The 144,179-nt window shown below is 44.0% G+C and overlaps 1 protein-coding gene across 1 annotated transcript; it reads right to left on the minus strand.

The window, feature by feature from the left end:
• Window positions 1-1,300: 1,300 nt before the first annotated feature.
• Window positions 1,301-101,435, minus strand: NPAS2 (neuronal PAS domain protein 2). Its single transcript, XM_088454031.1, has 22 exons — window positions 101,179-101,435; window positions 73,252-73,305; window positions 72,863-73,011; window positions 66,637-66,728; window positions 64,195-64,284; window positions 56,443-56,563; window positions 52,531-52,644; window positions 42,326-42,444; window positions 41,128-41,210; window positions 39,148-39,254; window positions 36,637-36,784; window positions 33,589-33,673; window positions 30,149-30,290; window positions 27,977-28,083; window positions 27,050-27,097; window positions 23,812-23,955; window positions 22,434-22,481; window positions 20,651-20,851; window positions 12,753-12,943; window positions 10,286-10,369; window positions 7,332-7,506; window positions 1,301-1,616 (listed from the first exon to the last, which is right to left on the minus strand). The coding sequence occupies exons 1-22, from the start codon at window positions 101,433-101,435 to the stop codon at window positions 1,473-1,475; spliced, it is 2,703 nt and encodes a 900-aa protein (XP_088310157.1). The 3' UTR covers window positions 1,301-1,472.
• Window positions 101,436-144,179: the final 42,744 nt, after the last annotated feature.

A 144,179-nucleotide genomic window follows, 5' to 3' on the forward strand; every position in this document is an offset into this window, starting at 1 on the left:
TCCAGACTTTACTCATCCCTGACCGGTGTATGAGGCATGCCTAGGACATGTACACACTCCAGACTTTACTCATCCCTGACCTATGTATGAGGGCTGCGCAGGACATGTACACACTCCAGACTTTACTCATCCCTGACCTGTGTATGAGGGCTGCGCAGGACAGGTACACTCTCCAGACTTTACTCATCCCTGACCTGTGTATGAGGGCTGCGCAGGACATGTACACACTCCAGACTTTACTCATCCCTGACCTGTGTATGAGGCCTGCGCAGGACAGGTACACACTCCAGACTTTACTCATCCCTGACCTATGTATGAGGCCTGCGCAGGACAGGTACACACTCCAGACTTTACTCATCCCTGACCTATGTATGAGGCCTGCGCAGGACAGGTACACACTCCAGACTTTACTCATCCCTGACCTATGTATGAGGCCTGCGCAGGACAGGTACACACTCCAGACTTTACTCATCCCTGACCTATGTATGAGGGCTGCGCAGGACAGGTACACACTCCAGACTTTACTCATCCCTGACCTATGTATGAGGGCTGCGCAGGACAGGTACACACTCCAGACTTTACTCATCCCTGACCTATGTATGAGGCCTGCGCAGGACAGGTACACACTCCAGACTTTACTCATCCCTGACCTATGTATGAGGGCTGCGCAGGACAGGTACACACTCCAGACTTTACTCATCCCTGACCTATGTATGAGGCCTGCGCAGGACATGTACACACTCCAGACTTTACTCATCCCTGACCTATGTATGAGGGCTGCGCAGGACAGGTACACACTCCAGACTTTACTCATCCCTGACCTATGTATGAGGCCTGCGCAGGACAGGTACACACTCCAGACTTTACTCATCCCTGACCTATGTATGAGGCCTGCGCAGGACAGGTACACACTCCAGACTTTACTCATCCCTGACCTATGTGTGAGGCCTGCGCAGGACAGGTACACACTCCAGACTTTACTCATCCCTGACCTATGTATGAGGCCTGCGCAGGACAGGTACACACTCCAGAATTTACTCATCCCTGACCTATGTATGAGGCCTGCGCAGGACAGGTACACACTCCAGACTTTACTCATCCCTGACCTATGTATGAGGCCTGCGCAGGACAGGTACACACTCCATGCCAGGGGTGTCTTTTTGGGCAGTTGAACATTGTCTATTAGTGTTGAAGTGACAACATACAGTGCTTTGAGAAATGCAAAAACTGATCAAATCAAAGGCTTGTCTTGAAAGAGGAGAAATGGTGCTTTGATGCAGGTTGCTTTCCACACAGCACAGTTCATGAGTATTGAACCATCACTTCCATCAGCGGTAAACAGAGCAAACTGAACATCTCCCATCAGACGACTTCTCTATCAGCAAGATATGTGACACCACCTCTTGACTATAGAAGAAGCAGAAACTGGGAGATTTCTAGGCTGATTATAAGGAATAATGTTCCCAAGTTTGTTACTGCACACCAGATGTCTCAGAGAGACTATTAGTTCTCCTTGGTGTAAGGTGCTGTAACGCCAAAGTCCCTTGATGCTGGGAGTAAGTGGGCAGAAGCAATGAATCTGTATGTTCTTTCCGTAAAGTGCTTGGTGGTGCCACCTAGTGAATAAAATGATAATGTAAGCAAACAAAGGGGTTTCCAATAATACATTTGTTGAGGTTTGAGGCTGAGCAACAGATATAGGAAGGTTAATCACATCAAACATGGATGCCGATCTGCATAGATCATCTGTAAATTTTCAAAATGGTTTACAAGGTGTGGCTATTACATAATGAGACTGTACTTGTAATAAATAAACCATACTGCATGAGTTAAAAGGGAGTGGGGGAACATTGACCTTGGACTATTACAAAACAGTTTTGCAACCCTCTCGCACAGATAGTTTGCTGTCACACAGCGTTTGAAGAAGTTGTGTTTTTCCCGTGCTTCGTAAAAATGCCTAGTTCATAAGTAGAGCAACATGTTAACTTAAATTGAACAAAGCTCCCACCGAATCTTTCAGTATGCTAACCTAGGCTTACGGGGCAGATTGTATGTCACGTGCATGTGTGTTTGAGTGGCACAAAAGATTTAGTGACGGTCAAGGTCGTGAGGATATCAAAGATGATGAATGTACCGGAAGGCCTTGCACATCAAAAACAAATGAAAATATGGAAAAAGTTTAGAAGTTTGTATTGACTGTCAACTCCGCATCAGAATAATGAATCAACATTACTACAAATATGTTCTAGCAACTTCGCGGGAAAGAATCGGAAAGAGACCAGAGTTGTGGAAAAATGGTTTCATCCTCCATTAGGATAACGCACCAGCCCACACAGCTCTCTCTGTGAAGCAGTTTTTGGCAGAGAAACAGATTTCAGTGCTAGAACACCCTCCACACTCGCCACACCTAGCACCGTGTTACTTCTTTCTTTTCCCTAAAGTCAAATCTGTACTCAAGGGACCCCGTTTTGCATCAGTTACTGAGGTAAAGAAGAAAACGAGTGAACTTTTGAGATGGGAGGTAGTTGAAATCCCGGCTGTCAGGATACCGGCGCTAAAATTATACCAGTCAGAATCCCAGTGCCGGCATCACGACCACTGGCATCCTGACGGTAAGGAATGGGGTTAAGGGGAGGTTTAGGCATTAAGGTAAGCCACTAGGGGGAGGGTTAGGGTTAGGCACCAGGGGGAGATTAGGTTTAGGGTGTGGGGAGGGAGGGTTAGAACTTAGGATTAGGATACCGACACCTGTCTGTACGTATTCTGTCCGGATGCCGGCGTCGGGTTTCTGACCACCAGGATCCCGAGCGTCAGCATCCTGTACCCAACCCGTTGAGACAGCTGACAGATGAGCTACAGCTTGGCTTTGACCAAAGGAAAATAAGAATGCTGCGGTGTGTGGACGCAGAAGGGGAGTACATAGAAGGGGAACGGAGTTAAAATGTGCCTGATATAATTAAACATAAATTATAGCATCAGTCTCGTTATTTAATAGCTACACTTCATATCATAGGGTAGAAATGCTGCTACATGTGTATGGGATTAACATAATGAAGAAAATAGTGAAATTTTTAAAACTGTTCTGTGAGATATTCACCTCATTCCACATCTGATTGTGAATGTTTCCTCATTTCCAGAATTTGGCTTTATGTGTTCCCATTCCTGTTCCAACTTCACGCAGCAGATTGAATTGTCCATTGTCGTATTCAGGGTCGCTGAGACAGCTGCAGGTCTCAGTTACTGAAGGGGCGTGACCATATTAGGGAGGCGTGGCTACCCCCCTCCAGAAATCAAATGGAAAATACTGTGGGGCCTATTCATTAAACGTAAAAATTCAATGGAGATAATTAGCTTTAGAACTCTCATGGAGTTCTAGCTAATTATAGGTGGAATTCATCATTCCACCTTTCCATAAGTATCTATTCCGAAAAGCTGTCATTTTTGCGATGACAGCTTTTCGGGAAATAGATACTTTTCCCTGCCTACACTACCTTATCGCATCTGGAAACAGTGCTGCGCATGCGCTGTTACATCTGTAAAACCAGCGCATGCGCAGCACTGCCTACAGATGCGTTAAGTTTCGTACCCCCCCGATCCCCCCCTCCCTCCTCCCTCCTCCGCTCACCTTCCCCCCCCCCCCGACTTACCTGTCCACGCAGCAGCCTCCGGCTCCGTCCTGTTGGTCTGTCATGTGGTTTCCCAGCAGATCACATGACAGATTAGATTTTTAAAAAAATATATTTTTTTTCCCTAAACTTTCTTGTGCTCTGCTGGGGAGCACACATGTCCGACCAGCCTCCGGAGCCTGAGGACGGAGCAGAGCGCCGAAGGGACTCGTCGAGGGACCTGCACACGTGGATACAGGTAAGTCGATTCTGCTATTCGCCACCTCACAGTGGCGAATAGTAACTGCATCAAATTCCGAAAATTGATAATTTTCTGAATTTGATGAATACCACAATTTCCACATCCCCATACTAATGTATGGGGAGTGTGGAAATTAACGCAGGGGAACTTAGCAAGGAGATATCTGTGATATCTCCTGTGCTAAGTGGCTACATGAATACCAAAATAACGTTATTTAAGGAAAATGTCCTTAAAAACGTTATTTTAGTGTTGATGAATAGGCCCCTGTGTGTGATACCAGGAAAGCTGGTCCCCCTCAGCAGCTGGCCCAGGCCCCGCCAAAATGCCCGGGTAATTAGTACCCACTCCCTTCCCATCTTAGTGCCCTTGGTGGTAACAGTTGTCCACAGGTGTTAGGAGGGGCTTTAGTGCTTTATGCACAGTGTTGTTTTTTTCCCCTAGGGAATTCTGCACTATGCTGAATAGGCTGGGGCTGTATCACAGAACACAGGGGGATCCCATGTTGTGGGCCTCCCTGTTATAGTGTGACCAGCCCATCTTCTCAGATTATGGTGCTAGTTGCAGTTTATGCAGGGGAACCTTTTGCAATTGCCTTAACCAGATTGGTCTATTAGTACTGGTGCTTGGATTACTGTTAGAGATTCATGCAGATTATATTTAATTATCATCAGCAGCACAGTTCTTTACTGCTGACAGGTGTATCTGTGGCTGTTTCCACCTCTAACTATGAAGTTATTAATGAGAAAATGCCATTACTCTAATATACCTACACAACACTACATGCCCCCTTTATGACTCTCCAGGTGCATGAAGTGTAATATGGACAAAATCTATTTTGGTAAAAAAAAAAATTTGCCTTAAACTAAAAATTAGCCACATATACTTCCCTTAGGATGTAGTCGGCATCCCAGCGTGCAGGATGCCGATGGTCTAAATACCGGCGCCGAAATCCAGACAGCATCGAGATCCCGACACCAGTATCCCCACCACCCGAATGTAAGTATTGCCAGTTAGGGGAGGGTTAGACAGTAGGGAGGAATGGTTAGGATTAGGGTGCAGGAAGGGGGAGGTTAGGTTTAAGCACTAGAGGGAGGGTTAGGGTTAGGCACCAGGGAGGGAGGGTTAGCATTAGGCTGCCGGGAGGTAAGCCTTAGGCACTGGGGGGTGGGAGGTTAACACCAGTATCCTGACCACCGGAATCCCAAAGTTAAGTATCGCCAGTTAGGGGAGGGTTAGGCACTAGGGTTAGGGTTAGGCACCGGGGAGGGAGGGTTAGCATTAGGGCGCAGGGAGGTAAGCCTTAAGCACTAGAGGGGAGGTTAATATGTCCCCTTGAGGGATGAGCTGTCAACACTATAATGACAAAGGCCCTGATTCAGAGCCGCTCGTAAGCGGCCGCTCGTTCGTTCTGACCGATGTTCGCACATCTGCGCATGCGTACGGATTTTAATACGCATGCGCGAACCAGTCAGTGCGGCCGAAAATCGTTTGTTCGCTATATAGCGAATGTCTGCTATTTTGAGTGACAGAAGGAGGCATATGTGGGTGGTAACAGGGGAAGGTGCTTGAAAACGGGGGTGTGGAATTCGAACACAGGCGTGCTTAAAGGTCAAAACGGGCGTTTTAAGGGAGTTCATAATTAATACAGCAGCGTCATTGACCACGTCACTTGGTTTTTTTTTACTCAGAACTGCTCGCAAAATAGCGGTTGAAAAAACCAGCTACAAGAATAGCGAGCAGTTCATACGCTGTTCGATGTACTCGATTAATCTAATAAATAGCGGACATGACGTATGGTGCGAGCGGCAAGGGGGCGTATTTTTCAAAATTACAACCGCAAGTTTTGCTCGCTCGTTCAGACTTAGAGGCGTGAACAGACCGCAATTAGCGAACGGTTCATTTGAATAGCCACCTCTTGTTTTAGAACGAACGACCGCAAATAGCGAGCGGCTCTGAATGAGGGCCAATGTGCAGTAATATGTTATTTGTCTTATTCTCCAATTGAAGTCAAATAAGAATGAAAAAATTTTTATAAAATCTGCAACAACCTCAGATCAAACAAAATCTCTCTAAAAATAAGTATCCCGACCACCGGAATCCTAAAGGTAAGTATCGCCAGTTAGGGGAGGGTTAGGGTGCAGAGATAGGGTTAGGCACTAGGGGGAGGGAGGGTTAGGATTAGGGTGTGGGGAGGTTAGCCTTAGGCACTAGGGGGGGAAGTTAGGTTTAGACATCGAGGAGGGAGGGTTAGGGTAGGGGTTAGGATTAGACGTATCTTGTTTCCTTATGGGTGTCGGTATTCTGACCAGCGAGATCCTGACCGCCAGCAATCCATACCCAACCTATTATCATAGTTCTTTCTATTGCATGCTATATCATGTCCTGACACAGAGTTGAGAGGGCATACCTGGTAATCAGGACTGTTGGTAGGTATGCTGAGAGGACTGTGGGTGGGTATGCTGAGAAGACTGTGGGTGGGTATGCTGAGAGAGTGAAAAGTGTGGATGGATATGCAAGAATGGATCTAATCAGTGGCAGATTTTTCCTAGGGTCTGCAGCACTTCCAGTAAAATGTGCCACCTCAGTGTAGTCAGGGCAGTCCGTGACTGCACTGGCTACACTGTGACTGGCAGTGGCTTCCTATTGTAAGCACTACCTGCCAGTCAAATGATTTATTATTTATTTATTACCAGTTATTTATATAGCGCACACATATTCCGCAGCGCTTTACAGAGAATATTTGTCCATTCACATCAGTCCCTGCCCCAGTGGAGCTTACAATCTATATTCTCTACCACATGCTCACACACATACACACTAGGGTTAATTTTTGTTGGGAGCCAATTAATTGGAGTGTGGGAGGAAACCGAAGCACCTGGAGGAAACCCACGCAAGCACAGGGAGAATATACAAACTCCACACAGTTAGGGCCATAGTGGGAATCAAACCCAAGACCTCAGTGCTCTGAGGCAGTACTGCTAACCATTACACAGTCTGTGCAGCCCACAGCAGGCAATCTCAGGGGGAGGTGTCTCCTCCCCCTTGGGACTGCCAGTCCGGGCTGCTATTAGCAGAGAACAGCTTCCAGTAGGAAGCCACTTCTCTGCCTTTTCACCAGCCCTACACCTTGGGGCTGCAGAAGATGCAGCTCTTTGGAAGCCGGTGATATGTGCATGTGCGGCAATCCGCCGCTAGTGCGCATGCGCCAATCCCGATGACTATCAGATCGATTGCACAGACGCAGGGACCCGGCCAGGAGAAGGTAGCCGGGTGAGTGCTTTTCGGCGGCGGCAGCCCCCCTCATCTAAGAGGGTAGGAGCCGCCGCTGGATCTAATAAAGAAACTCTGGAGAAGGCTCATCTGACAGGCTGGCATCTGCCTAGTTCTATCATGCTAACCATGGAAAAGTGGTTTCCTTCTCTCTCAGTAGTCTGGGGCCAGCAGGTCCAGCCAATATTTTTTACCTGGACATATTGCTGCTGCTGAACTTGCATAGGCTGGATGTTCGATTGTTGGGAGGAGGACTGTGTCGATGTAAAACCAGGGTGTAAAATTGCTTGACCCAGTAGAACAATAGGACCATTGTTGACAGACGTTTGCACCTCTAAACTCCTATATATTTGTGAACTCTGTGAATATCTGTTATGTAAAAAGAGAAAAGAGATAAGTAACCCTACCCAGCAACATGTCTGTTATAAAACACTAAGAAATTACCATAACTCCTTCAAAACAGAGAGTATTTAATCCTTTAGTGACCAGGCCAAATCCATAAATATTAAATCCTAAGCTGATTTTAATTAGGTCATCACTCCTGCATGTCTGTGCTCTCAGTGTGACCTAACATGCGTGGTGCGCACCCCATCTATCACTGCACGCGCCATGCACAGGAAGATCACGGGAATAGAAGAGAGTAAGTATTAGAAATGAGATGGGATGGGAGGGGGCAGTGAGCATGAGGGAGGGGATGGAGAGCAAGAGGGAGGGCGTGGACAGCTGAAGAGCGAGCTGGGGGAAGCTGTGGGTGACCCAGCAGATGCCGGGTTTATAACTATTAGCGTAATATATAAATCAACAATAGTAATAATAATGAGTACCCAATACATTGAGAGCTGGCATAACTTTAACCAATATACTATAAGCAAATGAGTCAGATATGGATGGTGTAAATATATAAAGAAGAAACTATAGTCCAGTCAATAAATATAAGGAAATTATCATGGAAGAAATTACTACAAATCTTTAAAAATCCTTCAAGCAGTGGCGTATCTATAATGGGTGCAGTGTGTGCGGGGCACACGGGCCTCCGGGTCCAGGAGGACCCCGCACCACACACACTGCACCCATATTTTTTTTAAACTTACCTGTCCGAGGTCCTGCGTCGGGTGTCACTGCTGCTCAGAACACCGGAAAAATGGCCGCCGCGGCCATTTTTTCGGTGTTCTGCGCATGCGCAGTAGACTCCAGGCGCACTCTAGTGCCTGGAGTCTACTAATGCTCCGGTGGCTGGCCAGCTGCGTCAGTCGGCTGCCAGCCACCAGGGAGAGAGGAGGGGGCCCCGAACGAGGAGTGCACACGGGCCCCCTCCTCTCTTAAAACGCCCCTGCCTTCAGGTGAACTGGTATCAGGAACATTACCAAGGCAGGAAACCGTCAGTAAAGATATTTCAGCTTGGCGCTAATAAAAACTAATATTTATAAACTATACGGTAGCTGCATACACCACAGGGTCTGTGTAAATCCCAAAAGAAGATTACCAAGGTAATCACAGGAACAAAAAAATGGTGTAGGTGTTGCGCTAATAGTTAATTGATTAACAACTGGACATGGCAGAAACTAGAGTCAAGACACCAAATGTATATTAAGAAATAGTTCTTTATATGATTGAATTAATTATTTATTAGCGCAACACCTACACCATTTTTTAGGAAACCGTCAGTACCATTGATTTTTTCGACCAAGACAAACCATATGCGTGCAGGTGTGCATTAGGCATATATGTCACATACTGTACATGTAAACCATGGTTTTTACCCATTTGTTTTGCTAGTGAGATACGCATTCACTATTAGGTTTCAATACAACATAAAACTGTTAATACAGCAGCAACTCTCGAGATTTATTGTCAAGAAAAAATAAATTGCTAAAACACAACATAAAAAACTTACTACATGTACGAGCAAACAAAGAAATCAACTATCCGCATCAGCGTTGCATTCACAATCAGCCAATCACAAGCGTCTTGCTCATGCTGGCCACCGTCATTATCATTATCATGTAATTGCGCCATCCCTCAGACACTGACAAATACCAGTAATGCGGCTTTTACTATTGTACATGTGTTTGTGTGCCAGTTTGCATCTGTTCGCAAATATGCAAATGCCCCCTTACTGTCCTCAGCCTATGGCCTCAGCCTTCTGAGTAACCCTATGGGAACTGAGACGCCGGAGCCATTTGTACTACGTACAGGATCGCAGTTGCAGGCAGAGACATGACCCATGATCAGTGTGACTTATACACAGACCGCCGATAATCACTCACCTATGTAAACATCGACATTGTGTCCATCTATGAATCAGTCCCACAGTGCGGCTTGGCATTGCGTTTAACGGTGAAACAAAATAGAAACTCAACAATTGCATCACCGGAATTTTGCATCTCTGTGAATTAGGGACGGACATCAGAAGCCCAGCTTCGCTTCCAACATCAAAACATGTGATGCGATGGCTACAAGCCATTGTATCATAACCACATGATGGTATAACATTGATGATTATGCTGAGCGCATGAGCACATTAAGTTGAGCTGTGGAAACCATTTCCAGGTGTCCGCGGTTGAATTCAGTCAGCCATCAGATAGGCATCAGAAGCAGCATCCAATGGCTGGCAACCATCGTAAAACCTGCTATTCAATGAGAAAAGTACTTGCACCAACTTGGGAACATAGATGTTGCTAACCATCGGTTTCCGATGTCCATCCCTACTGTGAAGTGGTCTGTTCAACAGCAAAACTCCATTTCCATTAATGTTTGCTGTAGTTTGTCTTATCTCTGCTTCTAACCATTGAAAATCTCATATTGACCAAGCTACCAATAAACATCTAACACTGTTGAAATTAATCTGTAAACATTGCTGACAACTAAATTAATTCTAATCATTTGAGGGGCATTTTTCATTGGAAAATGTGTTTTATACTGAGTAACAAAATGGGATTAGTGCCAAATTAATAAAACATTGTATTGTTTACACTCAATCTTGTTCAATTCCAATTGAAGTTGGATTTGATTGGAATAATACAGTTTGTACATCAGAGAGAGATGCTTACGCTGAGCTGCACATCTGTCCCTCACCACTAAAATTCTATCATAAAAATCTAGCAGTGCAAATAGGTGTCTTATATGACAGTCCACTCTCCCAGCATACTTTGACTGATGTCCACTGTCTGAAGAGGTCCTTGTGCTACACGAGCTTGGCATCATTGGCTGGATAGGTTGGCTGAGCAACAATCTAAATATTAAAGAGAAACAAATCAATATTTTAATTCTATCTATTAAAGTGAATTTTTTTATTTGCAAAACTTCTTACAAATCAACATTACAGATTTATAGAGGGCATTTTAGGCAAGTTACCTCACTTTAATCCAGCCCTCCTCATGTGGCAATTCCAGATGGAGGACTGGGCAGTATATACCAATGCCATCGCTGCACCTCACAGAGCAGGAGGACTGCATTTGTCTACTATTCAGCTAATTAGTGTGGGATGTGTTTCCAGGGAAGGCGCCTCTTCCTAATTGCATCATGAAATTGTGATGCAGGACTTGAAGATAAACAGTTGTTCACATGACTATAAGTTTAGGAACTGTGGGTAGAGCTACTAGGGGAGGAGCTGTAGAAAAACAATTATATATACACATTATACATATATTATATATAAATATACATATACATAGTATTTAGAAGAGAAGGCACTCAAAAGACCCTTTAAAATTAAACTTATCTTATGGAAAATACATTGCGTCATAGTTAATAACTAAGAGGTTCAGGAACTGAGTTCCTGCTTGTTCCTGCTGAAAAATAGCATTGGTTGTTCACAATCCTGTTAGTTAACCCATAATGGCAGGCCAGTTGTGAAATCAAGTGAATACACCTGCTGTGCTGACGCCTGTATCATCAGTCTTTAAGTAATTCTTCACCACAATGCAAATGCTCTTGCCTATAGGGGTGTTGTCAGCTAGTGAGACATTCAGGTATGGAGACTTGAACATGCCAAACTAGCTTATATCATGCCCTACTTTTAAATGAAGCTCTTAAACAGTACATATTTGAGTCCTCCTCTTTGAGAAATCACTGTATACCACAGCTATTGTCGGGTCTGTTCACTTTAAGATTGCTTCCCTTAAATTAGAAATGTCTTCCATAAGGAATTAATCTCCTTATACTTAAAAATATTCAGTATTCCTATAGGTCTACCTTATCCTCCCCCAGCAGCATAAACCTACGCCCCCTGCAGCTTAAACCTAACCCTCCCCCCTAGTGCCTAACCCTAGATAAATAAAAAAAAATACTTCTACATACACATACCAAAGTACACCAACGTACGTCTCTCCACAGCATACTTGCCTACCCTCATGATTTCGGGTGTCGCTCCCGGCGGCCGCCGACCCCTCCAGCCCCCCCCCCCCCCCGCGATTACAAGAGAAAACTCAGATGATTACGATTCACACCGTATCGCAATATTTTGGCCCCGCCCCCTGCTTCACAATGCCGGTAATCTTGGCATTGTGAAGCGGGAGCGGGGCCAAAATGATGCGATCGTGTGGCCATGCGATCGTGTGGTCACGCTGCCGTGTAAGCAGTCTGACTACGCCCCCCCCTATGCCAGCCACGACCCCCTGCTATGCCGATCTGGCTGCTCCCTCTCGGAAGGGGCAGCCAGAATGTCGGCAAGCATGCTCCACTTATCTGTAGATATTTCCCAGCTCAAACCCTCCGCTCTGTGCAAGATATGCAACTGTCAGTCACAATCATTACCTGCTCCCATTCACGGGTACAGGACATTTTTCGGGTTGCACCCACTCTGCACAAGAAAACTTTCTTCAAGCCTCAAAACATTCAAGTGTTCCCTGAAAATTCACCTCTACAGGCAAGCTGATCAAATTCCAGAACTGTCCAAATAACCTCCAAAAGTTATTTTACACAATTACCTCCCATCTACACAGTTGACACAGAATATTACATATAGGGTGAGAGTAAACAAAATGTGAGAGAAAACTCTGACACTTTTTAAACTCAGCCAATGTAATGTGGAGTCAGAGAAAATGCAAACTTGCATGACTCAAAAACTCTCACAATTTAAGCTCTCATCCAGATTTTTCCCATTTTGAAGATACAACTCGACCAATGTAATAGTGTGAGAAGTTACTGCTAAAGTGTCACATTTACCAAACTCTCACCCTATTATATTTGGCCAATGTTCTCTTCTACACTCGCACAACCTGCTGACACCAGGCCAACATTGCTGCATGACTGGATCTTACAGCCCACCAAGAACCTCTGCAATATGTAGCATTTACCCACATGCTTCTAATCCTTATTTGCCTATAGATTGTAAGATTACAAGCAGGGCCCTCTTTTTTCTTTGTTATTACTCAGTCTTATTTTATTACTGTTTTGCACCAAATTGAAAGCATAACCTTATTTGCAGGTGCTATATTAGTAAATGTTGATAAATAATAATGAAGATAATTGTAAATTGAATGTATTGAAAAAATCAATGCCAAAAACACTTTCATTCCTTGATTAAACCTAATAGTAGTATAGTAGTACATCCAAGCATTGTTGCAAGATATTTTAGCAAGGAAACACAAGTACAGTAAATCAAACTGTTTTACCTTAGTTGTCTGTCATGACTGAAATCTGGGGCTTCGTGCTGTTGATTGTTATCCTGATGCACACCAGAAGAGGGTGCTGTGTTCAGATTTTGTGTTGATTCAGCTGGAGTGCTAAGATGTGAACCAGAGTTTCTGTTGGATGATTGGCCTTCATTAGATATTCCCTGCATTCTTCTTATTGATTTCTGCCCCTGAAATGCATTTTAGCATTTTAAAATCCTTATAACAGATGGCACACAGTGGAGGTCATTTACTAAGCGGACCTTGATTTTGCACCAGTGCACCTGGGAGCCATCTCCACAAACTAAGTGTCCCTAAGTGCGGGAAGAGGCAGTTCAAAGTAGGGATGACCATTGATGGTTTTGCAACCATTGATGGTCTATGGCCTTTGGCCATCAATGGTCTAGGGCAGGTGTGTTTTTTCCATCAATGGGACATCACCAATGATTCATAATTAATGGTGGCACCCTGATGTTGAAGAACATCTATGGCGCTGGCCTGATAATTGAGGTCTGTGCATGTGCAGCACTCAGCATTGATGGCAAACCATCTATGGTTTTCTGAAGATGGTTTAAAAACATTCGATGATAAAGCTCTCGATGGCCATCACTAGTGCTAATGTGTACACTTCACATTAGATTGCTCATACCCCTTCCATACAATCTCTATAATCTTACATTTTTCTCCTAAAATAATGCTTGGCTAAGTCTCATATATGGCTTATCACTGGTAGTAATTTTGTGTATGCAAAGTGTTTTATAGCATTGATCCAAGTGCACCTGGAAATGCAATTATCCACCAATGTTCAATATACTGGTACAATCTGCTTCATTATAGGATGAAGACTGATCTCTACCAGCTATAAACTGGTGCAAAATTCAGGCTCTTTTGCAGAGTGGAAATGGTGTATTATTCAATACCTCCCATTTCAGTATATTAATTTAAGCTCTCATGTTGTAAAGTCCTTAGCTTAAATAGCCAGAAATCTTCACACTGATATGTCTACTATGTTTAGGATATACAGTAGCATTTACGTCAATATCTGGTTGATTTTTATAAAGATTCATTTGTATGTAGTCATCATATTTTTTCTTTGTACCTATATGTATTCCAGTGACCTGCATTTGCTCCCTGTGTCATAATGTATTCCCAGAAAGTTAATCATATGATGCTTAGGATTACCATTATGTAAAGATCCAATGTTTAAGCATACTATGGGGGTTATCCAATTAGATTATTTTTCGGGACACATCAGGTCCCGAAAGAAAACCCCTGATAAGTGCCCGCGTCAGGCCGACTTCGGGACTAATTGGATAGCCCTGGGTGAGGTAATGTGCCCCGAATAATAATCCACGATAAGTGGCGTTTTTTCACCAAAAAAAAAAAAAATCGAAAACACATAGGTGCCGCAATAAGCTCACGGACCTATGTGTTTTCGGGAGAACTATCCTATTATTTCGACCGAAATATTAGGATAAGGTTTAAAAAGAACATCGGCGAAAATCGTGGATCGCAGATTGTGGGGGTCAATTAGCGCCCGAACAATGTTCGGGGCTATTTGGATACCACCCTATGTGAGAAGCAAACATGTAAAACATTTATCTGATTAAACAATATTGTAGGGTTCTGGTTCTGTGTACCACATAGTGAATAACACTTGTATGATTAGTGATATACGAAATTTCCAGTTATTTTAGTTATCCTCTAGCAAGGATCTTATACTGTAATACGATCCCATGGTATTGACATTTGGGATACATGCTGAACTTGCATGCAAATGTCCTAGCAAAGATTGCACCTGCTAGAACGCAATTTTGGAACACATGTAAGTCACATGGGGATCCAAGATGAAGCCCATTACTTAGTTACCAGGTGATGGAACGCAAACATTGGGTTTCCTGGGTTATATCCCATGGGACAGTGGGGCAGTATCTACTAGCCAATAAAACTGTACCCATTGTCGGTCGAGTTGCCGTTTGGATGTGACACTTCGGATGACACGACATCGCAGTGCATGCCGGTATTTTTGGCAATCAGTGCGTTTTGAATTGTAATAATAGTTGTCACCGCCGTTTTAAATGAGAGATAGTAAAGGAAACCATCATTGTTGTATAGAGACTAATTAAAAGCTAGGGAGCCACCTACATTAAGTTATAACATTAAGATGGATGTACCACCAATCAGAGTTGGGAGGAAGTGAGGTAATCCCTTGGGTAGGAAAAAAGGAAGCCATCTGTCCATTGCTCTTAATTGCAGCATTTGGACTGAGAGATATAGGTATTGGATCAGTAAGTTATTTGGATTCCTAACTAGATACTCCAGCTACTATAGTATGCATATTTAGGGATGTTTATGTGGTTTATGGCATTGGGTAAAAGTCGTTATGTATACAAAAAAAAAGTAGCATGTAGCTATGCTTACTTTGTTGATATTGTTGTTTGTTATTGAGTATTATTTGTTCTTTATATATAGGAAAGACGGTTTTGTGAAGTATTGTATTCTGTCAATATTTTATTAGGTTGAAAGCAGTTTGTACATTGTAACAAGTTGACTACAAATCTGTGATACATCTTTATATCTTTGTTGAGCTGTTTAACATAATTTTAAGGTATGTATATTAGTGCATGGAGAAAGTGGGAATCTGTTCAATGTCTAATACTCTATTTGCATGGTTCCTATTAGTATCAAATTTTGTATGTCAACAAATAATGTAATAATACGGATCAATGAGTTAAAAATGTCATATTTTTAGAGATTAATTATGATTAAGGTTGGATGAAATTGAGAAGTATATTTAATGTTGATAGATCTTGCATTGTATGATCTGGTGGATGCCCATCAGTATTATATCATGTGACCCAAATTTGGGATATTTACACACCTATATAAGGTATGTTATTTTTTATCTAAATGGGAAATTGTGAATTGTTTTAGCATTTTGTAGAGCTTGTACATCATTTAGACATCTGGTCTATTTTTTTTAGATATACCCCTGATGAAGTCTCACGAATCACATAAGGTTTTAAAAGCAGTTAGGGTTGATATTGTGAACCCACATTCCCAATCTCAGCGTACGGGGATGTTCCCCATATGTGGAACATAACAGCATGTTGAAAACTGTGTAAGCACTGTCTATGTCCATTTTGCTAATGGATTAATTTTAATAAAACATTTTTTTTAATCTATTAATGTTGGCCATTGGCCTAATGTTTTGGGTGTCTCTTGGTGAGAGGGTGTCGTTTTAGTGCCCCAAAGGAAATCACATACAAGCTCAGACATTTTATGGATCATTTCTAAGACATCTTTTGAACTTTGGATAGAGATCTAAAAGAAAATTGAATACTTGGGATATCCGTTACTGAAGTCCGGAACCAAAAGCCTCTAAAGGGATTGTCAACTTCTCTGTTACAAACAAATTATATGTGTATACATTCCACTGATTTAATTATTATAAAGACTATATGGTGTGTTTGAACTTCAGCGCCCTCGCAGTGTATTTTCTGGGTATTTTTAGGGTCCTGCTAACAGAGGACTTACTGAGAGGAGCAGCTATAGTGAAAACTGCAGGATAAGGGCATTGTTCTAGAGATATATACATACATTATATACATATATACACTTTTGAAAAAAGAGCACACTCACCAGAGCTTGTAAATAGAAAATGAGGGATTTATTCCAATAGTTACATCATATGAAGATACGAAGATGCAACGTTTCGGTCTAAATAAGGCAAAGACAACCAGTCCACTGACTGTATAACCACCAAAGTGATAATCCACTGTTATATATACCCTAACCACTTGCCAGAAGTACCCACAGCTGATTGCACAGGAAGTGACATCATCACAAGTCTGTCTCAATGTTCCACTGATTAAACATCTCCATAGCGTCACTTCCTGTTTGCATGCACTCGAGGCTGGCAATGTAGGAAACCTGAGTCTGTCACCAAGGCAACAAAGCAATCAGGGCCAGCTGGCTTTTTGGGAATCATGGTGACCAGCAATCTGTCTCAGCAGTGCACATACCACTTCCTGACCATAGTAAATCAGCATCACATAGCCATGGCAATAAATAGGTGCCATGGTTTACAAAAAATATGGCAACATGTTTGCAAAAATAACAGCATAAATAGGGGAAAAAAAGGATAGCTGCAAAAATCTTTGAGTGGAGGTTCCATCCTAATACTAGTCCAGATCCAATTAATCAAATTACTGACATAATAAGGTCTTATTATGTCAGTAATTTGATTAATACATGCATCTTCATATGATGCAACTATTGGAATAAATCCCTCCTTTTCTTTTTACAAGCTCTGGTGAGTGTGCTCTTTTTTCAAAAGTCTGTATTTGTGGCGCCCCTGGATGAGGTGATCGCTGAGGAGCACCCCAGCAATTGGAATCTAAGTGGGAGTGCAGATCTGACCAAAGACTACATACATACATTTCTTTTTATCTTTTAATTTATTATATAGCGCTATGTTTTTTTTTGTATTTGGTAAGTCAGGAGTTGAGACACATGCTGGGCTTGCATACAGTTGTGTCATGATTCCCTGCTAGTGAAAAAATTTAATTATCACTATGGGAAATAACCATTAAGACATGGAAGGGTTGAAAACTAATTATGGATGGAGAACTCAATGACTTAACCTCTCTATGTTGTAAAGGGAACAGCATATGTAAACTGAGGTCTTACCAAGATCTAGAATAGCATACCTGGAAATGAATAAACATATTTACTATGTTAGTGAAGGGCAACAACAGTAACATATCATAATATGTTAATTTGCTAAAGGCTAAATTATCTGTAGTCAAAATTTTGTTTTTCTTTTACCTATTAGTATTCAAGTGACCTGTATTTACTCTATGTATCATATCAGCTTCCCGGAATTCTGCATACATAATTGTGCGACATATCTGTATATTTAAGTGCTGTGTTATAACATGGCTACCAGATGGCCATAGAGAATTATGTGGTCATGTACACTGAACCTCGCAACAGGTACAATATAATTAGATGAATCCTTTTATGCCCCTGTTGGAGTTCTCATATCTATCCCAGTAGATGGTAAAGGGGGAGATATTATATGGTTACTTTGTACACTTTCAGGTAATAGAAAGCTGCAGCTCAGTAACTTGTGGTTAAGCAAACAATTTTGAGCTAGTGCACTGTAGATTTCAAGGCCATCTACAAAGAGCACAGTCCAGTGGTCTGACGCTTGTATACATATTGGAGAGATCTGCTGAACCAGGACAGCCAGTGAACATTGGGAAATAGGTACACGCAACCTAAAGTACCTATCCTTTCAACGCTTGTTTTCAGCCAAAGTCTGGTATGGTTTGAATCTCCATTTTACACATTTGTAATACTGTTTTTTTTTTTCATATGTTCTGTTGTATTATACAATAAAACATTTTTTAGCAATACTTCACTATTGTGAGCCTTGTTCTCTCTTATGGTTTCATTGTGGTTGGAGTTCCAGCATTCAGGCCAGACTATAGTGAGGGATCTCTATGACAGACTATTTCAAAAGGCATTAACCACTTGACTGGTATGGTCGCCTGAGATGCAAAAACGCCAAACTGGGCTTTTCCTGACATTGTCACATCTTGTGCAACCAATCAGAAACGCCTTTCCAGGCGGCTGCTGGAAGATAATCTTCCAGCAGCCACCAATCTTTGGGAGACCTCCTGGTCCCTCTGTACCTTTGAGTCCTCCGCCATTATCTGCCGATCACTACTGTGTGTACCCAGCAGCTGCAGTGAGGATCAGCCACCAGGACATAGAACAAAGGAGCACCTCTACACCCAGTGTGTACAGGTGGCTGCAGAGAGGATTATCTGCTAAGGTACAGAAACATAACAGCGCCTCTGCCTTCCACAGCCTTTGCCAGTAGCAATCGATCATCATGATATCGATTTCTCAGGTTATAATTTTTTTCCCCAATACTATACAGTATATATATATTATATATACAGCAATAAATAGATAGTGGCACCCACAGGACTTTGAAAGTCCTGTGATTACCACTATCTACTTATTGCTGTATATCTGGTTTGGCGGCACCCTGGCAAGATGGACTCATTAAAAGGATGAGTGCCGACTTTCTCTGGTTGTTATTTAATATATATATCTCAAGATGGTGATCAGTATCGATATGGGGCCACCGATAAGTTCAAGTTCATTCACGGTATACAATAAAAAAAAATTAAATTTTATGGTAGGCTATACTGTGTTTTAAAATTTTTTTTTTTTAAATAAAATCATATCGGATAAGAAAACTTTTTTCTTATTACTTACCAGTTCTGGGGTAGGTACTATATGTTATAGACTGCTTTTGTGAGAATTAGAAGCGCCAATTGTGTCCACTATCTCTACTATGCATTTACAATGGAGACCTCCTTAAATAGACGTAAACATTCAATCGCAGGCGAGGTTTTCACTGCAACAATTTACGCAGACACACAATCAATTTTCTTTTACCACGGATATGCGTGCTCCTCATACCCGTGGTATCCAATTTAAAAAAAAATAGGTTGCAAACTTGTTATGGACAGAAAACCACAGGAAATAAAAAAAAATAAAAATGGGGAACAGCCTGTACTTTAAAGTTTTGTTTTTCTAATGGGTAGCAGTAATAATGATTATTACTGTCTCAAAGAAAAATATCTTGTTTTTTAAAAATGCATTACATGGCTGATTTGTGCATTTTATTTTATTTTTTTAAAGTAAACCAATGATAAAAATCTTTTTTTTTGTTTTGTTTTATTACAAACGAATAAAATGAAAAGAAAAAAAGTAGAAAAAGGTGATTTGAAGTTAATTTTAGATCAATTAAAAAAATAAAAAAGATAAAAGAATTAGATTTTGTTTAAATAAATGCTTCAATTGGAGTGCAAAAATTAACAAAAAATATTCATTTTGGGTAATTAGAGGCCATAATTGGTTTTAACATCCAATAATGAGATGTAATTATTGGACCAATTAGGCTACATGAAAACTTTCAATTGCCTAATTAGTCCATGGGGTTTTGAAGGGGTCCCTGACAATTTTAGCTTAAACTATTTATTTTTAATTTTTTTAAACCTGCTCTGGGGCTGCGAGAAGATAGCCGTGGTATTCCTATAGGAATTACTGCAGCTATTTTCTCGCAGCCCCAAAACAGCTCTTGAAAAAATTTAAATTCACTATTTTCTCTGATTTTCTACCTGCCAATTGAATAGGAAAAACCTGCTGCGGGAAAAATCCAGCACTGCAGATTTTTTCAAAACTACGCCTACAATTGAATATGCCTCAGAGTATGTTTTGTGCAAAACGATGGAAAGAAATTAAATGTTATACCCCTTTTACACCAGAGCTAAAACCCGGGTTATTGCAGGGCTAACCTGGGTAGCTCCTTGGTGTAAAAGGGGACAGGTTTGGATTCTCGGGTCGAGTGACCCGGCAATCCAACCCAGGTGGCTGCAGGGTTTAATTCGGGAATGACCCGTGAAATCCTGCAGTGTAAACGGCACAATCTGGGTCACGATGACCTGGAGTGCGCCGCATGTCGACCAATTGGCCGGCCTCAGTGGTGCTTGGAGATTACGTCATCTCTGAGTGTCCACTTCCTCACCGGAAGAGCAGAGTCACTGCAGACTTGGGTCCGGGAATATCCTGGGTCGGCGCCGGCTTCAGTGGCGCTTGGAGATGACATCATCTCCAAGTGTCCACTTCCACGCCAGAAGAGCCGGGTCACTGCAGACCCGGCTTCCGTGTGAACAGCACCGACTCGGGAATATCCTGTGTCGGTGCTGGCTAATTTCCGGGTCTGATCCGGTTTGGAACCCTGTTGCAACCACCGGGTCAGACCCAGAATATAGGTATAAAGGCGGTATTACCTTGCTGGATATGACATTCACCTCTCTCAGTACTAGTGCAGAGGATGACAGATGCTGGTTTACAATCTGGGAAGATTGTATTGGTGGTTGAACTGGAGGACTAGACATCAGTTGTTGTTGCTGGGATTCCATGCCAGACCTCTGGTGCGCTTGTTGCTGATGAGGGTCAGTCTGTTGGACATTGCTAAAGCTCAAGGAAACAATTTGCGGCTGGTAGAACATCTGGCAGAAAAAAACAAAACATAATTACTCAAGTATTAATAAGAAACGCACGCCCACTGTGATTACATATATAAAATAGCAAAGGGCCCATTTACTTATTATACAAGTAATCTGCGAATGGCCACTTTTGAGATTTTACGAAAAAAAATTCTTGAACAAGTGCAGGATAAGTAATAGAGGAAAATCAGGAATAGGCCCCAAATAGAAGCAATGCCTTATTCTGTATTGTCTTCTAGATATCTTATTTCTGCATGTTACTATCAGGGCCGCCAACAGGGGGGGACCGCCGGGCCTTGAGTCTCGGGCCCAGAGAGAGAGGGGGGCCCGGGTGTAGCGGTGCTAGTACAACTGATATAAAGCCGGCAGCATGTGAATTATTGTGCCGGCCGCGAGCCAGCCAGAGCTCGTGGACTGGCAGAAAATCAGGAGCGGATGCTCCTGATTGGCTGCCGGTCTGCGAGTTCTTATAGGCTCGCGGCCGGATAGCATATCTCTGTGTAGCATGATCTGTGAATAAAGCAAGGAGCGGACATTGCTGTGTCTAGCAGCGGGTAATGATGTTTATAATTATTATACAGGCGGAGCGGACTGTTGTGCAGTATTATCATAGTATGGTGGAGCCGCCTCTAGTAATGTGTTATATTACAGATGGAGCAGACAGTGTTGGGTAATCACAGTATGGTGGAGCAGCCTCTAGTAATGTGTTATATTACAGATGGAGCACACATTAGTGTTCTGTAATCATAGTATGATGGAGTAGCCTCTAGTAATGTGTTATATTACAGATGGAGCAGACATCAGTGTTGTGTAATCATAGTATGGTGGAGAAGCCTCTAGTGATGTGTTATTACATTATGGATAGAGCAGACCCTAGTGTGCTGTTAGTATAATAGTGGTGGAGCAGACTGTTGCCCTTCTATAATACAGGTGGGTCGGTCTCTGCTAGTTAACAGGCTGTTCTGGTGTCCTATGATTATAATTTGGGGAAGCAGAGACTGGTGTCCTGCTATTATAGTACAGTTGGAGCAGTCTCTGGTGCTATATTATAATACAGGGGTCAAGACTGAGTTGTTTTAATACTGGTGAAGCAGACTCTGTTATAATAACTACCACAACCCAAACTTTGAGAATTTTGAAACTGGTTTACACCCCCTGGTGTGTATCTGCCCACTTCTGTCGCCTAAGGGGGGCCCTGTTTTGTCAGTACCGGGCCCCACAATTTCTGATGGCAGCCCTGGTTACCATCACTATTAAAATATTTATATAGTTTACACATATAACAGATTACTAATCAGTGCAAACTCCAGACATCCCAGTTATGGATTAGCTGACCTGACAATCCAATAAAACATTGTCTGATAAATGAAACATATTAATCACACAGCTGTCTACAAAACTCTAATATGCATGGGCCTGATTTGAAAGTTTTGTGCCTGGAACTATCCCTTATGATGGATGATCCAGGTTACAAGTGACAAGTACATGTGCGAATTTCTTTACAGATGTTACATACCATGTACGTACTCATACTAATGGAAGCTATATAATGTATATATGAAGTGCATATCGCGTACTCACGCACCTGTCCGACAACATATTGTCCCTGGGAACTGGGTTCAGATGTTGGCAACTTAAATAAATAAAAATAAGAAAAACCAGCAAATGAATAATGTGTTATATAGCCTTGAAAAGTGTTACTTTATTGTAATTTTTCTGTCAACATTATGCTGTTCTATCTGTATCATAAAGTGTGTTTATGTGTACTGTGCTTCAATGGCAGCACTGTATACAGTATATAACAATTGCATACACATCTATCACAAGATTTATTTCTATTTCCATAAATGTCAACTAACTTTGGATTGCTTTCTTTTGTATTTTCTTAATGAAAATTGATTACAATTGGGTTTATTTAATCTGCTTCCTATCTCTCTATTATCAGTATTTGTGAATAATCCATTACATAATTAATAAACAAATCTCTTCCATTTATATAAAATCAAGGTGTACCAGGATAGTAAACAAGTACTGCAGCGATCGTGCCACGACCGGCTTCTCTGATCCGATTCTGTGTCCAAATACACAGCCATCCGATCAACTACGTGACCATCGTACATCTGAGTAACGTTCGGCATGTCCAGAAAATGGGGCAAACACCACTGTTTTCTGGAAAGCTCTGTAGCGCCACCCTGTTGCTGTTCCAAATGCCAGCATGTAATCATGATTCAGTGTTTGGGAAACTGCAAACGACATTGCTGCCACAGATCTGTACATGCGCAGATCTAAAAACTTTGGAGAAGTGCGTAAACATCGGGGTTTACATACATCTCTGAATTAGGCCCAAAGAATGTACTTTTCAGACTTAGTACAATATATGGAATAGAGTAGTGAGTTGCATTTAGAGGCTGAGTAACAAATGCATAAATAGTATTGGGCCTAATTCTGAGTCGGGCGCTAACCGCAGGCAATGTTGATATGCACGCAGTTGGCTGATGTTGTATGTGCCGCGCATGCTTCGAAGTTGCACAGCGCATGCGTCTCGATGGTTACCGCATGGAGACGCAGAACAAATTTGGGTGCAGAGAGTGCGGATTTGAATGGGCTTTCCTGGGAGGTAACAGGGTGGTGGCTAGCCAGGTGCGGACGTGTTGCTAACAGTGGCTGCGTCTAAAAATGCTCAATCGCTCACAAATGTTCAGACGGAGGAACTGCGCCTGCCATAGGACTAGTGCAAGTATCGATGGTGCATCAGATGGTTCTTCTATAGATGCACAGAGATGGATGTGCACCGCTGCAAGTGGGCGTCTCACTATGAACAAGATAGTCCGCGGGATTAGCCTACAGACACAGATGCGGCCGTGGCAACACACGCAGCCGCGTCTGCGTCCGACTTACAATCACTCCCATTATGTTAGAAGATTTTCCTTGTAGCCACTGTGATGGGGTATGTTGGGACTCACTTGTAAATTGGAATCCTGGACCATACTTAGCTGCTCCTGGATCTTTTGCAGCTCTTCTTGCTGCCACTGTATGTTGGCCTGGATATTCAGTCTCCTTTGTTCCAGCTGGTTCTTAATGGTTTGGAACATACTATGTGCTGAAAACTGATATAAAAGAGATGCATTATGCAAAGGCTGAAATATATTTCCTGGATTCATCCCTTTCTCACCTTGGAAGCCACTAAAACCCTAATCCATGCCATCAGTATTTCTCACCTTGATTACTGTAATCTAGTGCTCCCTGGCCTACCCATCACCGACATTGACCCTCAGTCTATCCCTAATTCTGCTGCACACCTTATTTCCTTGTCACGCTCCAACTCTCACACTCACCTTCAAAGCCCTCAGTCACTCTTCCCCTCCATATGTCTCCAGTCTCATTGACAATCACACCTCTTCAATGACTATGGCCTCACCTCCTCCCACATCAGAATCCAGGATTTCTCCTGTTCTGCTTTTATCCTCTGGAATGCAATCCCATGCTCCCTCAGACATTCACCCACCCTCCTTGCCTTCAAGCGTGCCCTCAAAACTCATATTACAAGGTTGCTTGTTATACATTGGTAATTATGTGGTATTTAGTTTACTGAAGATGCATTATGGTAGTGAATCAAATCTTTGATTGGGTAGCTTCTTCCCCAGCCATTCTACTGGTGGCAACCCACTGCCCATTTCGACTTTTGTTTGACGTTGTGGGCGGCGTGGAAGTATTTTAATTTTTTTTACAAACAGTGGAGATAATTTACAAAGTGCATCTGATGCTCCCTGCAAAACACATTAGATTAGCACCGAAATGGCTGCATAAGCCCAAACTGCAATTTTACCTATCCTCTGCTCCTGCACAATGCCACTGCAATCTAGAGCTATGTTTACAGATATGATGAGTGGAAGAAAATCTCTAGGGGAGCATACAGTTTCCAACCACTCTAGTATTATCATTTTGATAAAACTAGCTTTTCGCATACATTCCAACCACCCTAATTATGGAAGCACAGTGCTGAATTTTGGGTACTGTCTCACCAGTGGGCTGCAATTTCCTGTGGTGGGGACAGATTGGAAGGTTACTCTCTCACCTACTGCTCTACATAGCAGAGCAGTGGTGAATGGATGCTGTGCTGGACATCATGCGCTTGACACCCCTCAGCATGACAACCAATGGGGTCCAATTCCTCACTCCCAAATGTTGGGGGATATGATATGTTATATTCTGCTAAAATACTGCTCACTTTAGTATCATTTATGGATTATCCTAATCATGCAAGTAATGTGAGTGAAAATTGGGACAGTCTTTATTACATGTGGCAACTTGTGTGCAGTGGCATCACTAGGGTGGGTGTCACCCAGTATGACTACTCACCTGTTGTCAACCCCAGTCCTGGATTACTTGCTCGTGAAAGGGGCATGACCTTGAACCATTGCAGTCAATTTCCTGATGTATGCCATTATTGCCCAGCGCTCCGAGAACTAATGGGCAGCCCCCAGCCTCTGCCTGATCTAACTGCTGCTCCATGACACCATCCGAGGGGGTAACACCAAAATAGCAGAACCCCCTCGAATGGCGTCACTTGGTGCGGCCCACACCCCTATACCCTCCTAGTGATGCCACAGCTTGTGTTTAAATCTATTTACTACATTGGTCTGTGGACATGCTTCTCTGCAGAAGTGCAACATGGGGTCTCCGCGCTGGCGGAGATGTGTGTGCAGCAGCAGCAGCAGCCAATGAGAGTCTGTCTGATTCTCATTGGCTGCTGATTAACACACACATCGCAGCCAGCGCTGGCGGTGATGTGTGTGTTATGCACAGCATGAGCCTGCCTGCCACCCTCCTCCTGGTGCTATTGGGCAAGCGCTCAGGGGGAGGGAAGGGGCTCAGCTGTGCAGCACAGGACCGGTGCTGGGAAGCCTAGCGCCGGTCCTGTGTAAATGTGTAGCGCTGACCGCACTCACTGTGGTCGGTACTACACTGGCTAACTAGGACGGGCCGGTACCGTGGCCGGCGGCGCATCCCCCGCACTGCCGGTCCCACGCCGCCCAGGGCACGTGCCCCGCTCGCCCTGCCCTAGTTACGCCACTGCTCCCGTCTCTCTTTTTTTCTTCTTCACCCTCTTTTACTCTTCTTCTGTTCTTTCTTATTAGGACAGCTGTTATGTTTTTGATTCACTGAAATGCCATAAGCTTCTTTACACTATCTTTGATATTGCTTCCCGTTAACAGGAGGCTAGCCCTCCTGTTACACATAGCTCGCTTTTTGTACATTGTTCTATGTACAAATGTGACGCTGTCTTGTTACAAAGAACAAAAATGCTAATAAAAACTTTATTTAAAAAAAAAAAAAAAAACAGAAAGAATGGGATAATTATTTAAGCAGCAAACAAGCTCTATACACGTACTTCGCTCATTTTTAGATATTACCTAATTATGGAGATGCACAATATGCCTAGTGGGCACAGCCAAAAGACACAGGAGGAGATGTACTAAGCCTTGGAGCGTGATAAAATGGAGAGAGATAAAGTACCAACCAATCAGCTCCTAACTGTTACTTTTACAGCCTGTAAATTACAGTTAGGAGCTGATTGGTTGGTACTTTATCTCTGTCCACTGTGTCTCTCTCCAAGGCTTAGTACATAGACTGGCCAATATTTCTCAAAGTTTGGAGAGAGAAAGTACCAACCAATCAGCTCCTGTAATTTTACGGGCCGTGTTTAAAAAATGACAGTAGTTAGGAGCCGATTGGTTGGTACTTTATCTCTCTCGACGGCTTAGTACATCTGCTCCACAGTCCATGCCGTCAGTGACAGTATTTCAGGGGCAGGCATACTGCTCTCTTTGCACATAATTGTTTTTTTAATAGTTTGTATATAATTTATTTACTTATTATAAACATAGGGTGAATTATGATTGTATTATTTCCACATATTTGTTTGATATAGATAGGATGCAATGGAAGTTGGAACCACAGAGTCCTACGGTGACCGTAGATAGAGGGCAGCACAGAAAACAGTCCCATGTGTCAAATCAATTGACTCTGGGCCTAAAGTGAAGATATAGAACATGTTTGGCAAATGGAGATCCTGAAGAAGGAGGACAAATGCTGGAGCCAAGGGCTAAACAAGATATACTGTTTACAATGCGTTATCCAATTGTAAATGATCTCCACAGAATACAGTCTGGAGGGGCCAATCTGAGGCTGCAGACATACCTGGGACATTGGGGCAGGTTTGTTTTGTAGTGGATTTTGCTGTAGCAACTGTTGTTAAATGTTGTTTTCAATGTTATATTGATGTTCACATTGTAATGTATTTATAGTTATAAATTGTATGCAATTCGCACTCAATGTAATCGATATAAAGTTCATTGGCATGGGTATATAAACGTTTGCAGGTAGATCCACTTCAGTAGATGTACTCTGACGTCATCAATTACTTTCCAACATCATCAGTTACTGTCCACGTGTAAAGAGTGGAATAGAAAACCGTGGCGAGCCACCGTGCTCGAAGCATGGCGAGCAAAGAGATACAGAGAGGGTACAAATTTCTTCTTTTGGTGGCCTTTAGGGCCTAGAACTGCACTTCCGCCCTCACTCCATGTCACTTCCAGGTACATCTACTGAAGGGGAACTATACACAACCGAATATAAACCATCCACTGGGGCTATAAGACACACCTACTGACAAAGTTCATCAGAGACAAAAGGCGTTTGGGAGGTACTTGCATGTGTACGGACGTGATGACGTCGTCTGAGCGAGAATGAGGCTTGGAGCGGATGCAGTGTGGGGCCTCACGGAAAGAGATGCCGTCGCTGTTTACCAGGCTTGTACTGATTTGCAAGTTTTAAATGTATATGATGTTCGTGTGCATTTTAACCACAATAAAATGTACATATTTCCCTATTGTGTGTCCCATTTGTTTCTTTTACATCAAATGACTATTAGACAACTGTGGTAACATCAAACGCAAGAGTATCTAAGAGAAAGAGATCTCTTCAGAAATTTGAACACAACCAGTTGGCCATGAGGAACAATGTTCCTGACATCGTCCACATTCTAGTGGTATTTCTCTAATGCTGAACTTATACCTCAGTAGGGCTGTGTCCTATCTTAGCAGGATATAGCATTGCTCTTCATACCTGAACTGGGGCAGGCTGGTTCATTCTTTGTAGTGGCACATCGTGCTGCATACTGGGATTACTCTGCAATGACTGAGTGCTGTAGTCTGTAGTCATCTTGGCGGTAGCTGAAAAAAACAATTACCAAATTAATTTATTCATGTTAGATACCTGGTAACCTGTGTCAGACGCTACTAAATGCAAAGTTACTGTGTGTCTCATTTTATTGCTACTAAAGATAAGTGCAAATATATATGTGCCCCCTACAATCTTTATTTGCAAAACCAAGTTCAAATATGCATGGTAGAAAGAGTAGAAACATCACGTACCTGGCTGTATCAAATCAAATGGACGGTAAAAAAAGACTTCCTATTAAATGAGTAGGATTACTCATAATTGTTGGCAGCTACAGTACCGAGCACTGTATAAATGCAGTTCTTTTGTGGGGTGGGGGTGAGAGGCTCTTCGGCCAAAAGCAAACATGTGCAAACATCTCCATTCCAAATTTTCACCCCACAAAACAACGTTTTGTTGTAGCTAGGAAAGCCTCCCATGGCAGGAATTCTATGTTGTACTTTCGGACATGAGCCATGCACAGACTTCTACTGAATATAACAAGCACCCCATGTAGCAAGAAATAGTTACACTTATACATAGTTTCTGCCACATAGTAATAGAATAGATGGAGAGCACCAACTTGTGGGAAGTTATCGGTCTTGGCCAATATAGCCAGGACATATCAAAGGAGGACCTCCAGACATATTTACTACTAGGACAGTAACACTCACTATTCTATTGAGATGACTGATGAAAAATGTAATTAAAAAGGCGATTATTTGGAGAAAACAGTATATCATATTTTATAACAGTGCGTAAGACTAAATCTCTCTAAGTTAGGCAGTCATTCTAGACCATACTTCCAAACATTTGTTTAAAGATAATTTTATAAGAGCTGTCTCTTAAAGTGTAATGAGACTTTTAAATTCCATAAAAAATAGTTTCAAATATTTTTTTTCATAAATAGATTTTAAAATCTGTTTTGCGGAAATATGTTGCAATTTTTTTCCCTGCACAGTCAAAACCAAGCATACAGCTACATCACTACTTGCAGATGAAAGGGACGGGCGTACTGAGCGGCAGTTGGAAGTTTGTATGTAGGCTGTGGGCATGTCATGTAGGTGAAATGGTAGGTTATTCAGAGCTAAGCATGCGCAGACATCCATCTGATTTTAGAATGCAAATGCGTGCTGATAGTGATGACAGTTAGGGATAGCACAGCCACATGGATGCGGCGAGCTCTGAATGCAGGCAAAGATCTGTATTTATTCTCAATCTTAAGGTACATACACACTAGACGATATGCTCCCTGAGCAATATCGTGTAGTGTTGTCCCTGGCAGGCTGTGCTCAATGTCGTTCATGACTTTGAGCACAGCCGCTGAACGATATCATTAACGATATCGTTCAGCGCCCTGCTCTCTCCCCCATTCCCTGACATGCAGCCCGATGAACGATAATGACGAACAACCCGCGGGAACGGGCATTGTCGTTATCGTTCATCTTTTTGGGGTTAAAAATGGACGATAAAGTGGACGACTGAACAATAACGATATCGTTATCGTTCAGTCGTCCACTTTATCGCCCAGTGTGTACGCACCTTTACAATGCGGCCGCACTTGCAACCCACCTGCCTGAAACTCTGAAACAGGCCCTTTGGCATTTTTAGTATTTTCTTCTGCAAAAAAACAAACACTTTTAGCTCAATTCTCAACAATGAAAACCACTTCTATTAGTGTCATTTTTGAGGTTTTTATTTTTTAAAGGGGGAGGGGGGGGGGGCAAATAATGTGAACAAATAAAGCTGTTTTCTCGTTAATAAGCTAAGCCATGCCAAATTTGCCTCAATAGTACACATTTTAAGTTACATGACATGACTTGAAAATTGTGTAAATCTTTATAAAATAAGACCAATGTACATAATGTAAATAGAGTAACCTCTTAGGAACCCCAGGCACCCGGTACAAACGCTATTGTTATTCTGCATATTTATACACAATAGATCTGCTCTTTGTCTATTATTTTTAGAAGTCATCTGCTTTTTGTTATAGAAAGTAACTGGAGTCACTGACAATTACTCAGTTTTACAGACATTTCTATCATTTCTGTCCAGACCAAATATCATCGCTTTACTCACGTGCAGGTTCGGTGATCGGGGTTTGTGATGATTGATGAGAACTTCTTGAAGACACAGAGGGCGTGTGGCTGGGGCTGAGGTGTGAGGCACTAACTTCTAGCACATTATAGTGCTGATCACTGTCCACGCTCAGGTCCTTGTCCTAGAAACACATTTACCAAAGAGGAATGTGAGAACATAATGGCTCTGTCCTCCTACATCACACATGGCTCCCCCACTGCCTACTTTTACCCATTCCTTTTTCCTTGTCTTCTGTGCTGTCTCTCCTAAATAGCTCTTTCAGATGTACAGCTAATGTGCATGATAGGAAAAATGTCTCAACTTGGTAGTGAGGGGACTGTAACACTATTTCCTATGTGTCACTTTTAAAAGTGTGAAGTTTTTTATTACATTGATTGAAGTGCCCTGAAAATGGTCTTCACCTCACAAATGCAACTGGAAGGAGCAAGATGCCCTCTATTAAGTGTATAGGATGAGACCCAATAGCCGCACCTCATGCTGTAAAAAGAAAGTCTTTTGCAGGGAAAACAAAGACTACAGTATCTCACAAAACTGTTTATATTGCAGTAAACACTCCAGCTCCATCCATCTCTCTGATAGATATAATCGTTGTTTTGCATGTTACTGCATTCATTGGCCTAACCTCTGCTCAGCAAGGAATTTTAAACCATTTTAAACCAAAAGAAACATTCCTTTGCCTAAATATCTATGCACTACAATGTAAAAACTGGGGCAGTTATACAAATGTAAACATGTAACATCACAGAAGCGCATCTGTAATGTAGTGTTACACTTTTGCAGTTTACTTAAAATACAGGGCCATTTTAACAATGAGGTGGATGTGACTAGAGCTCCAGGCCTCCACATAAATATAGGCCCATCATCCTGACAGATTGATGACGACGACCGTCCACCAGCTGGCCACAGGGTCAGCCATAAAGCATAAGTATTACAATTGTACTTCTATTTCCCACACAAAATTATGCAATATTATACTTTTACATATTTAGGGAGACATTGGGGCTGATAGTGTAGTAGGTGTACATGCCCCCACATGGCACTGGCCACACCTGTACAGCCAAGGTCACACTTCCTCCACTTTTCACACTAGGTCCATGAAGATTTTCAGCCCCAGGCCCATGTGGCCCTTAATCTAGCCATGTTTTAGGGCAGTATCCAATTAGCCCCGAACATAGTTCGGGTGATAATGAATAGCTGCGATCGGCGAAGAATGGGGATTATCCCCATTTTTCGCCAATGTTTTTTTTCACAATATCCTATTATTTCGGTCAAAATAATAGGATAGTTCTCCTTTAAACACACAGGACCCGCAATAAGCTCGCGGACTGATGTGTTTTCGCCATTTAGGTGTTGAAGAAACGGCACTTATCGTGGATTATTTTTTGGGACACATCAGGTTCCGAAAAATATCCACGATTGTGGCAAATAGGATAGCCCCGCCGCGATCAATTAGCAGTGCTACTTTAGCACTGCTAATTGGATACCCCCCATAATATGTGTATTTTAGGCAGTAATGGCATGCTAGTCAGCAGTAGATCCCTACTGCAAGTAATCCATCAATAATGTTGTGCAGGGGAGACCTGGATTACATCTTCTTCACTACACCTCATTTGAGGTAGATCCAACTCAGGTACTGCGGCCTACTGTGTAACACTGAGATTATATTACACACTGTGTAGTAGGAAAAATCCTGTGATTGCAAAGTAGTTGTGTTACGTTTATCAGTGACGTGTGGTGAGGTCAATCGCTGAGGGTATGATAGGGGAGGGACTATGGAGGCTCTGTTTCCCCTTCCTACCCTGACTGCACATCCCTGCATTTGCGTTGCATATATATTAAGATATGTGCAAATGAAAATACAGCACATAAATATGACCACATTTTAGATATATGTAAAGCGTATAGATGCGGCAGGAGTAAAACTATGGTCGTCATAATTAACTTAAGTGATAAATGAATACGCTAAGCTGTCAGACAGTAAGATACATGTTGGCAGCAAGTAGCCGTACTCTACTTAGTCTATTTCTATTTGTTTTAAATATTACTGGACTACTTCAGCGACAGAGAAAGAAGATTTGATATGGGCTTGTAGAAGTATAATAAACAGGCAAACAGTGATTTAATAGAATTTAAAATTTTATTACACTTACTAATACTTGTAATATTTACATTTGGTGTTTACTTTCTATTAGGTACAATTGTGCTCTACATGTTCCACAACCATCCCAGACACTGGTGCTGGTACACCAAAGTGCCGACTCCTCCTCAGTGACAGGAGCCGGGTGCTGCACTGTAGCATTATGTGCAGCACTTGGCTCTTGACACAGTGAGGAAGCTGGCACTGCACACAGAGTGGTCTCAGGGGGGAAGTCTGCATTTCCGGGACCCCTGGAGTGATTACAATGGGGGTTCGGGTCACAAGGCCACACCCATATCAGCAAGCTTACGCCCCCTAACCACGAGGTCACACCCTCTTTTTTTAACCGTCGTGCAGCTTCGGAGACCAGCTGACCGGTGCCCCAGAGGACCTTAATGGAGCACCGATCTCCAGTCCCGGGAATCAGTCGTTTTTTTTTTAACTATTTGTTTTTCCAGTGATCTGTTTGTGGCCTATTTAGACCACAAAGCTGATGACAGGGGACTGGATCCCGGCTCTGCTCTGCCTGTCAGAGCAGAGCAGGAGTCGGGGGACCGCAAGGCTTTTCCACTTATTTTTTTACAGTGACACCTGCGCTTGGATATTTCTAAGCTCATTCTCATTCTTACAGTCATTGGGCCTGATTCAGGGGTGAACGCAGTTTTAATACTTTCGCAACTGGCCAATGTAATAGTGCTGTAATAGTATTGCAACAGCAGTCGCACTGTGCAGTTTGTTTGATAGCCAGCCACCATTTGGGGGCGGTAGCGGGAAGTGGAGATTGCGTCTCCGATGCAGTGGTTCTGGCCCCCGTGTCTCAGTTGCGACGGACATTCTGAGAACCAATGTTAACGATGTTCGTCTGATTCTGCATCGGATCTGAGAAGCTGCAGGTGGGCGTCTCTTTGCAAAAGACGGCTCCTGCGGCAACTGCACACCTCCTCAGATCTGTTCAACTGAAGACGCAGCCCAGACAAGATTTTAGAGCATTGACAAATCATATTAATTAAATAATATGTTGATTTTTTTTTCCTTATTTAGTATATCTGAAATTGCACAGATATAATTTCCAGACTGTTTAGTAAATACAATGGGGTTAATGTAATAGCCTGTGGACTGCAGGCATCGACGAGTTCCTTGCAAGGACCAGGTTGATTTTGCCTTTTAAATGACTGCTACTTTAAAACAATGGGCAGTCTCGCACAGAACTCGCTGATGCCTACAGTCCACATATTATTACATATACCTCTATGTCATATAAAAACACAGCATTAATTATTACCTTTAGTGCAGATGTTACAATGGCTTCTGATGACTTGTCATCCAAACTTATTTTTTGTCTTCTTTCCACTCGAACGTCTGCATAACTAATTGCAACACAAACAATGATAATTTAGGGCTAAAGGAAGAAATACCCAGACGCTATTAAATGTAATTCTTTACTACTGTTCACTATGACCAAATCTCTGTCATCCATTAGCATATGAAGGCGCGCACACAGGGGAGGTTTCTGAATACCCATAAACTCCCCCTGCCTGCCGATTACTAAGTGTAGTGCGGACCGCAGTGAGTGCGGTATGCACTACACACTAAGAAACACACCACTGCCGGCACCGGGTACTACGCTCGTACTACTCGGCGGCAGGGTGTTTATTTTAGCAGCCAATGAGAGTCAGACAGACTCTCATTGGCTGCTGCGTCCACGGAGGGAGCCGGCTGGAGCTCACTCATGAGCTCCACCTTCCGACTCCCCCCGCAGTGGGTGATGGGAGAGACATCATGACGTCTCTCCCATAGTGCAGAGCGGGCCGGGAGGAGCAGACAGCGGTGGTAGCGGCAGGAGCAAGGATTCAGGTAAGTTGTAGGAATTTTGTGCGTGTGTATATATGGAAGGGGCAGGGGCACTGACACTGGCACTGCATAGGGGGGGGCGCTACTGGGGGCACCGTATATGGGGGGTGGCCGCTACTAGGGGCACTGTAAAGGGGGGGCGCTACTGGGGCCACTGTATACAGGGGATTGGCGCTAGTGGGGGCACTGTATAGTGGGGGCCGCTACTGGGGCCACTGAATAGGGGGGTGGCCCATTCTGGGGCCACTGAACAGGGGGACTACTACTTGGGACACTATATAAGGGTCACTACTGGGGGCACTATATAAGGGGTACTACAGGGGTCACTGAATAAGGGGGACTACTACTGGGGCCACTGCATAAGGGGGACTACTACTGGGGCCACTGCATAAGGGGTACTGCAAAGGGGGTACTATTACTGGGGGCACTGAATAGGGGGACTACTACTTGGGACACTATATAAGGGTCACTACTGGGGGGACTACTACTGGGGGCACTATATAAGGGGTACTACAGGGGTCACTGACTAAGGGGAACTACTACTGGGGGCACTATATAAGGGGCACTACTGGGGGTACTACTACTGGGGGCACTATATAAGGGGCACTACTGGGGCCACTGCATAGGTGGGACTACTACTGGGGGCATTGCAAAGGGGCAACCACTACTGGGGGAGGGGACTCTTTAATAAATCATGCTGGCTGTATTTATTTGCCTGCTGCATTCATGTTTTTTAATGATAGAGGTGTGTGTGTGTCTGTGTGTGTCTGTGTCAGTCAGTGTGTGTGTACCCCGTCCCCTATTCCCAGCGTCCCTTTGCAGCAGGTCTAACGTGACCTGCTGCTCTCGGACACTTGCGCATGCGCAGTAAGAATACAGGGATTGCGGAGGGTCCAGACAGCGCCTGAAGACGCCAGACGGGTAAGTGTACATGAATGGCTACTAAACATCACTATATAACACATCGATGCGATGCGATATATAGTGATATCTTTTAGAACCCACTTCATTTTGTACATGAATAGACCCCCTAGACTAATATTCTAGATGGTAAAACATCACCACCAAGGAGGCACAAAGATCAATCTCCTAATATATATTCATAAAAATATAATCAATTATACATATACAGTATATTACATCAATAAAAGTACAAGATAAAAGCCTCACTTTCATCAATAATAGGTAATACACTTTTTCATATATAAAATATAGAACAGTCCATCCAACGGATGTCTCTGCTCCTAGGAGGTATTTATTAAAGCAATTTATTGGTAGAAGTTGAGTCTCCCATATCCAAATATTCCAAAATACAGAATATTCCAAAATACGGAATAATTTTGGCATGACTGAGATAATGAAACCTTTGATTTTTGATGGTTCAATGTACACAAACTTTGTCTAAGGCACAAATTATTAAAAATATTGTATAAAATGACCTGCAGACTGTGTGTATAGGGTGTATATGAAACATAAATGAATTTCATGTATGTACACAAACTTTACTTGAGCCATAAAATTATTGAAAATATTGTATAAAATGACCTGCAGGCGGTGTGTATAAGGTGTATACAATACATAAATGCATTGTGTGTGTATATTTGGGTCCCATTCCCAAATATTCCAAAATACGGAATATTCCGTTATCCAAAATACCCCTCGTCCCAAGCATTTTGGATATGGGAGACTCAACTTGTATTGATATTAATAAGTGCCAGGTATTGCAATTTAATAATTACCAGTAAAGTGTCTCTGTGTTGCAGTCATAAATATCACTTACACACGATTGTCAGGTACATGCATAAAGGGGAGAGCGTAGAGAGATTTCCAATCAAATATGCTGAGCTATGCTTCAAACTTAATAGATGTTATCCCCTTGAAGCATAGCACAGCATATTTGATAGGACAAGTACTCTATTGTTACACACTGTGCTAACAGAGTGGGCCTGATTCAGACCCGCTCGCGAGCGCATAGCGCTCGCAAGCGGGTCGATGGCCGGGCGGTGCATGCGCGATCCCCATAGTGAGGGAATTTTCACTTGCGGCGGGACTCACTACAAGACGGGGCGGCTGTCGATTGTGATTGACAGCTCGCTCTGTTTTGTAGGCGTTCAGGAGGGGTGGCTGGACAAACGGAGGCGTTCCTGAAGGAGCGCCTGCCGTTTGTGGGCGGCCCTACTGACATCACCCGCTCACTGGGGCTTGCGGCGGACGAGAGCCTACCACAAGGGTCTCGTCGCAAGCTCGATGGTCGGGACAATCAACTGGCCGCCCGCTAAAGCTGTGGGTGGTCATCACCCACAGCTCAGCGAGCGGCCTGGAGGCCAGGCAAAAAAAAAAAAAAAACAGGCCGCCCTGATTCAGAGCGAGTGCTCACAAAGAACATCCGGCTCTGAATCAGGGCCTGTGTACATATTCTACGTAATCTACAATCAAAGTACATTTGACAGATGCATATCCTCAACTGGTACTGACATACCTCACAACAGAGTGTGTGCATACAATAAACTCGGGCTTGGAATTCCACTGATGATATGTGATATAGTAATGAGTCTGAAGCCAGATCCACTGTTGACCTTTGGTGAGAAACCGATAGCAGCATGACTTTCCTTTACCAAACTGCATCACTGTTAAAGGAAATTAAATAAATTTTGATTCTTAAAAAGTATAGGTATAACCCCATGCTCCATGACACTTGCAAATATTCAGAACATTCCTTGTCGTATGAGGTCTAGAAATAAAAATTGGCCAATGGCCCCCAATTTACAGACTCAGTGACACATTAAAGATATGAATGCAGTACCAACGGGTTTACCTTCTAGTAAGTGTAGTGTGTTACAAACATGAAAATCCGTCACCTACAGATGTGTCCTACGTCATTGTTGCTGCAGTTGCGTTAAACAGCTGTCGCTCTGCCACACACAGAACATGCCGCATATCATTTTAATCAGCAAAGTCTGCTTGCATTTGCGGCGAAAAAGACACCAGGCGCCGGCTGAGTCGAACGGGAGTCGGTGACTCTCATACACCCTGTGTAATTCTCGACTCATAACGCACAGATGGTAGACAAGAACATATCTGTAGTTGGACTACGAACAGTAATAGTAATCAGTAACAGGAGACTGTGGGCTCAATATATATTAACATTATTTTTACTAAAATCAAGTGAAAAAGGGAGTTTTCACACCCTTTTCACATTATTTTAGTTTCACCTAAATTTACTAAAGGGCAATTGGAGTAGAAATTATACTCCAAGCCCTAATTATCACATATTTATAGTAAGCAGATCACATTTCCCATAATTTTAATGGGAAATGCGATCTGCCTGAGATTTATTAAAAATAAAATGTGAAAAAATACCGGGGGAAGGCCTGTGATAATAACGCCACCTGGAGATGGCGTTATCCATGGTCTCCCCCGGCTACCGGACACATGCTCTGCTCGAACAGGCAGAGCAGAGCCGGGAGTCGGGCTTCAGTGATCAGCTGTGTGGTCTAAACCACAAGATTATCACTGCTAAAACATTTTTTAAAAAACAGTAATTGGTGCTCCGGTGATGTCCTCTGGGGTTCCGGTCAGCTGGTCTCCTGGCTCCTGCACTGAGACCCTGGTCAGCTGCTACATAGAACAGCTGACGGGGTCAAAGTGCAGGATGGGAGACCAGCTGCCCGGAGCCCAGGAGGAAGGACATCACCGGAGCAGCGATGACCGGAGGCAAGTGAAAATAAGGGGTGGCCGCGGGGGCTCCCGGGGGGGAAGGGAGTTTGTAGCGGCGGCCGGTCGGCGCATGCGCAGCACCTTGTCATTGTATTTGTGTTCGAAAAATACAGTGATAACGCAGCGGAGGGGATTCGCAGGGACAGAGCTTTATCGCAAGCTCTGTCCCTGCAAAGCATTTTTAATAAGTCCGTGACATTGCCTGAATTCGCATTGTGAATTCAGTCGGAGATGTTACGATACAATCTGCATTCTAAATGCAGATGGTAGTAAATACGGTCCACTTGATCTTGATGTCCAGGGTGGTGTGGCCAACAACACTCTTCCTGGACTTATTGAAGGACATAAGATGGCATAGATTAACATGAATACATTAATATAGATACATAATGATTAATGTAGATAAATCCATAAACAAATGTATTATAGAATATCTTTTTCAAGCGAATAATGTGAGGTATAGATAGTATTTGGATAAACAGAAGGGAGAAATGAGAGTGTTGGGAAGAATAGTTAATGCGTAAGAAAGGATAAATAAATAACAATGTGGAGGATGCATAGGGCAGAGTTGGTAGGAGATGTGGATAACGTGGGTGGAGCTATATCAGGGGTGTTGCCTAAATTGGTGCGTAAACCAGGGATGGCTAGGCATGGTGGTGGGGAGTGGCACAGGGCGGGGAAAACTGGACTGGGGTGGCAAAGGGCAGGGAAGGTTGGTTTAGTCTGGGGGGCAAAGGGCAGTAAGGGAGGGGCAGAGAAGACAGGCAGGCTGGCTGGACATGGGGGGGCACAGGGAAGGCTGGCTGGACTGGGGCAGGGAAGACAGGCTGGCTGGCTGGGCTATGAGGGGGCGCAGGGAAGACTGGCTGGACTAAGGGAGGGCAAGGCAGGGAAGGTTTTCTATATTGCAGGTGAAATACTTTGTGCATATTTGAAGACACTGTATTGGAGATCCGTATCCACTTGTTTATTAAAATATTACAATTTGCAAAATAAAAAATAATTTTTGCATTTCTGCAATAATTAGGTATATGAGGCAATAAACAGACAAGGTCCACCTATCACTCTGTATAAATAATTGCTTCTCTTGCAATGGATAAGATTTGGCATTGCTAATCCATGCACAACTGTATTTACACAGATGCAACAGAAGAAACAGAATAACTTTACAATTGTGCCCCAAGTAACTGTGCAGTCCTAGAGGATTTCAATACTGTGTCAATACTGCAGGTAAACTTGTATACATGAATTTTCTATAATTTTCAGTACTTACAATGTTCATGACACCTGGCTAATATATCTAGGTCATCAACATGATAGTAATCGTATCCAGATGTTCCAAGAACTTCAAAAGGCAAGTATCCAATTATTGGCGGGGCCCTGTATAGTGCCAAAAACAAAAGGGTAAAGTCAGCAGATTTCGGAGAGCAATGATAATAATGACTTGGGGAGTAAAGATTAATTCATAGAGAGAAAGACTGTACCTGACACAGGAATAAAGAGATCTGCTCAAATGAAGTATTTAATTTAACTTTAAACACTGCTCCCCTCACCTAGCTGAAGTGTCATCTTTCCAGAAATACACCCATCATACCCCTTGTCCACGGTTAAACTAGAACGTATAATTTTCCAGCCACAAGAGGCAGGAGAATATTGAATGTTAGTACTTTTAACATATCGTGCACTGAGTCTGAGAGTATAGGATCAATTAATGAAGTACACCTTCTTTCTTGCATGTGCAATGACAATGGAATTAATGACCTTGCTTGTGCAAAATAACATCAATGCTTCTTGGAATATTTCACAATCAGTTGATTGTGGTTAGCAATAATGGGAATCATTTGTGATTAGTAGTGCAAGACAGTTAAACACAATTTAACAATGATATTAAAATGATCTTCCATTTACGGAGCCTTTTCTGGGATCCAGTGTCTGATACCCCTTTTACAGCAGGGCTAAAACCCGGGTTATTGCAAGGTTAACCCAGGTTGCTCCTTTGTGTAAAAGGGGCTAGAGTTGGATAACCAGTTTGAGTGACTCAAGTAACTTGTAGGGTTTTACATGGGAACAACCAGTGAAACCCTGCAGTGTAAACGGGAACCCTGGGTCATTCGACCCGGGTCCCATTTACAGCATGGGAACTTCCGGGTATCTCGGCACTTGGAGATGATGTCATCTTCAAGCATCGGTAGAAGTGTTCCACTGCACCCGTGTGCAGTGTGAATGGCGCCGATCCGGGAATAATCCGGATCGGCGCCGCAGTATATAAGGTCTGTCCTGGGACTAACCCGTTTATGGAACTGTGGGCCTGATTCAGACCCGGTCGCAAGCACTGAGCGCTCGCAACCGGGTCGATGGTGGCCCACAGCGCATGCGCACAACGGAGCCGGCTCCGTCGTGCGCATGCGCAAGACCCGGATAGCGACGGGCACTCCGTCGCTCCAGGTCTCGCACCAAAGGGGGCGAGCTGTCGATGTTGAGTGACAGCTCGCCCCGTTTGGTGGGCGGGCCGGGGGGGGTGGCTGCCCAAACGGAGGCGTTCCCATGAGAACGCCTGCCGTTTGGAGGCGGCCCCACTGACATCACAAGTGATGTCAGTGGAGAGCTTCCGGCTCTGTTAAGTGCCGAAAGCTCTCTGGGGCTTGCGATGGGCGAGACCCTACCACAAGGGTCTCGTCGCAAGCCCGATGGTCTTGACCATCGTGACCATCATCCTGGCCGCTCGCAATAGCTGTGGGTGCGGCCAAGAGGCCATTCCAAAAAAAAAAAGAAGCCCGGCCCTGATTCAGAGCGAGCACTCTTTCAGAGCGTCCGGCTCTGAATCAGGCCCTGTGTTCCAAATGTCGGGTCAGACCCAGGATTTAGCTGTAAAAGCTGTATATATACACATGTAGTATAGCTAACACAACTATAGTACAATGATGTTCCCAGATTTATGCCTTGTACAGTAAGTAAAACCGTCACAACCAATTGGCTTCTACTTAGTATGGTTTTCTCCACCCACTGAAACACTCAGAATTAAGTAGCCAGTGACAACTGTTGAGTTTAAATTTCAAGTGTGCAGCACTGTAAGTTATTCACAGTACTCCATGCTACTAGTGTTTGGTAATAATCAGCAGTAGCATCTCCTGCTGCTTTATTATATTAGGTCTTGTACTCCTAAGTTTGAAAACAGAAGACTGGGACCCTCTTACAGCTCTGGGTCTAATGCTCTTGTTACAAATATGCCTATTATATGTCACCACCGACTCACCTGTAATCTAGAGATAGAAACTTCCACTCCAGACTATGCCTTGATGTGAATTCTTCACATGATTCCTCAACTATACACATTTCCTACAAATCAAAGAAACACACACACACACATAAAGTGCAGGGTTCAGCTATTGCCAAAAACAAATCCTACGATTTATATGTTGATTATGGCTTATACCTGCTAATTATTTTGATTAAAAAAGACTGCTACACTGTTGAAAACATTTCCACATCTCTTGCTGGGACAAATAGCCATTGCAGCCCTGGTGGTAGTGAGCTCTCCTGAACTCTTGTGTTCTCTGGTTTAAACATAGAGGGTTGTTAACTATAAACTACAATACAAACATCACAAACAGCCACTACTCAATTATTATAGCAATAGAAAATTTCTATTCCCACTTCGCCAACCAGTATCAGGGCCTCTCGAATACAGTAGTTAAATTAATAAATGAAAATAGAGAAAAATTATTAACAAATAGAAAAATTATTTCTAATAGTTTTAATAAATAGAAAAATTATTTCTAATAGTTTTACTTTTGTAAAAAAAATACTTTAATAATAAAGCATTTTTTTCTTTTACTGCCCCCGACAATCGTCATCTCAATAATAGGATTGTAGCGGTACATGTACCATCACAATCCTCCCTAAATAAGATTCGCTATTATTTGTAGAGGTACCCAGCATCCTCCTTACATAGGAAAAAAGCTCCATCTCTGGGAAAACACCTATTTTCGTTGAATTTAGGGCTTTCCCCCTATAATAAATAGACGGGATGTAGTTTAAAATCCAGTGGTCGTGATGCCGGTGCTCAGAATGCCAGCGCCGGAATCCCGACAGCAGTCAGAATCCTGGAGCAAACATCTCAACCGCCGGAATCCCGACGGTAAGTAAAGGGCTTATGGGGAGAGTTAGGCACTAGGGGGAAGGTATAGGGTTAGGCACTAGGAGGGGAGGTTAGGTTTAGGATGCAGGGGGTAGAGGTTAGGTTTAGGCATCGAAGAGGAAGGGTTAGGGGTAGGGTTAGGATACTTACCGACAGGTGTCAGTATCCTAACCCTGTCTGGATGCCGGCACTGGGATTCCGATCACCGGGATCCCGAACGCTGGCAACTCATACCCATCCCAAATAGATCACATGATGAACAACATACTGGTAAATATAATGTTGAGGTTACAGATTATATGGAATCACTCACCTTTAAAAACTGAGGCGTTGCAAGTCGGACTGTAGCAATGAAGCACACCTGCTTGCTGCTCTGTGATCTATACAGTCTTGACACAGTCCCTTCAAAGCCATTGCACGCAGAGAGAGGTACTGCAATAATAGTATGCATGTGAGTACTTATTCACATGAACAATATTCTGCTAATTGCTGTACTAAAGAGGATGTCCACACACACTTTTTATTTGCAATTATAAAATCTTAATATTTATGTGATGATGATTTTATTAGACGTTATCAAGGCTGCATCTTGTTTTTATATATTTTACCATTTTTATACTGTCTGGGATCTAAACATTATTGGTTCTTGAAATCTCAGCACAGACGTGTAATGGTTAGCATTACTGCCACACAGCACTGAGGTTGTGAGTTCAATTCCCACTACGGCCCTAACTGGGTGTAGTTTGTATATTCTCCCTGTGCTTGCGTGGGTTTCCTCCCACACTCCAAAAATACACTGGTAGGTTAATTGGGTCTCAACAAAAATTAACCCTAGTGTATGTGTGTATGTGAGCATGTGTTAGGGAATATAGATTGTAAGCTCCACTGGGACAGGGACTGATGAGAATGGACAAATATTCTCTCTGTAAAGCGCTGCATAATATGTGTGCGCTATATAAGTAACTGGTAATAAATAATAATAATAATGAGTCTCAGACTACTTGTATATGGATATAGTAGTCATACTATTGGTGGCATTGGACATGATTCAGATGTGGACGCAATGCCGATATTTGCGCAGATTGAGAGACTGTTAGTCATTGCACATGCGTGTAATCCGCACTGTGCAGCGCTTGTTTTACAATTATGCTCACATAGAGGAGTCATTTGCTAAGTGAGTGACAGGTAGTCAGCATTTGGGGGAGGTAACAGGGGTGGTTAGAAAAAGGCAGGCATTTCTGGGGGTCCATAAATAGCCAATGTGTTCCAAATCGCAGCAGGAAAACCCTCTGCATGTCTTGAGACCATCTGCTACAGCTTAGACTTAAGAAGGCTGATCTAGCTTGAAATGTTTACGGTTTTGTGCATGAGTGGAGGATGTGAGATGCTTTCAGTGGTCGTCTCTAAGCAAAGGGCGGCGAGTGAGACATTAGCATATTTTAGCAACTGCGATCAGTGAGAGATTGCAGCTGCATCCACATCTGAAGCAGGCCCATAGTGCGCAGCATTACAGTCTCACAACACTGAGGTCATGAGTTAATTTCCTGGACATGGCCTATCTGTGTGGAGTTTGTACGTTGTCTCTGTATTTGTGTGGGAGTGCTCCAGCTTCCTCCCACAACATACTGTAGGTTAATTGGGCCCTGACAGAAAAAAAATTAACCCTAGTGTGTGTGAATCCAATCTCTGCTCTACTGCCTACAACGCTGAGAAGGTGACTTAGCGTTCACCCTGCTCGGCAGGTCTGTTATTGGTAACAATCGCAGTAGCCAGCTCTACCGTTCACCCTCCTCGGCAGGTCTGTTATTGGTAACAATCGCAGTAGCCAGCTCTAACGTTCACCCTCCTCGGCAGGTCTGTTATTGGTAACAATCGCAGTAGCCAGCTCCTGGTTCGCAGCGGTATGCCGGTGAAGCAGGAGCGGCGTTAACACCATGCTAAAGTGCCCCTTAGTACATAGACCCGACAGCCTGTAAAGTGACAGTTAGGAGCTGATTGGTTGGTACTTTATCTCCATCCACTTTATTTCTCTCCAAGGCTTAGTACATCTCCCTGAACTATTGTGTGTGTGCTTGCACATTAGGAAATTTAGACTATAAGCTACAATGTGACAGGAACTGATATTAATTACCTATATTCTCTGTACTGTGCTGTGTAAATTGGTAGCGCTATATAAATAAACAATAATAATACTGTACAATCTCAGTGCATGCTGAAGAGTTCCTCATATTCCCAGTGTGCAGCTTGCTCTGCTCTATAATATATGTGTACATACGTACATTGTATATCAATAAGTTCGGTGATTAAAAAGTAAACATCAGGGATGCCATATACTCTTTAACTAAATACACTGATAGTGTATGATAAGAATGATATACTGCATCAAAATACACTATACTGGAAATGTTAAAAAAAAAAACAACTTTTGTATATAATGGTAAATATTGTCATTGATAGGACACTTATGCTGTTTATTTTCTCCTTTATTACTTATTTTATCGAAAGCATAAATGTGCGTGTGATAAATAAAAGTCAATAATAGTAAAATGTATAATAAGTACTATATATAATATAAGTGGTGTTGATATATCTCCCAATATTAATATTTTGTAATGTAAATGTGAGCTCCTCTTATTAAATTAGGTTGGGTCTATGCCTAATAGCAGTTGTGGTGTTTTGAAAAACATACATTGTACAACATATTAACATAACCTGTCACAACTAACAACTATTACCAATCAAAACAGCCAGTTATATACTATGTAGTTAATATGACCCATGATCTATTACATATGATATACAAGCCTTTTGCCAATAACACATAAGATCCTTGTGCTTCCCACACTACACAATCATAAGGCTGTGATACCCGTACATTAATTTATATATTAACATTTATTTATATAGTACCAGAAAACTATCAGCCCAAACCTCCCAACCATCCTGATTTCGTTGGAACAGTCCCGATTTGGCAAGGCTGTGGTCATGTCTTCTAACATACCACGGAGTGCTAGAGCCATGACCCCCTTGTTAATTCCAAATCTACCAATGTTGGTAGATATGTCAACCCATTACACAATTAGATCAACAGAATGTGACCTTTTCTTACTATTGTACATGTCACCTACAAACCATTGCACCACAAGTATTTTGCCCTAGAACCATTGCACCACAAGTATTTTGCCCTAGAACCATTGCACCACAAGTATTTGGCCCTAGAACCATTGCAATAACTGACAATAACCACCAATCCATTAAACCTTTCCTGTGACCCATTACTTGCACTCTCCACAGCATCTAAGTGCATTGAGCACTTTGTTATACATGCTGTGTTATTACAGCAGACAGCGCTGTGCTTTATACCAAGCTGCCTGTTATAGTATCACAGTGTTTATCAATGATTATGTAGCTTGTGACCTTGGGGTAGAGGTATTAATCCCCGAAGCGGCACTTATCATGCCGCTATAACGCTTCCTGCTCTGCTTCTCCCCCATGTATAATTGGGGGGCTGGGCGGTAAATGACAGGGGTGATATGCACCCGTCATTATCAGCGCTATCTACAAGATAGCAGTACCGATAGGCAGGGAAATGTATGAACGGTCAGTTCACATGACCGTTCCGGCAGCTGCAGCTATCGATATCGACAGCTGCAGCTTGGCGATGCCCTATCCTCACAGCAGGGACAGCGCTGTCCCTGCTGCGGGGGCTGCCGGCTCAAGCGCTGCACGCAGGAATTTGCGATACTTGCGAGATCCCGCGCATGCTCAGTGGCGCCGGCCAGGACTAGCGGGGATCGCATTGTTAGTGCAGCTTCGCCTCGATAAGTGCCGCTATAATACATCTCCCCCAGTGTTCCTGGGACTTCTAAATTTAGAGAACCAGTTGTAATGATTCTAGGCAATGCATTAGAATAGAGGTGGCCAAAACACTTGATCACAAATTACTAGTCAATCGCGGTCAGTAGTAGTAGGTCAATCGTAGCATTAGTTACCATAACATATTGGAATATACAGTATTTACATTCTACCCCACAGAAATTATGTGCAAGACGGACAGGTACATATCTAGCAAACACAGTCTGTGATCTCTGCTTTGTCATAAGAGTTTACAGAAACTTGACATGGTGGCCCCCATGCCGCCCATACAGTTAACCACAGCCTCAAACGTTGTTAAGCTTCAGTCATTGTTATTAATATAGCAGGGAAGAACTGATAACACTTGGCAAGTCACAAGAAACAGTGGGGCAGATGTATTATGGTGGTACTTATCGTGCCGCTATAATGCTACCTGTTTCGCCTCTTTACCGAGGCGAAGCAGGAAGCACTAACAATGAGATGTATTAACATCACATCGGCCAGAGCGGGGTAGTAATAACTTTCCCCTCTGGCGATCCCTGCTAGAGCTCACAGCGCATCCACCTAGTGCTGATGTGCTGTGTCCATCAGTCCCAGCCAGCTCCACTGAGCATGCGTGGGATTCTCGCAAGCATATCGCCCCTGTCATTTGCCGCCTAGCCCCCCAATCATACATGGGGGAGAAGCGGTATCAGCGCACATAACGTCCGCTGATGCCGCTTCATCGGTTAATACATCTACCCCATAGAGAGGCATTAATATCTAAAAAAAAGGGGTTATAATAAACACTTGATACATCTACCCTACAGTCACACATTATAATCATCCAGCTTTTATACGGACAGCAAAAGTATAATACAGGCATTTGTGTACAAATAAATAACAAGCAATAAACACACAAATGATAGATGCTAGATCAGCCGTATAACGTTGGGTACATTTGCAGCATTAGAAGTAGCTGCATGACATGATTATGAACTATGGTAGATTACAACGCATTTAGGGCCAAATGTAATAGGATGAGAATTTAGAAAACGTGAGAGTTTTCTCATACTTTTTAAACTCGGCCAATGTAATAGAGTCCGAGAACAAAGCAACAGAGCAAACTCGCATTTTTTTCAGACTCAAAAAAACTCTCACAATTTATAATCTCATCCAGATGTTTTCCCATTTTGAAAATAAAACTCGACCAATGTGAGAGATTACTGCTAAACTCTCACATTTCCTAAACTCCCACCCCATTACATTTGGCCGTTACTGTTTTTAGATTAGATCACTGATGCTGAGGGTTGGACTGGCCCACAAGTGAATAGGAGAAATCCCTGGTGTGCAGAGCCGTAACTAGACTTTTTGGTGCCCTGTGCCAGAAAGAGCATTGGCACCCCCCTCCTTTTTCAAAGGGACCCAAAAGAGGGCCATGGCTTCATGGGGAAGGGCCATGGAAGAGATAGGAGAGGCCAGGAGATGCTGGGGATGAAATAAGAGGAAGCTACAAGCAAGAATGATAATAAACAGGGCCCAAACAGCGCCCCTTGACCTGTGGTGCCCTGTGCGATGGCACCGGCCGCACTACCCTAGCTACGGCCCTGCTGGTGTGCCATTCTGTCTGAGGGCACCACCCCTCCTCTAGAGTTCAGTAACTTGGTGGAGCAGGGTCATGGATGAACTTGGGAGCTTGGTTTATTTCTATGGAAACTACTCCAAGATTAGCCCTTCTGCCAATCAAAGTGGATTGTCTTGACACATCTCTGTCCCCTTCTTATAAAGGCGTCCTGTTCTTTGTATGTCCTCTCTAATGGTTGCCCAAGTCCCTCTCTGGTGGCTGGCCACACCCCTTAAGCTTGGGCCCCTACCACTGAATTCCCTGGAGGGCCCTAAATGCCCCAGTCAGACACTGCTGATGCTGCCCATCCCTATACTAGAGTGTTGGCTGACATGGACACAGCGCTTCTAGCACTGGTGTCAGAAAAGTGCAGGAAACTAGCACACGACAGAGAACACAACACCAACATGCAGCATTGTGTAGTTTATTTGTGGCCAATGTGCCAAAAAAACAGTTGTGTAGAAAAATATAGCAGAAGTACATACCAAGTAATAAACAGATTACACACATTCTAAGCTGAAAACACTGGTGTAGCTTTCCTACAGTGTATTCTCTGTAACCCAAAGTACTTTATTGGACAGGAAATTACAATATGGTCTCTCCCCAACAGTGTTATCCATGTTATTATAAACATGCTTTGGACCTCAGAGGTGAAATGAGGGCACTGAATCACACTGCCTGAGAGGGATGAGAAGGAAATGCAGTGTGGTTACTGGAAGGCACACTGAGGAATTTCTGCAGAGGATGACCTATTTGGAAAGACACCAGCGGCATTTCAATTGCTACTCTCTGGAACAAAGCAAGGCAAATAAAGTACAGACAGTTCCGATTGTGCTTTCATTTACTTACGAACATTTGCTAATGCTTTTACATTAACAAAATGTTTAAGAAATGATTTCTGAACCAGCTAATACAAGTTGCACTGTAGATTATATCATACCTATATATAACGGTCTTGTGGGCAATTCACTTTTTAAAACTGTTTTTCTTTGATTTTTGAGTATTGTGGCATTTATAAAAATATAAAATTAGTACAGAGGTAAAATAAAATACACTACAGTATATGGACAAAAGTATTCAGATGTCTGACCATTACACCAACAGAGACTGTAATGACATGCATCTATAACAGTCACTGAGCTCTTCAGAATGATCCATTTTGCATCACATATGTTTGCAAATGGAGACTGCATGGCTAGGTGCTTGTTTTTATACACCTGTGGCAATGGGTCTGATTGAAACACCTCAATTCAATAATTAACAGCTGTGGCCAAATACTTTTGTCCATATAGTGTATGCACAAGAGCAGTGTTTCCCTACTCCGGTCCTCAAGGAACCCTAGCAGTGCATGTTTTCCATGTCTACTCACAGAATGACACGTTAAATAGTGTCCCCTGTGGATATTTTAAAATGTGTAAGTCACTAATGAATACACCGTGTTCCAGCAAAGATATTTGGAGAATATGCACTGTAAATTTACTAAGATTCGTGTTGATCCGAGATTGCTATATCGGGTGAAAAGAAATAAACTTTTTTGCAAATCGGGAATTTACTATTAATAAAGTCGGGTGATTTGTTCATCTTTTGGGGTTGAAATCAGGTGATTTAATGCGGTCGTTTTTTCAATAGAAATTAATTCACCATCGGCTCAACTTACTTTTCATTAATTTCTGCCTAAATCGGGAATTTACCATTACACGTTTTGCTATATTTGGCCGTTTTACAACCGAATCGGAGCGTCAATAAAAGTTTCAAATGCACCACCTCCTGATCTGCAAGTTGCCATCAAACATACACAAATCAGGTGTGTACCTTGACTGTAGCAGTCAATATAGTTTAAAGCTGCATACACACACACAACAATTTTTTTGAACGATAATCATTAAACGATATCGTTTAACGATAATCGTTTGAAAAAATCTTTCACTTTCTGAGTCAAGCGATGAACGATCATCGTTCATACGCGTTCACGTTTGTAGTTTGTAGTTCAGTCAGACTTGTTAACTGAACGATTTTCATTAAGGGAATATACAAAAATCGTTTGTAGTTCAAAAAAATAGTTAATTACACTTTAAAAAATCTGACAGATAATCTGACAGAAAATCGTTCATAAAATAGTTGGTAACAAAATCATAGTGTGTGTATGCAGCTTTAGTCATACATATGGATTGCAAAAGAGGAGACAGTGTTGAATTTTATGTGTTGTCAAACCTTTGGAATTTAGTAACGTTGTTTACTTTTTAGGTTAATGTAATTTGATTTAGATAAAGTTTGACAGTAAGGATTCAGACTCAGAGCTGTATTACCCATTAGGTAATTTAAATTCCTGTCTAAAGAACATTTTATGTCTGGATGAGCGCTCGTAAGCGGGTTGATGTTGGCCCAGTGCGCATGTGCACGACGGAGGCGGCTCCGTCTAGCGCATGCGCGAGACCCGGATAGCGTCGGCCAAGCCTTCGCTCCGGGTCTCGCTACAAAGGAGGCATGCTGTCGATGGTGAGTGACAGCGCCCCCCCATTTGGTGGGCATGCCAGGGGCCTGGCTGCCCAGACTGAGGCTGTTCCCATGGGAACGCCTACCGTCTGGGGCCGGCCCAAATGACATCACAAGTGATGTCAGTGGGAGTGCTCTCGGCTCTGATAGAGCCGAGAGCACTCCAGGGCTTGCGGCAGACGAGACCCTACCACAACGGTCTCGTCGCAAGCCCGATGGTCGCGATGGTCTTGACCATCGCGACCATCTTCCTGGCTGCTCGCTATAGCTGTGGGTGGTCAGGAGGTCGCTCTCAAAATTAAGAAGGACGGCCCTGAATCAGGGCTGTCCCTCTGTTTTTTTTAGCGGCCTTCTGGCCGCTCGCACAGCTGTGGGTGACCAAGGGAACGCCTCCGTCTGGCCAGCCACGCCCACCAAAGGGGGCGTGCTGTCACTCACCATCGACAGCACGCCCCCTTTGTAGCGAGCCGGCTCCCTCGTGCGCATGCGCACTGGGTCAACATCAACCCGCTTGCGAGCGCTCGCGACGGGTCTGAATCAGGCCTTCTGTCCCTTGAGTGGTTTGTGCTTTGTCCCTGGTGTAAGTCTAAAGCTGGGTACACACTACACGATCCTGGTTAGTAGTCAACAGCACAACAGCACAACCGTCGGACGATATGTCGGTTGGCTGTATACACTAAATGATATATTGCGCGACCGCACAATATATCGTTCAGTGGACACATCCAGGAGCATGGTGTTGTTCAAGATATCTACTGAATGGCCTGCACTGCAAACAGATCAAAATATGCAATGAACGACAAGCGGGAGCACTCAATAGTCCATACACACTAGACGATGTGCCCGATATATATCGGCCCGATCTGCCATATCGGACGACGTCTAGTGTGTACCTAGCATTACACTTTTGTAAGATGCACTTGTTTCCACTTCTAGGGCAATACATCTGATGTATTGCCCTGTAAGAGCATCTTGATAGCTCCATGGAGGATGAACTTGTTAAGCTGTATGGAAGACATACCTTTGAAGTACTTAGTATCAGCAGCTGTAAGAATATACAGTACAGGTATGCCACCCAATACATTTAGTACAAGAGAAGGTTGTCTCCCCAGGTGTGGCGGACTATGAGATCCATGGTAAAGGACTGTCCATGTAGCCTAGAGGGATTCCCATGAAGATGCTAATTTGCAAAGAAGAATACAGTAGACCAATAGAATATAGTTTCCCCCTAAAATTGGGACCTGCATAATATTAGGCAGCTCCATACCCAAAATGCTTCACTCCTTACCTTGGGACTAATGCACCATGGATGTCATAGAGCAGGGGTGGGGGGAACCTTTTTTCTGCCGAGGGCTATTTTGATATATCTAATTCGCGGGCCCGGTGCAGGCCATGCCCCCTCCGTGAGATGTCACACGGGGACGGGCCACAATCACCAGTGATTATAGCAATGCCTGGAGCATCCTGAGGATGCTCCGGGGAGCTGTAAGGGCAGCGGTGTGACCATCTGAAACACCCTAAGGACACTCCAGGCGGCACTGCTGCATAGATTCTGGCTGCAGAGTGCAATTCTAGGCACCCTGCTAAGCAGATGAGGCCAGCAGAAAAAAGCTCAGAGGGCCAGACCAAATGATTCCATGGGCCTTATACGGCCCCCGGGCCTGAGGTTCCTCATCCCTGTCATAGAGACTAAGGGATAAAAAAACTGTCACCTCCTGAGATAGTTCAATAAATAGCAGCTTGTGCAAAGCAAATCACTTGTCACTATACATTAATATGTGACATCCACCTTCTTATTACAATACAAGGTTCTTGAGAAACTCCATGTTAATCACAATAAGGACTACAGTACTTCGAGAAAAATCTGTGGTGGTTCTAAAAGATCTCCTAAGCAAACAGGGCAGCATCTATATTACCTGGGAGTTGTAACCATGGACAGCAACAGTGAAACAGATAAGAGACAGAATGGAATATACATATTGTTCTACATACTTTTTTCTGAAGATAAAAACAGAAATAATCTTGAGAGATTCTGGGCCTGATTCAGACCCGCTCGCAAGCGCATAGCGTTCGCAAGCAGGTCGATGGTGGCCCAGTGCGCACGTGCGCAAGCCCCGGAGCGAGCTCCGTGGCTCACTACAAAAGGGGTGGCTGTCGATGTTGATCGACAGCTCGCCGGTTTTGTAGGCATGGCCGGGGAGTGGCTTCACAAACGGAGGCGTTCCCAAGTGAACGCCTGCCGTTTGTGGGCGGCCCCACTGAGCCAGAAGCTCTCTGGGGCTTGCGGCCACGAGACCCTACCACAAGGGTCTCGTCGCAAGCCCGATGGTCGCGATGGTCTTGACCATCGCAACCATCATCCTGGCCGCTCGCAATAGCTGTGGGTGGTCACCCACAGCTATGCGAGCGGCCAGGAGGCCGCAACTAAAAAAACCAGCGCCCGCCCTGATTCAGAGCGAGCGCTCGCTTTTTGCGAACGCCTCTGAATCAGGCCCTTTGTTCCAATATGACAGTGACATACGCAAAACTGTTGACAGTACATAGTGAGTGCATGATCAAATGCTTACCACTGCTGTAAGACCGGAAGTTTCCTACGAACTTAATATATTCATATGTAGGGAATTCTTTGGGGTTTAGAGTCCCTCTCAGAAGGTGACAGCAAAATTCCAAGTCATTTTCAGCTTTTAAAAAAGAAATATGACAAGACAGAAATACACTTGTAACTTAAGTCAATTGTGACAAAATTAACAGTTTAAATTATTGGCTGCTGTATAAAAAGAACAACATCTTTACAGTACATACAGTATGCAGATGAGTTTGTACCAGCATTGTCTATTTGTGTATATAAACTGATATACTGTCCCTACCTGGATACACTCTCATTATACTGCAAATTCCTCTAAAAACCACATATATAAAACACAAACAAAGGTAACACAATCCACCATCAAAACTGAATCAGCTTCCATGACTAAGGGGGTCATTCAGACCCACTCGCAAGTGGCAGTACGTTCGCAAGTGGGTCGATGTTCCCCACTGCGCATGCGCACGACGGAGGGTGCTCCGTCATGCGCATGCGCGAGACCCGGACTGCGACAGCCAAGCTGTCGCTCCGCGTCTCGCACCAAAGGGGGCGTGCTGTCGATGGTGACTGACAGCACGCCCCCTTTGGTGGGCGTGCTGGGGGCGTGCCTGCCAGACGGAGGCGTTCCCATGGGAACGCCTACCGTCTGAAGCCGGCCCCACTGACATCACTAGTGATGTCAGTGGGAGTGATTTTGGCTCTGATAGAGCCAAAATCACTCCAGGGCTTGCGGCAGCGAGACCCTACCAGAGGGTCTCCATCACAAGCCCGATGGTCGCGATAGTCAAGACCATCGCGACCATCTTTTTGGACGCTCGTATATGCTGTGGGTGGTGACCCACAGCTATACGAGCGTCCAGGAGGACACTCCATTTTAAGGGAGGAGGGCCCTGATTCAGAGCGAGCGCTCTGGTCAGAGCGTCCGGCTCTGAATCAGGGCCTAAGTTTAATGCTGGGTACACACTGGCAGATATATTGGCCTATCAATTGATCAGCCAATATATCATGTGTGCGTCGGCCATTGTGTACCAGCGATATGTGCATCGTGTAGACTGTGCGGCACAGCTGAAGCCCAATATATCTGCAGACAGGGCCGTAGCTAGGGTAGTGCGGCCAGTGCCATCGCACAGGGCACCACAGGTCAGGGGGCGCTGTTTGGACCCGTCAAATTTCTGTTTATTATCATTCTTGCTTGTAGCTTCCTCTTATTTCATCCCCAGCATCTCCTGGCTTCCCCTAACTCTTCCCCATGAGGCCATTCCCGTTTTTTGGGTGCATCATGTCCCTTTGAAAAATGAGCAGGGGCGCCAATGCTCTTTCTGGCACAGGGCACCAAAAAGTCTAGTTACGGCTCTGTCTGCAGATATATACTTGCTGCAGAGGCCATGGGGAGGGGGGTGCGACACACCTCCCAGCCAGCGGAACCCGCGTCCAGATGATGGTTGTTCAGTGTGTATGAACAACCATCATCTGCAGATATATCTATTAGGTTTGTACCCAGCTTAAGAAACACTGCATTCCACTGGAAGTCCTCTTCAAAAGTTTAGTCAGCTGCATTAATTATTTCTGAAAACTCCATACTTATTCCTAGAGTATGACTAATTATCAGTGGGAAATAGAAGATACATTCTGCTCTCATGCTTTTGTTTCTGTACTGTGTAAGTGACTGTACAAAACACAAAAAGGGTGATGTCAGAACCTGCTCTAATGGTAGTGATGTTCCCATATTGCTTTAATGAGAGGTGGGTGTGGTTTGATTTTGGTTAGAGACAAGTTGTCTTCACTAAATATTTATAATTAGGGATGTGCAGGCTCGGATAGGTTCGAGTTTGCATGTTGAGTTTGGATTTTTCCCTCCAAAAAAACGGAACTCAGAAAGAGGCTAAACGTCATCTTACATGGACGAACATCATCATTCCTGGACAAAAGTCCAGGAATGATGATCTTCATCCATGTAAGATGACGTTTAGCCTCTTTCTGAGTTCCGTTTTTTGGAGGGAAAAATCCGAACTCAACGTGCAAACGCGAACCTATCCGAGCCTGCACATCCCTATTTATAATACACATTGTAATTGAGTCAGTTTATTGAAAGTCCAACTGATTCATTATGAAGTGTTTAGGCAATAAAAAATAATACTCCATGGGGACAGATGTACGAAGATCTGGAAGGTTCAGCTCCTGTGATCTTACAGGCTGTGTTTGAAAAACGTCAGGAGCTGATTAGTTAGTAGTTTATCACTCTCCAATTTGTCACTTTCCAGAGATTACTACATCTGCCCCGACCCAGTACACTGTAATACTAAACATATAAATTGTGATCTATAATGTAGAGAAAAATTAATGTTTGCTCAATATTAAACTCTTTGGGCCAAATGTAATAGGGTGAGAATTTAGCAGTAAACTTTCACATTTTTAAATTCGGCCAATGTAATAGAGTCCGAGAACAAGCAAACTCGTGTGTTTTTCAGACTCAAAAAACGTACATGATTTAAACTCACTCATCCAGATGTTTTCTCATTTTGAATATACAACTCGACCAATGTAATAGTGTGAGAGTTTACTGCTAAACTCTCACATTTTCTAAACTCTCACCCTATAACATTTGGCCCCTTGTGTGAATGCAAAGCAAGATTTGAATTGAAGGTATGCTTTATGATTCAGAGTGTATACTAGGTTAATTATACCTCATGAAGGGACTAGTAGTATATTTACTAAAGTACGGGGTTTTAGAAGTGGAGATGTTGCCTATAACAACCAATCAGATTCTACTTATCTATATAGCACCTTCTAGAAGATAATAGCAAGAATCTGATTGGTTGCTATGAGCAACAACTCCATTTCTGAAAACCTGCACTTTAGTAAATATGCCCTTAATTGCCCAAGAAGGCAGTTTTACATATTTATGGCACAGAGGGCCTGATTCAGAGCCAGACGCTCTGACCAGAGCGCTCGCTCTGAATCAGGGCCCTCCTCCATAAAAATGGAGCGGCCTCCTGGCTGCTCGTATAGCTGTGGGTGACCACCCACAGCATATCCGAGCGGCCAAAAAGATGGTTGCGATGGTCTTGACCATCGCGACCATCGGACTTGCGACGGACACCCTGCGGTAGGGTCTCCCTGCCACAAGCCCTGGAGTGATTTTGGCTCTATCAGAGCCAAAATCACTCCCACTGACATCACTAGTGATGTCAGTGGGGCTGGCTTCAGACGGTAGGCGTTCCCATGGGAACGCTTCCGTCTGGCAGGCACGCCCCCGGCACGCCCACCAAAGGGGGCGTGCTGTCAATCAACATCGACAGCACGCCCCCTTTGGTGCGAGACCCGGAGCGATGGAAAGCCCGTCGCTCCCCGGGTCTCGCGCATGCGCACGACGGAGCTCCCTCCGTCGTGCGCATGCGCAGTGGGGAACATCGACCCGCTTGCGAGCGTACTGCTGCTCGCGAGCGGGTCTGAATGACCCCCAGAGTCAGTATTCTCATCTACTTACCCATTTCTCCTCCCCTCTATGCATGAATCTGTGTTAGTTATTAGAGTAAAGATTCCCTTAGCCACTTTTGCTTAAAAGGCATGTTCACATGGAATGCGACCGCAACCAACTGCATTTTCACTGACACGGTGGCATCCCATGCTACCATGCCATCCGGATCTGTCACCCCCGGCTGTTAATGAGGATATCTGCTCTGCACATGTACTGATCGGATTTCCTCCTACTGCTTTGGCCCCCCTGCAGTGATGTAGCCTATGTCACCAGCCAACATCACTGCCCAAATAGCGCCACAGAATGCCATGCAAGCGGCACTCTTAAGCGCATTCGCCTGTAACAAAGTGCGAGGAACTCAGTTCCACTCAGTATTCACCAGGATACACACTGCATAATTAGTTATATAAAACTCACAATTCAAATAGTTGAGAGATGCAGAATCGGTCACAAGCATATACGAAGAAAGGATTTTATAGATATCTGAATGTTCTTGTTCTGGTAGAAAATTCAACAAGTTTTGATCCATGATGTCAGACTGTTGAAAAAAAAAAAAAGTATTCTTGTCTATAAAAAAATTAATATAAATGCAGGTTGTAAATGGTGACGTTACAAGGAAATGCCCTACCTTAGAATGAATGTAGCCTACAACTAAAATTCAACAGCTGGCTTGCTCTCATATTAAATAAAGTTTGCTGTCACTATTAAATAAATTCTGTGTTTTTATCTATAGATCCTGGTTTATGTAGATTCCAAAGGGAGGTCTCAGAATCTCAATTTGGGGTTCCCTGATTACATATGTAGCAATCGTCCCAATTTTGGTGGGACTGTCCTGGTTTTTATTTTTAGGTTTGTGTAGGGGTTAGGGGGTTTTGCACTGCTGTACACTGCAGAGGCTTCTATCTTCACAGTGTGCGGCATAATAAAAGGCCACTCTCCCTGTCCCATCAATGAGACCACTAATGTTGGGAGGTATGGTGATTGTCAGATGTGAAATACAATTCGGGTCCAATACCAATAGCACATTGACACACAGGGTTCCAAGTTTGAAAGATTGACCCTTTATGACCCAGACCATACTAATCAATTATCTATTTTAATATAGAAACTGAAAATTATAACTTGCACAGTACAAATTAAGAGGAAGTCAATTTAAAACAAAATTCCCCCCACTCATTTCTCACTTGCCCCCATAATAGTTCTTTATTTTTTATTAGACTTAATAAATAGACTGTGATTCAGCTCTGATCAAGAGGTGTATAAACACTGTACACCTCTCAAATACATCCTGGACTGGACTCAGTCATGGATGAACGAGAGGACTGCATGGACCACAGACTGGACATGGGCCCAGAAAATGTGGCGTTGAGGAAAGCCGATCGTTCCTACAAAAGTATTCACCATGAGTCTTGGTCACTATCTCTCACTTTATGGGTGGGTCATCGCAACTCCTGTTAGAACCTGGTCAATAGAACCAAGGTCATTTTTCTCCCTCCCAACCTTGATCTGTGAGCACAGTCCCTACTACCTGTATTAATCAAAGTAAACCCATCCTCACAGTATTATGTACAAATGGGAGGGCATTCATGTCTACTCTTTTGAAACTTCTGTGAGACTCCCGAATTTGGGGAGTGCTCCTAGACTCCTTGGAAAGTGGCCAGCCCTATCACATTCCACCAACTTTCTCAGTGAAGTTTTGTGGCATTGCCCAACAGCTCTCTGGGATCTCCTGAAGCAGAAGTCCATTAAGTAGGCAAGTATACAATAACGCTACCAACAATTTATACTCATTGCCTTTAGTGCTGCATGTTGTGAAACTATCACAGGCTTGTAACCCAGATCAACAAAGCCTTTCCTCTCATCTGCTTAGTGGACTGTGGAGACTCATACTAACATTTCACCTAAAAGCCCCAGAAATCTAGGCATGATACTGCATTGAGCCTGTATAGAAATCACATGACAGGTCTACAAATCTACATTACCATGCAGCAAAAAAGCTCCAAAGAGTGTAATACGGCTTTAATTAAATCCAATAAAAACATGAAGACATGTATAAAAAAATTTCAGATTAACAATGGACTTCTAACAGATGTTTTGTCTAATCAAAGTAGATAGGCTTAGGTGTATACAGGACCGGGCGTCCCCAAATTCCAGGATACTCGACCAACATGTGCCAGGTGGTGCCTACCGTATATTCTTCTGTCCAACGTGTTTCGATACATATCATATCTTTTTCAAGGTGCCTTAAAAAATATACTATATGTATATATTTTTAAAACCATATTACACTATTTGGAGATTTTTTGTTTTATCCACATGTTTATGGGAGGTTATAAGGACACTGGGCCTGATTCACTACGAATCGCTATTCTGCTTATACACACGCAACACAGTTGCTAATATCAGCTGCGATATGTAAATGTTTGCTTTCGCATTGCGATTGCAGCCTAACATAAAGACGCCCACTTCCCCTTACTCACATCAGTATACTTTGACAACATAGCTAAACAATCGGTAACATCAAGTAACATCGGAACCCAGACGCACAGTTAATGCACGTCAGACCTCACTCAGGAATTGCTTACTTCCGCGCACGCTATGAGGCCTCAGGCGGCATCTGGTATCGCAGTGGCTAGTTATGCACGCCCATGCAACAGAGTTCAAACGCATTGGCATGCCTGCGTTCGCCCGAAAACCCTCCCATTACCACCCACAAATGGCACTTCCTGTCATGGGTCTGCGTAGCCTCTGTGATCGCAGCGTCTGGTTCGCCCACATGCACTGTGATGCATACACAATACAAATTAATCGTCCGATTGCGTGTGCATAAGCAACTGCGTTCAATGCTGAATCAGGCCCACTATCCATAAAATGTGAACAGATAAGGAGGATTTTCTTAGTATCCATGCTATATTAGTCTACCCAGTTGTGTAGACTCATATTCCGGAAGGAGTCCATAACATTGAAAGTTACTAATTTTATATGTTTACTGTATTACACTATTGTGCTATTTCTTTTTCTCTCAAGCATATCTGAAACAAAAGGACATTTGGATTTATGAAGGAGATATTGTCCAAAAAATACTGAAAAACGGTTTACATCATCTAGAAGGACTACTATTTTAAGGAATGTATTGTATACTATATTTGTAGCGCCATAAAGCTCTGTACTGGCACTCTATTGTTGTACAGTATGTATGATTTTTTGTGTTGGTGACACAAAATCACATAAGACCTCTAAGGCAGTCTATTGTGCACAGATTTTTATTATTTCTATAGATAAAATTGCCATGCATATATACGGTCTCTCTAATACTGCATAATGTATATGTAATTGCAGTACAAGCTTTCTCTGATGTGCTATAAAATACAACACATTATAGTATACGTATGATACACATGGGGCAACAGCATGCCCCATCCATCATGTGTGGCATACATTCCTCAGTTATGCTGGGCATACACTATACAATTATCTGTCAGATATCTGTCCAATCTGGCTGGTTGGAATGAAAACCTGGGGGTATATTTACTATGGTTCGATTTTGTTTTCTGTTCGATTTTGGTTCGATTTTTTTATGAAGGGATTTACTAAAGGCCAAATCGTATGTCAAATTGAACAGAAAAAGGAATTTGAAATTAAATAGAATTTCTGAAAAACATTGATGTGTTCACATAGAGGACAATAGGATACCTTCAGTTACTAACATTCGATTTGTAAATCGAATGAAAAACGAACTCAAACTCAAACTGCAAATCCCCAAATGAATAGTAGAACTTCATGCATTCGTTTCAGCATGATCAGTTCGATTTGACACATATACATGCATATACCAGTGAGAGAAGAAAAAAAATGACATTTGGTCCCCCTTAAAACTAGAGATGAGCGGATCGGATTCCGCTCCGAACATTGGGGATCCGAGTCCACCTGAACCCTGTTCGGGTGTTCACCGCCTGACTCGGATCCCCGTTCGGGGCCGAACGGCGGCCGCCTGATGTCGGATTCTCACTAGAGAATCCGACATCAGGTCTCCTCGCGTGTAGGGCAGAACGCAGTGATAGCGCTCTGTCCTACACAGACACAGACACACAGCCGCCAGCGGCAGCTGTGTGTTTGTTACAGCAGCCAATGAGAGTCACACAGACTCTCATTGGCTGCTGCACGGAGGGAGCCGGCTGGAGCTCACACATGAGCTCCGTCTTCCGGCTCCCTCCTCAGCGTGTGACAGAGCAGACGGCGCGGGAGCGGGGATACAGGTAAGTTTTTATTTTTTATTTTTTTATTTGTGCAAGGGCCGGGGGCGCTACTGGGGAGGGGGGTCTGCTACTGGGGGTGCGGGGGGGCCATACTACTGGGGGGGGTCTGCACTACTGGGGGGGCGTCTGCTACTGGGGGGGCTATACTACTGGGGGGGCCATGCTACAGAGGGGCCTGCTACTGGGGGGGGCTATACTACTGGGGGGGTCTGCTACTGGGGGGGCCATACTGCTGAGGGGCCTGCTACTGGGGGGGGGGCATACTACTGGGGGGGCTTACTACTACTGGGGGGGGGCCTGCTACTGGGGCAGCCTACTACAGGGGGGCCCATACTACAGGGGGGCTACTACTGGGGCAGCCTACTACTGTGGGGGGCCTGCTACTGGGGCAGCCTACTACTGGGGGGGCCATACTACTGGGGGGGCCATACTACTGGGGGGGCATGCTACTGGGTGGCATGCTAATGGGGGGCATACTACTGGGGGGGCCTGCTAATGGAGGGCATACTACTGGGTGGCATGCTAATGGGGGGCATACTACTGGGGGGGCCTGCTAATGGGGGGCATACTACTGGGGGGCATTCTACTGGGGGCACTGCATAGTGGACCCTACTACTAAGGGGACTGCATAGGGGGCACCACTGCTGGGGGACATTGTGTAAGGGACACCGCTACTGTGGGCATTGCGTAAAAGGGTCACTACTGTGGGCATTGTGTAAAAGGGGCACTACTGTGTGTCGTAACATAAATAAGAGACACTACTTTATGGTGTAATGTGAATCAGGCCCTATGTGCGGTGTAATGCGAATAAGATTGTGCACTGTGACTCCTAGGGCCGTAGCCCACTTTGTAAACAAGTACTGTGACTCTGCTGGCCGTACCCCACTGGGTGGGTGCACTACTTTTAATTTCTGCCACTGCTGTGTGGCAATGTGTCATAGATGTGCTTTATACTGTGGTGTCTGTGTCGTTGTGTCGCTGCTTTGTCGCTTAGTAACCAGTCAGCTCACTGCAACCTTTGGCCAATAATGTTGAAAACAATATTATAAGCTGTGATACGGTCTAAATTGACTGGAAATTAATGTTATTGAGGTTAATAATACTCTAGGAAGAAAAAAAAGACCAATTTATGTGATTTTAGCTTTTTTTGTCAATTTTTGTAAAAAAATCCAAATCCAAATCCAAAGCCAGTCACCGCAGTTTGGCAAATCCAAATCCAAATCCAAAGCCGGGCGACGAATTAGAACCAAATCCAAATCCGGCAAAAATGGTCCGGCGCACATCCCTACTTAAAACAGAACCAGCCCCGGACTTTTCATAGCCTGTCCTGGTTGTGCAAGTACAGGGAAAAATTGCGTAGGGTTCCCCTGTACTTAGCACAACTAGCAGCAGGCTCTGATCTGGTCCTGGTTCTGGAATTACAGGGGAAAAAATGCATAGGGTTCTCCTGTTATTTCCACAACCAGCTCCGGACCATTTCTAGCAGGGGGGGGGGGGGGGTAATGTCACAGCCAGGGAAACCCTATCACCGGGTTCCCCAGCCGAAACACTACTCCTGACCGCTAGTCAGCCCAGGCCGGGGATCCCTTAGGAGTTGGGGACCCCCCAATAAAGGGGCACCCCAGTTCTAGGCTGATAGCCCGGGGTTATCCCCGACACCAATCGGCGGTGGGAAGTCCAGGAATGATGATGTTTGTCCATGCAAGATGACGTTTTGCCTCTTTCTGAGTTCCGTTTTTTTGGAGGGAAAAATCCGAACTCGGCGTGCAAACTCGAACCTATCCGAGCCTGCACATCCCTATTTTGAACACTAGAAAACGGACAAAAAAACAATTGTTCAAATTGGTTACATTCATGTGTTTTAACCAATTTGTCTGAACGACCATTCTTGTCTGTTTTCCAGTGTTTCCTCCCATACATTACCAGATTTTCATTTCAACCAGCCAGATTGTACAGATATCCGACAGATAATTGTATAGTGTATGCCCAGCATAAGCAATGGACTGAGGGCTAGATAACTACAGAGACTACTAGGGGGAAATTTACTAAGATGGGAGTTCTATTAAGAAGTGATGTTGCCCATAGCAACCAATCAGATTCCAGGTATTATCTTCTAGAAGGTGCTAGATAAATGAGAAGTAGAATCTGATTGATTGCTATGGGCAACATCACTTCTTAAATAGAACTCCCATCTTAGTAAATTTACCTCCTAGAGACTGCAGTAATGGGATATGCTAAAGAGATAATAAATATGAGTCGCATTCACTGACACCAAACGACCAACCATGACATCACTGTTTCAGGGAAAATGAGCTACAAGCGGAACGCACTGTTTTTTATTATTATTATTGTCAACATCCTTTATTTATATGGCGCCACAAAGGATCCATAGTGACTTACAAAGTACTTGTACTTAAAAAGAAACAGCATAACCAAAGCAAGAAAAAAGTGACATACAATACAGAACATTGCAGGACATGGACAAGGTTTATAAACATTGCTGCATCAGCAGTCATAATACCCAAATGAGCAACAGGGTACCCAAGGATTTGGTCAGGGCTGGCTCCAGGGGTCTGAGCACCCTGTGCCGGCCCGGTACATAGCACCCCAAAATTGGGGGCGTGGCTTCATTTCCATAGGCCACGCCCCCAATTTCCATAGGCCACAGGGGGTGTGACGTTATGTGGAGGCGTGCCCGCATGGCACACCTCCAAATAACGTCAGGCTGGGGGTACAGCCCAGCCCTCTGTCACTGGCTGGGCTTCCCCCAGCCCTCTGCCGTCAGTGAATGGATGCCGCGCGCCATTCACACTCCGGGGGTCCGGCACCGGGGGTGGGGGTCCCCAACCTCCCAATTTAACCACCCGCGGGCCACTTCGGCCCACGGGTGGAACAGCAGGACAGTACTGTCCCGCTGAAATCGGGATGCTGGGGAGGGGCGCACTGGTCGAACACCCCTAGAGCCGGCCCTGGTTTTGGTGCTGTTGGTGGCAGTGGGAAGGAGATGATGGTATAAATGAAGGAAAGAAAAAGCACATGTGGGAGGAGGGCCCTGCTCGTGAGAGCTTACAATCTAATATAAAAGCGCATGAAAGGGCATTGAATAAAACGGTATTAGAAAATTATGTGAGAAAAAGGACATAATTTAGCGGTTAATCTTTATGCTGGGCATACACTATACAATTATCTGTCAGATATCTGTCCAATCTGGCTGGTTGGAATGAAAATCTGGTAATGTATGGGAGCAAATGACAATCAACCATATGATCCTAAACACTGGAAAATGGACAAAAATGTTTGTTCAAATTGGTTAAATTCGTTTGATTTAACCAATTTGTCTGAGAACGACCATTTTTGTCTGTTTTCCCATGTTTGTCAGCAAATGGTAGATTGCCATTTGCTCCCATACACTACCAGATTTTCATTTCAACCAGCCAGATTGGACAGATAATTGTATAGTGTATGCCCAGCTTAACTTGTCACAAGTGATTATTATTGTCTGGTGACATTCATTTTGTGTCAGGAGCAATTGTTCTGTATCAGATGAATGAGAGCACAATACTCATTTTTTGTAACACAAAAAAAACAAGGGCATTTGCTAATAGTCATCAGGCATATTTGCACCAGCCCAGGCCGTGAGCACTTACAACAGAGACAACTCCTGACTGGATGCATCTGTGTCTGCATTCACGTGTAATTGAGTTGCAATTACGTCATCACTTCCTGTCTATGCTTGCCTGCCAATTTCCCCCCTGTACTACCTCCAGGCATAATGGTGGTAAGTCCAAGATACACAAAAAATCTATATGAATATATGTGTATGCTTTGAAATAACAGGAACTACTCTTCTATATGAATAAAATACTATATTTTAATGACAATGTAGAAAACAAAATAAGAAATGGTTACTTACTGGTAAATGACCAAGTAGAGGTGTGATACTATCTGAAACATAGATGATACTCCCATCTGTAGTGACCACTATGATAAAGCCATCAAGAGCCTATAGAAACAAAAGAATGAGAACACATATGAATGTCTGCTTTCATCATACAAACATAGGTACTGTAGGTTTAGTCTGAGCCCTAGAATATATTTCTTTATAGTGTATTACTCCCAGTAACATAAAATCATCTGCACATGTGGTTATGCTTCCCATAAAGGTTAAGCTTGATTATCACAATCTCCATGTAGAAACATACAAAAGTATATACAGTCAGGTGCATAAATATTGGGACATTGACAGAATTTTCATATTTTGGCCTCTATTCACCACCACAATGGCTTTGAAATGAAACAAACAAGATGTGATTTAACTGCAGATTTTCAGATTTAATTTGAGGGTAATTACATCCAAATCAGGTGAACGGTGTAGGAATTACAATGGTTTCTATAAGTGCTTCCCACTTTTTAAGGGGCCAAAAGTAATGGGACTATCAACTCAAAAGCTATTTCATGGACAGGTGTGGGCTATTCCCTCGTTATTTCATTATCAATTAAGCAGGTAAAAGGTCTGGAGTTGATTCTAGGTGTGACATTTGCATTTGGAATCAGTTGCTGTCGACTCTCAATATGAGATCCAAAGAGCTGTCACTATCAGTGAAGCAAGCCATCATTAGGCTGAAAAATCAAAACAAACCCATCAGAGAGATAGCAAAAACATTAGGTGTGGCCAAATCAACTGTTTGGAACATTCTTAAAAAGAAAGAACGCACCGGAGAGCTCAGCAACACCAAAAGACCCGGAAGAAGACGGAAAACAACTGTGGTGGATGACAGAAGAATTATTTCCCTGGTGAAGAAAAACCCCTTCACAACAGTTGGCCAAGTCAAGAACACTATCCAGAAGGTAGGTGTATATGTGTCAAAGTCAACAATCAAGAGAAGACTTCACAAGAGTGAATATAGAGGGTTCACCATAAGATGTAAACCATTGGTGAGCCTCAAAAACAGGAAGATCAGATTAGAGTTTGCCAAACAACATCTAAAAAAGCCATTACAGTTCTGGAACAACATCCTATGGACAGATGAGACAAAGATCAACTTGTACCAGAGTGATGGGAAGAGAAGAGTATGGAGAAGGAAAAGAACTGCTCATGATCCAAAACATACCACCTCAGCAGTGAAGCATGGTGGTGGTAGTGTCATGGCGTGGGCATATATGGCTGCCAATGGAACTGGTTCCCTTGTATTTATTGATGATGTGACTGCTGACAAAAGCAGCAGAATGAATTCTGAAGTGTTTCGGGCAATATTATATGCTCATATTCAGTCAAATGCTTCAGAACTCATTGGACGGCGCTTCACAGTGCAGATGGACAATGACCCGAAGCATACTGCAAAAGCAACCAAAGAGTTTTTTAAGGCTAAAAAGTGGAATGTTATGCAATGGCCAAGTCAATCCCCTGACCTGAATCCGATTGAGCATGTATTTCACTTGATGAAGACAAAACTGAAGGGAAAATGCCCCAAGAACAAGCAGGAACTGAAGACACTTGCAGTAGAGGCCTGGCAGAGCATCACCAGGGATGAAACCCAGCGTCTGGTGATGTCTATGCGTTCCAGACTTCAAGCTGTAGTTGCCTGCAAAGGATTTGCAACAAAGTATTAAAAAGTGAAAGTTAGATTTAGGATTGTTTAGTTTGTCCCATTACTTTTGGCCCCTTAAAAAGTGGGAGGCACATATAGAAACCGTTGTAATTCCAACACCGTTCACCTGATTTGGATGTAATTACCCTCAAATTAAATCTGAAAGTCTGCAGTTAAATCACATCTTGTTTGTTTCATTTCAAAGCCATTGTGGTGGTGAATAGAGGCCAAAATATGAAAATTCTGTCAATGTACCAATATTTATGCACCTGACTGTACGTCCACTGGTTTTTAATACAATTATAGCAATACCTTTGTAAAATGACTTGACATGCCCAATATGTTATATATGGGTGAAATAAAAGGGCCTCTGCTTACATTTAAGACAGATAGAATATTTTAAATAGGGAAATTAATAAAAACAACCTACAATCACTTAGAACAGTGCCATAACTGAGACTTAATTATGGCGATAGAAAACATACCACATTTCTAAAGCATTCTGGACTAACATCCATGGCTGCCAAGAAAAGAGTGATAAGATTCAAGTGGTTTCTCTGCAAAGCATAGAGAATTGCGCCTTCTATCGCAATCTGAGTGGCTGGGAGTTCAGTCTCTCGCACATGTGTCTTCTTGGGTTTTACCTTGATAAAATGTACTCTTCTTGCATTAATTTCAAAATGTGAATATACTATTACAAATATGCTAGGCATTTCATAAACATTGAACAGTATTGAAAGTAACCACTATATCCTCGGTTTTCTTACCTCCAGCATCAGCTGGGTGAATTCTTCATTACTGAGGAATGAAGGTTTCCAATCTGGATGAATATCACCAATCTCCAGCTGACCTGTAACTTCTGCACAAACAAAATGACAATACTTTCTTATAATAAATGAACACAAATGAAGAATCCAGAAAAGTCTAATCAGATGAAGGCTTCTAAAGTTTAGAAATGCTGTTTATTTTGATGACGATGATGCATTGACGTAAACCAGGCACATATACTGCCGGTGAGTATATCTCTGCATGTTGGCAGAAAGAAACTATATTGGGGTGTGCTTATTTTTAAAGTAATGTACACCTCTTTTGCGACAACCTCTGCATCAGCCCAGTGGTTCTCAAACTCTGACCTCAGGACCCCACACAGTTCATATTTTGCAGGTCACCCAGCAAATGCACAGGCAGGGGCTGACTGGCAACTTTTAGCCTGGGGGGCAAATGCATGCAGGCAGCCCTGGCAGAGGAGTAGCGTGTAGCCAGGGTGTCCGAAGAATATGCGTGCTACTGCGCCCCCCCCCTCAAGTGTTCCAGGGAGGAGGTGGGTCCATATGGGATTAATGTAAGGTAAAAATAAAGATTAGGGCAGCCCCCTGTCGTAGTGTCCATATGCAGTGCCCCCGTGTGCCACAGGAGAGAACACCCTTATGCAGGCCTCCAGTAGTGCCCCCAGTAGTAGTCCCCCCCCTTGTAGTGCCCCCAGTAGTAGTAGTCCCCCCCCTTTGTAGTGCCCCCAGTAGTAGTAGTCCCCCCCTTTGCAGTGCCCCCAGTATTAGTAGTCCCCCCCTTTGTAGTGCCCCCATTAGTAGTAGTCCCCCCCTTGTAGTGCCCCCAGTAGTAGTAGTCCCCCCCTATAGTGCCCCCAGTAGTAGTCCCCCCCTTGTAGTGTCCCCAGTAGTAGTAGTCCCCCCCTTGTAGTGTCCCCAGTAGTAGTACTCCCTAGTAGTAGTCCCCCACCCCCCTTGTAGTGCCCCCAGTAGTAGTAGTAGTAGTCCCCTTATAGTGCCCCCAGTAGTAGTAGTCCCCAGTAGTAGTAGTCCCCTCCCCCTTGTAGTGCCCCCAGTAGTAGTAGTCCCCCACCCCCCTTGTAGTGTCCCCAGTAGTAGTAGTCCCCCACCCCCTTGTAGTACCCCCAGTAGTAGTAGTCCCCTTATAGTGCCCCCAGTAGTAGTAGTCCTAAGTAGTAGTAGTCCCCTCACCCTTGTAGTGCCCCCAGTAGTAGTAGTCCCCCCCTTGTAGTGTCCCCAGTAGTAGTAGTCCCCCACCCCCCTTGTAGTGCCCCCAGTAGTAGTAGTAGTCGTCCCCTTATAGTGCCCCCTGTAGTAGTAGTCCCCAGTAGTAGTAGTCCCCTCGCCCTTGTAGTGCCCCCAGTAGTAGTAGTCCCCCACCCCCCCTTGTAATGCCCCCAGTAGTAGTAGTCCTCCCCTTTGTAGTCCCCAGTAGTAGTAGTCCCCCACCCCCCTTGTAGTGTCCCCAGTAGTAGTAGTCCCCAGTAGTAGTAGTCCCCCACCCCCCTTGTAGTACCCCCAGTAGTAGTAGTCCCCCACCCCCCTTGTAGTGTCCCCAGTAGTAGTAGTCCCCAGTAGTAGTAGTCCCCCACCCCCCTTGTAGTACCCCCAGTAGTAGTAGTCCCCTTATAGTGCCCCCAGTAGTAGTAGTCCCCAGTAGTAGTAGTCCCCTCCCCCTTGTAGTGCCCCCAGTAGTAGTACCCCCCCCTTGTAGTGTCCACAGTAGTAGTAGTCCCCCACCCCCCTTGTAGTGCCCCCAGTAGTAGTAGTAGTCGTCCCCTTATAGTGCCCCCTGTAGTAGTAGTCCCCAGTAGTAGTAGTCCCCTCCCCCTTGTAGTACCCCAGTAGTAGTAGTCCCCCACCCCCCTTGTAATGCCCCCAGTAGTAGTAGTCCCCCCCTTTGTAGTGCCCCCAGTAGTGCCAGACCCCCCCCCAGTAGACGCCACTGTGCACAGGTGTAGTCATTAATCTCTGACACATTTTAAAAGATCCACAGGTGGAGCTAATTATTTCACTTTTGATTCTGTGAGGAAACCTGGAAAACGTGCACTGTTTGGGGTATTGAGGACCGAGTTTGAGAACCTGTTGTCTAGACTGACATCGTATCTCCTAATACAGTGGTTCTCAAACTCGGTCCTCAGGACCCCACACCGTTCACATTTTCCAGGTCACCCAGCAGATGCACAGGTGTATTCACTACTCACTGACACATTTTAAAAGATTCACTAGTGAAGCTAATCATTTTACTTGTGATTCTGTGAGGAGTCCTGGAAAACATGCACTGTTTTGGGTCCCGATGACCGAGTTTGAGAACCTGTGCAGGACCAAAATTGTAGAGGCTGTGCTTCATTTGTGCTTTATCTTTTGTTTATAAAAAAATAAATAAAATCAAAGCTAAGTAAAATCTTTGTTTCTCAACCCCTTGAATACACTGACTAGTGAAAACGTCTGGCCCATATTTCATAGCCAGAGATTTGCAAGAACTAGTGTAATTCTGGTTATTTAGCCTGTATATTAAGTGGCAATCATTTAAAGGAAAAAATATCCTGGTTTAGCATTTCAACTAATTGGCGCTTTAAATCTACAGGCTAAGTTGCTGAATTGTGTTGCTTTCTGCAGCTTGCAGGCTATTATTACCTATTACAGGCCTCTGTGTTATTGTGTATGTATGTATGAGTCCCTTTGTGACCAGAACCAATCCACCTTAGGGGTATATATACTATTTGGGGTGCTATTAAAGAGTTTCTTCCTCTGATTATTGCAGAGATAGAAAATCTTTCGCCATAATATAAGTTGGGGCAGCTGAGCAATGCTCACCTCCCTGGTAATACTGGCTGGCAGCAGTAATAAGAGAGTTATATCTCCTACCGCCAGTTCTTGTCCACTCTGCGCATGTGCACCTATGAAATTAGCACTGCAGTATATGGTGTATATAACTCTGCAGGAGAGAGAAGTGGTGAGATAGGACCTCCCCCCTGACGCTCCTAGTGTGCTGCCAAAGGACCTGCAAGCACCAAGATGAAACAGCCCCTAATCGCATCAACACCCCCACCCCATCACCATCGGGCATGCTGGGGAACATAATACAAATTGTAAATAAAACGGATCTGTGCACATGCCTGAGGCAGTTGGCAAACGGGCTGAATGGTTGCTATAGGCAACTTCTCTACTGGTCCACTTCTTCACTCACATCAAACCCAACATAAACAATAGACATGTTATTGAGCGTACAATTTGCTGCATGTATTTTGCATGTACAGCTGGGTCGCAAAATTCTGTCCAACTCTAAATAAGGCCCTATGTGTGCATATGCGTATAACCCTAACCAAATGTCATTTTACCAATGTGCAGATTGTTAAGGAATGTATCTAACCCTTTTACGTGCATTCTTTACTTAACATTGTGTGCTAAAACATAAGCTATGTAAACTACAGTAAAACCTCTGACATTTTACCGGAGTTAAACACCTGAGATGCACGGATGTGATTATTTACTTATTTTGTTAAATGGCAGTATTCAAAGGATTTAGTTTCGAAAATGTATCAAACTTCTCACCTATTTCACTAAATAACTAGGAATCTCTCGTGCCTGGTAAGCACCAGGGTTATCAATTCTTATAAATATTTTAATTGAAAATTGTATAAACATCTATTGTCGGCCTACATTTTTCCTTGGAACATTGTTTATGCAATGTTTAGCATACCCTGGATTTATAAAAGACAGCTCCACTATCCTTGCTCAGACCAATCATAATGTGGTACATTTTTGTGTAACTTTAGTGTGTCATAAGGTGCGTACACACTACACTATATGCTCCCTGAGCGATATTGTGTAGTGTGTCCCCGGCAGGCTGTGCTCAATGTCGGTAATGACCGCTGAACGATATCATTAACGATATCGTTCAGCGCCGGGCTCTCTTCCCCCATTCCCGAACATGCAGCAACCTGACGACATCGTCAGATTGTGCTGCATGTTCAGGCGATGGACAATGTCAGAAACGACCAGTGGGAGTGCGCATCACTGGTCGTTTCCGCCATAAAAGTGCACGATTTGTGCACGATTATTGAGCGATTGCACGATTACGATGTCGTAATCGTGCAGTCGCTCAGTAATATCGCCCAGTGTGTACCCACCAATAATGTTTTTTATTACTGATGAGCAAAATTTTTACTAATTTTTTCTAACAGTAAATTTACTGATGTCTGTCAACCACTAGCAGGAGGTTATTGTGTATTACTGATTATTTCACCCATGGTTCTTTGGAGAGAGCTGCTAAATATTCATTGTGAAAATAAGAAATACTACTCAAAAGCAGAACGATGAAAAGGGTCAAACTTTAAAAAAAAAAAAAAAGACATAACACTTTATAAACACTTTAATAAAATTAAAAATGACCATTTTAACTTTTACATTCCTACATAATTATTATTATTATTTTTTTTTTAAATCCGTCACTTTGTAAAATAGCTGGACATATTTTGAAGTCTGCTCACATTCTCAAATTAAAGTAGCTAAATTTCGAAGTAGTAAATATGAATACTGCAATGTGCAGTATTCACTGATTCTTTTCTGGGGACCATTTTAGAAATTACTTTTCTAATGCTGTGCAAGTCACGGTAATTCTATATATAATTGATAACTTTTAAATACAGCTCTAAGAGGATTCAGCAAAGAGAAAGTGCCCGTATTTACTGCAAGAACGCCCGTTCCATAAAAAAATAATAATTGTAATAAAAATCTGACAGTGTTATAGTATTCAAACTAATGGGCCCCATCCATCTGCGATGGATTGCCACGATCCCGCGATGCTGCAACCCGGCGTCGCTGGATCGCAGAGATCCAACATATTGGATTTTGCCGATTTGACGATCATGATCAAAAAATGATCGTGATCGTCAAATCGACGACATTTAACATGGCAAATGTCTGCGATCCAGCGACGGATCGCAGAACATCGATGGTTGGCAATCGGAAATTTCCGATCGCATCCCTGCATCACGATGATCCGTCGCAGATGTATGGGCACCTTTAGATTCCTCTATTTTGGAAAAATCCATTAATTCCGTGAGGTCATGTTTGAAGATCCCATTGATTATGTGAACGTGAAATAGTCTATTTGACTAGAGGCCCCCATACATCAGCAATCTGAAAACCACAATTTAACAATTTGAAGATTTATTGCCCGATTTTAGGATTTCCCAATCTAGCAATCTGTGCCCACACATTGGGCCTGATTCAGACCCACTCGCGAGCGGCTGTCCGCTCGCAAGTGGGTCGATGGTGTGCACTGCGCATGCGCACGACGGAGGGAGCTCCGTCGTGCGCATGCGCGAGACGCGACGAGCGAAGGACTTTCCTTCGCTCGTTGTGTCTGATCAAAGGGGGCGTGCTGTCGATGTTGATTGACAGCACGCCCCCTTTGGTGGGCGTGCCTCCCAGACGGGGGCGTTCCCAAGGGAACGCCTACCGTCAGAAACCGGCCCCACTGACATCACTAGTGATGTCAGTGGGAGTGATTTTGGCTCTGATAGAGCCAAAATCACTCCGGGCCTTGCGGTTGAGAAACACAACCGCAGGCTCCGGCTCGCAGTGGCGATGGTCGCGATGGTCAAGACCATCGCGACCATCAACCTGCATGCTCGTATAGGCCGTGGGTGGTGACCCACAGCTATACGAGCGTCCAGGAGGACGCTCCATAATTATGGAGGTGGGCCCTGATTCAGAGCGAGCGCTCTGGTCAGAGCGTCCGGCTCTGAATCAGGGCCATTATCTTTTTCAGTGTTTTGCAGATCGATTGCAGCAAACACAGATCTGCCAATCTTGAAATGCCCATCATTTTACTGGTAACGGTCTGCAAATCTATTGATCATGTCCATACACTAGCAATCTACAGCCCCAATCAATCTGTGAAATCCAACATGTTGGACAATCGGATTTAACAATTTCAATCACTTTTTGGTTGCAAACTGTGATCTGTGAAGCCCATACATTGCAGATTTTTTATACACAATCGATTGCAAGTTGCAGAATTGCCACAATCGATTGCTGATGTATGGGGGCATTAAGTCAGTAAATACCTGGACTGCTCCTAGAATCACTGGAAGACTAGAGCTGAGAAACTCTGAGGTAAGTAATACTCATCCCTGTAAAGTCAAACAGTAGGCAGACATTTTTGTTGAATACATGTACTGTATCAGTTATTTACCATTGTGCTTCTGTAGGAAGCCTATAACTTTTTCCAGCACAGTGGTTTTGTCCATCTTGCGGGTGTTCCCTGGAAGCATGGTGCTGAGCTCTTTGATGAGCACATTGAACTGGTCTCGCCTCTTTTTCTCAGACCTGTTACGTGAAGCCCTGGAGTTATAGAATAAATTTAAAAAGTGGAAAAATCAACTATTATGTTTACATATAAAATGATTATACAGCATTTTGTTTTTATTGGATTGCTGAAGAAACGACAGAGTATGAACAACTACACACACAACAAACAGCTTTTGTCCAGTTCACTAAAGTATTTTATGCAAGGTATGCGTGTAATGGTAATTTGGCTGTTTAGAAAACACTTTCCCCTTCACAATGTAGTTCACTTCTTACCTCTTTGCCCTATCTTTCTCATCTTCATCCATTAGCTTCTCTACGCAGCTATGTCTGTGAACAAAGGAGATGCAGCGTATGAGAGAAACACTACAACTTAGTTTTTGTGTGACTGAAAATGAGTCATTTTCAGTCTCCTGGCACACAACTCCCTGGCAAGCCGTGCAAATGTCTCATACAATGTACCTTGGCATCCAATTTAATTGGAAAGTAGCAGCTCAAGTGACTTCTAACATGAAAGATGTAGAAAATCCTTATTTTTAATAGCACATTATTATCCAAATGTATGTTGTTTGTGTGACCTTCCAAAATATTGAGTAAAAGTTTTCATATTGATATTTTTACCTTATTTCCTTGCAAATACAATTGTATACTTTGTTATATTAGTTGAACACCAATTTCTTCATTCAGACACTGGTTGCTATGGCTGTCTATGAAAATGTCCCATCGTTGAGTAAACAAAACTATTGAAAAAAAAAATACTGAAGGGCATAAAATTGTTTTTCCACTGATAATTGTTATTTTTGCCAACGAAAGTTCTTTCTTTCATACTAATAATAGTGTAACTGCTGTTGATACCCCATCAGCACTTCCTATTGCAAGTACTCTTCTTCTAATCTTTTATAAGTCTATTTATCAAGTATCGCTGCAGTGCTTGTACTCAGTGCTTGAAGTGTGCCAGTATACAAGGGGTATGATATACCAGCACTTCAAGCACTGAGCCCTGCTGTGCTGTCCGCTGGAAGATCTGACCGCTGAGGGGGTGTTGGTTTCGGGTCGCCAGCTGATTACAACTGGTGCACCGGCAGGCATCCATGGAGATAGCATGGCACAGCGCCGTTGTCATTTCGAATCTGGCGCTGTCTGCAAGCCAATTGGAGCTTGCGGACTGGCAGCCAATCAGGAGCACCAGATTCAAAATGACGAAGGCGCTGTTCCACTGTCTCTCCATGGAGTCCTTGCGGGCCTGGCACCAAATCCACACATGCTGCTGCTGGCATGAGGGGGAGGTGAGATGCTGCAGGACAAATACAGGGAGAGGTAAGAGGCTGCGGAAGGGGAGGGGCTTTACTGTGTGGCATAATGTTATAAGGGACATTATTACAGTGTGGCATAATGTGTAAGGGGCACTAATACTACATGGCATCATTTGTAGAGGGCATTACTGTGGCATCACGTGTGCAGGGCACTACTGTGTGGCATCATTTGTAAAGGGCATTGCTGTGTGGCATAATGTGTAAGGGAATTACAATGTGGCATAATGTGTTATAAGGGGCATTACTGTGTGGTATAATGTACAAGGGGCACTACTACTGCCTGGCATAGTGTGATACAAGGGACATTACTATTGTGTGGCATAATGTGTATAAGGTGTACTACGGTGTGGTACACTAAACTGATGAAAAGAGGGCACATCTTAAGTACATGCCCCTTTTGAGTGGTCATGCCCCCTTTTCCAGCATGCGCATAAGTACGACCTTACATTTTCCATACCTCTACTTTAAAATTCCCACTTCGACCTCTGCTTGTACTATAATAAGCAATGACTGTTGTGGCAAGACCATCTGTGGATGGTATTACCCAGTGGCAGACCATCACCAGAGACAAGATCTCCTCCTGAGGCAGGGCTTATTTTGTCCTGATTTCACCTACCAAAATGTTGGAAGGTATGTGTGCCACTGTTTAAAACAAAATTAAATAAATGGGAGCATGAGTGCAAGATGAAGAGTATAAAGGATTTTAAGGAAGATGATGGTGCAGAAGTAACAGACCTGAAATGACTGGGGCCAATTTAATTAGGCGCGATCATCGTGTGCCGGCGAGTAAGTGTGGCTATACATATGTTTAAAGTGTATCAATATATGTTTTAAGTGTATCAATATAGGGCATACAAGGGACACCAGTCATGAGTATTATCAACGTGTTGATGATAATGAATGCATCTCTCCAGTAATAAAAACTCCATAAAATAAATACATAAAAACATGACTCCCACCACCCCTACCAATAAAAGTGCAACAAGTGCGCATAGAATTGGATCATTTCAGGGGATAAACAGCGTGTGGACGAAGGTGCAGATCTTGGGCTAAGTATAGCAATCAAGCTGAGATAAGGAAAGTGGTTTGTTAGGTGCAGTTTTGTTAATGATAGGTTAACAGAAGTACTTTAAATTTGATTCTGTAAAGTGCAGTCAATCAATGAAGGGACAGAGTGGGAAAGCAGTAGAAGCATATTAATTAAAATAGATTGTAGAGGTGCAAGTCTGGTTAGGGGAAGAATAGAAAGAAGAGAATTAAACTAAAGTTATTGCAGTGTCTTGTGTGATACAGGTGCACTCAGGGACTGCTTCATTTAGATGTAACATGATTTGGATACTATTTGCATGTGGGGGGGGGAAAGGATAGTTCTGAATAAAGGATAACACCTAGGCAGCGAACTTGAGGGGTAGGGTATATTGGCATATTCAATGCAACTTTGCAGATCTATTTAAATGGATATTACACACAAAAATAACCTTGTTATTATAAAACAACATTATAACCATCATATTTAGCTTAAAAGTATAACTTTTTAATGTGAAGCCAAACATTTTTTAAGATCTTCTGGCCACTGGGAGCAATTCGCAACTCTGCAAAAATTTAAGGGTTTCCTCTCCTTCACCAACAACCTAGCGAAGGATCCAGGTGATGGGCGCACAGTGGTTTGACCTGGCAGGGATGAAGCGAAGACTTTACAGCTTCACAGTTCCCCATTGCCTGGTATAATGTAATGCCATCTCAAGATATGCTTTACCCCGCAACAAAAAGCTTTGAATATCTGTGAAAATTCTGTATGTTATTATTTAATGAATTTAAGTATTAAAAATGCAAATATCAACATGTTACCCAAGTCATACAAAAGTGGCATAATAGTATAGTATACCACGGTCTGATTAATGCTAGGTACACACGTAAAGATTTTCTGTCCAACCATCCAACTAGTTGATTGGTTGGAATGAAAATCTGGTAAGGTAACGAAGCAAATGACAATCAGCAATTTGCTCCCAAACCCGGAAAATGGACAAAAGCTGTTGTTTGAACAAATTGTTTAGATCAAATACTTAACAAACTTGTCTGACGACATTTTCATCTGTTTTCTGCATTTAGGAGCAAATTGCTGATCATCAGTTACTCCCATATGTTACAAGATTTTAATTCCAACCAATCAACTAGTTGGATGGTTGTACAGAAAATCTTTACGTGTGTACCCAGGTTAAGACTGCTCTGGCACTGTGTGCAACGTGACCCTGGAAATATATATATCCTTACTTCGCACAAGTGCTTCTCCAATAGTGACAGGCGTTAGAGAAAGGAGACAAGGAAATAATGGATGAAAGCACTCCTGGAGCTTTATTTCTGTAGTGGTCAGAAATTACTGTTAAAATAATGATAACTATATGACTGCATGTATGTTACTGAGCTTCAATAAGCAGCTTTGTATCTGTTTTTCAACAGACTGGTCCTCATCATTATGTCAATAAATATTTAGAAAGAATAGCCAATGGCGCTGATTGGAGCAAAGAATAAACTAAAACAAGTAACCCTCACGCAGCTGTCAAAATCAGGTGGTAAACCAATAAAAAACGTCTAAATTGAAAACATACACATAAAAGAAAAAGCCCATATGTATAATACAATAAAATAGCATTTCATGAATAATAACATTAAATAGCATTTAATGAATAATAAAATTAAATAGCATTCATTAAATGCTATTTAATTTTATTATACATATGGGCTTATTCATTTATGTTATATGTTCTCCTCTCTAGCGCTGTCTATGTTTTCAATTTAGTAGTTCCTCATCATTATGTAGAGACACAGAGGTGAGCATGGTTTAGTACCATAGTCCCAGAAATTCCAAAACCATGAACAATTTTTGTGGTATCGCAACCCTCTCCAAAGTGTTTTCCTATTACAGTAAGATGAATTCTGTGCACTTGTGTGTCCACAAAGTGTTTGACATCTGCTGCCAATTACAAGCTACAGTCGATAATGTAACGCACCTTTGATGCCACGGCCAGTAGAAAAAAGCCACCATGTTCCAGAGTATTCCCAAGGAAGAGCAGGCTTCAATGTCACCTCACTGAATAATTTCAGTTTCTTACATCAGAAATATTTCCAGTGTGCCCATCCTCCTTTAGCCATGCTAAACTGGATTAGCCTGCTCTCAGCAAACAGCAAAAAGTAGGTCAGTTTAACAACATTGTTGTACAGTGATGATGTGATTGCAGTTGTCTGCTTGAAGTCATATTTTATATGAGCCAACATATATCAGTCAGTAGATGCAATGATTGATAACACGTCTCAAAATTCTCTGCTGTCAGCATTTTGAGAAATAGGGTCTGAGTACACCCTGCCTATGGTAAAGTTGGACAGTCTATTAAGATAGCATAAACTACACTCTGGCCAGAAGCAGCCCACAACCACCTCTGCCTCATATCACCCTATCTGTTCCAGGTCAGCCAGTAACTATCACATTATAACAGTCTGTACCTAACAAATTATATGAGGCTGTGTCACTACATTTCACAAGACCGTGCTGAAAACCATATGACATGAGCCTTTGCCCTAATCTTATATCAGCCTGTGCCAATTACTACTAGATATATAAATACATTATGACATTATGAAATTGTTCCCGTACATAGCGGCTGATTCTGAGGTGGGAGCTAATCGATCAAAGCTTTATATCTGGAAAATGTTGCAATACAAGGGGTGCAAATACATTTGCATTTAGGGTAAATACTGGCTGCTTTTTGAAGTAGCCCATAAATGTGGGGCAGCTTTATTTGTAAGTAGCAGTTTAGATTTGCGTTTCGAAGCATCCCTCCCAAATTTAGATATCTCTGCACAATTTACATCCGCCCCACCTGCAGTCCAGCATGGTTTTACCAAGGGGCAAAGTTACTTGCTTTTTTTGTGCTTGACTCCTAACTCTGAACTAGTCCCATAACGTCACCCACCTGTACCCCCTATACATTTTACTTTCCGGTTGTGCCCCCTATACTTTTTGCCATATACATTAAGCCAGCTTCCTGTGCTCTTGCTTAGTTTTTGCTTCTTTGATTTGCTAGCTTGCTATCCCCATGCCAACTCTTGTTTCCACAGACCCCTTCCCACTTGTGGGCCGCCTAATTCCCATATCTCTCTGGCTTTCTATGTTTCCATTATTACTCTTTATAGTTTTTAGTTTTTTTTTTAGTATCTTACCCTATCTTTTTCACCTTCCTCCTTCCTGCCTAATTTCTCCCTTGCTCTTTAGTTACCATTAGGATCCAATATTATATAGTGCTAATATATTATACAGTGTTTCACATAATAGGACAACTGCAGCACAAACAATAATACAACGGGAACAGCAGTCAGTGCCCATAACAGTTTACAATGTAAATTAGACGGGAAAATGTACACATAAAGAGTTGAGGAGACGGTGAGATTCACTGAAGAGGGATTATATGTACTGTACATCAGGTGCAGGTAGATCTGTCCCCAGTTAGGAGGAAATCCTCATTAAACAGGAGCAGAGATAATGTTGGAAACAGCAGGTGGTTTAAAAGATACAGTACGTTGGGAGAAAGTCCTCTGTTACATCCATCAGGAATCAACAAATACATGAATTACAGGCTTATCATAGAATGGGAGCAGGACCTAAACAAGCCTATTGATCACTCTCAGTGGAAAATAAATTATACATTCACCCACAGATCTGAGAGCATATACAAAGTCCTAACCGCTGCCATAGTATCTGTTATCTCATCTGTTATCTCATGTTCCTGATAAGTGTTGGCACTGTGGTCAAGCTCTTGGGAACCCTTGGGGCATCTGGTGGGATTGCCTGACAATGACTAGCCCACAGGGTTACAGGAGAAAACCAGTGCTTGAGGGCCCCATCCCCTTTTCTAATGTCAAGTCCCAGATCGTGTACTTGAATTATACATTGTTACTCTATTAGAGGGTCAGTTATCTGGTGAAGCAGGAACATGCATGAACATGTATTCAATCGGGGAACTGGCTGAAGTAAGCCCGACAGCCGGCTTCCCGATTGCTTTATCCCGGCGAGGGTTAAATGACAGGCGTCTAAATCTAGACGCCTGTCATTTTTCCGACGCCCGATCGAAAGGATGCCGGGCGCCGCGAGCGGACAGCCGCGGGGGGGAGGATTAGGTTTAGGGCACCCGGGGGGGGACTTAGGGTTAGGCACCCCCCCGGCAGGGTTAGGCTAGAGGAAGGGGGGGTTAGGTTTAGGCACTTAGAGGGGGGATTAGGGTTAGGCACCCCCCCAGGGGACTTAGGTTTAGGCGGCGGGGAAGGGGGGGTTAGGTTTAGGCACTTAGAGGGGGGATTAGGGTTAGGCACAGGGGGGAGGTTAGGGTTAGGCACCCCTAAGGAAGGTTAGGATTAGGGGGTTTGGTTAGTTTGTACTTACCTACGGACGATCGGGATTTCCAGCGCCGTCGGGCTGCCGCTGCTGGGATCTCTGCATCTGTCGGACTGACGCTGCCGGGAATCGAACTGCCGGCCATGCGTCAGCCGGTATTTCATACCGATTCCCATGAACATGTGTTCTTGGGTTATTTCTATAAAAACTACACCAAGATTCACATTCCTGCCAACAAGTAGTTGGCTTAACATATCTGTTTTCTAGTGTGAAATACCACAATAACATTTAAAATATAGCATAATGTAAACTAAGAATGTAGTTGTAAAAATAATAAAACAGTAACCAACACTTTAGACATCCTAGTGGTAATAACTTATAATTTAACGACTGACGCGGCTGGCCGGCCACCGCAGAATCGATAGACGCTGGGCACTAGAGTGTGCCCAGGGTCTATTCCGCATGCGCAGATCGCCAGGGGAATGGCGCGGCCGCCTTTTCCTGGCGATCTCCTCACAGCACATGCGCAATATGCCGGAAAAATGGCCGCGGCGGACATTTTCCGGTGTTTGAACAGCGCTGGGAGACCCGACACAAGACTTCGGAGAGGTAAGTAATACATAACAAAGTATGGGTGCAGGGTGTGCGGTGCGGGCCCCCCCGCTCCTGGGTCATAAACCCAGAAGTCCAGGGTGCAGCGCTGATCGCAAAGAACTGCTCTTATCGGAAGAGCTGTCCTTTGTGGTACTGAACGTATATATGTTAGTACATATGTGATCAGTAGGGATGTGATGTAAATGACCCTCTTTCAATATACTCAATAGAAGTTCAAATAGGCAGTGCACACCCGGGGTGGGATGTACTAAGATTGTGCGGTACACATGAAACACATAACACATTCAAATCTCCTCATAAATGCTGGGAGGAGGTGTGGCTGTGCACTGCTGAGCCTGCTGGGACATCCTCAGACCACAGCCACGCCTCCTCCCAGCATACAGAGAGGAGCAATGGAGAGGACTGAGTGACGCAGTTAGCACACCTCCTTTTCTTTTTTTCGGCCCTCTCTCCCTCCCACCACAACCAATTTCCCGCCGTTTGGGCTTGTTTTGTTCAGTACTTTCTCGGCTTTTGTTTGGAGTTAGCACTGAATGTGTGAAACAAAACGTTGTTGCTGTAAAAATGAGTTCTTCTCGGAGACGGTGTACTAACAACCCTAATGTTTTTGTTATATTTGTGGCAAATGTAGTGTTGCAAAAGAAAGAAAAAATATTACCTTATTCGTAAAACAAGCTTATTTTGTACATCACATAAGCCAGCAAGATAAGATTTGGGTGCTTCACAAAGTTTGTAAAACCTGCGTGGAATCACTCCACAATTGGTCTAAAGGTGATTGAAAAGGACTTAATCTCGGCATAGCTATGATGTGGTGTGAGCCAAAAGATCACTTGAGTGACTGCTATTTCTGTGCAGTAAATGTGAAGGGTATGAATCGATTTAAGAAACACAAATGGGAATACCCAAGTATGAATTCTGCAAAACAACCAATACCACATAGCGAACATTTACCTGTACCATAATTCAGCTCTTTGTGCAAAGTTGAATGTGATGATGTGGAAATGTTAATTTCATCCACTGCAAGTGACAACACAGATGAAAGTGAGTTTGAAGAAAGTTCCTCTACTCCACCCAAATTTTCTCAAAAGGAACTAAACGATTTAATTAATGACTTGAATTTATCGAAAAAAGGAGCTGCGCTTTTAGCATCCAGATTTCAAGAAAAGCACTGTCTTGAGCCGGATGTTACTATAACATCGTATCAAAATAGAGAGCAAGCCATACTGCCGTTCTTTAGCCAAGATAGCAATCTTGTGTATTGCAACAATATTCTGGAACTTCTCCATATGATGGGCTTACCAGAATATCGAGCAGAAGACTGGCGGCTCTATTTGGATAGTTCTAAATGGAGCTTAAAATGCGTATTACTGCACAATGGGAATAAATTTGCGTTGATTCCTATCGGTCATTCAACAAAACTTAAAGAACAGTATGAAAATATCAAGTTAGTCTTAGAAAAAATTCCTTATTCTCAGCATCAGTGGTCTGTTTGTGTTGATTTAAAAATGGTAAACTTTCTACTTGGCAACAAAGTGGATATACTAAGTATCCTTGTCACATATGCTTATGGGATAGTCGTGCAAAACAAAAGTACTGGCAGCAAACCATATGGCCTCCAAGAGAAGTTATAACTGTAGGAGAAGCCAACATCATTCAGGAGCACTTAATTGACAGGAAAAAACTCATACTGCCGCCTCTCTATATCAAACTGGTTTAATTAAACGATTTGTAAAAGCACTGGACAAGACAGGCGATTGTTTCACGTATATTTTTTTTAACATTTCCATCTTTTAGTATTGAAAAATTAAAGGCAGGAATTTTTGATGTCCCACAGATACGGAAACTGGTGAAAGTTCCAAATTTTACCACATCTATGACTGAAACCGAATCTGAAGCATGGCTGAGTTATGTGCCTGTCATTCAAAATTTTTTAGGCAATCACAAGGCAGACAACTATCATGAATTAGTCCACAACATGCTAAAATGTTTCGAGAAAGTAGGTGCCAACATGAGTATTAAAGTACATTTTTTGTACAGCCATTTAGATCACTTCCCGTCCAATCTAGGAGATTTAAGCGAAGAACAGGGTGAACGGTTCCACCAGGATATTCAGGTAATGGAAGAAAGATATCAAGGAAGGTGGGATCGTCACATGATGGCCGATTACTGTCAAAAAACTTTTTCATATCTTCCTAACACTTATGCATGTAATTATCCAGTGTCTTTTTATAACATTTTAAGAAACAAATTTAATCAGAATAAAAATATCTTTTTAACTATTTTTAACATTGTATAATTAATTTTTGATAAATATTAGACATATGCATATCTCAAAAACTAGAGCCAATTGAAAAATAAGCATGGCATATTCATGATCAGGAACACAAAATTAATCAGAATCGACTCTTAAATCCCTGGCAACAGATTGACTGTTCCCCAGTGTATAGTAGATTGTAGTAGTGAAACTTTGTTTTGGGGAAGAACAGTAAGGAGACTATTTCAATAATCAATGCGGGAGATAACGAGTGCATGAATTACAGTATTTGCATTGTCTTTTTTAAGATATGGGATATTCTGGCTATTTATTCTAGATATTTTGTAGATGTATGTAATGTGATTTGGAAATAGATTGAATGTGGGAAGCAAAAGACTGTCCAGAGTTAAGGATGACATCTATGTAGCAATCTTTCAGTGCAGGACAAATTTTTTGTGTTATGAATAGTGATAGAGATATCAGGTTGTTAACTGCTATTGGCACCTGGAAATATCATTTTTTTTTTGAGGTGGTGAGATGACATCCAAGATGAAGTAGCAGGTGGGTGTAGGTAAGTCTCTCAAGTAGCTTGGAGGTGCATAGGAGCTGAGAGATGGGACAGTAGTTTGAGAGTTAGGGTCTGAATTTAGTTTTTTGAATAGGAGTAATCACAGAATGATTGAATACTAATGGAAAGATACCAATAGATAGATTACAAATTTTAGTTAAGGTTGGGATGAGCACTGGAGACAAAGCTCTTCTTATTTGTGAGGGTATAGTATCAAGATGAGAAGTAGTAGAGTAGGATGATGAAAATAGTGTAGATACTTCATCTTCATTTGTGGGTTCAGGGAATAAATTGAGCATAGGCATAGGAAGAGCATGCCATTTCATTTCGGAGCTTATCAATCTTCTCCTTGAAACAGGAAGGAAGATCTTGTGCACTGATAGTAGCAGGTGGGTTGGGTGTGGAGGGGTAAGTGATTTAAATGTATTAAAAAGTCTATTGGGGTTAGAAGTTTGAGCAGAGATGAGAGATTGGCAATTTTTGTTTGGCAGTGTCCAAAACCTTATGATAAGAGTGGTAGTCTTATATGTGAGGAAGTCACTTGAGATTTACACCACTGATGTTCCTCTTTACATGAGTTTTTCTAGGTGTCTTGTTCATTTAGAATGCCACAGTTGACATCTAAGTCTATGTGGAGAGTGATGGGTAGCTGGAGCCACTTCATTTCTACAGTTTGGATAAGATGTGATACAGCAATCTCAGGAGAAGTGAATGTAGAAATTGGTGAGAGTAGTTGTTCCAGAGAGGTGGAAGGTTGTTGAAAATAGCATTAATATTTCTGATGGTTAGAGGAGGCTTGGTAGACTTTAGTGACACTGAGCGTGAAGTAATGGAGGAGAGTGTGCAGGTGATAAGGATGTGATCTGAGAGAGGGATAGGAATGTTAGTGAGTTCAGAAACTGAGGATAGCCTGGTGAATACAAGATCAAGGCAGTGGTCATACTGATGAGAAGAGGAGTCAATCCACTAGGAGAGGCCGAGAGAGAAGGTTAGAGAGAGCAGTTTGGAGGCACAAGGAGATTGTGGAGTATCAAAAGGGATATTGAAATCACCCATGATGATGGTGGGGATGTCAGCAGATAAAAAGTGAAGGAGCCATGCAGAAAAATGTTCAAGAATTGTTGGTGTGGCTCAGGTGGGCGATAGATAGCAGCAATATGCAGAGAGAATGGGGTGAAAATCCTGATGGAATTTACTTCACACAATATAAATGTGAGTGATAGATACTGTGGTAGAACTGTGTATGTGAAATATTGGGACAATAATCCCACATTCTTTACTGTTTCCAGGCCTGGTGGTGTGGAGACCACCATGTGAAAGTGCTGCATGAGTGGCAGTGTCCAATTGTGTATATCATATTTCAGTTATTGCCAGAAGGTTGAGGTTGCATGGTTGGGTGTTAATATATTACAAACAGACCATGCATTCTATAAGGCACAATTTAGTGATATGGGGGGGTTATGGGAGACACGTGAGGTTTATGAGGTTAGCTGGATTGATATATCGTTGTGAATCAGAGGTATGTTAGTGGGGCCATGGCATCAGCCTCACTGGCTCCGGATGATCTCCACTACCGGACATTCCACTAGACGCCATCATCTTGCCGGCACCTCCTCCTTTTTGGCCTCTAGCAATCGTCATTTTGCGGAGCCTTTGATTGAGCATCCTGCTTAAACCCCTCTCTGCCACAGCACAGTGTCAGAATGCTATAGTCTAGTACTGTGGTTTTGCTATCTCCTGGATCTTCTAGAGTCTCCTGTGAATACTCTTCGGAATATCCTGTAGATGCTCTGCTAGATCATTTAGTGCCTCCCTAGGATAGTCTGCTGGTTCCTTCTCCCTCTGGGGATTTTCTGTTGGACTCTAGTCTCTTTCTCTCTACCAGTTTGTGCTTTCCAGCTGTCTCTTACAGAGGCTAATTATTATTGTAATTTTCTCACTCAGCACTCATTTACAGGTTTAAGTTACCCCTGGTACTACACACCCTGCTAGTTGTACCTGGGGTCTGTGGGAATACTGCAGTAAAGCACAAAGGGCCTGATTTAAAGTTGGGAATAGAGAGAGATCTCTCTCTCAACTGATCATCTTCGTGCAACCATGCTGCACTGCAGGTGGGGCAGATTTAAAATGTGCAGAGAGATTTAGATTTGGGAGGGACGTGTCCAAATTGACATCTAAAGTGCAGTGTAATAATAAAGCTGTGCAGTATTTGTGAGCTACATGCAAAAGCAGCCAGTATTTACACTACATGCAAAAAAATGATGTATTTACATTTACACCGCTTGCATTGCAACATGGTTAAGTGCTATCTCTCTCAAATGCTTGATTTTAGATCGCGTTTGACCAGCCCATGAAGATGGCATAATTAGCACTTAACAAGCTAATGGAGAGTGATAAACCACCAGCCAATCAGCTCCCAACTGTCACTTTTCAAACACAGCCTGTAACATGACAGTTGGGAGCTGAGTGGCTTGTACTTTATCACTCTCCAGTTTATTACTTTTCAGAGCTTAGTACATCTGCCCCTATGTTTAAAAAATGACAGGTAGGAGCTGGTTAGTTGGTACTTTATCTATATCCATTTTATCTGTCTCCAAAGCTTGAAACATCTCCCCCTGTAAGTCTCGGAATTCAGATTGGGCAGTATGAGAATCTCTTTAATGTGATTATAAACTAATAGGGCAGACTACAGTATATTAGGAAACAAACAATGCAGTTCTTGTTGGAATGTGCTGTGTGTGACCAAAATCAGGCACATACTGTGCTGTATATGGTTGTTTAGCAAATGTGCCTGACGACAGCTATAGACCAAGTTTCAGCCTAATGCAGTGAAAGCACCATAATGTATGTTTGGGGTATAGCACCATACATACATGATTAATAGGCTTTCCCAGTACAAAAATATATTTATATATTTTATTCTGAATCGATTGAACATGAATTAGTTAATACAAGCGTTGCTCTGACAAGCAGATATTTCTTGTACTGCCCATCCAATGACTGTAAAATAAATATGTAATCCTTGTTCAACTGGTTCATTTACCTCAAATGCCCTCAGAAAGTGCTAGGAAAACAAACTCTGGCACAGTGTGCCAAACAGCACCCTGCCCTAAAGTAAGAAAAAACGATTCCAAAACCGTATGCCTTAGGAAGCTGTTTTGCATAAAGTTGCCTATAATTTGGAGGATATTTTATATTTGCTATAATTGCAGAGCATGCAAAGAATTGGATTATAGCAATAGGTAAGCCACAGTTGCTCAGTCCTCCAACAATTCGTGCAGGCACTACTGGAGCCAGCTATACTGTGGACTGTAGCATACGTATGGGAAATAACCACAGCTCAGGGGTAACATGTGACTCACTGAGGCATAAAATCCTAAGGAACCTTGGCACATGTAAGTAAGCACATGTAACTCTAGCACATGTAACCTTGGCACATGTAACTAAGCATTTCAGTCTCATTCATACTTGCCTACTCTCCTGATTCGGCAAGGAGACTCCCGAAAATCAGTTGGCGCTCCCAGCCCCCGGGAAAGTAGGCAAGCATCCCAGCCCCCCGGGCCAAAATGGCGCGATCATGCCACCGGTCCGCCCCTATTGCCGTACCACCCCCGCTCCCCGCCTGTCCGATCTGGCTGCTCCCTCCCGGAGGGGACTGCCAGAATGTCGGCAAGCATGGGCTCATTATGTAAAATTATTCAAATAAATTAAAATGTAAAGTATGTTGGTGATTTGTGACCTGTAGGAGAGTACATGATCGCACATAGTTCAGACTAATCAGAGGTGAATGATATTGCAGCCACTACTGCGCCTTTATGCTAAGGCCATGACCGATGGTATTCATACAGACATGCCCACCAGCTTCCACCATGGTGTGTATTAAGATGCACCATCCGACATTGCAACTACCCTATGGAGGCGCAGATTATCCATCTGAACATGGCTGTCTGTGTCAGTGCAACTGCGTCTTTAGATACAGTCGATTACAGTGACACACCAGCCACCCCAGTTATCTCCCAAGAACGCCCACTGAAATCCCCACTCTAGCGTCTAAATTTGTTTCTGCGGTTTCCGGCGGTAACCATTGGAAAGCATGTGCAGTGCGACTCTATATGCCACATGTATGCGCAAACTCAAAATATAGTGCGACTGCGTGAGACATCTACATTACAATGTGCTCTGTTTTTCAGGCTTTGTGGGTAGATTAAAGAGCCAATCACCGGCAGCTTTGCCGGATAGTTTTAAAATAATGGTAAACCAGGCTTGTTTAACATTTATTCTTATTGCCGTTTTAAACTTGTCAAAGCCGCCGATGATAGACAGCTTTGATCCGAACTCAACGTGCAAACTCGAACCTATCCGAGCCTGCACATCCCTATTGATAACCCACTCCTTAGTAAATCTACTCCTTAGAGCACTGTTTTCCTACCTCAGGGAACCCTGGCAGTGCATGTTTCACAGATCTCCTTACAATTGAAATAATTAACTCCACCTGTAGGAGATCTTTTTACTTAAATGTTTATGTATAGAAGCAAAAACACTGTAAGCAAATCTGCAATACATAAACAAATAAATCAAGCATAATACCAAGTATTATACACAGTGATAAACAATATATATATTTCCGTGGATGTTTTTTGCTGAGAGTAGGCGTTCACATAACTCAAAACTTGTATAAAATACAGACACATACTGTATAATGTTTGGATATGAACATAAGTGGGAGGTACAGTGACAAGCAAATGGAAAGAAAGTGGGGTGTCTGGCGCTCACCCGTCAGGCAGTGTAATGGGAGGATCCCCAAAAGAATGAGTTTACCTGAAGATCTTTTAAAATGTGTCAGCCAGTGATGCAAACATGCCTCCCCTCCTGGTTTTCGCTGGAGGCTCCCGATTTTTTGGGTAACCCCCGCAACCCCCGGAAGGGTAGGCACTTCTCCCACATTCTGCCCACTTCAAAGATTTGTCAGGAGATCGGCAAAACCCAGCATGTTAAAAATCTCTGCCTCACTATTTCCGATAATTTTTGAGTCGGGAATCTAAGAATTAAGATTGTCCAACATGTTTTATTTTGCTAATTTCCCGACCCAGGCATTGGGAGAATGGCAAATTGGCCCGATACACTGTATTCTAGGCATGCTGGTGTATATTAGATAATAGCTTTTAATGTCATCAGTTTTCAGGAGGAATGAAGCATTGTTTCAATGAGCTGTAAGGTTTACCTACAAATTTATCCACGTCTGTACTCATAATATATGCCACCAAATCATGTATACATGTTTTTTGTGCATAGAATACACCCATGCTTTACTTCATGTGAAAAGAAATAAAATGTTTAATAATGGTACAATTTACCTTTAAGAAGCCTCAATGTTTTCAGTAATATGCTTTGTGCAAATACGCCAGAGCCCTTTATTGTACAAAATCATTTTCTGTTAAAATATTAGCAGCAAATTAAAAAATGCCTTATATGAATAGCATCAGCTAGTGAAGGAAGATGCAACAATGGGAAGAATGGTCTGATCGCAGTAGGTTTCAGTAATGTACAGCAGCTGTTACTATGGTGATGTGGCCCTGCTAGTATTATAGGAAATGAAGACCTACTAAGGAAAATCTATAGCTGAAATGTAACTCACTACTATATAAATGGGCTAAAAATGTCTTCTTTCATGGGACAGTCTAGTAAAGAACTTATTTTCTAAAAGTTTTAAACTGCTCAAAATCACCATGATAGAATACTGTCGTCCCACTGATTTGGCTAAGGGGTCAATCCTATTAGCCGCGATGATCTCGCCGGTGCGAGTCATCGCGGCAGTGGCCGCACTTTACGGCAGCGGCCACACTTTACAGCAGCCCGGATTCACCTGATATTGCTCGTAGCCCCCATAGGGCTCCGAGCAAAATTATGCAAACCCAGGCTTGGGTCGGGTAGCGAAGAGTGCGAGATGCGGTGCCGATCCCGGCATTTAAACGGCGTTGCAACGGCACATCGTACCCTTCGCACCTACTAGGATTGACCCCTAAAAGTTTAAGAGACGAAAGTCTGTATTTATATAACTGTGTAACAAACTTGATGTGTTCTCTGTTTTGCGGGTAGAATTACTTGGTCTAATGTGCAAGAGTCATAAGTACTGTACTTGGAATGGAGAGGAACCTAGAACATCACCTTATGTGCAATGTTGTGTATAAGTGTAAATGAGGGTCTCAAAAATATGCAGGTATTATGAGACTAAATTTAACAGTACATAACATATCTTGATGACAACAACATAGATAAAACATAATCTATTGAGAATATACATCTGAATGTTATAATACAATGTATCAATGTTCTGGTATTAATATATCTAATCAAGGCAATGATTATTATTATTATTATTATTATTATTATCATCATTTATTTATATGTTGCCACAAATGTTCTGCAGCGAACATTACATTACTTACAAAGTACATAAACAAGTTGTAGACATGTCACTTACAGAACAATACACTACAGGACCAGGACATGGATAATATATATTGCTACATTAGCGACCATAACACCCAGATAAGCAACAGAGCATAAGCAATCAAGTGTTAGGTACCCTAGTGGTGAGTAAGAAGTAGATGAAACTAAAGTAGGGAGAAGCACAAGAGAGTAGAGGGCCCTGCTCGTAAGAGCTTACATTCTGAAATGATCACTGAGCACTGGTGGTAGGTATGTCAGGTTGCTGGTATATGAGCTAATAATGTATAGTAAATGTTTGCCTTAATGAAAAGGATAGCTGCAGTAAGGATACAGAGCTGTCACTTGGTTTAAATGCTGTAATTAAGATTAAATGGTACTAAATCGTACTATGTACAACAATAGTACATAATGATAGATTAAAATTGTAATTAGCTTCCTATGCCAACACAAATCTACTATCCATGTTATTCTGTACCCAGACTAAATGTTATCTTAATCCTGTTGTTACAGAAGTGATCACAAAATATGTAAATTCATGAAATATATTAATCCATTACCAGCGGATTACTGCATTGTGCTCAAGTCCCCAAATAATGCCATACAAGTGCTCATGTCTTGAAGAATAGGATATTTGTTACATGTAGTGCTCTTTAGGCTTTACGTTAAAGCTAATTTGATGTGAACAGATAAACATGGAAGGACAATATCAAAAGTACTGAATGAAATACTTGGGAATTACTAAATGCTTTTACACACAAAGATGTTCTTTATATAAAACAACCTAGAAACAGGAAAGAAGTTATGAGGGGCAGCATATAATGTAAATATATATCCAAATGTATAATTCATAGTGTTATCAGATGTACAACAGTAAAAAAAACTAAGGGGGAGATGTATTAACGGCAAAATGCGGTAAAACCCCCGCATTCCCCGTATGTATTAAGCTTCGCGTCGCTAGGTAACGCCACCTTCAGGAGGCGTTACCTAATAGAAGCCTATGGGCTTCTTAGCGCGACGCTCGGGGCCGGGAGGGATCCGATCGGATCCCTCCCATGAGCCCCCACGGCCCGCGTCCTTCTGCGCATGCGCAGAAGGACTTCTGGGTGTTCAACCCGGAAGTCCCTCTGCCCGGCCGCATCGCAAAGGACAGCTCTCATCGAGAGGGCTGTCCTTTGCGAAATTCTTGGTACATACCGCGGTAATGAACCACGGTATGTACTCGAAGTCGGGGGGGATGTACCGCAACGGCGATGTCACCGTTAATACATCTCCCCCCATGTGTTGTTAAAGGCTTGGCAGCTTTATAGCTTTAGAAGTTATGGGCCTATTTAATAAGCCCAAAATATTATATATACAGCAATGGTACTTGAACTACTGGTGTGCATGGAAATTCTAAGGATACTATAGTCAAATTATGATGCTGTTTTCCAGAAATCTTTAATAATAAACTTTAGCTTAATATTGTATGTGATGTATTTGAAATTTAAGTTAACTAGGCACTTCATGTGAAGTTTATCATCTGATCGCCAATGGTATAATATCAGGTTATATATATAGACAAAAAAATGAACAAACAGGCACAGTAGGAAATGAGAGTATGGGGGTGAAGAAAAGGGAAGTGCATATTTTCTAATGAGTTTCTCACATATGGAACTTGTAATCTGTAATTATCAGGTCAGGGTTCTTCTAATCTTTCCTTGTAGATAACGATAATCCACATTTGTGTTGTAGACTAAAGTACATTTTGCATTTAAACTGTTCCCAGTTTTCATCCCATTATAAAGAAAGGATAAGCCTATAGTAGCACCACTTACGCATGACTACCTTGTCACACTTTTATTAATAATGCCTATGTGCATAACTTACTAGCTACAGTCATGTAGACAGAAGTAAAGCAGAGCTTTTCAAACATGGCCCAATGCGCCTCCAGTGTGCCGCAGTCCCGCCCCATTGTGGTTTGCAGTCTTCCAATGTTGTTTTTTTGCAAGTCTATACATTCAACACACACAGGAGTTAACACTACAGTGTTTTGCCACTGCACCTGTACACTGTATTGTGATGTTTTATTAGTTTTAATAAATTGTGAAACTTTATATATACATATGGAGTTTTTAAATGATTAGGAATTTATCTTTAAATTAGACTCTTCTAAAAATTAGAACTATGAGGCTCATTGTAAAGCCACTTCAAATGACCCGGCAATCTTGCTGATGGTTGGGGCGATTACCTTTGTCCTGGACCATGCAAGATAATAACGTTCACTTGTTTCGTCCTTCATTGATATGCACTGCACAGCATGTGAAATCGTGTGATAGGTGGTGCAGTACGACCAATCACACAACATCGCTGGCGACATGCGGGAGCGCGCAATAGTGCATACCCACTAGACAATGTGAAGAGGGGCGTAACTAGGTATTTGAAGGCCCCATAGCAAAAGTTTGAAAGGGCCCCTATGTACTATCCATTGGTGAAAAATGTATATAACACATGTTTGACAAGGAAGATAGGCCCCCCTAACGCTCTGGGCCCCATAGCAGCTGCACCCTTGCACCTATGGTAGTTACGCCCATGGATGTGGACAATTTGTCGTTCCAATTCGTATAAAATAGACAAATAGTCCAAATTATCGTTTAGTGCAGTGGTTCCCAAACTGTATGCCTCGGGACACCCTGGGGTGCCTCAGGTTGGAACCCCAAGTCCAGAATGAGGCTAACACCTCAGGATGACATTGAGGACCTTTGCCAGGGTAGAACTCTGTAGTAATGGAAATCCAGAGCAGAGTGGGCCCTGCAGTATAATATAGTTCTGGGACAGGGCCGAGCTCCGCGGTGCAGTGAGAGATGAAGCAAACTTGAGCCATGTGGGGTAGTGAAGTCGGAGCAGGGTTAAGCCCTGTAAGGCGATGAGATACCAGGACAGGGTTGAGCCCTGCGGCGTGGCTAGAGTTCGGAGCAGGGTTGAGCCCCGTGATGCAGAGAGGATTGCAGCAGGGTTGAGCCCCGTGATGCAGAGAAGATTGTAGCGTGTTGAGCCCCGTGATGCGGAGAAGATTGTAGCACGGTTGAGCCCCGTGATGTGGAGAAGATTGTAGCAGGGTTGAGCCCCGTGATTCGGAGAAGATTGTAGCAGGGTTGAGCCCCGTAATGCAGAGAAGATTGTAGCAGGGTTGAGCCCTGCGGCGTGGCTAGAGTTCGGAGCAGGGTTGAGCCCCGTGATGCAGAGAGGATTGCAGCGGGGTTGAGCCCCGTGATGTAGAGAAGATTGTAGCGTGTTGAGCCCCGTGATGCAGAGAAGATTGTAGCATGGTTGAGCCCCGTGATGTGGAGAAGATTGTAGCAGGGTTGAGCCCCGTGATACAGAGAGGATTGCAGCGGGGTTGAGCCCCGTGATGCAGAGAAGATTGTAGCGTGTTGAGCCCCGTGATGCGGAGAAGATTGTAGCACGGTTGAGCCCCGTGATGTGGAGAAGATTGTAGGGTGTTGAGCCCCGTGATGCGGAGAAGATTGTAGCGCGGTTGAGCCCCGTGATGCAGAGAAGATTATAGCAGGGTTGAGCCCCGTGATGCAGAGAGGATTGCAGCGGGGTTGAGCCCCGTGATGCAGAGAAGATTGTAGCAGGGTTGAGCCCCGTGATGCAGAGAGGATTGCAGCGGGGTTGAGCCCCGTGATGCAGAGAAGATTGTAGCACGGTTGAGCCCCGTGATGTGGAGAAGATTGTAGCAGGGTTGAGCCCCGTGATGCGGAGAAGATTGTAGCAGGGTTGCGCCCCGTGATGCGGAGAAGATTGTAGCAGGGTTGGGCCCTGTAATGTGGCTAGGGTTCGGAGCGCGGTTGAGCCCCGTGATGCAGAGAGGATTGCAGCGGGGTTGAGCCCCGTGATGCAGAGAAGATTGTAGCGTGTTGAGCCCCGTGATGCGGAGAAGATTGTACCAGGGTTGAGCCCCGTGATGCGGAGAAGATTGTAGCAGGGTTGGGCCCTGTAGTGTGGCTAGGGTTCGGAGCGGGGTTGAGCCCCGTGATGCAGAGATGACACTGTACCGATGCAGTTGACAACTGTAACAAGGATGAGTTCAATATTCACAGGAATTGAAAGACAACAGGCAAAGTAAATAGTGCAGCAAAATGGTGAAACTGCAGTGATGGAGCAATAAGCAATACTTAGGCAATAGGAATGCTGGGCCCTGTAGTGCAGCGGGTGACTGACATCAGAAGTTCATCTGGACTATAACAAAAGTCCACAGCAATCCACAGGAGTCCAAGAAAAGACCTGAAAGCAACGTTGCACAGACACTGAGACATAGTTAAGCTGGCTACACACTAGACCAACTTTCATCCAACCATCCAACTAGTTGATTGGTTGGAATGAAAATCTGGTAAGGAATGGGAGTAAATGATGATCAGCAATTTGCTCCTAAATGCCAGAAAACAGATGAAAATGGTCGTTCAGACAAGTTTTTAAATGTTTGATCTAAACAATTTGTTCAAAAAACTGTTTTTGTCCATTTTCTGGCATTTGGAAGCAAATTGCAGATTGTCATTTGCTGTCATACCTTACCAGATTTTCATTCCAACCAATCAACTAGTTGGCTGGTTGGATGTAAGTTGGTCTAGTGTGTGGCCAGCTTTAGTAACAGGCTTTATACAAGAGGCCTGTGATCCATAGGAAGTTTCAGAACATGTGACCCAAATGGAATCAGATTTGAAATAATGAGCAATCTAGGAATCCCACAACCTGACGACACCTGGGAAACAGATGATCACTTTAACACTTTATCACCTGAATGAGAAGCATGCCAGAAAGCAGGATAGCTCCTCCAATGACCACAATGGACCTTTGGCAAAAGTAGTCTATCTTAATGTACTGAAATAGTCGCAGTCCTGACAGTGGTCCTTTTGTGGCAGGGCTGAAATGCTTTTGGGATTAAGTTCATTGTCATGGCAAAGAGGGACTTTGCAATTAATTGCAATTCTTCTGATCACTTTTCATGACATTTTGGAGTATATGCAAATTGCCATCATAAAAACTGAAGCAGCAGACTTTGTGAAACCAATACTTGTGTCATTCTCAAAACTTTTGGCCATGGCTGTATATCCAGTAGTGTTACAGATAATGAAAAGTGGAATGGAGGCATGAATCTAGTAGAGTAAAAATGTAGTACACTAACATACCTCCCAAAATATGGATGCGGGACCCATATATAAGAAGTGTGGTCTTGTGGCAGGGGGCCATGGCTTGATATCATAGCCCCCACTTCTGCCTTTCTGGCACTCTGGGTGAGTGCCCAGTGCTCCCTGATTTGGATTCGGTATGATTTACCGCCGGCTGGCCTCAAATCTCGGCAGCAGCAGCCCGACACAGGTGGAAATCCCAAACGTCGGAAGGTAAGTATAAACTAACCTATTCTACCCCCTAACCCTCCCTTAGGGGTGCCTAACCCTAACCTCCCTCCCAAGTGCCTAACCCTAATCCCCCCTCTTAGTGCCTAAACCTAACCCCCCCTTCCACGCCGCCTAAACCTAAGTTCCCCGGGGTGGTGCCTAACCCTAACCTCCACCTGGGGGTGCCTAACCCTAACACCCCCTTCCCCTGGCCTTACCCTAACCTCCCGGGGGTGTGCCTAACCCTAAGTCCCCCCGGGAGCCCTAAACCTAAACCTCCCCCCCGCCTGTTCTCGGCCGGTGCCCGGCATCCCTTCGATCGGGATTTAGCCGCCAGTCGGCATTGCGTCCGCCGGCTTCCCGACTGTTTCCCCCTGAGCTACCCCCTGGGACTGTATCTATTTATCCACTCCTCTGTTGTGCCGCCCATCAGTGATAAAGTGCTCCCCCAAGCCCCCCACCCACACTCCATGGTTCACAACGGCCAGCAGGTGAGATTGCGGGACAGTTTCAGAAACGCAGGACGGTGGGTTATGCACTAAGGGGTATATTTATTAAAAGTCAGCAGCTCTGGCTGTGGGATTTAAAAGGACAATTAAATGTATTTAATATAGGCCTAATTGCCCTTTTACATTTCGCAGCAAAAATTGCCATCAACCAGCAGCTTCTAAAAGCTACTGCTTAGTAGATATGTCCCTGAGCGTACAGGTGCAAACATTTTTAATGTCAGTAGTTGGGTGCATCAATGGTATTGTCTACTAGGCGCAGATTAGTCTTATGGGTACATGTAGTTTTACCCTAAAGTGCAAAACTGAGATGTTGTTTAGTATGACATGGGGGTCTATTTACTAAGCCTTAGATGGAGATAAAGTACCAGCCAATCTGCTCCTAACTGCCATGACACAGGTTGTGTTTGAAAAATGAAAGTTAGGAGCTGGTTGATTGGTACTTTATTTCCGTTCACTCCATCCAAGGCTTAGTAAATAGACCCCATGATGTTTAAATAAGAAATAAAGGGAAACAGATGGGGAGGACGCTAAAGGCACTTCCACCAATATAATGAAACAGCTTCAAACATTCAAAAATGTTACATCATTTTTTGCTTATTGAATTACCCAATTATAAATTACCCCATAGATTAAGACATGATTTTTTGGGGTACTAATATATGTTTAATAAATGTAACCTACACTCTACCTTCAAACTACCATTAATATTAACATAATAATATTTCAATATTGACATGATTAACACATATATGTATTTAATCTACTTACTTTATTACTTTATTTATATGTATTTAACCTAATTTCTTAGACATAACTGATAACAAATAAATAATGGGTACTTGTGTACTTTACGGACTCATTGCAGAGAGAACCCAAGTATCCTACACTCATTATTATTATCAGTCATGATAATGTCTAAATCTCCTTCACGGAGAGGACCCTGACATCATCAGCCAGTGTCCAGCGTCATTCCCTACCATCCAAGTGGGCATAGAGGGGGAATATAACCTTGTGGTGAACGCAGCGAGCCACCGAGCCTGAAGTGTGGCGAGCGCAGCGAGCCCGCGAGGGGACAACTTTCTACTTTAGGTGGGGACAACTTTCAGTACTTCTGTACGTAAAGTACACAAATACCATTTAAAACATTCATTGGGTTCTCTCTGCAATGAGTCCGTAAAGTACACAAGTACCAAATAATGTACAATCTGCTATACGATACAGGACTTTCCAAAACTTCTTATAAGGTCCCATAAATTATGTGCAGCATCAGAAGATTTAAATTACCTGTGTACATCCTTTATACTTATATTACATGAGTATAATTAAACGATATATTGAGGAAAATGGCTAGAGTTCATATGTGGCTATGCCAAATATACAGTCAGGTGCATAAACATTGGGACATTGACAGAATTTTCAGATTTTGGCCTCTATTCACCACCACAATGGCTTTGAAATGAAACAAACAAGATGTGCTTTAACTGCAGACTTTCAGATTTAATTTGAGGGTAATTACATCCAAATCAGGTGAACGGTGTAGGAATTACAACGGTTTCTATATGTGCCTCCCACTTTTTAAGGGGCCGAAAGGGCTGTAACACTGTAATGTAGCATTTTGCATGCAGATACACCCGCAGTCCCACACAGAATATAGGTATGCTGCATATCATTTTAATCAGCAGAAGCTGCTTGTGCGTCCTATTTGCATGGCTCTGCAGGGGAGAAGGGCAACAAAATGGTACACTAGCGCAGGTGGAGGAGGGTCCGCCACACGTGAGGTGTTTTGGGGGTGCAGCGTGAGAGACGGCTGTGGGGGCGGGCTGCAGGTGTGCAGGGCAGTGGCAGCAGCGGGGCAGTGCACAGGGACATCAGCGAGCGACAGAGGGCTCACTGGCGCTGGGCATGCATCTGAGAAAATAAAATCAATAAAACACAGGTGCATGGACGTATCAGTGAGATCCATCTATGCATCTATGTTAAAATTTTTATATGTGTAAAATAAAAAAGGGGCGTGGCCCCGTCCCCACCCAAAGCACATCCAGCCCCGAGCTTTTCAGAGCCAGTCCTGGTTGTCAAAATACAGGGGACAAAAGACTTAGGCATCCCCTGTATTTAGCACAACCAGCACTGGTCTCAGCGAAGCCGGTCCTGGTTTTGCAAATACAGGGGACAAAAAGCATAGGGGTCCCCTCTATTTTCCATTACCAGCACCACTCTTTCTAGCAGGGGGATAATGCCTTTCACTGGGTCCCCCAGCCGAAGCATTGACCGCTAGACAGCCCAGGGCAGGGATCCCTAGGGAGCTGGTGACCCCCCAATAAAGGGGTCCCCTTTTTCCAGGACCCTCCATTCTTGGGCTATAACCGACACCCCTGGAGCGGTGGGTGCCGTGTTGATTGTGTGAAGTGACCCCACCCTCCCCCTAAAAGCACAACCGGGCTTTTCACTGCCGGTCCTGGTTGTGAAAATATATGGGACAAAAAACATAGGGGTCCCCCTCATTTAGCACAACCAGCAACAGGCTTTTTAGAGCCAGTCCTGGTTGTCAAAATACAGGGGACAAAAGACATAGGGGTCCCCTGTATTTAGCGCAACCAGCACTGGGCTCTGTGCTGGTCCTGGTTTTGCAAATACAGGGGAAAAAATTTATGCCACAGCAAAAGGAACACTTCAACCAGGTTACCCAGCCGAAACATTAACCCTGACCGTTAGTCAGCCCAGGCCGGGGATCCCTGGGGATCTGGGGACCCCCTTAATAAAGGGGTTCCCCTTTCCAGGGCACCCCAGCCCAAGGCTATCCCCGGCACCCCTGGGTGGTGGGTGCTGGGTTGATTGTGTAAGTGTGGTGTTATATATTTTTCTTTGTCGGTGAACCACAGGTCCAAGCAAGCCTCCCCTACATGCTGGTACTTGGAGAACCACAAGTACCAGCATGCAGGGCATTAGGGCACACTGGCACCTGTAGTCCACCTGTAAAGAAAATATTAAATTAAACACAATACACTTTAATATTGTAATATTTTATTTTACAGCGTCTTCACCTGTGGGGTGGCGGCCTTTAATCTCTTTTGTGTGGCTGCCACCACCCCAGGGCTTCGGTATCTTCGCCTGGGGGACACGGCGGCCTTTAAGCTCTTTTGTGTGGCCATGCCACCCCAGGGCTTCAAAGTCTTCACCTGGCTCAAACCCGCCGGGCCGTCGCTGTGGAGCAGCATAAATCACTGGGAAAATGGCGGCGCCCATTTTCCCAGTGACTCGCACTGCTGTCCCCGGGAAAACGGCATGGGCGCCATTTTCCCTGAGACCTGCGCATGGCAGTAGATTCAGGCACTTAGCCAGGATCTATTGTACCTGTGGCTGCCGCTGCACCGCCGGAGAGAGGAGGGGAGCTGCACTGAGTCTGCACGGGACCCCACCTCTCTTTGAAAATCACACCATAATCAGAAATGCATCTGTGCACAGTCATCGTTGTAGCACCAACACTTTATAAATTTCAATAAAACAATGCAAATATACAACCATTCCATTGTGTTTTCCTATCAGAAGCAAACAACACCAGAAACTACATCATAAAAAGTCTTCTCACCTTTCCAGACGGAATGTAGTTATGAGACCGGCGGCTGCGATGCCGCCGGTCTAAATCCCGACGGGGGAAGCCCGGCAAGGGACTTAAGATAGGCGTCGAAATACCGACGCCTATCTCAAGCCCGATGCCGGAACAGAGAAAGACACCACATATACACTTATCTGTGCCTGTACACTAATGAGAGAGAGAGAGAGAGAGAGAGAGAGAGAGAGAGAGAGAGAGAGAGAGAGAGAGAGAGAGAGAGAGAGAGAGAGAGAGAGAGAGAGAGAGAGAGAGAGAGAGAGAGAGAGAGAGATGTGCCATAAAATTGCCTTACATCCAAATGTAAATGAGACCCAAAGCAGTTAGTAAGATCTACTTGTTGATGAAAACACAGTGTTCCTTTTTAGAAATTGCATGTAGCCAAAGGGATCATTGTGCCTTATAGCCAATGCTGAGAGATATTATACTAATGATCCCATTTGAATGTATATATCTCTGGGGGTTTTATTATATAACAGCTTCATATGTGCAATCAGGGAGATTGCTAGACACTTCAGGGAGTAAGGAGGATGGCTATTATTTCAGGGAGTCTCCCTGACAATCAGGGAGACTTACCAAGTATGACAATAATTACATCCACTATATGTGCTTCTACAGGGGATGTAGTTATAGTAACAACGTGCGGCATCCCGGCTGAAGAAATCCCAGAGCTGGAATACCGATAGGACATACCCATTCCCTTGTACAGTAATACAATGACCTGTCTTTACCTGTACACTAATACACTATTTGGGTTGGGTTTGTGCCTGTAAACTAATACACTAGCTGTGGCAGCACAATACACTAATATGTGCCTGTATAGTGTATACTAATACACTGTCTGTGCCTGTGCAGTAATACACAAATGTGTGCCTATACACTATTAGTGCATGTACACTATCAATATACCTGTACACTAACACACTTATCTGTGCTTGTACACTTACTTGTGCCTGTACACTAATACACTAGCTGTGGCAGCACAATACACTAATATGAGCCTGTATAGTGTATACTAATACACTGTCTGTGCCTGTGCACTAATACACAAATGTGTGCCTATACACTATTAGTACATGTACACTAATACACTATCAATATACCTGTACATTAATACACTTCTCTGTGCTTGTACACTTACTTGTGCCTGTACACTAATACACTAGCTGTGGCAGCACAATACACTAATATGTGCCTGTATAGTGTATACTAATACACAAATGTGTGCCTATACACTATTAGTGCATGTACACTAACACACTATCAAAATACCTGTACACTAGTACACTTATCTGTGCTTGTACACTTACTTGTGCCTGTACACTAATACACTAGCTGTGGCAGCACAATACACTAATATGTGCCTGTATAGTGTATACTAATACACTGTCTGTGCCTGTACACTATTAGTGCATGTACACTAATACTCTATCAATATACCTGTACACTAATACACTTATCTGTGCTTGTGCACTTACTTGTGCCTGTACACTAATACACTAGCTGTGGCAGCACAATACACTAATATGTGCCTGTATAGTGTATACTAATACACAAATGTGTGCCTATACACTATTAGTGCATGTACACTAACACACTATCAATATACCTGTACACTAATACACTTATCTGTGCTTGTACACTTACTTGTGCCTGTACACTAATACACTAGCTGTGGCAGCACAATACACTAATATGTGCCTGTATAGTGTATACTAATACACTGTCTGTGCCTATACACTATTAGTGCATGTACACTAATACACTATCAATATACCTGTACACTAATACACTTATCTGTGCTTGTACACTTACTTGTGCCTGTACACTAATACACTAGCTGTGGCAGCACAATACACTAATATGTGCCTGTATAGTGTATACTAATACACTGTCTGTGCCTGCACACTATTAATGCATGTACACTAATACACTATCAATATACCTGTACACTAATACACTTATCTGTGCTTGCACACTTGATTGTGCCTGTACATACACTATCTGTACCTGCACACTAATTTCTTCTGTGCAATATATTAGTCATGTGTTCTATTCAGCCCATATGTACCTATCATTCACACATGTAGTAGCCAGAGCCCAGGCAGGACAGGTGGATGTCTTACCTGGCAGAGCTGCGGTGCGGTGGGCGCTCTCTCTGCTCTGTGCCAGTCTGTGCGAGGCTCCCCCGGCTCACTGTGCTGCTGTCCGCATAGGCGAGCTGTGTGAGTGGTGGACAGAGAGACCCGGCTCCCCCCGATATGCTGCGCTGGCTGCTGGCGCTGTGCGGTGAGGTCCTGTCCGGGGGCAGACTCCTGGGAGTGCTGACACCGGGAGACCCGTGATCTTTATGGCCGTTGCCTGCCGTGCCGCTATATCTCATGGTACCAGGAGGCACCGTATGCCAAGCTCGGAAGCCAGGAGAGTGCCAGCTTGAAGCTAGGAGAGAGGCAAACAGCCAGTGACAGCAATGTGCTGCATCCGGAGCCCCCTCAAATATCCCTCTCTAATCTAGAGGTGCGATCATGGACATGAGCCCCAGACAACGGGCACCATCTCGAGGTGGGCAGAACTGCATTGCCCCTGTGATAGCCAAGGACACCACCTTCCTCTTAGGTGACACATAAAATCGAGGCTTGTTATTCTCAACTAAGGTTACAATATAATGAAATCAAATGAGGAATATGGAGAACTGGGTGGGCAGCTTTGACATGGGCTGCTAAGATGCCACATATGGCACTGGATTTATAGGTGGGAGCCCAGAGGGGTGTTGTTTGCAGGCAGGGTGGATGATGGTGTCGGCTATGTTTGGAAGTGGGTCAAGAACAAAAAAATGACACCTTTTTTAATGTATGACTGTAAGAAAAGAAGCCTGGTGTAGGTGGTTTGCAGCTGGGGTTTGATAAAAAAGAAAACGAACTAGCTCTCCAGCTCATGTGCAGGAAATGTTCCACTGACCTACATATTTCCCAAACATACGTGACCTTTTTTCTGCCGTGTGGGAGGAGACAGGCGAGGAATCAAGGCGAGGGAGCCAGTGTGGATGGAAGGAGAAGCACAAAACAAGGAGGCTGCTCCTATTGCTGTGAGCAAATATTACCAGCTGAGAAATGTGCCTTTCTGTATATAACCTATTCTGAGTTTTGTAGCTGCAACAACGTCATCCTCCTTAATTATGAGTGAGGCACACGTCAGCATTCCTTTGCTTTGTGTGACAGATAAACATTGGGAGTAAGAAGATTTACTAGGGAAAATGAGTATGTACTTTGTGTGTTAGGGGCCCATTTATCATTAATTGTATTTACAATGCGATATTAGCACCCATGATCGCATTGCAGAATGCATTTACATCATTGGGATGTATTATAGAGCACAAGCAGGGACAGGAGCTCCAAAAAGAGCCTGTCCTTGTGCAGTGCTCTTAGTGTTGCCCAGGCTACAGCGCATGCGCCGTCCCGCTGACCGCACATGCACAACGCCCATTTCCAGGGATTCTTTCGTCTGAATCCGCGATGTGTATCTCAGAGGCTACAGATGGCGTTAGCTGTGGGGGCCAGTCTATGCAATGCTTTGCATTCCGGAAATTGGTAAACATGACAGCATTGCATCCCCCATAGAAACCCATGAGGATGCGGCTGCCGGTGGGAATGGAAGGATTGCAGCAGGTATCAGAGATATGTCTGTGACACATCTGGGGAAAACTTTAATATTTGCTGTTAACCCCCGAAAATAGGAGTTTTTGGGGATTAAGCCGCAAATATACAATGATAAATGGGCCCTTACTGAGGGCTGTATTTAAGAAGTAAAAAGCACTTTTTTACTGATAACAGGGTTTTTCACTTCTTAGTCATATTCAGGGAAGGGGTTTACATGGAGAAATCTAAGGGCTCAATCCACTTACCAGTGATTTACTCGTGGGTGTAAGTGCGGCTATATGCCGCGCTTATGGTACTACCTGATTCGTGGATTTTTTCTCCCCATAGGGCTGCATACAAAACTCCACAAATCTGGGGTGAGATAGGGCTGCAAGGGGGCAAGTTCCGATGCCGTTGCCATCATTTACACACCTTTGCAGTGGCAAATCGCCCCCTCACGTGCAGGGACAAGTTATTTGGATTTGGCTCTTACATTTCTCCATCGGTGCCCTTGATTAGTGTTAGATTCTCTTCCCCATGCACTAGTATCAGGAGAGCGATTCAGAGTAGAACGGAAACTTCTGGAGATGGTGAAATGGGCTCAGGTGTACCTCAGTAGTAGGAGAGAAGCAGAGAAGTTCACTGCTCCTTCTCCATCCCTACGCCACTTGAGTCCAGTGTACTCCCTGCGACGTGGGCAGATGCTGGATCACAAAGCACTGCCGGCGTATGCTCGGTGCGAAGACGACTTATCGGACTCCTGATATTTGAATCGTCACACTGCGTGCCAGGATCGCATAGGGGCCACTTTTCGTAGGATGTCACTGGACAGGTAAGTATTACTCATAGGCTACATAAAACTACTGTATATCGCATCAATATAATGACATTTTTAAGGGCCTATTTATCAATCTTTTTTTAACTAAAATATTGTGGAAACGGACGCTCTCACACCCTTTTCATATTATTTTAGCATCACTTAAATGTTTTTGCATAATTTTAATAAGCAGATTGCATTTCCGATACTTGTAATGGGAAATGCGATCTATTTCAGATTTACTAAAGGAAATTGTAAAAAAATAAATTGTGAGGGAACCCTGTGATAATAACGCTGGCTTCTCCCCATTTCCCTACTACAGCTTGGCCTTTCCTGGCTGCTGACAGGAAGAACAGTGGGCCTGACTCAGACCCGGTTGCGAGCGCAGAGCGCTCGCAACCGGGTTGATGGTGGGCCAGTGCGCATGCGCATGACGGAGCCGGCTCCGTTGTGCGCATGCGCGAGACCCGGATAGCGACGGACAATCCGTCGTTCCGGGTCTCGTACCAAAGGGGGCGTGCTGTCGATGTTGAGTGACAGCATGGCCCCTTTGGTGGGTGGGCCGGGGGGTGGCTGCCCAGACGGAGGCGTTCCCATGTGAACGCCTCCGTTTGGGGGCGGCCCCACTTACATCACAAGTGATGTCAGTGGGAGAGATTTCGGCTCTGTTAGAAGCGAAATCTGTCTTGGGCTTGCGGCCACGAGACCCTACTACAAGGGTCTCGTCGCAAGCCCGATGGTCTTGACCATTGCGACCATCTTCCTGGCCGCTCACTATAGCTGTGGATGGTCACCCACAGCTATGCGAGCGGCCGGCTCTGAATCAGGGCCAGAGTCCAGAGTAGATTTCTGTGATCAGCCTGTGTGTCTGAAAGACCACAGGCTGATCACAAAGAAAAAAAATAGTTATAATAGAAATAAAAAAATTACATTTACCTGCATACAGTAATTCTAATAGAAAATAAAAAATGACAGCTGCACCCAGGGACCGGTGATAGGTGAGCTCCTCTGTGACCCGATCAGCTGATTGCTGTAGGGATGGAAGTAATTTGATGTTTCATTTGAACAACTGGTCAGATTGTTCCAATGTTAGATGTTTAACCCTGCAATGGTGAGGATCCAATGTTTCATCACCATTGCTAGGTTTCTCCCCTGATTTATTCCCCATTTTTTCAAATGTTTTAATTTTTTTGTGACACTGGCCCCCTTTTATCAATGATCGCTATTGCAATGCAAATTGGGCATGACATTACCGCCCATGATCGCATTGCAATATGCAATTTTAGTGCCCGGATGTACCATCCGGCACATGCAGAGGCACTAGCTCCGAAAGGAGCCTGTCCCTGGGATGTGCCCGGCGAGCTGCCAGGGCTGCTGCGCATGCACAGTAACGCTGACTGCACATGTACGGCCGCCATAGCCGGAACCCTCTGCCAGCTAATTATGTGCAGTGTAACCCATAGGCTACAGCATCTAATGCCATCTTCAAATGGCGTTAGCTGCATATCTGGGATGCATCGCATTCCGGATGTTGGTAAATTTGGCCGCATCGCATAGAAAGCTATGGGGGATGCGGCTGCCTGCTGGAATGGAGGGATCACAGCAGGTTTCGAAGATATCTGCTGTGGTCCCTCCTTCATACATCCGGGGAACCTTAATATTTGTGGTTAACCCCCGAAAACGGGTGTTTTCGGGGATTATATCTCAAATTTGCAATAATAAATGGACCCCACCGTGTGGTGCTTTCACTGCTTTGGGCTGCCAGCTGGCTCTCCCGTTGTTTAATATTCAATCACAACTTAAGATACTGATACAAATATCATTGACTGGGCTACTGCTGCTGCATACGTGTTTCTGCTGGGGGTGCTGGCTCTGGTCAGCCAATCAGCAGCAGCACATAGGACAGACCCACCCCTGGTTCACTGCCACTGGTGCTGCTCTCAGTGAGTCACGGGTTGCTGGGGTGGCTGGCTGCTGCAGCTATTGGTAATTGAGCAGTGAGTGACAGTGTCAGGTACTCACTGCATGTGCGCTATATGACAGACTCAGCAGTGTCTGAGTGTCAGTTTCTGGAGTGATATCATTCGTGAGGAGCTCCTCCCCTGAAATGTCTCCCTCTATCCTCACTCGCATCTCAAACTGTCTGCTTGCCATCTTCTTCTGTCACAGCACTTCCTGCTACTCAACATGGCCAATACTGAACTTACTGTTTTTGCCCCTTTTTAGTGTCCACCTTCCTATACCCTTTTCTCTCTCTATGGATAACATTACCCTCTCTTCTGTCCGCCAATTCCACTGCCTTGGTGTCATTATCTATTCTGTGCTCTCCTTCTCTCCCCACATTAAGGCCATCTCTCAATCCTGCCACTTCCACCTCCAGAACAGAATCTAGCCCTTCCTTACCTCAGATGCCATCAAACCTCTCATTCATGCTCTAATCATTTCCACCATAGACTGCTGTAACCTGCTCCTCTCTGGACTCACTCTGCTAAAATCTAGTCTTAACACTGCTGCTTGTCCCATTTTCCTCTCCCACCATATGACTTTGCTTATTGACATGCTTCAATGGCTTCCTATCTCGCTCAAAATGCAGCTCACACTCCTCAGTCCTCACCTTTGCTTACAAAACCTTAAACTACTTGGCCCCTCCTTACATCTACATCTACAACCTCATCTCTGTCCACATTCTCTCCATCCCTCTGTGTTCCTTCTCTGACCAACGCCTCTCCTCCACCCTGATCACTTCCTCCTACACTCACCCAGGGCTGGCGCAACACACTCAGCAAAGCCTGCATGGCAGGGAGACGCCAGGCTAGAGAGGCACTCTTCACGCCTGCTGCTACTGAGCCCAGTGTTGCTGCCAGAGTCTGCCGCAGTTCCTGTAAACCTGTAACAGGCAGCGGCAGGGAAGTGCGGCTAAAGCGGTTCTTCACCATAGACAGTCCCACCCCGCTGCCGCTCATGCTGGTCCCCCTGGCTGGGTCTCTCACCTCCCTCTCCTCCCCTCCCCTCAGAGGCAGACAGCACTACATGAGTCCTAAATCCAGTGTCGGCCTGCCGGGTATGCGGCCGATTAGAGCGTCACGTTAAGGTGTCTATTTACTAAAGCCGGGTACACACTAGAAGATATGTCCCCCGATGCGGCAGATTGGACGACATATCGTCCTCATCGGCCCGTGTGTACCGGCCATGTCGCTGATGATGCGTGCTCCCACGTGTTTTCAGCTAAATAGTCCATCGGACCCGCATTCAGGTCCGATTGGCGATATCGTTAGCGGGGGCCATGCTGTCGAATGTCCCCTACACAATAGACATCATTTAGTGTATACCGGCCTTAAGCCTTGGATGGAGATAAAGGGCCTGATTCAGGCAGAGCGCTCGCAAGCGGGTCGATGGTCGGCCAGTGCGCATGCGCGGTGTGCGCAATGCGCGTACGCGAGCCCCGAAGCGAGTGAGAACCACTTGCTCCAGGGCTCGCTACAAAACAGGGGTGCCCCGTTTTGTTAGGCCGGGAGGGGGGGGTGGCTGGACAAATGGAGGCGTTCCCGAAGGAATGCCTACCGTTTGTGGGCGGCCCTACTGACATCATTTGTGATGTCAGTAGTGAACTTCCTGCTCTATTAGAGCAGGAAGTTCACTCGGGAATCGAGACCCTACCACAAGAGTCTCGTCCCAAGCCCGATGGCTGCGATAATCGCGACCATCGCCACGCCGCTCGCAAAAGCTGTGGGTCACCCACAGCTATGCGAGTGGCCTGGAGGCGGATTTTTTTTTTCTTTAAATCCACCCTGATTCAGAGCCCAAAGTTCGAACTAACCAGCTCCTAACTGTCATTTTTCAAACACAGCCTCTGACGTGGCAGTTAGTAGCTGATTGGCTGGTACTTTATCTCCGTTCACATTATCTCCATCCAAGGCTTAGTAAAAAGACCCGGGCTCTATTTATTAACATTGTTTTTACTAAAATAAGGTGAAAAAGGGTGTTTTCATCCACTTTTCACATTATTTTAGTTTTACCTATATTTACTAAAGGACTATTGGAGCAGAATTCATAAAATTTTACTCCAAGCCCTAATTATCACATATTTTTAGTAAGCAGATTGCATTTCCCATAATTGTAATGGGAAATGCGATGTGCCTAAGATTTACTAAAAATAAATTGTGAAACAATACTGAGGGAAGCCCTGTGATAATAACGCCACATGGCAGAGCAGAGCCGGGAGCCGAGCTCCAGTGATCAGCTGTGTGATCTAAACAGACCACAAGCTGATCACTGCTAAAAAAAAGGAAAAAAAACTTACCTGCATCCAGGGACAGGAGATCGCTGAACAGCTGACCGGGTCACAGTGCAGGATGGGAGACCAGCTGGACGGAGCCACGGAGGACATCACTGGAGCACCGATGACCTGACCGGAGGTAAGTGAAATTAACGGGGGGCGAGGGTCGCAGGAGTGGGACTCGAGGGGGGGGGGCCTTCGGGGCGGGGCAGTCGCGGGGGGTAGTGGCAGGGAATGTGCAGCACCTCGTCACTGTATTTTTTTTCTGAAAAATACAGTGATTAGGCTGCAGAGGGCATTCGCAGGGACAGAGCTTTATCACAAGCTCTGTCCCTGCAAAGGAATTTTAATAAATCCCTGTGATATTGGTAATATCACATTACAACCGCCTTTTAAATGTGAATTGTAGTAAATAGAGCCCTGTAGGTGGTGCTGCCTCCACAATCCCTCACTGCCACCGCCAGTCCCCTGCTGTGCAGGGGACTGGCAGGTAAGTTTGTTGTTGCTGTGTTGCAGGTAAGTTTGCTGTTGCTGTGTTGTGAGGGGCTGTGATGAGGGGGCTGTATTTTGAGGGGCTTAGCTGAGGGGGGCTGTGCTATGAGGGGGACTGCACTGTGAGGGGCTGTGATGAGGGGGGCTGCAAGGGGTGCTGTGAGATGAGTGTTTTTATGTGCTGTGGGGATACTGTCATGTGGGGAAAGGGGTGCTGTGCTGTGAGGCAGCTGTGAAAGGGGCAGTATGTGGTGCTGTGAAGGAGACAGTAAGTGGTGCTGTGAGGATGGTCAGTGAGTGCTCTGAGGTGGGCAGTAACTGGGTCATTGCGCGTGCTATGAGGAGCTCCATGTGCTGGGGGCAGGAATGAGTGAGTTGAGATGGAGGTCCTCTATCTGCGCCAATCTTTCTGTCCATCCTCTGTCTGCACCAGCTTCTTTGCCCATCCTCTATCTGCACCAGCCTCCCTGCTCATCCTCTGTGCCAACTTTTCTGTCCATCCTCTGTCTGCACCTCTCCCCGTCACCCTCTCTCTCCTGTCACCCACAGCTTGTCACCTACTGCCTCATCCTGTCACCTTCTGCCTCTCTCTATAACTCTTTGCCCATCACCCTCTGCCTCTTCCCTTCACCCTTTGCTTCTCATCACCCACTCCCTCTCGTTGTCTCCCTCTCTGTCACCCTCTAACCTCTCCCTAGTATCGCCCACTGCCTCTCCCCAGTGTGACCCGCTGCCTCTCCCCAGCGTCACTCACTGCCTGTCACTTATTGACTGTCACCCCCTGCCTCTCCCTAGTGTCACCCTCTACCTCTTACCAGTGTCACCCACTGCCTTTTCCCAATGTCGTCCACTGCCTCTCTCCAGCGTCACCCACTGCCTCTCTCCAACATTACCCACTGCTTGTCCCATTTGTAGGCTGGTGCAATTTATAGTTTGCAGGGGGGCGTTGAACATCCTAGCACCCACATGGTTCCCCCATCTTAATGAACTTACTCCCTCCCCAGTCAGACTCTGTCAGCCTTCCCAGTTTTAAATGCGCCCTTACAGCGTACCTTATTTAAAGTATACCAGCCTTAAATGGATAATTCTCCAGCCCTCCACCATTTATCATTCCTAGTTCCACCCTCCATTTTTTTCTCCCTTTCTCTTAGTATGTAAGATCTTACGGGCAGGGGCATTCCTCTTAAAATTATCTTTTATTTATATGGCGCCCAGTTATGCATTCGCACACCCCTGCACCGATTGGGATGAAACCAATGCGAGGTGGTCCAGTTGGATCCTGGACAGGTTTTAGGGGAGTTACGGTCTCAGTCGGACCACCCATTGGTTTACGCTGGTTAGAACTTTGACCCGGGGAGCCTGTGCTGAACCTTCCACTGGATGGATTTAGACGAAAACTTCACAGAGTGGTAACATTGGATCCCAGAAGACATACTAGGGTTGGACCTCCCGTTGGTGTATGCTGGACAGAACTTTGACCCGTGAACGCTGTGCAGAACTTTCACCCGGGGAGCCTATTCTGGGCCTTCCACTGGATGGATTTGGATGACATCACATAGTAAAACTTAATACAACCATATCACTTTTGTTTTTGGAAGAGCAATATTAAAATTGGTTATACTTGCCAGTTTTACCATGTTTCATAAAAAGCCCTTGTACTTTTGCTACTGATTTACCCTCTTTGTTATTATTTTGGTGTGGTATCTTTACAAGAGATAATTCATCAAGAAGCATTTGTGGAATTAATTGATACCTCTTCCTAATTTGAACAAGTCAGGCTTGTAGAAGCACGCTTTGACACTACTCTTTCTAATCTCATTAGGAAGCAGTATTCACTTTGCTGCTCATGCTACAGTATTTGGGTAACAGTGTTTCTTTAATGCTCTAATTCAACATACAGATGCATGGGAGTAGTAAATAAAATCTATCCCTGCACAGCATTTTTTACTATAAGTTAATTTATTCCAATAAGGACTTTTCATTTAGTTATTCATTAATCACAGTTACAAGAAGAAGAAATATTAATTGTGGACTTTTGAAAGTTACAGAATATTTCCAATACTGATTATGTCAATATATACTCTTTGGTGTCTTTTGACTATAGGGAACAAAACTGATTGCTTGGATAAGTTCAATCTGCACTGTCAGCAATTAAATACAAACTGATTTTTTTTTACTGAATTATTTATTAAGACTATGGAAAACATTATTTCTTAAATACCTAATTTGTATTTTATTTGGATCATTTAAGCTTTCAATTCACTCACACTACTACTACTACTACTGGCACTACTAGTAACTACTGGTACTACTGCTTCTACTACTGGTACTACTATTACTACTGGTACGACCACTACTTGTACTACTACTACCACTGGTACTACTACTACCACCACTACTGGTACTACTGTTTCTACTACTGGTACTACTACTACCACTGGTACCACTACTACCACCACTACTGGTACTACTACTACCGGTACTACTGACACTACTACTACTACTGGTATTATTACCACTACTGGTACTACTACTAACTACCGGTACTACTGCTACTGGCACTGCTACTACTACTACCACTGCTGGTACTACTACTAACTACTGGTAAAACTACCACCACAACTGGTACTACTACTAACTAATGGTACTACTGCTTCTACTACTTGCACTACTACTATTACTACTCACTACTGGTACTACTACTACCACTAACCACTGGCACTACTACCACCACTACTGTTACTGCTACTAAATACTGGTACTACTGCTTCCACTACTGGTACTAGTACTACTAAAAATGTTGTTACTACTACTACCACTACATGTACTACTACTAACTACTGGTACTACTGCTTCTACTACTGGCACTACTACTTCTAACTACTGGTACTACTATTAACCACTGGTACTGCTACTACTGGTACTGCTACTAACCACTGGTACTGCTACTAACCACTGGTACTGCTACTACCACTACTGGTACTACTACTTTTTTTTTCTGAACACAGTCTATCATTCAAATACTAAAGACATGGTCAGTATTTCTGCTGAGTGACTATACAGTGATTAATACAAATATGATCACTAAATTTACTAAAAGACGGGTTTGAAATCCCAGCAGGATCTCGGTGACTTTCCAGCAGTGTACTAGAAGTATTCAAACCACCCAGATTTACTAAGCACTCAAAACTCGCCACAATACTCTTGCAAACACTCTGAAAAAGATGAGTTATGTTTGCAAAGCGCTGCAAGGGAGTGGTGACACCAGCTGCAGCACTATACTGTGGTAGGCAGAGGGAGACAGTTGGTGACAGCGTAAAGGCAGAGGGTGACGGAGAAGGTGGCAGGGAGAGGCAGTGGGCGACAGCAGAAGACAGGGACAGGAATAGGCAAAGGGTGATGGGAAGGCAGAGATTAGCAGGGAGCAGATATCAGGTTACACTATTTCAGCTTTAGAACTACCTATATCCCTCCAGCTGAAATGAGACTGGCAGAGTCCCTACATATTTTGCTGCCGTCACCTCTTCTCCCCAGCAGCAGCAGCTCTTACCTTCTGTGTAGCTGCTGCTTCCGCCACTCACTGCACTCAAGGCTTGATTCAAAGGCGGACGCTATTTGCGAACGGTCGTTCAGAAAAAGGGGCCGGCTATTTAAATTGAGCACTCGCTCTTTGCGGTCTGTTGATGCCTCTATGTCTGAGTGAACGAAACAAGCGCTCGCTATTTTGTAAAGACGCCCCCTGGCCGTTCGCATCATACGTCATCTCCGCTATTTATTAGATTAATCGGGTACATCGAAAGGCGTCTGAACTGCTCGCAGTGCTTGTGGTAGGTTTTACTTCCCGCAATCACTGCGAGCAGTTCAGGCTAAAAGACAACCAAGTGACGTGGTCGATGACGCTGCTTTGTTAATTATGCACTCCCATTAAACGCCTGTTTTGACCGTTTGGCACGCCTGCGTTCGGATCTCCGCTCCCCGTTTTCAAGCACCTTCCCCTGTTACCACCCACAAACGCCTCATTCTGTCACTCAAATTAGCAGGCCCTCGCTGTTTTGCGAGCGCACGATTTCCAACCGCAATGACTGGTTGGCGCATGCGCATTACGACCCATACGCATGCGCAGATGTGCGAACATCGCTCGGAGCGAGCGGCCGCTTACAAGCGGCTCTGAATCAGGCCCCCAGTCCAGACTCCAGCCTCTCTCTGTGCAGTCTGCAGCCGACGGGAAGAAGTTCAGGCTGAGGTGCACTGGGCTTGAGGGAGAGTGGAGCTGCTTCCTGAGTCCTGCTTAGGAATAGCTATCGGTGGGGTGTCTATGGATGGTTACCATAGATGGGTCCATCAGTGTTTACCATGAATGGCACAAAACCTTCTATGGTGAACCATCGATGGTTTGCACCCCCTCGATGGTCACCTACCAAAGACTCCCACTCATCCATCGATGGTGGATAACTATTGGTTTTCTGCCATTGATGGCAAAACTAGTTTACATTTTCCTTGAAACATCGATGGTCGATGGCCATGCCTAGTCCTGCTGTGCTGCTGCAGCACAGTTTGTAAGTATGGCGATGGTGTATTGCCCGCCCCTAGAACCGCCACTGACTACTACTACCACTACTGGTACTACTACTATTTTTTCTACTACTACTACTAGTTTTTATTCTGAACACCTTAGTCTATCAATCAAATGCTAAAGAGATGGTCAGTAATTGTGCTGTGTGACTATACAGTGATTAATACAAATATGATCACTAACTTACTAAAAGATGGGTTTGAAATCCCAGCAGGATCTCGGGGACTTTCCAGCACTGTACTAGAAGTATTCAAACCACTAGCTTTTCTAAGCATTGAAAACACGCCACAATACTCCTGTAAACACGTAACATTAGTTGTTTTTGCAGAAGCGTTGCAAGGGAGTGGTGACAGCAGCTGCAGCACTATGAACACCTCGAGTGTGATTGGTTGTGGCCTTGTGTCCGTGAGGCCACGCCCCCTGTTCTGACATGACTGCATGTTACGCACCCATTCACATCATGCTGGAGGCACTCTGGGAGCTGCTGGACAGCCGCCACCCTCTCCGGACATGGGTGTGTGTAATCATCATTCATCACCGGTGCTCACCGCTCAGTCACACCATCCGAGGGGCTGACACCAAAATAGCAGAGCAGCTATGCTATTTTGGTGTCACCCCCTCGGATGGTGTTACCCAGGGCAGCCCGCAATACCCACACCACCCTAGTGACGCCACCGATTTCTTGACACAGGACTAGCAGAAAGATGCATTTGGAGAACAAAGGTTTGACATTTTAGGCATGAATGACAGACCTCTATATGCGCCTACAAAATTCAGCTTTATACTATGGAGTGAGTCCACTGTTTTTTGTTTTTTTAATAAATCTTTTAGCAGGGATGTGAGAGAAGAAACTGAGATGCAAATGAACTGTAATATCCTGCCAATCCTAGAAATAATCATTCCTCATTTTATTTGGGGAATCAGGGCCAAGCTCTAAGCCTGTACCTTATTAAATAATCGCTTCAGATATCTGGTTTCATATTTCTTCTGGTAAGAGGGCTGCATATAATATATTTAGATTAGCCTGTCAATGAAAATTTAGCATAACAATGTCACCAAGGTATGCTACCATATAATCTCAATGAGGGTGGCATAATTTATTCAACAGCCATTGGAAGGAAGCAGGGGTGCCATGGATTCCAAAAGGGCTCCAAAGTAGTTTTGTACTTTGCCTTCTTGGCCATCTTGTTCAATATCCATGTGACAAATTGAGGGAAAACCATCTATGCTATGTTATGCTGTGATGTATACAGGTCATAAATAGCTATGTCTAAACTAGCTACAGTCAGGTGCATAAATATTGGGACATTGACAGAATTTTCATATTTTGGCCTCTATTCACCACCACAATAGCAGTGAAATGAAACAAACAAAATGCGCTTTAACTGCAGACTTTCAGATTTAATTTGAGGGTAATTACATCCAAATCAGGTGAACGGTGTAGGAATTACAACGGTTCTATATGTGCCTCCCACTTTTTAAGGGGCCAAAAGTAATGGGACAAACTAAACAATCCTAAATCTAACTTTCACTTTTTAATACTTTGTTGCAAATCCTTTGCAGGCAATTACAGCCTGAAGTCTGGAACGCATAGACATCACCAGACGCTGGGTTTCATCCCTGGTGATGCTCTGCCAGGCCTCTACTGCAAATGTCTTCAGTTCCTGCTTGTTCTTGGGGCATTTTCCCTTCAGTTTTGTCTTCATCAAGTGAAATGCATGCTCAATCGAATTCAGGTCAGGGGATTGACTTGGCCATTGCATAACATTCCACTTTTTAGTCTTAAAAAACTCTTTGGTTGCTTTTGCAGTATGCTTCGGGTCATTGTCCATCTGCACTGTGAAGTGCCGTCCAATGAGTTCTGAAGCATTGGACTGAGCATATGAGCATATAATATAGCTCGAAACACTTCAGAATTCATTCTGCTGCTTTTGTCAGCAGTCACATCATCAATAAATACAAGGGAACCAGTTCCATTGGCAGCCATACATGCCCACGCCATGACACTACCACCACCACGCTTCACTGATGAGGTGGTATGCTTTGAATCATGAGCAGTTCCTTTCCTTCCCCCATAATCTTCTCTTTGTCTCATCTGTCCACATGATGTTGTTCCAGAACTGTAATGGCTTTTTTAGATGTTGTTTGGCAAACTCTAATCTGGTCTTCCTGTTTTTGTGGCTCACCAATGGTTTACATCTTGTGGTGAACCCTCTATATTCACTCTTGTGAAGTATTCTCTTGATTGTTGACTTTGACACATATACACCTACCTCCTGGAGAGTGTTCTTGATTTGGCCAACTGTTGCGAAGGGGTTTTTCTTCACCAGGGAAATAATTTTTCTGTCATCCACCACAGTTGTTTTCAGTGATCTTCCAGGTCTTTTGGTGTTGCTGAGCTCTCCGGTGCGTTCTTTCTTTTTAAGAATGCTCCAAACAGTTGATTTGGCCACACCTAATGTTTTTGCTATCTCTCTGATGGGTTTGTTTTGATTTTTCAGCCTAATGATGGCTTGCTTCACTGATAGCGACAGCTCTTTGGATCTCATATTGAGAGTCGACAGCAACTGATTCCAAATGCAAATGTCACACCTAGAATCAACTCCAGACCTTTTATCTGCTTAATTGATAATGAAATAACGAGGGAATAGCCCACACCTGTCCATGAAATGGCTTTTGAGTTGATAGTCCCATTACTTTTGGCCCCTTAAAAAGTGGGAGGCACATATAGAAATCATTGTAATTCCTACACCGTTCACCTGATTTGGATGTAATTACCCTCAAATTAAATCGGAAAGTCTGCAGTTAATGTCCATCTTGTTTGTTTCATTTCAAAGCCATTGTGGTGGTGAATAGAGGCCAAAATATGAAAATTCTGTCAATGTCCCAATATTTATGCACCTGACTGTATGTATTGGTTTGCATTGGAAATCATAAGGATGTTTTCTCTCCCATGAGGGACAAGTACTCAGATGCCCGGAGTGCAGACACAGCTGACTTTGGGGGGCGAGGCTGGGTTCATATGTTATTTGGCCCATCCCCATCACGGCAAACTGCGGGAGATCTGGATACTCTTCCAGGGGTGTGGAGGGTCCCTGAAAATATGTGAGCCTCCCTCAACTTCTGGGACAGTAGGTAAGTATGATCTCGTGCTAATGCTGCGTCCAATTTCATCTAAACTGGGACGCCCACTTGTAGCAGCTTAAGGGGGAGCTTTTCCATCTCAGAGCGTCTTTCTCCATCTAGATATGGCATTTTGTGTGAGCGGCTGTGAGTTTTTGGGTGCAGCCGCTTTCAGCAATACAGTCATGTTGACTTAGTCACTCCCCTGTTACCTTCCAGGAACACTCACTAAGATCCACTGATGCTGGGCCTGATTCAGAAATGGACGCTCGGCTGAAGTTTACGCAGATGAAAGATTATAGGTGCTCTGCGCATGCGGCTGAGTCACACTGCTCTGGAGTTCACAAGTTTCATTACTGTTGTTGCTTGCATGAGTATTTATTCGCAAAGTGATTAGTAAGAACCATTTGTGGGTGGTAACGGGAGGGGGGGTTGGTGACTCAAATGTGGGTGCGTAGCACCCATATTTGGGGCGTACAACTACAATCCCATATGCAGTAAAAATGGCTCTGGCATCTCAGTACCTGCGGCCTTTCTGCCCAACCATAGGGTTACTCAGAAGAACAATTATCGACTGATCTGCGGCTGAAGCTGCATCTTTGTATGCATGTTGCTTGGATTTGCAAAGCCGCTGATGGGCCTCTTAATACAAACATCGCATCACTTGGAATTATTACACACACCCCTTGGGTGGTATCATCCTCATGAGAAATTGACAGCTAATAAAAAATGTAAGCTCAAACTTTTTGGTAACCTTGGTATTGAAGTCTAGACTTCCTCCTAATTATGACAAGCTATTCCATGTACCATCGCTGTTGAACTGCCTGGAATTAATTTCTCCCTTAACCTTCTCCACCAGCAGAAGCCCGTGGATAGGATAACCCATTGCGCCTACAGAAGTAGGGTGACTGGTATCCAATCCACACCACATTAGTAAAGGGCACTTTGGCTGAGGGGCAAGAATCAGCTAATACCTAAAAGGTGTGATCTGTGCAGTATTTCTGTGTGTTATAGTTAAAAGAATGGGTTACATTAAAAATAAATAAACTACATGTGATCCCCCCCAAAAGCATAACCAGCCATGGGCCTCTGAGACATGTGCCTTTCTGTGACAAGAAAATCGGGGGAAAGACTAACATGGGGTTTCCCCTATTTCTATAACCGACACATTTTGCACCAAAAACACAAAATATGTATTTTTTTTGCAGTTTGCAGAGGTGAGCCTGCGACCATCTCTGTAACGGCATATGCACCAGATGTATGGGTAGAGAGCAGTAGTACACAGAATGTGCCAGGTTGAAGCCAGGAGAAAACACAGTATACAGTATTTGTCTGGTTTATTGCAGGACCATCTACTAGGGCAGTGATAGCCAACCTGATACACATAGGGAGGCCCTCTAACCTTTATAAGCTTTATAACCTTATCCCACACATGGGGATACTGTGATAAAGATGATGCTATGTCCTGCTAGTATAATAGGGATCAATGATAAATGTGAAACTGGCCTTCTTTGAACGGCTCATTGTTTTATTTATATGCTATACTCCTCTCTGGTTGGATGGCCACACCCCTTCCAGCAACTGGTCATGCCCCTTAGTAGGCCTCTGTGATTGTATTCCCCTGGTGGGCCCTTCATGTCCCAGTTCAACACTGGCGCTACCTGCCAAGCACCCACAGGACAGGCATTACCAGAGTGATGTGTTTTCTCCCCTTGGGACTGCCAGTCCGGGCTGTGATTAGCAAAGAGTGTGCATCCAGTGGGAAGCCATTCTTCTGCTTTTCCGGCAGCACTACCTGGCTTCTAGCGGCTGCAGCCGATTCAGTCCCTAGAAGCCTATGTTTTGTGTATGCATGGTCCCACCATCACAAATGCGCATGCTCCAGTCTGTGCACCTGCCAGGTCCATTGTGCAGATATTGGAACCTGCCCGACACAGGTCCATGACTGTTTCATCGTCTCCTTCTCTCCGTGCAGCATGGGCAGCAGCAGCCTCCCTCATCCAAGAGGGTAGGAGCCCCTGCTGGTGATACTCATCTATGGTGGGAATCAGCAAGGGAGAAATGCGGTCACACCCCCAAAATGCGTGTTTGACCATATTTCTCATATGCACCATGCCACTTGGATGCGGTAGGTAATGCCATCTTCGGATGGCGTTACCCTATTGAAGCCTATGGCCTTCTATCCTGAGAGTGCTGTGAGAGGGATCCAGTGGAATCCCCATGTTGACACCCGGAGCTGGGAAGGACGCAGCAGACAAAAGGGGTGTGACCATGTGGGAAGGGACAAACCCCAGTGGTTAACACTTGGGGGGCGGAGGACTGCCCTGTGTGCAGCACTGCAGTGCCGGCTCCATTAATGCTACAGTGCATCACACGGCTCCTGTCACTGAGGGGGAGTGGACACCTTGGTGTCACCCCTCAACCCTTGTGACGCCCCTGCCTCCCAGGACCAACCGCAGCGCATGTGTCATTCTGCTTTTGGGTCATATATATTTAACCACACCCCCTGAGAGAAGGCCACGCCTCACGAGGAGATGCCAAGCCCCTGTGAGACAAGGCCATGCCCCTTTTACGCAACCTCACAGAGGGGAATGTCAGGGTTGATCAAGAGCCTCAGGGACTGATTCAGACACCGGACGCTAAGCTGCTATCGCTCACATCCAAAAGGGGCTGGTTATGCAAATTCCACGATCGCACTGTCTGGCAAGGATGCCCTCTATGTCTTAGAGAGCGACGGCAGAGTGAGCTCAACGCCGGTGTAAAGACGCCCACTTTTCTTTCTTAGCACATCTCATCTCCAGGAAGTGTATGATTAATCAGTAACATCGAGAGCCATCGGAGCTGCACACAGTGCTTGAGGTAGACCCTACCCCACCGCAAGCACTGTGATCACTGCAGACTGAATACAACCAAGTGACGTGTACAATGACGATTCCATGCTAATTATGGACGGCCATTAAACATCGTTTTGACGCCCAGACCCGCCTGCTTTCGTAGAACCACTCCCCCATTAACAAGCACCTTCCCCTGTTACCACCCACAAACGGCGCTGTCACTCAAAGTAGCGCTCAGTCTGTGTACAACGAGCGCATGATTCCCGATCACAATGGCTGGCTTGCGCACACGCACTGCGATGCATACGCATGCGCAAACAGGTGACAATCGCCCATAGCGAGCGTTCGCGGCCAAGTGTCCGGGTCTGAATTTGCCTCTCAGTCCCTCCCTGTGTGTGCATGGGGAGGGGAGGTATATATTATGGTAGGCAATAGTAAGAATTAAAGGATATGATATAATGTTTTTTATATGATGTGAGCTACTCGAGAAAAACTGAAATCTGAAGAGCTAACATTTAAAAAAAAAAAATCTGGCTAATAATCAAACAACGAAAGATCATTTACTGAAAATTAAAAAAATGTTTCTTTGAAAACAACAATGCATTTAATTAATACAGTGATATTGTTGCAATTTTCACTTTTAATTACCAGCTCCAAGGTCGTAAGTCCAGTAGAGGAGCAAAAGAGATAAGTAGGCAGGGGTGTTTCTAGAGAGGAGGGGGCCAGTGTGCAGTCTCCGCCTGGCGGCCGAGTAGCGCACTGAGTTATAGACTCTGGGCACTAGAGTGTGCCCAGAGTCTATAGTGTATGCACAAGTCACCTGGAAAATGGCCGCCGCAGCCATTTTCCAGTCATTTTACAGCGCCGGACACCCACGCCAACGTGGGACTCCGGAGAGGTAAGTAATATTATGGGTGCAGGGTGTGCGGTGTGGGGCCCCCCTGGACCCAGGGGCCCGTGTTCCCCACACACCCTGCATCCATTATAGATACATCCCTGTAAGCAGGGCTTCTGTGTGATTTTTCGTCCGGGCTGGGCAGGAGTCACTCGCCCCAAATGCAGTCGACTCCTGTGGTGTCCGTCACGTATTGTGTCGCCCTATGGCAATCACCTGATGTGCTTTCCTGTCGCTCCACCAACGGCTTTGTCAGAGGTCACTTCCTCCTAGTTGACTCAGCAGTACAGCAGCTAGGAAAGCTACCCAAATTGTGGCAGCGAGCTACGGGTTGGAGACCACTGGTAAAGAGATTTTATCCCACAGAGCCGCACTAAGAAAAACAGATAAAGGGGAACTTGTCATGCAGAAAAAAATAAATGCTACTATCATATAGTATACTTTTGGCCCCTTAAAAAGTAGGAGGCACATATAGAAACCATTGTAATTCCTACACCGTTCACCTGATTTGGATGTAATTACCCTCAAATTAAATCTGAAAGTCTGCAGTTAAAGCACATCTTGTTTGTTTCATTTCAAACCCATTGTGGTGGTGAATAGAGGCCAAAATATGAAAATTCTGTCAATGTCCCAATATTTATGCACCTGACTGTATATTAGGGGTGTGCACTGGCCACTTTTGGGGTTTGTGTTTTGGTTTTGGATCTGGATCTTTCTTCCTATTTTGGATCTGGATTGGTTTTGCCAAAACCACCCTTCCGTGTTTTGGGTTCTGGGTTTTGTGTAGGGGTGTGCACCGGCCACTTTTCGTGTTTTGGTTTTGGATCTGGATCTTTCTTCATGTTTTGGATCTGGATTGGTTCTGCCAAAACCACCCTTCCGTGTTTTGGGTTCTGGGTTTTGTGTTTTGGATCTGTATTTTTTTTTAAAAAAGCATAAAAACAGCTAAAATCACAGAATGTGTTGGTTTTTCTGCTCCTATGCTATTATTAACCTCAATAACCTTAATTTCCACTAATTTCCAGTCTATTCTGAACACCTCACAATAGTGTTTTTATGTCCAAAAGGCTGCACCGAGGTAGCTGGATGACTATGCTAAGCGACACGAGTGGGCGGCACAAACACGTGACCCATCTAGGAGTGACACTGCAGTGGCAGACAGGATGGCAGTTTGAAAAACTAGGCCCGAAACTGTACATAATGCAAAGAAAAAAAAGAGGTGCAAGATGGAATTGTCCTTGGGCCCTCCCACCCACCCTTATGTTGTATAAACAGGACATGCACACTTTAACAAAGCAATCATTTCAGCGCCAGGGTCTGCCACACGACTGTGGCTGAAATGATTGGTTCGTTTGGGCCCCCACAAAACAAGCTGGCAATTAATCTGTCCCTGCACAAACTGGCTCTATGGAGGCAAGATGTCGTTCTCATCCTCCTCATCCACCGATTCCTCACCCTCTTCAGTGTTGTGTACATCCTCATCCTCACAGAGTATTAACTCGTCCCCACTGGAATCCACCACCACAGGTCCCTCTGTACGTTCTGGAGGCTGGTCTCCCTGGAACAGTTGATAATTCATTTTGATGAACATCATCTTCTCCACATTTTGTGGAAGCAACCTCCTACGCCTTTCGCTGACAAGGTTCCCGGCTGCACTAAACACTCTTTCGGAGTACACACTGGAGGGGGGGCAACTCAGGTAAAATAGAGCCAGTTTGTACAGGGGCCTACAAATTGCCTCTTTTTCCTGCCAGTACAGGTATGGACTGTCTGACATGCCTACTTGGATGCTGTCACCGATGTAATCCTCCACCATTCTGTCAATGGTGACAGTATCATATGTAGTGACAGTAGACATGTCAGAAATTGTTGCCAGGTCCTTCAGTCCAGACCAGATGTCCAAACTTGGTCCTGCCTGCCCTGCATCACCGCCAGCGGGTTGCTTAGGATAGCTAAGTTTTTTCCTGGCAGCCCCAGTTGCGGGAGAAGATGAAGAAGGAGCTGTTGACGTGTCACGTTCCGCTTCAGCTGACAGTGTGTTCATCAGCAGGTCTTTGCACCTCTGCAGGCTTGTGTCGGCCGGAAAGAGAGACACCACATAGGTTTTAAACCTAGGATCGAGCACGGTGGCCAAAATGTAGTGGTCTGATTTCAACAGATTGACCACCCTGGAATCCTGGCAAAGCGAATGAAGGGCTTCATCCACAAGTCCCACATGCCGAGCGGAATCGCTCCGTCTTAGCTCCTCCTTCACTTTCTCCAGCTGCTTCTGCAAAAGCCTGATGAGGGGAATGACCTGACTCAAGCTGGCAGTGTCTGAACTGACTTCACGTGTGGCAAGTTCGAAGGGCTGGAGAACCTTGCACAACATGGAAATCATTCTCCACTGCGCTTGAGTCAGGTGCATACCCCCTCCTTTGCCTATGTCATAGGTGGATGTATAGGCTTGTATGGCCTTTTGCTGCTCCTCCATCCTCTGAAGCATATAGAGGGTTGAGTTCCACCGCGTCACAATCTCTTGCTTCAGGTGATGGCGGGGCAGGTTCAAGAGTGTTTGCTGGCGCTCCAGTCTTCGGCACGCTGAATGGCGAAAGTGGGCAGAAATTTTTCGGGCCACCCATAGCGTCTCCTGCACGCCCCTGTCGCTTTTCAGAAAATTCTGCACCACCAAGTTTATTGTGTGAGCAAAACATGGGACGTGCTGGAATTTGCCCAGATGTAATGCCCGCACAATATTGGTGGCGTTGTCAGATATCACAAATCCCCAGGAGAGTCTAAGTGGGGTAAGCCACTGGGCGATGATTTCCCTCAGTTTCTCTAAGAGGTTGTCGGCGGTGTGCCTCTTACTGAAACCGGTGATACACAGCGTAGCCTGCCTTGGAACGAGCTGGCATTTCTGAGATGCTGCTACTGGTGACGCTGCTGCTGTTGCTGCGTAAGGTGATACATCTACCCAGTGGGCTGTTACAGTCATATAGTCCTTAGTCTGCCCTGTTCCACTTGTCCACATGTCCGTGGTTAAGTGGACATTGGGTACAACAGCATTTTTCAGGACACTGAGGACACTTTTTCTGACGTTTCAGTACAGTCTCGGTATCGCCTGCCTAGTGAAGTGGAATCTAGACGGGATTTGGAACCGGGGACACACTACCTCCATCAATTGTCTAAATCCCACTGCACTAATGGCGGATACCGGACGCACGTCTAACACCAACATAGCAGTCAAGGCCTCAGTTATACGTTTTGCTTCAGGATGACTGCTGTCGTACTTCATCCTCCTCGCTAAGGACTGTTGGAGGGTCAATTGTTTAGTAAAAGTAGTGGTGTTCCTACTTCCTCTCTGGGATGATGAACGACTCCCAGCAGCAGCAACAGCAGCAGCGGCAGCAGGAGGCGTAGCAATGCAGGATCCTCCGGAGGAATCCCGGATAGGAGAGTCAGTCATGCCAGTGACATGGCCTGCAGGACTACTTCCGATCCTGACTAAGGAGGAAATTGATGAGGAGGGAGTTGACGGTGTGGTTTGCAGGCACTTGGATACAACAGGACAACGGGATTTAGGTGTCCCTGGACTGCTTACGGTCTTAGCCAAAGTTTCTGAACTTGACAGTAACTTATTATGAACGCGCTGCAGGTGCCGTATAAGGGAGGATGTTCCTAGGTGGTTAACGTCCCTACCCCTACTTATTCCACCTTTACATATGGTACATATGGCAAGACAGTTGTTGTCCGGATTTGGATAGAAATATTGCCAGACCAAAGAGGTGGAATGTTTGGTCTTCTGCCCAGGCATGACCGTGATGGGCTTTTTCATCCCACGGACAACAACTGTCTCCCCCGGAGCCTGATTTAAACAAACCACATCACCATCAGAATCCTCCTCGCCAACTTCCTCCTCAGCGCCAGCTACACCAGTATCCTCATCCTGTTGTACTTCAACAGTGACATCTTCAATTTGCATATCAGCAAGTGGACTGTGGGTGATCCTTTCAGCACTTGCAGGGGGCGTGCAAATGGTGGAAAGAGCCACCTCTTCCCGTCCAGTGCTGGGAAGGTCAGGCATCGCAACCGCCACCACACTTGGACTCTCCTTGGGGATTTGTGATATCTTCTTAGAACGCACAGTTCTTTGCTGTGCTTTTGCCAGCTTATCTCGTTTGATTTTTTTAGCGGGAGGAGGGCTTCCATCGTCATGTGAAGCTGAACCACTAGTCATGAACATACTAGTCATACTAGTATGACACACACTAGTCATAGGGAAAGACCTTAGCCGTTCCTTGCCACTCCGTGTCATAAATGGCATATTGGCAAGTTTACGTTTCTCTTCAGATGATTTAAATGTTTTTTTTAAGGTCATTTTCCTGAACTTTGTCATTTGGGATTGTATGTGGCTTCTACTATGACATTGGGCATCGGCCTTGGCAGACGACGTTGATGGCATGTTATCGTCTATGTCATGACTAGTGGCAGCAGCTTCAGCATTAGGAGGAAGTGGTTCTTGATCTTTCTCTATTTTATTTTTATCGGAGAAAGTTTGGTCCTCCATTTATGTTATATCGATTTGATATATACGTGCGGCTAAGGCGCACACAAACACAGAAAATATTTTTTTATTTTTGCTGGAGAGTAGTGCACTTTGTGGGTTACACCACCCTTTAAGAAATGAGCCAGCTGGCTCTTTACTTATGGGACACAGGCGCACACTTGGCACTGCTCCTTTGTTGATGCACGTGCGGCTACTGCGCACACAATTCACAAACACAGAAAATGTTTTTTTATTTGGTTTGGAGTGTACTTTGGGGGTTACAGCACCCTTTAACGGTCAAGCCAGCCGGCCCTTTACTTATGACACAGGCGCACGCTTGGCACTACTTTGTTGATGCCCGTGCGGCTACTGCGCACACAATTCACAAACACAGAAAATATTTTTTTATTTGGTTTGGACTGGAGTGTACTTTGGGGGTTACAGCAACCTTTGACGGTCAAGCCAGCCGGCCCTTTACTTATGACACAGGCGCACGCTTGGCACTACTTTGCTGATGCACGTGCGGCTACTGCGCACACAATTCACAAACACAGAAAATATTTTTTTATTTGGTTTGGAGTGTACTTTGGGGGTTACAGCACCCTTTAACGGTCAAGCCAGCCGTCCCTTTACTTATGACACAGGCGCACGCTTGGCACTACTTTGCTGATGCACGTGCGGCTACTGCGCACACAATTCACAAACACAGAAAAAAAAATATTTTTTTAGCACTTGGGGGGAGCACCCCTGATGAACAGAGCACCCCCTGGACAACACTACAGCACCCCTTTAGGACTGGGACACTGCACAGGACTTTGGAGTGGACACAGCCCCTATGGACAACTGACTGCACAACACAGTCCAGCCAGCCCCTATGGACTTTGAAGTAGTGGACACAGCCCCTATTAACAACAGCAGCACAGCACAACACAGCCAGCCCCTATGGACTTTGAAGTAGTGGACACAGCCCCTATGGACAACAGCAGCACAGCACAGCACAACACTACTCTGCACTACACTACACTACACTACACAGCCCAGCCAGCCCTAACTCCCACCCTCCCTCTTCACTGTCCACAGCCGAGTGAGAAAATGGTGCCGACGCGGGTACCTTTTATAGGATCCAAAACCCGCGAGACCCGGAAGGCGGGATGATGACGTTTTGCCTCGATTTCAGATCCGAGTCAGGCGAAATCCGAACCCGCTCACCCCTAGTTTTGTGTTTTGGATCTGTATTTTTTTTTGGAAAAAAGCATAAAAACAGCTAAAATGACAGTATTTGTGGGTTTTTCTGTTCCTATGCTATTATCAACCTCAATAACATTATTTTCCACTCTTTTCCAGACTATTCTGAACACCTCACAATAGTGTTTTTAGGCCAAAAGGTTGCACCGAGGTAGCTGGATGACTATGCTAAGCGACACAAGTGGGTGACACAAACACGTGGCCCATCTAGGAGTGACACTGCAGTGGCAGACAGGATGGCAGCTTGAAAAACTAGGCCCCAAACAGTACATAATGCAAAGAAAAAAAAGAGGTGCAAGATGGAATTGTCCTTGGGCCCTCCCACCCACCCTTATGTTGTATAAATAGGACATGCACACTTTAACAAACCAATCATTTCAGCTCCAGGGACTGCCACACGACTGTGGCTGAAATGATTGGTTCGTTTGGGCCCCCACAAATCAAGCTGGCAATTAATCTGTCCCTGCACAAACTGGCTCTACGGAGACAAGATGTCGTCCTCATCCTCCTCATCAACCGATTCCTCACCCTCTTCAGTGTTGTGTACATCCTCATCCTCATAGAGTATTAATTCGTCCCCGCTGGAATCCACCACCACAAGTCCCTCTGTACTTTCTGGAGGCTGGTCTCCCTTTTTTAAGAATTGATAATTCATTTTGATTAACATCATCTTCTCCACATTTTGTGAAAGCAACCTCCTACGCCTTTCACTGACAAGGTTCCCGGCTGCACTAAAAACTCTTTCGGAGTACACACTGGATGGGGGGCAACTTAGATAAAATAGAGCCAGTTTGTACAGGGGCCTCCAAATTTCCTCTTTTTCCTGCCAGTACAGGTACGGACTGTTTGACATGCCTACTTGGATGCTGTCAACAATGTAATCCTCCACCATTCTTTTATGGTGACAGTATCATATGCAGTGACAGTAGACATGTCAGAAATTGTTGGCAGGTCCTTCAATCCGGACCAGATGTCCAAACCGGCCCTCGACTTATGACACAGGCGCACGCTTGGCGCTGCTACTTTGTTGATGCACGTGCAGCTAAGGTTAACACAAGTCACAAACACAGAAAAATAAATTCTTTTTATTTTTTTGTGCACTTTGGGGGTTACACCACCCTTTAACAGACTTATGACACAGGCGCACGCTTGGCGCTGCTCCTTTGTTGATGCATGTGCGGCTACAGCGCACACAATTCACAACACAGAAAAGAAGATTTTTTTTTTTTGAAGTGCACTTTGGGGGTTACACCACCCTTTAAGAGATGAGCCAGCCGGCCCTTTACTTATGACACAGGCACACGCTTGGTGCTGCTCCTTTGTTGATGCACGTGCAGCTACAGTGCACACAATTCACAAACACAGATATAAATGTTCTTTTTGCACTTGGGTGGAGCACCCCTGATGGACAAATCACCCCCTGGACAACACTACAGCACCCCTTTAGGACTACAGCCTTTATGGGACACTGCACAACACAGCCCAGCCAGCCCCTATAGACTTTTGGAGTGTACACAGCCCCTATGGACAACTGACTGCACAACACAGCCCAGCCAGCCCCTATGACAGCAGCACAACACAGTCCAGCCAGCCCCTATGGACAACAACAGCACAACACAGCTCAGCCAGCCCCTATGGACTTTGGAGGAGTGGACACAGCCCCTATGGACAACAACAGTATAGCACAACACAACACAGCCCAGCCAGCCCTAACTCCCACCCACCCTCTTCACTGTCCATAGCCAGAGTGAGAAATGGTGCCGACGCGGGGACCTTTTATAGAATCCAAAACCCGCGAGATCCGGAAGGCGGGATGATGACGTTTTGCCTCGATTTCATTTCCGATCAGGCGTGAAAACCCGAGCCGGACTCGGTTCCCGGCTCGGATCGGAGGGGCTTGGATTTCAGAAATCCGAACCCGCTCATCCCTAATATATATATATATATATATATATATGTGTATATATATATATATATTGGACAATGTAAGACGATTTAGTATGCTATGACTCAGGGCCAGATTAACAATGGGGCTGGTGGAGCAGCAGCTCCAGGCCCTCCCATGAAAATAGGCCCACAGGTTATTCTGTAGTTTAGACAGTGATGGCAGGAAAAACAAAATTTCCTCTCACCACCAGTGGTATTACGAAGCCCCATTCAACCCTGGATTTCCTTAGCTCTGACCATCCAGCCCCCGGCCATCCATAGCCCTGCCCATTCTCCTCTCAGATGTCCAAAGCACTGCCCATTCATCTAGCAGTCCAAAGCCACGCCCATTCATATACGGCTGCTGAAGCCTCGCCCACACGTGACACCCTAAGCCCTACCCCCATGTTGACTATAGACTCATCCATTAATTTCCAACAATCCCTCCCGAGTACTTTGGGAACTGAGTTGGCAGACACCTGGGCACTGAATTTATGAGAAAAGTGGAGCCACAAAGTATAAGCTTTAGAGGAGTAGAGCGACGGATTATACCTGGCTGAGGAACACATGGACACTGGGCAGCTGTCAGATGAAGTCCATATGCATCCCACAGGTTAGTGTAATGCTGCTCTGAGTGTTATGATCTTACACTGGGGCTGTGTATATATATATATATATATATATATATATACGGTATATATATATATATATATATATATATAATGTGTATATATATGTATGTATGTATACTTATACCCAGGGGTATTTTTAGAGAGGAGGGGGCCCGTGTGCAGTCTCCAACACGGGCCCCCTCCTCTCTGTCCGGCGGCGCACTGAGCTGTGCGCGGCCAGCGCCGGAGTTATAGACTCTGGGCACTAGAGTGCGTCCAGAGTCTATAGAGTATGCACTGGTCACCGGGAAAATGGATGCGGCGGCCATTTTCCCTGTACTACGCATTCGGAAACTACGGGAAAATGGCCATGGTGGCCATTTTCTAGTCGTTTTTAGAGCGCCGGACCATCCAATTATTAAGAGCTCCTAGTGATTGCTGTGGCTCTTCTCAGTTTTGCAGATCATAGTAACTAAATTAAACTTCATGCCCTGCACACCCTGCACCTATTATAGATACGCCCCTGCTTATACCCCTTTTACACCAGAGCTAAAACTCGGGTTATTGCAGGGTTAACCCGGTAGCTCCTTGGTGTAAAAGGGGAAAGGTTTGGATTGCCGAGTCGAGTGACCTTGCAATCCAACCCAGGTAACTTGCAAGGTTTAAAACGGGAATAACCCGTGAAACCCTGCAGTGGAAACGGCGCGATCCGGGTGACCTGGATCGTGCCGCTTGCCTGCCGATTGGCCGGCTTCAGTGGCGCTTGGAGATGACGTCATCTCCAAGCATCCACTTCAACACCGGAAAAGCCCGATCTCTGCAGACCCGGCCCCTGTGTGAATGGCGCCGACTTGGGAATATCCTGGATTGGTGCCGAGGAAATCTCGTGTCTGATCCGGATTGGAACCCTGTACCAACCTCAGGTCAGACCTGGAATTTCGGTATAAAAGCGGTATTATATGGTATATTCCGAATATGTACAATTATGAATAGCCATACATGACTGTCAGTGACTGTGAACCTGTCCCCATACAGGCAGCTGAAGAGATTAGATTCATGCAATTGTGAAAATCTATTCTCGCATGAAAGAGCTCACTAGGGTGCCACTTAGGCTGGGTCAGAAGCTACTGGTTTATTCTGTGCTAAAGAAAATGGTTTTTCACGTTGTCCCGAGGCTCCTGTAACGTTCATTTAGTTAACATTTATTTGATTAAAATATTAAAAATGTGCTGCCTGGTCTATTTCATAAGCTTAAATACTATTGCAGAATACAAACAGTAGTGCAAGTATCACACACCTGATTTTCTCTTTTAAATGTCTCAGTAATGTCATTCATTCCAGGTGATTTGATTGGCTGCAACTTCAGGCATATTGGTTCAGCTTGCTAAATGCCCCCACAATGTGTAAGTGACTGTATGCTCTGATTTGATAGGTGCACGGACAGCAGCCTTCTCATAAATACTAATTTTCCGGTCCAAGTCAGTTTTAGAAGGTATGAAGATTGTACAGCTTGTAAAAATGGCAAGCACACTAAAAAGAGTTAATAACATTTATTGACTCATTCATTAAATTCAAAAGTAACCTAATACATGTAAAGCTGGGTACACACTATACGATGTATCGTATGATATATATCGTTCCGACGCAGATCGAAATGATATATTGTGTGCATGAGAGATCCTACGTTCATCACAGTTGTTCATCACATCATCCCATCTGCTGTTCTGCACTGCAGATGGGACAATGCAATAAACAGCACAGTGCTGTTACATGCAGCATGTAATGATACATCATGCCGTCATGTGCAGTGTGTACAGCACTTGCGATGTATCGTTACATCACATCACACCATTGCTGGGTCGCATCACCGTAACACTAGAGTAAAAGCGGAATTTTGTAAAATTACAGGACTTTTCTATTTTGTATAAATCTCAATAATATACTAAATGCAAAAAAAGACAGTACATGAACATTTACCTATCAACACCTCTTGTCAGAACTCCACAATCGAGAAAGAGAGAGACCGAAGTGTACATATAGGTCCAGAGCCGCTGCTATGTTCTGGGCCATTCAGCTCAGGCAGGCTGGCCCTACCAGGGCTGTAACTACGGTAGTGCGACCAGTGCCATGGCACAGGGCATCGCAGGACAAAGGGTGCTGTTTGGGCCTCCTGCTTCCTCTTCTTTTATCCCCAGCATCTCCTGGCCTCCCCATCTCTTCCCTGGCCCTTCTCCAATAGCCATGGCCTTTTTTCAAGTGCATTACCTTATGTCCCTATTTAAAAATGGGAGGGGAGGGGGGTGCCAATGCTTTCTCTGGCACAGGGCACCAAAAAGTCTAGTTATGGCTCTGGGCCCTACTACCACATCTAGCGGATTACTTTGGTCGCTTACCCTGTATATGTCTGAAGTATTATATACACTGCAGACTATAGCTTGTCACATGCTACAGTAATTATGCCCTATTGATGGGCTGGCTGCACTCACTGTAAAATCAAACATTTGGAAACCACCCTCTAGAAATTCTGCATTTGCCGAAGGATGTGGTGATAGTGAGTATGAAAAGGTGAGAGTGTGGACTCGGTCAGATGGCAAACTGGGGGACAGTTTTAGGGAGTGTTGTCTGCAGTCTGTAGTCACTAAGCACTCTGTGACTGGCTGCAGTCATCTCGCAGGCAGAAAAGGAGGCTGGTCACAGGTGAGAACAGAGAGGTCCTTGGTGATACTAAGAATGTGTTGTGACATACGTGAAAAATAAATTCCATCCAGGAATATCTGCAGTTCAAACTCCGGACAGATGTCCCGAATTCCGAACTGTCCAGAGTTATCCCCAGTAGAAACTTGTAAATGGTTCAGCGCTACATATAATGCTGGTGCTATAAAAATAAACAAATAATAATAATTGGACTGTTGCGATCCATGCTGTGCTCTTTCCCCAATCATAAAAGTACATCCTGTACAAGCAGAAGTGGAACGGTGAATATGGTAAGGTGCTCAGAATTTAGCCAAATGCCCCTAACAATAAATGTGTGTTGGAAACTTAGTAAAAAAAGAAAACATGACTGTCTTGAAGCTAATTAATTTCTTATTGGGAAATACAGCTTGTTTTTCATTGTCCAAGATGCAAGACTTTCATGCCTTGCAGACAATACTGCCTGACCAGGAAAGTCGGCTCACTGACTTGCCAGACACAAAATGAAATACTGTACCGCAATAGCTTCTTGTGGTAGTTTCACAATTTCCATGCCTGACGTGTTCACTTTAGAGCTCAGTTTTTGAGAGCTGACGACTCTCTAAGAGAATGGAAAGCTCTGGGCACAGTCTAATCAGAACTAATCCGGAACAATTCTATGCAGCTCCAATTATTAAGAGCTCCTAGTGATTGCTGTGGCTCTTCTCAGTTTTGCAGATCATAGTAACTAAATTAAATTCATGCCCTTATGGGTTGTCAGGCTCTGAGGAAAGGGTCATATTTTCATTTCTTGCAATTAACCTACTTGTAATTTTCAATGTAAGCTAGAATGATCACATACAGTAGGTCTTTTGCTGGAAGCATTTTTGCTAAAAGGGTAAATGTTTGGAGTATGCATTTTATTTAAGATAATGAACCTGTCTCAAGTTAAATATTTGTTTCAGCTATAGCTAATGTTCTTGAAAAATTACTACAAATTTACTTTATGACCATGTGTGTTCTCTGATAATTACATTGTAACTTGCAGTCATTCTTATTTTTCAGGCTATCTTTTTGTAATCTTAAACTGGGTACACACTTAGAGATTTTCTGTCCAACCATTCAACTAGTTGATTGGTTGGAATGAAAATCTGGTAACGTATGGGAGTAACTGATGATCAGCAATTTGCTCCTAAATGCCAGAAAACTGATGAAAATGGTCATCAGACAAGTTTGTTAAATGTTTGATCTAAGCAATTTGTTCAAACAACAGTTTTTGTCCATTTTCCGGCGTTTGGGAGCAAATTGCTGATTGTCATTTGCTTTCATACCATACCCGATTTTTATTCCAACCAATTAGTTGGATGGTTGGACAAAAAATCTTTACGTGTGTACCCAGCTTTACTATGACAAAGCAAGTTCATCTGCAGTTGAAATGGATGTGTAATGGCTTTATGTCAGCTGCAGCATACTAGCATACAGTACTTAATCTGGAGTCCAGATAACTCTGTGCAATTCGGGAGTGTCCTGGACATTCTGGGAGAGTAGGTAAGTATGAGCTACAGTAAACACCAGTTGGTTTTCCAACCAGAGACTGACAGTGACTTTTGTTCTACAACGGGGTGTCTGTCCAGGGGTGGATTGGGAAGGAAAATCAGCCCAGGAAATTCTAACCCACAGCTATGCGAGCATCCATAAGGCCGCTCCAAGTTGAGGTAGGAGGGCCCTGATTCAGAGCGAGCGCTCTGGTCAGAGCGTCCGGCTCTGAATCAGGCCCTCAGTCTAAATTGGCCGCAGTCGTGGCTACTACTAACCCCTTGCATGGTGCACAGCCGTGCGTCCGATTGTGCAAGGACTGAGACGCCTACTCTTAGCGCTACAAATGCTGCAATACCGCTTGGTGCACCTTTAGATGACAACATTGGTCGCACCAACAAAACTTGCACCAGCCCTATGCAAGTTACATTTCATCCGAGTATGGTCTCCAACGTGATCGATTCAGCATTTCTGTATGCAACCATTTATATACCATATATACAGAGCTGGCCCTAGCCAGTTTGATGCCTTAGGCAAGATTTTAAGTGGTGCCCCCTAGCACCGTCGCTAATTCCACCTCTAACCAATTATCTCTCTCCTAATACATCAACCAGCGGCACAGATTACAGCAGCAGCCACCAACATCCATCACCCCTCACCCATTGCAAACCTCATCCACAGAGCTGTAACTAGATATTTTGGTGCCCTGTGTCAGCAAGAGCGTTGGCGCCCCCACCTCTCTGTGTATCTCCCTGCAAATAGGCCCAGCCTTCTGGACTCCACAAAGGCTCATGGGAGGAGGAGCTGCTGTGGCTAGGCATGCCCAGCAGCCCTCCTCCAGTGGCCATTTTTTTTCCTACTGTCTCCGCTCTCCGCTCCCGCTGCTGCCAGCTGTATGAGCTGTCGTCCGATCAGAGCTGAGCTGAGAGCTCTGATCGCGGTAGTATAGCAAGAGCAGAGGTGCCATCTACCTGTCCTGGCCCCGCCGTTGCCCGCTTTCAAGCTGAGCTGGTCCTAGGCTTGAAATGCATGCACCTAGGCATTTGCCTAGTTTGCCTATGACTAGGTCCGGCTCTGCAAATATATATACAGGCGGGCAGACATATGTTAGATATAAATAAAATAAGTTTACTTACTGACTGACACACTGTGACACAGTAAGAATCTGTAGGCTGCCGGATCGTGTGTGCAGGCTGCTGCTGTGTTGTCTGTGTATGCCTGCTGCTCTTTGTTGCAGGCAGCATGCAGTGCCGTGCACATAGAACCTTGATGGTCCTGGAGGCGCCGATGTGGGCTGCAGACAGCCTGGAGGCGGAGCTGTCAGTAGTGACTGACAGGTTCCACAAAGGCTTATGGGGGGAGCTGCAGCAGCTGGGCATGAGCAGCAGCTCCCCCGTATGCCATTTTTTTAGGTTCAGCAAGCTGCCCGATCGGAGCTGGGCTCCTCTCGTGGCAGTGTGCTGGGCTGGCAGAGCAGTGGGGAGGGTTAGGGAAGGCCGGCATGCGCAGAAGCTGTAACGCTGCCCGATCGGAGCTGAGCTGTGTCTATAACATGCGGCTTACCTCAGTGCACCCCTTTAATCCTCACCACTGCTCATTTGTTCTGCATATTCGTTTTTATGGGAGGGTTTTTGATTTGTCATTAACAGCCAGTAAATATCTCCCAGTAATCTAATAATGGGTACACACTTGAGTGACCCAGCGGCTGACCGGCCATCGCACCAACCAAGTGTCCGATTTGGTAACCTATACACACTTACCAATCAGGTGCTCAATAGTCTGGCCAGACATCACAACTGGGCAGGTATTTAAATTTGCCCGCCCAGTTCTGATGTCAGTGTTGGCAGTTCCTGCGGGCAGTGTATGGGCGGGCGGTGGATCGCCCGTGCATACATCCAGACATACCGATATATCAGCATGTGCTGCAAGGCCGACCAGATAGACCTGTGAACAACTTTGTTCACAGACCTGATATGTCTATGAATGACGTCGTTCACAAACATATTGAGTGTACAGCCATGGCCAAAAGTTTTGAGAATGACACAAGTGCTGGTTTTCACAAAGTCTGCTGCTTCAGTTTTTATGATGGTAATTTGCATATACTCCATAATGTCATGAAGAGTGATCAGATGAATTGCAATTAATTGCAAAGTTCCTCTTTGCCATGACAATGAACTTAGGCCCTGATTCAGACTCGTTTGCTAGGCTGCGTTCATACATAGCCTGCCGATGGTTGTGGACGAACTAGTCCATGCGTTCGGGAAGCATTCGCACGCTATACACAGATGCTCTGCAAGCATGAGTGACAGGACGAGCCGTTTGTGGGTGGTGACAGGGGGTGATCGATAGTAACGGGGGTGTGGTGGTGCGAACGCAGGCGTGTCTGTGCGTTGGAACGCCGTTTCAGGGGTGTGCATAATTAAGACGCAGCATCAGCATACACGTCACATGGCTGAACTAAACACAGCAGCACTCGCAGTGCTTGTGGTAGGGTATTGTCAGCCACAAGTGGTGCGTATGGGTCCGATGTTACCAATTGTTTAATACACTTCCTGGAGATGATGTATGTTACTAAGTGGGCGTCTTGTGTCAGGCTGGTGGGCATCTAAATACATACCGGGATCGCACGGCAAGACATAGTGGGCGTGCTAATGTCTTGCTAGCAATCGCTGGATTTGCATACTCAGGCTGCTGTCAGCTGCGTGCAAACGCAGCCTAGCGAACGGGTCTGAATCAAACCCTTAATCACAAAAACAACATTTCTGCTGTATTTTAGTCCTGCCACAAAGGACCAGCTGACATCATGTCAGTGATTCTCTCGTTAACACAGGTGAGAGTTTTGACGAGGACAAGGCTGGAGATCACTCTGTCATGCTGATTGAGTTAGAATAACGGACTGGAAGCTTTAAAAGGAGGGTGGAGCTTAAAATCATTGTTCTTCCTCTGTTAACCATGGTTACCTGCAAGGAAACACGTGCAGTCATCATTGCTTTGCACAAAAAGGGCTTCACAGGCAAGGATATTGCTGCTAGTAAGATTGTACCTAAATCAACCATTTATCGGATCATCAAGAAGTTGTGAAGGCTTCAGGGAACCCAATAACATCCAGCAAGCGCCAGTTGCTCCTAAAGTTGATTCAGCTGTGGGATCGGGGCACCACCAGTGCAGAGCTCAGGAATGGCAGCAGGCAGGTATGAGTGCATCTTCACGCACAGTGAGGTGAAGATTTTTGTAGTATGGCCTGGTGTCAAGAAGGGCAGAAGCCACTTCTTCCCAGGAAAAACAGAGTTCACATAGATATGCACATCAACAAGATGGTGAAATCCGGGTATTCCACCGTTGTGAGTACACACAAGAATCCAACTTTAGGCACTGGGGCAATCCTCCACCGTCACTCCTCCTGACATATTTCGACACCTCTGGGTGTCTTTTTCAAAGTGGAGTGAATCTATGACAAACGGGACTTTAAATATTTGCGTTCCGGAAGTGCGGTACCGAAAGTCCGTTTCCGTGATATAGACGGAGAAAGATAATAAAAGTAACTATCTATCTGGTACGAAGGCTAATCTCCACCTTTCATGTTTATACTGTATATATTCTAAATGTTTATTAAATTTTTTCAAGAAATACTACACTATATTTAGTTTCTGTCCTATTTTTGGGAGCCAAATTGGTATTACCCATGACCTGAGAAGTGAGGAAAAGAAACCTTTATATGTTTCAATACATCAGTTTCAAGTAAGCTTCAATGTGAGCATCCTTTACTTTGTCTTTTATACGTTTGTGGGTAAAGAAACCTTGAAGCGATTCACTCACATTGTTCACAGGTAACATACATGTGAGCATCTGTTACCATAGCGAGACACTGTGTGGGGTGTTTATATTCTTGCCTGACACATGAAGATCATTGTTTGAAGGGTTTCTCTAATGGTTTCCTTTTCCGAGTCCTTTTTGATAGGCCACCTGATTTATATTATTCTCTAACATAGTATTTTATATATTTTTATGTTTTTATGTTTCTATGGAGCAACTATACCTAATCATATAAGAAGATTTGGTCGTCCCAAAACCTTTTTTCATCTGAAATCATTACATTGAACTTTATTGGAAAACTGCTGGCGCAAGGATTGTTTGTCATATTGTTTTGTTTCCAAACGCACTGTGCACCATCATGGAGATAGTGAGTGTGCATGTGTGTGTGTGTGTGTGTATGTATGTATGTATGTTTTAATAAACTTTTACTTTCACGGTGTGTGTGTCTGTGGGTTTTTAAATATTTATTTTGCAGTGGAACTACAGGTACAAGCGGTCCCGTAATGCCCCGCATGCTGGTACGGTATACATTTAATATGCCGGCGGACAGAATCCTGGGCGTCAATATACAGATGCCGGTATCCTGGCACCCGGCATAATGCCAAAGTCAATATCAAGAATAGGACCCGGATACCGATGGCGGCATCCAAACCGCCACCATCCCGAAGGTAAGACGACAGGTAAGTATGATACTTAGCTTGGGGATGGGGGTTAGGCTTAGGCACCCCCCCTGGGGAGGGTTAGGGTACGGGGAGGAGGGGTTAGGTTTAGGCACCATTGGGGGGAGCTTAGGGTTAGGCACCCCCTGGGGAGGGTTAGGTTAAGGGTGCAGGAAGTGGGGGTTAGTGATCACTGGGGGGAGGCTAGGGTAAGGCACCACCTAAGGAGGGTTAGGGTTATGGGGGGGGAGGGGGAGGGTTAGGGTACTTACCGCGCCTGTCAGGGTCCTGGACAATCGGGCTTCCAGCATCACTATTTGAACCAGCGGCTATTCAGCCACCGGGATATTATACAGATTCCGCTGGTACTTGTGGTTCAAGTACCAGCATGCGGGGGAAGTTTGTTGGGACCTGTAGTTCCACTGCAAAAGGTAATATTTTTAACTCTTTTAATCACACTTTACATAATCAACCCGGCACCCACCATTGCCTTTATTGGGGGGGTCCACAGCTCCACAGGGATCCCTGGCCTGGGCTGACTAGTGGTTAGGGGTAATACTTTGGCCGGGGGACCCGGTAAAAGGGTTTACCTGGCTGTGGCATTACCCCCCCCCAGAAAAAGTTTGGTGCTGGTTATGGAAATTACAGGGGACCCCAACTCTTTTTGTCGCCTGTATTTCCAGATCCAGGACTGGATCAGAGCCCAGTGCTGGTTGCGCTAAATACAGGGGACCCCTACGTTGTTTGTCCCCTGTATTTCGGCAACCAGGGCTGGTTCTGAATACCACTTTTTTTTTATTGGATACCCTGGGTATCGGGAGTGCGCATACCCACGGTAGTCCAAAATTGGCCGCGAGGGGCGCAAGGTTTTTTCCTTGCTAAACCTCAGGCCCAATTGAATATTTGTAGCTCACAAAAAATAGTTGAACCGTCTATTTCAAAAGCACAGTGAAAATATCCTCACCCCTTGGTTGCAAATTATTGTTAAAATTAAAGTGTTTCTTAATAATGATCACTGTCACAATTCTATAGATTTCATAAAACTGTGTTTATAATTAAAAATGAGTAAAAACAAATGCATGCTGTGATAACAGCTCTTCATGTTGGAAAATGATTCCTCTCTTGACCTAACCTCTAACTACAGCATCATCTCTCTTCTCTCCCTTTGCAATCAAGCTACTGTACATGAGTGTAAAAATATATCATTTGAACCCTCCAGCACTAGGATCAATGTTGCAGAGTTAAAACCTGATGTATGACCATAAAGGTTAATAAATCACCCAATCATAATTGCAGTGATAAATCTTTCCAAAGAAAAGTAATTTGAATTAAATGTGCAGGATACACGAAATATACAAAGTAAAAAAAGGTTTATTATTCATAAAATACAATCCACAATCATGGCTTATAATGTCTTGTAATAAGCAGAAATGAGTTTCCCTCTGTGCAAGTGAAAAGTACACAGAGCACTTCAAAGCTATAAATGCTCCCCGGACCTCTGGAAGCCAGTGCTATGCGGAGCAAAAAGTTGGTGAATGTAAGGCTCAGGCTCTCAGTCGTTCTCTAACCCCTGCTCTCTCGTACGGGTATATCTACTAAAAGTGGATTTTGTTTGATGTTTGATAGATTTTTGGTTGATTATTGGAAGATTTTGTGTTTTCAAGGTCTAAATCACACATTTACTAACAGATGATTTTTGACATCTTGTATTTTAAACGATGTCAAAAAATCATCTCTAAGGAAATGTGTGACTTAGACCCTGAAATACAAAATCGACCAAAATCAACCTTTATATACCCCCTTATGTCAGCTGGAGAGATGGTCCCTTGCTGGTATAGGGTAAGTGGATGTACTGTATGGGCACGGGATCTTTGTGTGGTTACTGCCGCTGGTCTTCCTATTTTGGTCCGGGACGTAGGTAGCGCTGCAGCCACTTCCTCCCCGTCTAAATGCTCACCGTAGGTCTATACTCCTCAGGCCACCTAATGATGTTAAATAAGACAAAATGACCTTGTCCACCAGTGGCAGTAACCACGGCCAGGTCCCGTGGTACACCCACTTATCCGTATACCAGCAAGGATTCATCTCTCCAGTTGACATCAGGAGAGAGCAGAGGTTGGAGAACGACTGAGAGCCTGGACATTACATTCACCAGCTTTTGCTCCTCATAACACAGGCTTCCACAGGTCCGGGGAGCATTTATAGCTTTGAAGTGCTCTGTGTGCTTTTCATATGGACAGGGGGAAACTCATTTCTGCTTATTATTATTAATACTTTTTAAGCCATTACTGTGGATTGTATTTTATGAATAATAAACCTTTTTTTTTTTACTTTGTATATTTCGTGGATTTTGCACATTTAATTCAAATTACTTTTCTTTGGAAGGATTTATCACCGCAATTATGATTGGCTGATTTATTAACCTTGTAGATGATTATGGTCATACATCAGGTTTTAACTCTGCAATATTGATCCTGGTGCTGGAGGGTTCACTTGATATATTTTTACACTCATGTACAGTAGCTTGATTGCAAAGGGAGAGAAGAGAGATGATGCTGTAGTTAGAGGTTAGGTCAAGAGAGGAAGAATTTTCCAACAGTTTTATGAAATCTATAGAATTGTGACAGTGATCATTATTAAGAAACACGTGGTCGTAGTGAGGATTTGGATGCAAAATGATTGACAGTCAGTGAGTGTTTGTGGGCAGTAACAGGATGTGGTGAGTCAAATGCGGATGAGTTGCGGCCGTTTCGGGGGCATGTCTCAGGCTGCGACTGCGTCTGTGTACTCAGTTTGCAATGGCTCCGGCAGCTGAATTCCGACATTCTGAGAAACCACAGGGCTGCTCAGAGGATCGATGGTACAGAAATGCCCCCGATGGGTCGTCTCTGTAGCAAATTTGTGCAGAACCGCTGTGTTTGGAATTGCAGTCTCGACAGGATTTGGTGCATCTCCAAATGAGGCCCTTTGAGCAATAAAAATATACAGTAAAGTATTTTAATAGTGAAGAAAAACAGGAGTAAAATTAGCATTTACACTCTGTACTAATGACCTGATTCAAAGTTCCACGTAAGTCCGTTTTGCAGATTGAGCTTGCAATTGTTTGCACTGTGCATGCTCTGTAGCCTACAACTATGGGCGATTCAAAGGCGTACACATCTCAGCCACATCTCCACTTGTGGCAAAATTAGAGTAACTGAGCAGCAACTGCTGATTGATACATAGGCTTATGTTTTCTGAGGGCTTGTTGTAGTCTGATTTGTGGTCTATTCAGAGGTGAGTGTACAGAGATCTGTCTGATTTCAGACAAAGATTAGGGTTTTTTAACTAGTCACTCTTTGGAGATTGTTGTGGGTCATTGTCCGGCTGGATAATACATCATCTCAAAAAAACCTTAAAGGACAAGAATGACCACTAAGCCATGTACTTAGAGATACTCCTGCTCTGGTTCATAATAACTGGCCCACACATGGATACCATTTCTTAAATGGTAAAAGATTGTTCAATGATGTAAATAGTGGAATGTAGTTGACATCCCGGCTGTTGGGATGCCGGCGCTCAGAAAGCCGGTGCCGTAATCACGACACCAGTTAGAATCCCGGCGCCAGCATCCTGATGGTATCGGGGTTAGGGGGATGGCTATGATGCAGACAGGAGACAGGCGCAGAGACCACTCCCGGTACATCCCGGCTGCTGCTGACGCTTCCTGCTGCCAGCTCATACAGTCGTTGTGGCAGTCACTTTCCGGCCAGCCTCTCCCCACAGCTCCCAGCTGCCTGCACTTGCACCCTCTTCAACTAGGCCTATGACCAAGGACATTCTGCTTATATGCAATTAATAATTCCATGGTTAGTTATGAGGATAAGAAAGAATGTGGTGGTCAAAGTAACAACACCCTATATTTGGACACAGACCAGATACTTACATTAAAATGCCATATTCGTTATCACAATATCACCCAAAACATGCTGAAGAAATACTACACCAGAAATACAAGTTCATTCTATAGCCATATAAATGAGGTGTACTGTGGGAGAAAGACAAACAAACAAATTCAGTTACACCCAGTACACAATAGCGCCAAAGTGTATAAGCAACATTGATGCAGAATTATTTTTAGACATTAATATTCTATTCACAAAGTGCTTATTGACCATGAGGATATGTTACACTCCATTGTGTGTAAATCTATAGTCCAAAAAGAAATCTGTGACAGCTCATTGTGTAAATTACCAAGTCTTCAAATAGGTTCTATATATTTTAGCTGGCGACTGCTGATAGCTACAAACTAGGTCAAAAACTCCTTGGAGATATATTGGCAGCATGAGAGTTCTATACACTGAAGTTCAAAGCGCATAACAAAGCATTCAGAAGAAAGATATGGATTTATCTAAAAGATTAAACGCACTGGGAAACATATCTATTTAAGAGATATTTAAGATATATTTTGAGGTATACTATATATATATATGTATATATATATATATATATATATATATATATATATAAACAAAACAGCAAAAAAAGTCAGTGCACTAGTACAAAATAGTAAATGAAATAGGACAGGATACCACAGTCCTGAAGTGATTTCACAGAGACACACTGGACTGTGGGTCTCATTCAGACCCGCTCGCGAGCGCGGGACGCTCGCAAGCGGGTCGATGGTACCCAAATGCCAAAAAAAAAAAAAAACTTTATGATCCAAGCATCTGTAAAACCAAGTTTCATGCAGAACAGAAAAAACATCTCAAAGAAGAACCACCCAGACAACAGGAAAAGAAGTTTCAGAAGAATTACCTATTAAAACCCCCCAGAGAACAACCTAGAAGCAGAACATATCTACCATACAACAAAAGGAATTTTAGCTATCAAAATTTCAATCAATCCACAAGTCATCAAAGAACTCACAAATCCCAATCAGCTCACAACTCCTTTGAAATAGGAAGAAAAGAAGCATTGAAACTAAATGAACAAGAAGCTTTCCAGCTCAGACAAAGAATCACACAAAGAGATACAGAAAATGTTATTGTTGATTGCACTAGTCTTAAGAAGAGATCCAGAAAGAATTCAACGGAAGATTTTTTAGAACTTCTGGACAGTTTGGACAACTCCAATATAAGTCCGCAAACAAAGAAACTTCGATAAAATGGAATGGAAGAGGAAAGAGAGGAAGAGGGTTAACACAGAAATCTTCCATAAACGGGACCACTTCTACTGTAGGAAACAATCAGAGTGGAATATTTAATTTGAGCTCTACATTACTCTCTGACGATCAACAAAACCTTTTAAAAAAAGGACTTAAATTCGCACCACAATCCCTACCAAACAAATTTGAGATGTACATTGACTTACATAAGTTTATGAGGAAGATCTGCCTCAAAAAATATTTTAAAAAAAATCCCATATTAAGGACCAATGTGGAACAAAGAAATAATGAACAAAGTATTAAACATACAAATTTGAAACCTCCAAGCAACTTTTTTCCCAGTTTTATGAAGGGTTCAGTCCTAGAAACATTCCAAAAACTAGTGGAACGAGACATAGAAAATATGCCGGAGAAACCCACCATCAAAATGAATCTAAATAAAGAAGAAATTCAAGCTCTACAAGAATTGAAGAAGAATAAAGAAATAATCATCAAAACAGCGGACAAAGGTGGAGGATTGGTGATCATGAATAAAAGTAACTATCTAGCAGAAACAGAAAGACTTATCAGAAGACACTACATATAAAAAACTTGAAAGGGACCCTCTAGAAACTTATAAGAAAGAATTGGAAGAACATCTTAAAGAAGGATTAGATTTGGGCATTCTAAACAAGAAAGAGTTTGACTATTTAAACATCAGCACACCCAGAACACCAGTATTTTATCAACTTCCTAAAATTCATAAGGACCCACAGAATCCACCTGGGAGACCGATAGTATCCGGCATCCAATCCCTAACTTCTAATCTTTCTGGATACGTGGACATCTTTCTGCAACCATTAGTTGTACAACAAAGGAGCTATATAAAAGACACCACATTCATACTTCAACAACTGAATAACATTTTATGGAAGGAGTCATATATCCTGGTAACCTGTGATGTCAAATCTTTATACACCTGTATCCGCCATGCTGATGGATGCGCACATACATATCATTATTTTAACTGTATGTCTAACCTTCCCAACCAACAAATAAACTTCCTTATGAGTAGTATTGAGTTCATATTGGATCATAATTATTTTTGGTATCAGGATCGCTTTTTTAAGCAAGAGACTGGGACTGCAATGGGTAGTCGCTTTGCGCCTAGTTATGCGAACCTGTTTGTCGCCAAGTGGGAGGATGACTGGATCACTGGAATTACAACCCATTTCTAAAGCATTTAATAAAATGGAAAAGATATATAGATGATGTCATATTTATCTGGGATGGAGAAGAAGCAATACTTACCAAATTTCTGACCTACATCAATAACAATTCATTGAATCTGGAGTTTACTCACGATTATAGTAAACAGAGTATTCAATTTTTGGACCTGGAGATATATATAGAGGACAACACATTACAGACACGGACATTTTTTTAAAAAGTTGATTGTAACAACTATCTTCTGTCCTCCAGTAATCACCATCCAAAATGGATTGGTAATATCCCAGGGGGACAATTCCAAAGAATCAAAAGAAACTGTACGGATAATGTAACCTTTAAAGAACAAAGCAACTTTCTCAAAAAAAGATTCTTGGAAAGAAATTATTCAGAAATTTTGAAAAGAGTAGAAGAAATGAAAAGAGAAGATCTGCTACTCTACAAAAATAAAAAAGAACAGAGCCCGCCTAAGACCCTTTTCATCACTCAATACAATAGCTACACTAAGGGATTGGAAAAGAGTCTAAAGAAACATTGGCACCTATTGGAACTTGATCCAGAGATAAAAAATGAAATTACCAGCAAGCCCAGTATTGTCTACAAGAAAGCACGAACTCTACAAAACATACTTACGGAAAGTTGTATACCTCCCGAGAGACTGAATTTTACACAGAAACAAAAAGGATTTAATCACTGTCTAAATTGTAAAGCCTGCAGGGAAACAGGCAAGAAATCCACCAAAACGATTACAGAATTTTGTTCCAATACGAACAAGAAAAAATTCAACATCACCCAGAGTTTGAGCTGCCACACCGAAGGTGTGGTTTACCTACTGGAATGTCCTTGCGGACTCCAGTATGTGGGCCGAACGATAAGGCAATTAAAAACAAGAATAGGAGAACATGTTTACAACATACATAAAGGTCTAACCACACACAGTGTCTCCAATCACTTTTTGATGCACCATAACAAAGATCCTAAAGGAATGAAATTTATGGCAATTAAAAATGTGGAAAAAGATTGGAGAGGGGGCCAATATATAGAAAAAATTTCAAGAACAGAAACTGAATGGATATACAGAATTGGAACCCTACACCCCAAGGGTCTAAATATAGACTTTGATTTAGGAGCTTTTCTCAAATTAT

Source organism: Taudactylus pleione, unplaced genomic scaffold (genome assembly GCF_031769625.1).
Source record: "Taudactylus pleione unplaced genomic scaffold, aTauple2 ptg000609l, whole genome shotgun sequence".
Taxonomy (NCBI): domain Eukaryota; kingdom Metazoa; phylum Chordata; class Amphibia; order Anura; family Myobatrachidae; genus Taudactylus; species Taudactylus pleione.

What these genes read in the sequence shown, in the direction of transcription:
- NPAS2 (XM_088454031.1), bottom strand. Translation starts at nt 101,435, where the DNA reads ATGAGATATAGCGGCACGGCAGGCAACGGCCATAAAGATCACGGGTCT. An exon ending in TCACCCAGCTGATGCTGGAG is followed by an intron (nt 64,285 to 66,636) that starts GTAAGAAAACCG and finishes TTGTTTCTATAG; the next exon opens with GCTCTTGATGGCTTTATCAT. An exon ending in ATCTCTCAACTATTTGAATT is followed by an intron (nt 52,645 to 56,442) that starts GTGAGTTTTATA and finishes CTTTTTTAAAAG; the next exon opens with CTGAAAATGACTTGGAATTT.